The sequence below is a fragment of the Bufo bufo genome, chromosome 1, assembly GCF_905171765.1.
Source record: "Bufo bufo chromosome 1, aBufBuf1.1, whole genome shotgun sequence".
Classification (NCBI taxonomy): domain Eukaryota; kingdom Metazoa; phylum Chordata; class Amphibia; order Anura; family Bufonidae; genus Bufo; species Bufo bufo.
This window is the reverse complement of record NC_053389.1, coordinates 495,392,834-495,537,012: the sequence shown is the minus strand read 5'-3', so window position 1 is coordinate 495,537,012 and position 144,179 is coordinate 495,392,834. Positions and strand designations below refer to the sequence as shown.

Here is a 144,179-nt window from a genome sequence, read left to right as displayed (position 1 = left end):
TGCATTTATTTTTGTTTAAAAGTTTAGGCTCCATAAAAGCTTTTCATCTGTAGATGTTATTTCCAGCGTTTTGTAAAGCTCTTTATTTGGCTTAAAATGTCATTACTTTCTATTCCAACTTTTGCCTTTTTTGACTTTTCTATTTTGTTTTTGAAAAACTGCAGCTGCTAGCAAGTTTCTTAAAATGCACAAGAAACTAATTTTCCAGTCTTTGTACTTCACATAACTATGATGTATTTCAGAGATATAAGCTGTCAGAAGAATTTTAATGTGTCAACAGAAAATAAATATTTCAGGTAAATGGCTCCTTTTTTATATATTTTTTTTATAATTCTTAATTATTGTTTCATTATTAAAAAAATATATGCTGAATATTAATCTATCTGTATAGGGGTTGAAGCTCTGTTTTTTGCTCATACTGAGATGTTATATCTAAAAATTTATGTGAGCTCCTGAGCTCCCTCTAGTGGTATATATGAATATAAAAATCTGCAAATTGGTATTGTTCCCGATATGCACAAATGTTTTTTTTCTCTCCAGATTTAGCAGTGGACTCCAGTAATAATCTTTCCACATGTAAACAAGCATTTATGATCTTTGTTCATTCTGTGGTACCCTAGTCGGGGTACATGTCATCTGTACATGTCATCTATATGCCTTGCTTTCCCCTATTTCTAGGTTGGAGCAACAAGCCATGACTTTCTACTGTAATGGTTCAATTGCTCTAGCATTTTATCAAGTAATACTTGCTTTACAGTTTAACTGGACTATTTTATCTAAGATGCGTATTGATTTATGGGAGTTAGTGTTGAGCGAGCATGCTCGGCCGAACTGCTGTTCGGCTCGAGCATCACTATGCTCGGCACAATGCGGTATTCGGCCGAGTACCGCATGTGCTCGAGCGCCGTGCTCGAGTCTCCTCCCCGCACATTTTGCGGCTGCTATGCAGCCAATAAACGTGCAGGTAAGTACTGCCCTCACTGTAATGTCAGTAGCCATGTTGGCTACTGGCATTACAGTGATTGGCTGTCCGAAACTAGTGATGAGCGGCAGGGGTCATATTCGAATTCGCGATATTTCGCGAATATTTCGTAGAATATTCCTCGAAAATTCGAATATTCGTTATATTCTACGATTTTTTTTACTCAAAAAAGCGGCAAGGTAATGATCGTGTAATATGTGAATTTTCGTATTCGAATTTTCTCATTTTTATTGCGAATTTTTCAACTTTTAGACAAAGAATATTATAGCACTATATTAGCTAAATTGCTCTATATTCGTTTTTTTTTTTTTTCGAATATTCGCTATATTGCTATAATTTCATTTTTTCGAATATTCGTAATATTCTAAAACAAGAATATATAGCAATATAGCGAATATTCGAAAAAAAACTAATATAGAGCAATTTAGCTAATATAGTGCTATATTCTTCTTTGTCTAATAGTTGTAATTTTTTTTCTCATCTGAAGTTCAGATTGGAAAAAAAATTACAACTATTAAAAAAAAGATTATAGCACTATATTAGCTAAATTGCTCTATATTCGTGGTTTTTTCGAATATTTGCTATATTGCTATAACTTTGTTTTTTCGAATATTCGTAATATTCTAAAACAAGAATATATAGCAATATAGCGAATACCGTATATACTCGAGTATAAGACAAGTTTTTTGGCACATATTTTTGTGCTCAAAAAGCCCCCTCGTCTTATACTCGAGTCTAGGTCTGTATTATGGCAACTTACATTGCCATAATACAGACCATGACATGTTGGGGGCCGGAGAAGCTGTTACTTACCTTTACAGCTGCTCCGGTCAGCTCCCAGCACATCCGCGCAGCACCTCTGTTAAAGGGACACTGACAGGCCCAATAAGCATCCAGCCGTTCTGAAGCCCCGCCCAGCTCATCAATATTCACTTCGCTGGGCGGCGGCTACAACTCTCCCCGACTCAAGTGCCCGGCGCATGCGCATAAAGCAGAGGCTGCAGCGGCCTCTAAGACGCAGACTGTCTGTACGCAGGCGCGATGTGACCCCGGCCGGGCGCATGCGCTGAAGATTAGACGGAGGACGTGCCCAGAGGATTGAATTGGCCATGCGCAGGATCTTGAGTCGGGGAGAGTTGTAGCCGCTGCCCAGCGAAGTGAATATTGATGAGCTGGGCGGCGCTTCAGAACGGCAGTTGGGAGCGGCTGTCTGGGCGCATTTTGAGATGAAACGCCGCCCCTTGGGCAGATTGGAGACGAGACAAGCAGGTTATAAAACTTTAGTTTTCGGTATTTATAAGGTGGACAGGGGGGATACTTAGATGATTTTAATACACTTGATAAGACCTGTACTGTCATATATATACCTAAATATGCTTATTGGGCCTGTCAGAGTCAGACTCCCATCAATCTGAGTCACCCTCTTGCAGATGTGTGTATATAATGTAGAGTCAGTGTGTGCATTATATACACATAATGAAATTTACCAGTAGCTGCTGCATTTCCCACCCTAGTCTTATACTCGAGTCAATAATTTTTCCCATTTTCTTGGGGTAAAATTAGGGGCCTCGGATTATATTCGGGTCGGCTTATACTCGAGTATATATGGTATTTGAAAAAAATGAATATAGAGCAATTTAGCTAATATAGTGCTATAATCTTCTTTGTCTAATAGTTGTAATTTTTTTCTCATCTGAAGTTCAGATTGGAAAAAAATAACAACTATAAAAAAAAAAGATTATAGCACTATATTAGCTAAATTGCTCTATATTCGTTTTTTTTTCGAATATTCGCTATATTGCTAAAACAAGAATATATAGCAATATAGTGAATATTCGGAAAAAAAAAAAGAATATAGAGCAAAATTCTCAAACAACACTACTCCAAAAGTCAAGTATATTGCAGCCTTCTTATTGGCCCACAAGCTAGAAGCAGGGAGGGATCATGTGTACTGATTAAAATAAATAAATAGAATATTAAAAAAATTTAAAAAATAAAAATAGAATATTCGAAATTACGAATATATATCACTATATTCAAAATATTTGCAAATTTTCGAAGTACCTATATCCGCGATAAAAATTTGAAATTTGAATATTCGTGATCAACACTATCCGAAACACCTGATCGGGTGCTATATAGCACCCGATGACGCATGTTTGGCTCATTTGTAGTCAAGGAGAGCTGCGCTTAGGAAGGGACAGATAGTGTAGGTAGTGTGATCGCAATCTATTTAGTCCTGTTAAAGACTATTGTGTGTGGTGGCAGCAATATAATATATCCATCAATTTTGTTTCCCATCATTTTCAATACTTTTTATCTAGAGGGTGTCTGCAGTGACTTGTGACATCTGTGCAATACCTTCTGTGTGTCAGGGCCAGAGATAGGAAAAATATAAGTGAAAACTAGTATATTTTTTCCATCATTTTCAATACTTTATCTATAGAGGGTGTCTGCAGTGACTTGTGACATCTGTGCAATAACTTCTGTGTGTCAGGGCCAGAGATAGGAAAAATATAAGTGAAAACTAGTATATTTTTCCCATCATTTTCAATACTTTATCTAAAGAGGGTGTCCGCAGTGACTTGTGACATCTGTGCAATACCTTCTGTGTGTCAGGGTCAGAGATAGGAAAAATATAAGTGAAAACTAGTATATTTTTCCCATCATTTTCATTACTTTTCTATAGAGGGTGTCTGCAGTGACTTGTGACATCTGTGCAATACCTTCTGTGTGTCGGGGCCAGAGATAGGAAAAATATAAGTGAAAACTAGTATATTTTTTCAATCATTTTTAATACTTTTTCTATAGAGGGTGTCTGCAGTGACTTGTGACATCTGTGCATTACCTTCTGTGTGTCAGGGCCAGAGACAGGAAAAATATAAGTGAAATCTATTTTCCTTTTTCCATACTTTTACATTCTTTTTCCATATACTGTGCTTGCTGTGAACTGTGACATCTGTGCCACATCTTGTGTGTCAAGCATGCATATAACGTTTAATATGAAGAAGGTGAGCATTAAGGGACGAGGAAGTGGCCGTGATGCTGATGGTTCATGTTCCAGTTTGCAGGGCGTCGCAGGACAAAACTCTTCAAGTCAGACCAGTGCGACCAGGTGGTCGGTTGGATTGCAACAGATAATGCTTCCAGTCGGTTAAGCACCACCCTGTCTTCCACTAAGTCCAGTCTCAGTAGCCAAGAGTCTGGTCAACAGAATTTTCACCCTGATCCTCCTTCCTCCCACCATGGAGAGTCACCCACCCACAGGCCATAGCACTAAATGCGCAACTTTCCAAATTACTGGCCCAGGAAATGTTGCCATTTAGGCTTGTTGACACTGAGGCCTTCCGCAGCCTGATGTTGGCAGCGATCCCACGGTACTCTGTCCCCAGCCGCCACTATTTTTCAAGGTGTGCCGTGCCCGCCTTACACCAACATGTGTCCCGAAACGTCACACGTGCCCTGACCAACACAGTTACTGGGAAGGTCCACTTAACCACGGACACATGGCCAAGTGCATTTGGCCAGGGACGCAACATTTTCCCGATGGCACACTAGGTGAACATTGTGGAGGCCGGGAGCGAGTCGTACCCTGGGATGGCACAGGTGCTACCGTCAGGGTTTCCGCCAGCACCTACGTTAGTGGCTCCAACCCCCACTTCTCCTCCTCCGCCTCCACTTCCACCTCCGAATTATCCACGTGCAGCACCAGTCAGCCATCAGCCGGTAGCTGGAAGCAGAGTAGCACTGCAGTGGGGAAGCGTCAACAGGCCGTGCTGAAGCTGATATGCTTAGGGGACAAACAGCACACCGCCGCAGAGCTGTTGCAGGGGATAAGAGACCAGACTGAGCTGTGGCTCTCGCCACTCAACCTACAACCAGGCATGTTTGTGTGTGATAATGGCTGTAACTTGGTGGCGGCTTTGGAGCTCTGCAAGATCAGACACATCCCATGCCTAGCCCACATCTTAGACTTAGTGGTTCAGCGGTTTCTCAAAACCTACACCAATTTGCCTGAGCTACTGGTGAAGGTGCGCCGTGTGTGTGCACATTTCCGCAAGTCATCGACAGCTTCAGCCGGTCTGTCGACGCTGCAGCAGTGCTTGAAATTGTCAGCTCACCGGCTGTTGTGCGAAGTGAGCACACGCTGGAACTCCACCTTCCACATGTTGGCCAGGCGCTTTGTGAGCAGCAGAGGGCAGTAGTATAATAACAGCTGCAACAGTGTCGTCACCTTTCCAGTCAGCTTCTGCTAATCAGAAGCGAGGAGTGGGCATGGATGTCTGACATCTGTGAGGTTTTAAGAAACTTTGAGGAATCAACACAGATGGTGAGCGGCGATAGCGCTATTATCAGCGTAACCATCTCACTTCTGTGTCTACTCAAACGCTCGCTGCTCACAATTAAGGACGACATTTTGCATGTGGAAGAGGTGGAATTGGGGGAAGAAGACATTACACAGGGTTATAGCCAGACCACCCTCCGTCTGTCTTCTCAGCGCGAATTGGACGATGAAGAGGAGGAGGAGCAGGAGACGGTTGCCTCCGCTACAGAGGGTAGTACCCATGTAAGTTTAATTCCATCTGTTCAGCGTGGGTGGGCAGAAGAGGAGGAAGAGGATGAGGAGATTGAGAGTGATTCTCCTGATGATGACAACGAAGTCTTGCCTGTTGGTACTATGGCACACATGACTGACTTCATGTTAGGCTGCCTTTCCCGCGACCCTCGCATTATACGCATTTTAGACAACACGGATTATTGGGTGTTCACCCTTCTCGACCCCCGCTACAAATAGAACTTCTCATCTTTCATTCCTCAGGTGGAGAGGACGAGCAAAACGGTGCAATACCAGAAGGTCCTTGTTGAAAAATTGCTAAAATAATTTCCTCCTTGGGCAACCGAGGAGAGGAGACCAGGGAACACACAGCAGTTCCAACAGAGGCAGGGCAACACTCTCCAAGGCCTGGGACAATTTCATGACACCCTGCCAGCACCTTCACCCTGATGCGCAGCCTAGTATCACAAGGAGGGAAATGTTTTGGAAGATGGTGAAGGAGTACGTAGCAGACCGTGTCAGCGTCCTCAGTGATCCCTAAGTGCCTTACAACTACTGGTTTTCCAAGCTGGACACGTGGCACGAATTGCCACCAGTGTTTTGTCTGAGCGGGTATTTAGTGCTGCTGGTGGCATTATAACAGATAAGCGTAACCATCTGTCAACTGAAAATTCTTATTCGAAACATGCTTATTCGTTGCATATAATGCCCTCGCATATAATTTTTTACAGGATCAGCTCACCTGCAGGCCCTCGCATATAATTATTTAGAGGGTCAGCTCACCTGCAGGCCCTCGCATATAATTTTTTACAGGGTCAGCTCATCTGCAGGCCTTCGCATATAATGTTTTACAGAGTCAGCTAACCTGCAGGCCCTCGCATATAATGTTTTACAGGGTCAGCTCAACTGCAGGCCCGTGCATATAATGTTTTACAGGGTCAGCTTACCTGCAGGCCCTCACATATAATGTTTTGCAGGGTCAGCTCACCTGCAGGCCCTCGCATATAATGTTTTACAGGGTTAGCTCACCTGCAGGCCCTCACCTACAATCTTTTACAAGGTCAGCTCACCTTCTGATGACGACAGCGAAGTCTTGCCTGTTGGTACTCTGGCACACATGGCTTACTTCATGTTAGGCTGCCTTTCCCACGACCCGCACATTATACGCATTTTAGACAACACGGATTACTGGTTGTTCACCCTTCTCGACCCCCGCTACAAAGATAACTTCTCATCTCTCATTCCTCTGGTGGAGAGGACAAGCAAAATGGTGCTATACGAGAAGGTCCTTGTTGAAAAATTGCTCCAAAGTTGATAGGGCAGACATCCAAATGGATTGTCGCCATCACGGGGACGTGCGATTGCCTAGAAGTTATCTAGAGTCAACAAAGCGGCAGCATGCCCTCACCTACAAGTCCAGTCTCAGTAGCCAAGTCTGGTCAACACAATACTCACCATGACGGCACACTGGGTGAACGTTGTGGAGGCGAGGAGCAAGTCGGCTGCTGGCACCAGACTTGCCCTCCAATAGATCCTCGTTAACGGAAAGTGTACTCATTCCAATAACAGGGCCTCTTGTTATTTATCGTCACTACCTCCCCGAGTCGGGAGTGGGTCATTGCCGCGTGCCTGCTGCCTTCCTTGGACGCTTGTGCTTTAATAACTTGACCCATGGCAAGGCAACAACAGCCAATCAGATTTCAGCCATTGACCTCCCTTGGATGTGGTAGCCATTTCTCAGGCTCCCTCTCCGGCATCGAGCCCTGATTCCCCGTTACCTGTGATCACCATGGTAGGCGCAGAAAAGAACATCGAAAGTTTATTGGGAAGACATCCGAATCGATCGTCGCCGTCACGGGGACGTGCAATCGCCCAGAGGTTATCTAAAGTCACCAATACGGCAGCAGGCCCTCGCCCCTAATGTTTTAGATGGTCAGATCAGCAGGACCTTGCTCCAAATGTTTTTGAGGGTCACCAGCAGGCCATCAATCATAATGTTTCAAGGGTGTGTATGATGCCCTCCTTTATGTGTAATAAAGGGTGTTTTGGAGTGCCGGTCCCTTGTAATTTTTGGCAGCCCTTTCACTTAGTGCATAGGCTTTATGAGTGTAGAAGTCCCGCTATCTGAACTACAGTATTGTACCACAATGTGAATGATGCCCTCCATTATCTGATATACAGGTTGTATCAGAGTACCTCTTCCTTGTAATTTTTTGCAGCACTTGCACTTTATATACAAGTAAATATACAGGAAAGAATGTTTCTTAAAATTTTTTTCTCTACAATACATATTTTTTTCCGGTTTTGTGAGTATTATTGTCAGTCTGTAAAACTGGCATACTACTTGGACAACATGATTCCCAGCAGCGACCTGGGAGTCCAAGATGAATCGAGACATCTTCCCCATGCTGTTCCCAAACCATTTTGGTGGTGTTTCCATCAATTTCTGACCTTTTCCTATGAACCAGGCTCCCATTGATTTCCATTATACTCGGCCAGAGCACCCAAGCACTTTGGGGCACGATCAACACTAATGGGAGTTAATGTATTAATGCGAAAATGTGCTGTGCTGAAATTTTCTACGTCAGAAGTCTAGAATTTGGCAGAATGTTTAACTGGTCTGTGTTCATGCAAGGTCATGAGGTGGGACCTCTCTAGCTAGGAGGGGCTGCATTACCTTTAGGGCTGTATTTAGTACTGTTACACGGGTGGGCTTGAGTGTGTATATAAACCTAGGGCATCCAATTTGAGAGTAGAGGTCCTGGGATCTTGGGTGATCCTGGGGAGCAGTAAGAAAATCCAAGATGAAAACTGTGTGCAGCCTAAGGACAAAAGAAGCAAGGGTTGTAGTCTGCTAGACTAGTCCAGGGAGTTCTCAGCTCAAAGATAGAGACTACTCAGAAAAGAGTGAAAAAAGAGAACAAGACCCAGTCTCTAACTGCCAATTGATATGAACTGTGTTGGTACTGTACATTTTACTGACTTCTGTATTTAGCACTTTGTAACTAGAGATGAGCAAAGTTAAAAAAAAAAAAAATCGCAACTTTGCCGAAGTTAACCAAGAAATTCATTTTGCATCGAATTCATTTGTAACAAATCTCAATAAATCAGGTATACCCAGGTCACTCTTCTTTAGAGTATGACCAAATGGAGCGGCTGTGCTGGAGGCAGGTTGCGGCCATGCTGCGGTGAAGAAACGAGTTGCCAATTGTCCCGCAACTGTCTTTCATTTAATAATGAAGACTGCATTGTAAACACAGAATAATAATCAGTTTTGGCATACCCACTTCTTCAACCCCAGCACTCTCCTGCCCTACAGGTTGGAGCCTTTGCTCACTTTTCTAGGACATGGAGACTTTGAAGGATGATTTGTAAGAAGTTAAGCCAGCAAAAGATGAGGATGGTAATTAAGACCTAGCTCCCCTAAGGGGTGCAGACTGGATGGTATTGGTTGGCATGCTGGCAGTGAAATAATAAAGGCTTCCATCTTATTGGTATTGAATTACATATCTTAGTGGGGCAAATAAGTACATTCACACTTTTTTCCTTCACACTCAACAAGGGGCATGATTTAGCAAAATAGGCGGGCTTCACAGGAGCGGCGGGCCGAAGTTGCACCACTTTGCTCCAAAATTGAACCACAATTCTGGCGTACAAATCTGTCTCAAAGGAAGCCAAACAATTGTTGGTATAGAGTTGGATAAAAGAGTCTATCCACCACATTTATCAACCATCCTGAGTCCTTGTGATAAATCTGGTCTAGGTCTAGACAGCCAGTCTAAGCTTATGCCATCTTTAGGTTTAGTAAATCCGGACCACTGTGTGTGTAACCAATATTAGCCTAACATTTGATTAGAAACTAAATTTGGCCTCTCCTTTACCCTTACAAACACCACATTACTTTCTCTATCGAAGCATCCTTAGGGGTCATCCCAGAGGCAGGTTGTTTTCAAGAGATGCCAATACATAGAGTACAAAAATTTAAATGTTGAATTGTAGCCCTAAATAGAGTTGCACATGTCCATGCTTAAAGTATGTTTGACAGCAATCCATTTTGTTGATGTAAACTGCTTAAGTTCTGACAATTGTCTCCTTGCCATTTCAGGCAGCCTTTTTTATTTAAGTATATTACAAAACATTGAATGTGATCTATAAAGAGAAAAAACAAATAGAAATCATGAAATAGGAAACAAAGCAGCTATCCATTTGAAGTTGTACTGTCAACATATTAGCATTTTGTTTTAAGAAGTAGAAGAACTTTCACTTTGATGAGCATCAGTCAGCAGGATACGTACAGAGCCTGAAAGCACTCTCCTTTTAATCGAGGAAAGGGAGAAGAATGACTTATTGAACACTGCGATGCATTACCAAAAAAAGGAAAAATCGTTTGTTACATAGTATCATAAAAAGGGCATAAGGATCCATCGGCTAAGTGTACTAAGGATTAGTAAAGAAAGGTTTTCATGTCTTCCCTTGTTTATTTTCATATGACACTAGGATAAAAAAAGATCTTATTATACCCTATATAATGGTGCATAAAGTTTAGAGGGATTCTATAGCTTACAGCAACTTGTCACTTGCTTGCTGCGATGCCGGGACTTGGACCCCTGTTGATGTGATAATGATGACCTATCCTGAGGATAAGTCATCATTATCTTTATTGGGGATCCCAAGAGTATGGCGGATCACATGGGAGATCACTACAGGAAGGTGCGCTCCTCAAGGTTCACCCAATTCCAAAAGTGATAGCAGATAAAAGAAAAGGAGGGGCACTCAAATATCAAGGAGCCCTGGACAACATATGTATATAAGTACAATATTTATTAAACACCAATGTATCTCATAAAACACCACTTAGCTAAAATAAATAAAATAAAATAGCATAAAATACCATAAAATGCACATAGGGGGTAATAAATGCAATGTGAATACTACGCCGTACTGGTGAACAAAGTCTCTGGCTCCAATGATGACCAGATTAAGTCTTTTGTATACTTCAATGGAACCAAATGTTCTGTGGGTACAATGTGTTAGCGTTCCTAGTAGAGATGGTAAACTGTACGTGTGGGTAATACAGCTCTTGTAGATGAAGGAAAACGCTCATGGAATATTATCCAAGCATCAACTGGAGCAATATAAAAAGGAACCATATACGTTACCACCAGATGGTAGGCCGATCCTGGTTAGCGCTGTTAATTTTAATCTTACCGCCGAGAGGCAGATTGGTTGCTCAGGATCCTCTCTGTTTCACCGCCGAAACTGACTAGCGGCGTCCCGTGTAGTCTCGCGGTGTTCTCGTGGCGTCTCACGTGACTTGGCGGTGATTCCACGTGACTGAGGGCCCTTGCACGTAACCAGGCAGTTGTGTATTACAAAGGAAGCCCTCGTTGGTTCCGCTCTTCCAAAGAGATGGTGTGATATGGAGTTAGTCAATATTCCTATGTGAATTCAAGAGCTGTAGACTACCCTAGATGAGGAGTGCCCCTCCTTTTCTTTTATTTATTGGGGATCCGCCCTCACACACAAACTTAGCTGGATATGTAAAGAAAAGATTACTTACTTGCTTCCCGGTGTTGGCTCCCCACTCCTTCTCCTTCAGGCCTTCTCCTTCAGTCTTTTCCTCCCATGCTGATCTTATCTATATCAGAGGCTCTCTCTCTCTAACTATATATATATATATATATATATATATATATATATATATATATATATATTCTACAGTATATTCTAGTCTATAAGCCCTCTCTGCATGTTAAAGTGATTGGTGCTGTCAGGTACAGAGCCAGTCACCTCCATCTGTGACCACTTGCAGTCCCCTCACTGGCAATTGCTGCAATTGGCGTGATAACCCCCCCCCCCCCCTACCCTGGGCCTTTAGCTAAGATGGCTGACTGTTTGGGAAAGCAACCATCTTAGCCTATTCACCACGTGATTACAGACGGTGACCTTAAATTATTATAAAAATATTATTAAAGAAGATGTCTCATAAAGGCTTCTCCAAACCCTAACGTATACACATTAAGATGCCATGATCCAAATCAAGAACAAATGCTTCAAAAAATAGCTACGTCTAGATATCTCACAACTCTTTTATATTACATTTTCATTATAAAAATTACTCTTTTCATACATGACTGTAGTGGCAATTACTACAATGAGAAACTCTTTTAAAGGATTCTATATAATAATTTTAATTTTAAGCACAACAAAGATGATTTCCAATTTAACCCCTTAAGGACCTAGGACGTACCGGTACGCCCTATTTCCCGAGTCCTTAAGGACCTAGGACGTACCGGTACGCCCTATTTCCCGAGTCCTTAAGGACCGAGGACGTACCGGTACGTCCTGACTTAAAATCGGAACTCCGGCGCCGCAGGGGTTAATCGGAACGGGATTTCGGCTGAAATCATTCAGCCGGCATCCCGTAACAATGCAGGGGGGGGTCATTTGACCCCCCCGTATCGGCGATCGCAGAAAACCGCAGGTCAATTCAGACCTGCGGTTTTCTGCGTTTCCGGTCCATTCGGGTGTCCTGTGACCCGATGAACCGGAAAAAGACTGCGATCGGTGGCGTAATTATACACCACCTATCGCAGTCCGAGGATTTGGAGAGGCGGTGCTGGCCCTGGTGCTGAATGCCGCTGTCCAGGGTGCTGATTGGTGCAGGGGAGAGAGGCGCGAGATTCAAACTTCCTGCGCTCCTCTCTCCCCTCCTCTTCCTGTCCAGCACCCTGACCGTGCAGCACCGTCCAGAACGAGCTCCTGTGTCCCCCTAATCGGCATCCATCACCCTCCTGCACCCATCGCCACCCAGGTAGGTTAGGGTCAGTGAGGGAGAGGCACCGTTAGGCAGGGAAAGAAGGGAAAAGTAAGTTAGAAAAAAAAAAAAAAAAGTACTTTTATTCCAAACTTCCAAACTTCCATCTAACCCTAACCCAGACCCCTCCTGCCACTTGCCCCCCCACCCACCCCCCACCAGCCACTTCCCCCCCCACCTGCCTCCCCCCCCCACCTACCCCCCACCAGCACCCCCCACCCCCCACTCACCACCACTTTTTTTTTTCTGCGTGCGCTGACTGGCCGGCACTTTTTAGCGTCCGTCCACTGTTAGCGCATCGCCCGCCCCACCACCCCACCGACCGCTGATCAGCGTTGTACCGCTGATCAGCAAGTTTTAACTTTTTTTTTTTCTAACACTTGCCCATTTTTTTGCCTGGACTTTTTAGTACGCGAACACCCGTTGCCCCCACACACACGCACATATAATAAAGTTTGCCACACACGCACACCTACACGCACACACACCCATGGCCCACCGGATGTTCTCGGCCGAGGAGGCATACGCCCAGATTGCCTCCGACTCTGAGAGCCCCAGTGAGGATGAGGATGACCCCACATTCCTTTTGTCATCCGCATCCTCCTCATCATCATCTGATGACGATGAGCCACCAAGGCGGCGGAGACGCCGCCAGGCGGAGCCAGGGGCCCCACATGCTAGGGATCCTGTGGCCCACCCTAGTACGAGCCGCCCTGGGGTTCGTACTGGTTTCCCGGCCCACCAAATAAGTCCACCGGAGCCCCCTGCCGATGAACTTAGCTGGTGTCCCCCAGTGGACTTTGAGCCTGAGATTCCGGATTTTGCTGGCAATCCTGGAATCCAGATTCCCACAGTGGGGTTTACTGAAATAGACTATTTTAGTTTTTTTTTCAGTAACTCACTGGTGAATTTGATGGTGGAGCAGACGAATCTGTACGCCCAACAGTTCGTCGCTCAAAACCCAGGCTCAGTTTTGGCTAGACCCGGTGGCTGGACGCCGGTCAGTGCAGCCGAAATGAGGACATTTTGGGGCCTCGTGCTGCATATGGGTCTAGTCCAAAAACCCAGTGTCAGGCAATACTGGAGTGGGGACATACTCTACCAGACCCCACTGTACAGTATGGTCATGATACGTCACCGGTTTGAGGCCATCCGGAAATGTCTGCATTATTCCGATAATGCAGCATGTCCCCCCCGAAGTGATCCTGCCTATGACCGGCTGTATAAGATACGGCCGGTCATCGATCACTTTGGGGCCACATTTCAGCAGGCCTACGTACCTGGAAGGGAGGTCGCGGTTGATGAGTCTCTCGTTGCGTTCAAGGGGAGACTCAGTTTCCGCCAATACATTCCCACAAAGCGGGCGAGGTATGGCGTGAAGCTATACAAAATTTGTGAGAGTGCCTCAGGGTACACTTACAAATTTCGTGTGTACGAGGGGCGAGATTCCCGTATTGAACCCCCAGAATGTCCCCCCACTCTGGGTGTTAGCGGGAAACTCGTGTGGGACCTTATGTACCCACTGCTGGATAATGGTTACCACTTGTACGTGGATAACTTTTATACCAGCATTCCCTTGTTCAGGTCCGTTGCCGCCAGATCCACGTTCGCTTGTGGGACCGTGCGGAAAAATCAACGCGGCCTCCCTGCCTACCCCCTCCAGGTACCTATCCCCAGGGGTGAGACCCGTGCCCTTACCAGTGGAAACCTGTTGCTGGTCAGGTATAAGGACAAGAGGGATGTCCTTATGCTGTCCACAATCCACGGTAACGGCACCACCCCTGTCCCTGTGCGAGGTACCGCGGCAACGGTCCTCAAGCCCGATTGTATCGTCGACTACAATCGGTATATGGGAGGAGTTGATCTCTCTGATCAAGTCCTCACGCCATATAACGCCATGCGCAAAACCCGGGCATGGTACAAAAAAGTTGCGGTCTACTTGGTACAGGTTGCCATGTACAACTCTTTTGTACTATCCCGAAGCGCTGGCAGCACAGGGACATTCCTCCAGTTCTATGAGGCAGTCCTCAAAGACCTGATCTTTTCGGACCGGGAAAGAGCAGGCCGGAGTACCTCGGGAATTGGAGGCGCCCGGATCGTCCCTGGCCAACACTTTCCAGGTGTGGTCCCCCATACTGGAAAGAAGGGACGAACCCAAAAAAAGTGCAGAGTGTGTCACAAGAGGGGGATACGGAAGGACACCACTACTCAATGTGACACTTGCCCCGATCATCCGGGCCTCTGCATTATCAATTGCTTCAGGGAGTATCACACTTCCATGGAGTACTAAATTTTTATAATCCTCAACAGTCCACTAGAGAACATAAAACACTATGGCTCTCAGACTTTGGAGACACGGAAACAATTTTTCTTTCCCCAAAAAATATTAGTTTTAGAGCAGGCATCCTCAAACTGCGGCCCTCCAGATGTTGTAAAACTATAACTCCCAGCATGCCCAGACAACCTACAGCCATCAGCAGGGCATGGTGGGAATTGTAGTTTTACAATATCTGGAGGGCCGCAGTTTTAGGATGCCTGCTTAGTGTCTCCAAAGTCTGAGAGCCATACATATTGGGCATCGTCGCGTGCGTAAAAGTCGTCGCTATAAAAATAACTTTTGACCAAACGCCTCGGATGAACGGTGTTAAAAATATAAAATAAAAACTGTGCCAAAACACCAATTTTTGGGCAAAATTTCAATTTGAATCCATTTTGCCGGTAATAAAGCAAGGGTTAACAGCCAAACAAAACTAAATATTTATTGCCCCGATTCTGTAGTTTGCAGAAACACCCCATATGTGGTCGTAAATGGCTATATAGCCGCACGGCAGGGCATAGAACGAAGGGAACTCCATATGGTTTCTGGAAGGCAGATTTTGATGGACAGTTTTTTTTTTGACACCATGTCCCATTAGAAGCCCCCCCTGATGTAGCCTAGACTAGAAACTCCAAAAAAGTGACCCCATCTAAGAAACTACACCCCTCAAGGTATTCAAAAGTTACTTTACAAACTATGTTAACCCTTTAGGTGTTCCACAAAACCAAATAGTGAATGTAGAAACAATTTTAGAATTACATTTTTTTGTTACATTGCCTCAAAAAAGACTAATATAGAGCAACCAAAAATCAAATTTACCCCAAAAATAGTCCCAAAACAACAACCACCTTATCCCGTAGTTTCCTAGATGGGGTCACTTTTATGGAGTTTCTACTCTAGGGGTGCATCAGGGGGCTTGAAAGGGTACATGGTGTCAATAAACCAGTCCAGCAAAATCTGCCTTCCAAAAATGACGTTCCCCTTCTTCTATGTCCTGCCGTTTAGCCAAATAGTAGTTTACGACCACATATGGGGTGTTTTTGCAAACTACAGAATCAGGGCAACCCATTTTGAGTGTTGTTTGGCAGTTAACCCTTGTTTTACTCCTGGAAAAAATTGATTATATTGGAAAATTTTCCAAAAAATAGAAATTTCAAAATTGTTTCTCCATCTGCCATTAACTCTTGTGGAACACCTAAAGGGTTAACAAAGTTTGTAAACCCAGTTTTGAATACCTTGAGGGGTGTACTTTCTTAGATGGAGTCACTTTTTTGAAATTTCTATTCTAGGGGTGCAACAGGGGGCTTCAAATGGGACATGGTATAAACAAAACCAGTCCTACCAAATCTGCCTTCCAAAACCCATATGGTGTTCCCCTCCTTCTATGTGCTACCGTTCGGCCAAACAGTAGTTTACGACCACATATGGGGTGTTTTTGCAAACTACAGAATCAGGGCAACCCATTTTGAGTGTTGTTTGGCAGTTAACCCTTGTTTTACTCCTGGAAAAAATTGATTATATTGGAAAATTTTCCAAAAAATAGAAATTTCAAAATTGTTTCTCCATCTGCCATTAACTCTTGTGGAACACCTAAAGGGTTAACAAAGTTTGTAAACCCAGTTTTGAATACCTTGAGGGGTGTACTTTCTTAGATGGAGTCACTTTTTTGAAATTTCTATTCTAGGGGTGCAACAGGGGGCTTCAAATGGGACATGGTATAAACAAAACCAGTCCTGCCAAATCTGCCTTCCAAAACCCATATGGTGTTCCCCTCCTTCTATGTGCTACCGTTCGGCCAAACAGTAGTTTACGACCACATATGGGGTGTTTTTGCAAACTACAGAATCAGGGCAACCCATTTTGAGTGTTGTTTGGCAGTTAACCCTTGTTTTACTCCTGGAAAAAATTGATTATATTGGAAAATTTTCCAAAAAATAGAAATTTCAAAATTGTTTCTCCATCTGCCATTAACTCTTGTGGAACACCTAAAGGGTTAACAAAGTTTGTAAACCCAGTTTTGAATACCTTGAGGGGTGTACTTTCTTAGATGGAGTCACTTTTTTGAAATTTCTATTCTAGGGGTGCAACAGGGGGCTTCAAATGGGACATGGTATAAACAAAACCAGTCCTGCCAAATCTGCCTTCCAAAACCCATATGGTGTTCCCCTCCTTCTATGTGCTACCGTTCGGCCAAACAGTAGTTTACGACCACATATGGGGTGTTTTTGCAAACTACAGAATCAGGGCAACCCATTTTGAGTGTTGTTTGGCAGTTAACCCTTGTTTTACTCCTGGAAAAAATTGATTATATTGGAAAATTTTCCAAAAAATAGAAATTTCAAAATTGTTTCTCCATCTGCCATTAACTCTTGTGGAACACCTAAAGGGTTAACAAAGTTTGTAAACCCAGTTTTGAATACCTTGAGGGGTGTACTTTCTTAGATGGAGTCACTTTTTTGAAATTTCTATTCTAGGGGTGCAACAGGGGGCTTCAAATGGGACATGGTATAAACAAAACCAGTCCTGCCAAATCTGCCTTCCAAAACCCATATGGTGTTCCCCTCCTTCTATGTGCTACCGTTCGGCCAAACAGTAGTTTACGACCACATATGGGGTGTTTTTGCAAACTACAGAATCAGGGCAACCCATTTTGAGTGTTGTTTGGCAGTTAACCCTTGTTTTACTCCTGGAAAAAATTGATTATATTGGAAAATTTTCCAAAAAATAGAAATTTCAAAATTGTTTCTCCATCTGCCATTAACTCTTGTGGAACACCTAAAGGGTTAACAAAGTTTGTAAACCCAGTTTTGAATACCTTGAGGGGTGTACTTTCTTAGATGGAGTCACTTTTTTGAAATTTCTATTCTAGGGGTGCAACAGGGGGCTTCAAATGGGACATGGTATAAACAAAACCAGTCCTGCCAAATCTGCCTTCCAAAACCCATATGGTGTTCCCCTCCTTCTATGTGCTACCGTTCGGCCAAACAGTAGTTTACGACCACATATGGGGTGTTTTTGCAAACTACAGAATCAGGGCAACCCATTTTGAGTGTTGTTTGGCAGTTAACCCTTGTTTTACTCCTGGAAAAAATTGATTATATTGGAAAATTTTCCAAAAAATAGAAATTTCAAAATTGTTTCTCCATCTGCCATTAACTCTTGTGGAACACCTAAAGGGTTAACAAAGTTTGTAAACCCAGTTTTGAATACCTTGAGGGGTGTACTTTCTTAGATGGAGTCACTTTTTTGAAATTTCTATTCTAGGGGTGCAACAGGGGGCTTCAAATGGGACATGGTATAAACAAAACCAGTCCTGCCAAATCTGCCTTCCAAAACCCATATGGTGTTCCCCTCCTTCTATGTGCTACCGTTCGGCCAAACAGTAGTTTACGACCACATATGGGGTGTTTTTGCAAACTACAGAATCAGGGCAACCCATTTTGAGTGTTGTTTGGCAGTTAACCCTTGTTTTACTCCTGGAAAAAATTGATTATATTGGAAAATTTTCCAAAAAATATAAATTTCAAAATTGTTTCTCCATCTGCCATTAACTCTTGTGGAACACCTAAAGGGTTAACAAAGTTTGAAAAAACAGTTTTGAATACCTTGAGGGGTGTAGTTTCTAGAATGGGGTCATTTTTGGGAGGTTTCTATTATCTAAGCCTCACAATATGACTTCAAACCTGAACTGGTCCATAAAAAGTGGGATTTTGAAGATTTCTGAAAATTTCAAAATTTGCTTCTAAACTTCTAAGCCTTGTAACATCCCCAAAAAATAAAATATCATTCCCAAAACAATTCAAGCATGAAGTAGACATATGGGGAATGTAAAGTCATCACAATTTTTGGGGGTATTACTATGTATTACAGAGGTAGAGAAACTGAAAATTTGAAATTTGCTAATTTTTCAAAATTTACGGTAAAAATTGTATTTTTTTATGCAAAAAAATTAACTTTTTTGACCCAATTTTAGCAGTGTCATGAAGTACAATATGTGACGAAAAAACAATCTCAGAACGGCCTGGGTAAGTCAAAGCGTTTTAAAGTTATGAGCACTTAAAGTGACACTGGTCAGATTTGCAAAAAATGGCCTGGTCCTTAAGGTGAAAATGAGCCTGGTCCTTAAGGTGAAAATGAGCCCGGTCCTTAAGGGGTTAAGCTTGCGATCAGGGATGCAGAGTCTCTATAAACATAGTGGAGCACAAACTAAAATCTACGCCAGTTATGAGCTGTGGGTGGCCTGCTAAACTCTGCTCCCTATTTTAAAGAGGGAGAGTGGCGGAGAATCATAAAAAGTAAAAAAATAATTCCCAAAGTGCCATGTAAGTAAGAAAATGTTACTTATGTTTCGTATGGCAGAAAACTGGCATACAACTTTAGTAAATATATCCAGTTGCTGAGTCAACTTCAAACACATACTTTAATCTGTATTACTGTAAATACATGTGCAGAGAATACATATATGTCTCATTTTACAGCTTCCCCTAAATTCTTGGCTCCTTAATTCCTTTTTTTTAGTAAATCAGTAGATCTATAGATTTGACTCTATAGCTCCATGTTATGCTGGCTGCCCATGTCTGCCACTGTCCTGTTCCCTCAGACGGGCACAAGTATTGCTCCACTCACCCTGCTGCCACTGACTTGGAGATCAGGACCTGCTGGTATTCCTCTACTTCCCAGCTCTTTGGTTATTGAGTGCATATTAGCCTCCAGATTGTGTTATATGTATTGTATGTAGTATGCTTTAATGTGATATGATTTGTTGTTGCTTATAAGTTTTGGCATTTAGACATTAGAATCTCATCCTTGTTCACAGTGCTGCTGCAAGGGCCTAACTTGTGCTTATTGTGCACTGTTCTTCATGGTTGCTCCACATTACTATACAGTACATTGCTGCTCATCCACAAGAACAGACCACCAAGTTCTAGAATACAAAGGTTGTGGAGGCCAATATATATAGACTTCTGAGACCACATGGAGAGGTGCGCTTTGGAGATCTGTTCACATTGTGCAGTGCTGTATGGTTGTTTCTGTGGTGCTGTGCCAGTGGTTGGTGGGAACAGTGTAGTGAGGTCTTAGCCTGATAGCAGGGGTGTTGTTGGGCTGCTGGGTCTCGCCACCTGCCGGGTGCTGGATTGCAGAGACAGTGGTCACCATATGGTGCTGAGTCAAATTAGAGTAGGGATCCACTCAAAAGAGGCCACCTTGATGTGGTGAGTGGACTTATGCATTTTGATCAAAACATATACTAAGTGCCTCATGTACAGTTTATAAATTACACAGAAAAGCAATTGATCAATGCGTGGCATGTGGCCGTGCAATCCATATATTTTTCTCCATAGTTTGCAGGTCAATGGGGTGCTGAAGCCCCTTTAGTACTGCCCAGAAATAATGTTTGCAGTGTGATAGGGCATATTATCCTAGTGAAAGAGGTCACTGCTATTACAGAATATTGCTACCGTTAAGAGGTGTTCTTGGTTTGCAACAATGTTTTGGTCGTAAATGTCAAATTAACATGCAGAATGAATCCCAGAATGAATCCTAGGACCTAAGGTTTCCCAGTAGAAAATTGCCAGTCTATATAATTTCATCCTATGGATACATTTAACATACGTGTCAGGAGCTTTTCTGAAAAATGTTCAAGGAACTCGCATTGTGAAAAAAGTATAACTTCTGCATCCACAAGGTGGGAAATTTGTCACACAACACATGGGAATACTGGTGTTAAAACAGTTTCAAATCCTGGATTTGCAACTTTTTAAAAGACATTTGTGCAACAATTTTGGCACAAATAGTCCTTGCCTCTTGATAAATCTCCCTCAAACTCCCCAACTCAGCTAACTGCTGGTAGGTAGAACAAGCACTATAATTTATAAGTGAATATAAATAATAAGCGCCAGGATCACGATTTAGCTTAAAGGGTCACCAAGATTTTAGCGTGACCTCCCACTTTGCTACTTTGAGCCACAGGGTTACGCTAAATTTCCCCCCTTTAGCTATATGATATCCTCATCTAAGAGATATTAGCTGCCACCACTTGTCATATTAAGTGAACAAGATGCCTTAAACTAGGTAACTCGCAATTACCCACTACGCTTTCTAGCCATTCAAAGGGGTTTATACACCAATATATGTAACGCTTCTTCTGAGGTCATGAAATCATTTAGAAAAATGAAGGCTTATTAGAGATTAAAGTGAAGTTTTAATATCTAAAGGACTAGGCATACAAAAATATGGTTATCAAAAGGCTATACAAGTTTGAAAACCAAATAATATTGTAAGTTGAGGGACCACTGTATATATATAATCTGCTCAGCTCCTCCTGCTCTATAACCTGCTGCATTCACCTCAGATACCACATTCAACGTGACAGGTTCCCTTTAAATGAGCACAAATCAACTTGTGGCATTGTTGACCAGTGCTCATTATGGCTCTGCATTGAACTATGTAAAACCAGCTTTAACCAATCTGGCCTGGTGGAACACTTTTCCAATCTAGGAGCCAAGTCTCTACTCCCTCACAGACTTCTACAGTTGAAAGAAAAAGTATGTGAACCCTTTGTAATGATATGTATTTCTGCACAAATTGGTCATAAAATGTGATCTGATCTTCATCTAAGTCACAACAATAGATAATCCCAGTCTGCTTAAACTAATAACACACAAAGAATTAAATGTTACCATGTTTTTTATTGAACACACCATGTAAACATTCACAGTGCAGGGGGAAAAAGTATGTGAACCCTTGGATTTAATAACTGGTTGAACCTCCTTTGGCAGCAATAACTTCAACCAAACGTTTCCTGTAGTTGAAGTTCAGACGTGCACAACGGTCAGGAATAATTCTTGACCATTCCTCTTTACAGAACTGTTTCAGTTCAGCAATATTCTTGGGATGTCTGGTGTGAATCGCTTTCTTGAGGTCATGCTACAGCATCTCAATCGGGTTGAGGTCAGGACTCTGACTGGGCCACTCCAGAAGGCGTATTTTCTTCTGTTTAAGCCATTCTGTTGTTGATTTACTTCTATGCTTTGGGTCGTTTTCCTGTTGCAACACCCATCTTCTGTTGAGCTTCAGCTAGTGGACAGATGGCCTTAAGTTCTCCTGCAAAATGTCTTGATAAACTTGGGAATTCATTTTTTCTTCGATGATAGCAATCCGTCCAGGCCCTGACGCAGCAAAACAGCCCCAAACCATGATGCCTCCACCACCATACTTCACAGTTGGGATGAGGTTTTGATGTTGGTGTGCTGTGCCTCTTTTTCTCCACACATAGTGTTGTGTGTTTCTTCCAAACAACTTAACTTTGGTTTCATCTATCCACAGAATATTTTGCCAGTACTGCTGTGGAACATCCAGGTGCTCTTGTGCAAACTGTAAACGTGCAGCAATGTTTTTTTTGGACTGCAGTGGCTTCCTCTGTGGTATCCTCCCATGAAATCCATTCTTGTTTAGTGTTTTACGTATCATAGATTCGTTAACAGGGATGTTAGCATATGCCAGATACTTTTGTATGTCTTTAGCTGACACTTTAGGATTCTTCTTCGCCTCATTGAGCAGTCTGCGCTGTTCTCTTACAGTCATCTTTACAGGATGGCCACTCCTAGGGAGAGTAGCAGCAGTGCTGAACTTTCTCCATTTATAGACAATTTGTCTTACCGTAGACTGATGAACAGCAAGGCTTTTGGAGATACTTTTATAACTCTTTCCAGCTTTATTCAAGTCAACAATTCTAAATCGTAGGTCTTCTGAGAGCTCTTTTGTGCGAAGCATCATTCACATCAGGCAATGCTTCTTGTGAAAAGCAAACCCAGAACTGGTGTGTGTTTTTTTATAGGGCAGGGCAGCTGTAACCAACACCTCCAATCTCATCTCATTGATTGGACTCCAGTTGGCTGAAACCTCACTCCAATTAGCTCTTGGAGATAACATTAGTGTAGGGGGTTCACATACTTTTTCCACCTGCACTGTGAATGTTTACATGGTGTGTTCAATATAAACATGGTAACATTTAATTCTTTGTGTGTTATTAGTTTAAGCAGACTGTGATTGTCTATTGTTGTGACTTAGATGAAGATCAGATCACATTTTATGACCAATTTGTGCAGAAATACATATCATTACAAAGGGTTCACATACTTTTTCTTTCAACTGTATTTTGTGGTACTCAAGAAGGTGTTAAAAGTTGTGTCCCAGTGATCTTCATGAAATGCAGTAAACTGCTGTTCACAAACTTAAAAATGTCACTAAGACCAAATTCAGAGTTCATAGCCCTCAAATGAATTATTGCATCAGTACTCTGAATAACTTTAGTCCAATTTTAGCCATCCCGTTATTCATTTATTTCATGAAAGGCCAATACAAACTTGCATGGATGTTCACTAAAATCCTCACTGGAATGAGAAGCAGTACATAAAACTAGCAAGGAAATAATTTGCTTTTATCTTTATAACAGATAATTATTGCCACATTTTCAAACCCAGATGTTCAGTATATACAATAAGCCACGTCATGTCAAAGTTCACTAGGTCATGGTCAAAAATGGTGATGAACATACAAATCAATTTGCTCATCTCTAGAAAAACCATATATTCAACTTTTATAAATCTGCAAAAAGCTAAATATTTTATAATATGCTTTTATATTCTCATTTTATAATGCTTTAAATCCATTCTGTATTATGCTGCTATTCATATTCATGTGTTTGATGTGCTGTTTTAATGTTTTGTACTATACCTATGTTCTTACTGTGTCTTTTGTTGATTTCAATAGTAAAGTAATTAAAGCTATTAACAGGATGGATTTGTTGGTAACATTAATCACTTGCACACATTAGTTAGTGGCGCCTAAATTAAAGGGACCGTGGGCAAAACCTTGTAACTACAAACAATACACAATAAACCTTCACTTGCTTAAACAGGAAAACCTTTTGCTTCCATTCTATCGTCAGAAACCATGTCCACCAGCTATAGCCTTTCTAACAGCTGTTTCTCATTGACTGATCAGAACAGCAAAAGCCATACATTTACACCTTGAATGCAGGAACATTTCATGTGTATTGCCTCTTTGAAATGATTTCATGATGGAACACATGCACTGCAAAATTACTCTTTAGTTTGGCTACAGGTACATTTATTAACATGAGCAAACATTGACGTAGGAGTTAAACTTGGAGCAAGGAAATTATTGCCTTGGTTTGTCTAAGCAAAATAGTGAATATTGCATTTGTTTAAAGTTTTATATTTTGTTGTAATTTTCTTAAACAGTAACCTTACTTAAACTATTTAACTTTTTTATTCTTAGAGTTGAAAGAAAATAGAAGGTAGCTGCACAACAGTCTTAAAATGGAAATTAGGTTTTGCAGTCTGAGCATCCTCCTCTAACAGCAGCCTGGGTGTGTAGTCTGAACCTCTACCAATAACAGCAGTCTAGCTATGTGGTGGCAGTAGTCTAGCTGTGTAGTCTGGACCTCCCTTTATAACAGCATTGTGACTGTGTAGTCTAAACCTCCTCCTATTACAGCAGTCTGGCTGTGTAGTCTAGACCACCTCCTATAATAGCAGTTTGGCTGCGTAGTTTGGACTTCTTCCTACAACAGTAGTCTGGCTGTGTAGTCTGGACCTCTCTGTATAATAGCAGTCTGGTTCTGTAGTCTAGACTACCTTCTACAACAGTAGTCTGGCTGTGTAGTCTGGATCTCCCTCTATAATAGTAGTCTGGTTATGTAGTCCAGACTACCTCCTATTACAGTAGTTTTGACTTCTTCCTATTATAGCAGTCTGGCTGTGTAGTCTGGACCTCCCTCTATAATAGCAGTCTGGTTATGTAGTCCAGACTACCTCTTATTACAGTAGTTTCGACGTCTTCCTATTACAGTAATCTGGCTGTGTAGTCTGGACCTCCGTCTATAACAGCAGTCTGGTTGTGTAGTCCAGACTACCTCCTATTACAGTAGTTTCGACTTCTTCCTATTATAGCAGTCTGGCTGTGTAGTCTGGACCTCCCTCTATAACAGCAGTCTGGTTCTGTAGTCTACACTACCTCCTAATACAGTAGTTTGGACTTCTTCCTACAACAGTAGTCTGGCTGTGTAGTCTCGACCTCCCTCTATAATAGCAGTCTGGTTATGTAGTCCAGACTACCTCCTATTACAGTAGTTTCGACGTCTTCCTATTACAGTAGTCTGGCTGTGTAGTCTGGACCTCCCTCTATAACAGCAGTCTGGTTGTGTAGTCTAGACTACCTCCTATTACAGTAGTTTCGACTTCTTCCTATTACAGTAGTCTGGCTGTGTAGTCTGGACCTCCCTCTATAACAGCAGTCTGGTTGTGTAGTCCAGACTACCTCCTATTACAGTAGTTTCGACTTCTTCCTATTATAGCAGTCTGGCTGTGTAGTCTGGACCTCACTCTATAATAGCAGTCTGGTTCTGTAGTCCACACTACCTCCTATTACAGTAGTTTCGACTTCTTCCTATTACAGCAGTCTGGCTGTTTAGCCTAGACCACCTCCTATAACTGCAGTCTTGCTGTGTATCTTGGACTTCTTTATTTAACAGTAGTCTGGCTACATTGTCCCAGTTGTCCAACAGGTGATCTACTTATTCATTAAATAACCAAACTTATTATAGGAACCTTTGATGTTTAGCATCCTATGATCTTTATCATCTCTGCAGCTAATGTTCTTTTAAATATTCCTGTACCTATGGCAGACTATCCCAATGAGTGGTGATAGGTTGGAACTCTGATACTGAAAGTTCCCCGTTGGTCCTCTTTGTTTTCTGTTTACGTATCCTGCAGTGATAGCATCGCATACATCCATGTGACCACTGCTGCCAATCACTGGCCTCACATGCCATACATGATAGTACCATCGCTGAAGCCAGTGTTTTGCTCAAGCTGTCATGCGCACGTACTGCAGGGAAGTGAAAAAAATTGTGAGGATCACCAAACTTGTGGGGTTGGAGTGGCAAGGGATTAAACAGGTGAGTATAGTTTTTTTTTGTTATTAGCCTTCTTGCTATTTTTAATTTTTGTAAAAATTCTGGACAGCTTTCTCTGAAAACCAAGACAAATTGGTATATAACACTTGTTAGTTCCTAAATACTTTATATATATTTTTTTTATCTGGTGACAATATCAAGGATATTCAGCATCAATCAGATGCATTACGTTTAGTAGAGGTGTCCCTAACCAAGACATAGAATGTATGCATTGCTCTGCTGCAATCCTGATTGCTAGGAGTTTATTGTAAGAAAACCTCTCTAATGTGCAAAATCTGATAGCCATTGAAACATTCCGAGGTCTGAACTTTAGTTTCCAAGTAGCCTATCTTTTTTATAGACCTTTTACATGTTGCTCAAGTGAAAGTGGCTGGATTGCAGTAAATGTAAAGGTACTTGCAAAATTGTTTACTGTTATTTAATGTTATTTGGTTTGATGTAATATTCTGATGTATTGCATTGTGCCCATAAAGTTTTGTACGAATAAGTCAGGGTTAAAAATCATCACTCTGCCCTTGTCCATCCCTAATGAATCTAGTGCTTGGTGAGGAAGAGAAAAGCTTTATGTGTTCATTCCTTGGGGAAATGAAGCCCGAGTTCCAGAGAATCACCGTCTCTGAGATATTTGCACAAGGAAAGCCATCTCTACTCTACAGTACTCCAGAGAGAGAAAAGGAAGAACTAGAAGTTCCAGAATCTGGATAACTGAGCACCAGAGTTAGTCAGTATGGTATTGCCTGTTTAAAGGGAACCTGTCACCAGTTTTATGGTGTCCTAACTAAGGGCAACATAAATAAGTGGCTGATTCTCTTAGCACAATTCTGGGTCACTTTCTTTAATTGACCCAGTCAATCTGACAACATCTTGTATTGAAAAGCTCCAGCTGATAATGATGAGTCATGAATATTCATATACATATCTGGTAGCAGCTTTTCTCTCGGAGACCAAAAGGATAGTGAAAAAAATGTAATTCACTTTTAATACTTCTTTTCTCCTCTGTTGGGGTAAGGTTCGTGGGAAGATGGTAGCTCTCCATACACTGTCATTGAGTTCTGCCAAAATAGTCTACGGTATCCCTGATGTTACTGTATACTTCTATGTAGAAATGGATTTTCTTACAAATAAATAAAGAACACAAAGGTGATTCGCACATGGATCGTGAGTATAGAACGAATTGTTCACTGGAAAAGCATAAAATGCTATGAGGTAACTTTGTATGTATGAGACTACACATTTGGAGAGACTGTTGCTGCTGGGTTGAGTGGAGATCCCGGCGTTACACAGGTAGATGACTTTTGGTTTTGGATACCACATGGATAAAAAACATTTTTTGAGGGGAGAATCTGCAGTTTTGACTTACCAGAGTTGACTACTTGGAGAAAGAGTGAGGGATTCTTATCTCACTGTACATGTAGTTGTTGGTTGACTTTCAACTATATAAAAGTACCTTAACAGTATCACATCCAGGTAAAAAGTGGCCACATATCTGAGACTACACCTGGCCAGATGTGCCGCTTTACACATGCACACTGCTCAGGAGAGGCGGGACATTAGATGGCCAGCTGGTCCTGAAATTAGCAGGTTCAGCCTATGTTTATCTAATGTGAATGGGCACCGTAAGATGCATGCAGCCATACTAATCATGTGGCAAGATAAGCAAAAAGACAGGTATTGTTTGACTCAATTCTGATAAAACTTCTGGAAGATAATAAGAATAAAGATGGTTTTGTGAAGCTGTGCTGTTTTGTTCCTAATCCCTTTAATTCCAGCTGTCTTATCGTTATTACTTCTGTCAATCACCAAACAAAACATGGTGTAGCCGAAGCTGTCATCACAAAAGCGAAAATCCAAAATAACATCTATTTATGACAATGCCAGGAACAACTAAGTCACTTGTCCTTATTTTATTATTTTTTAATTTCTCTATTTCCTGGGGAAATTATTACTGACAATAACAGTGAACTCCTTCATTTTCCTTCTTAGAAACAGGGATCAAACAGCTAGCTGCTGTCTCAGAATTACTGCCATGATTAGTTTCTCCCTGCCTGCAATGTGATTGTTCTATGATTCAATTCCTTATCATCAATTTATGTTCCAAAATATCAATTTATAAAATGGCACAACAGCAATATTATATTATTATTTACTCCTTTGTGCAGAATATTTTTTTCTGGAGCAATCATTTACTATGTCGTAGTCCAACCTACACAGTTTATCCCTGCTTTAGTCTGAAAGTGCAGGTTCAGTTTGAATTTATATGCCGGATATGCTGAGAAATAGAACTTTTCTGGAACGTACTATATTGTGTTATTCCTACCAGAAATGTTATAATAAACGGATAAATGGGCATTCGCATTCGCATTCTAAATAAAGTGTATTGCTACAAAGTCTGACATTGCCAGAAGTTATCTGAAGAGCACCAGAAGGTGTAGGGACATGCCACACTGACATGGGGAATGGTAACACCTAGTGGTCAATTAAGTCTTACAGTTAGGGATCATTCATGTGACCATATGGTCGCTGTGCCCATGTTGCGGACCACAAATATCAGTCCACAATATATGGTCATCGGCCGAGTGAATCCTGCATTGACTTGAATGGGTCCACGATCTGCAAAATATGGCAAAAGCTAGGACATGTCCTATCTTTTGCGGTGCAGAAGCACGGACCCAAAAGCCCATGGAAGCGCTTCCGAGTGTTTCCGTGGACTTTCGTTCTATTCTTCCGTTCTGCAAAAGATAGAAAATGTCCTGTCTTTTGCTGTATCTTGTAAATTACAGACCCAAGTCAAACAATTTTAAATAGCATTCCAAACTGGGCTTTGGTACCAAAGTACTACCCAGTACCAAAGCCCAGTTCGGATGGCTATTTTAAAAATAGTTTTTCAATACGCACATATGCATACGGTTGGAATTAACCGAAGTTAAGATGAACTTTCGCTCCATGGAGCCAATACATTTTAATGCTGCACGGATACAGCATTAAAATGGAAGTATTTGAATAAATTGACTTTGGATCTATGATCCGAAGGTCTATTCGCTCTAGCCTAATTGCTGTGAATTAAAATTGCAGTGTATAAAAGATTCACTATTTTCTTATGGAGCTCTGCCACCTGCAGGCCTCCATAAGAACTACAGCTGTAATAGCCTGGAACTCTTCAGAGAGATGCAGGCTTTTAGAACAAATGGCTTCCTCCAGGAAGCTGTTCAGGCCCTGGTAGAGAAGCGCTCCCAGAGAAATTCGCTTCAGATGCCATGCTCATAATTTAGGGGTTAAGCATTAGACATTAACCCCCACAGTGTCTGCTGTGTTAGGCACTCCAGAGCAGGCACCATCTTTAAAGAGACTACATGTGCCGTATAAGTACGGCACATAAAGGGGTTAATGTTGGAGGAGTAGCTGAGTTCAGACTAAAATGGAAGGAGGATGTTGGTGAGGAGACATTTTGATTCACAAAAAGGTCATAGTAGTACAGTGAATAAATGAGCGCAACTGGTATTTCTCTGGCAGCACCACTGATTTCTGTTGTTTGCTTCGTGTAGAGACATGTTGTGGAAATAGTCATGGAGAAATGTCCCATTAAAGCCCATAGACTATTCACCAGTCTCTCAATTGCAAAAGCTCTGAATATTTGCTGTAGATGGACAGCTATTATATTCAATCACTCAAAAGTGAATATCATTAATGAGTAACTAAACCTTTATTACAATTTTTAATAAGTTGTCCCTAATGCCCTAATAAAACAATCTCTAATATTCTTTATTAATCGATTTTATATTTTTATGACACTTTTACTTCGTTAAAGTGCACCATTCCCTGGTACGCTTAAAACTCAGTTTTCTGTACACCACTGACCGCTCAGCGGTGTACGGAGTACACATTTTATCAATGGGGCCGCAGCAGCGCAGGGAGTACAGGCAGGAGCGCACATTGCTACTCCTGCCCGTGCTCCCTGGATGATTACTAACTCCTGGAATAGCACATGGGTACTCTGTACCCATGTACTATGCCGGGATTAGCTGAGCGGAGCGGGCTTCTGCCTGCTTCGCTAAGCTAAGAGCTGACATGCAGTTCTCTTAGCTTAGCGGAGCAGGCAGAAGCAGGAGCCCGCTCCGCTCAGCTAATCCTGGCACAGTGCCGATTACTGGCCGACCGCACACCATCAGTTGTGGCCAACACTGAATTTACTAACAGTCCACCAATTCCTTACTAGTGTTGGGCGCGATTATTCAAATTGCGAATATTAATCTCGAATATCGGCACTTCGAGAATTCTCGAATATTTAGAATATATTGATATATATTTGTATTTTCGAATATTTTAGATTTTTTTTCATCTGGACCCATGATCCCTCCCTGCTTCTTGCTTGTGGGCCACATTTCATTTCATCCATTGACCTTCCTTGGATGTGGTATCACTTTCTCAGGCTACCTCACCGTTCTGGACCCCTGATTCCCCGTTACCCGTGATCACCATGGTAGACGCAGAAAAGAACAACAAAAGTTGATAGAGCAGATATCCAATTGGATCGTGGACGTCACGGGGACGTGCGACATGGTTGAGCAGTATGTGTGCACACGCCTACACGTACTGACTGATGGGTCTGCCCCCTTCAACTTCTTGGTCTCCAAATTGGGCACATGGCCTGAGCTTGCCCTTTACGCCTTGGAGGTGCTGGCCTGCCCTGCAGCCAGTGTATTGTCTGAACATTTGTTTAGCACAGCTGGAGGGGGTTATCACAGGTTATATTTCCCAATTTTTTGGGGTCTACCCAAATTTAAACAAAAAAAAAATTATGATAAAATAAAATAAAAAAACATAACCAAAAAACAGTGTTGGCTACCTACTGAAACAGGCCACTAAACGCTTTTGCCACAAATAAGTGCACCAGTGAAGTGCGTATATTTTTTTCTTTCTATAATGGAATAGGCCACTAAACCCTTTTGCCACAAATAAGTGCACCAGTGAAGTGCGTATATTTTTTTCTTTCTATACCCCTTCAACACATATAACCGCCGACGTGAACTGAGAATATATTTTTCTTTTTGTACTGAAATAGGCCAGTAAACTCTTTCACCAGAATTATCTGCAGAAATGCACTGAGAGAATATATTTTTCTTGTACTGAAACACGACCCTATATGCTTTGACCAAGAAAAATTTAGAGTGAAGTGCGTATATATTTTTATTGTAGTACTGAAATACGTTTTCACCAGAAATAACTGCGTATATATTTTTCTTTTTTTACTGAAATACGCCCCTATACGCTTTCACCAGAAATACTGTAACTTCAACAGTGAAGTGCATATATATTTTTCTTTTTTTTACTGTAATACACCCCTATACGCTTTCAACAGAAATAACTGCAGAAGTGAATTGAGAATATATTTTTCTTGTTGGACTGAAATAGGCCACTATACGCTTTGACCAGAAAAAACTTTGAGTGAAGTGCGTATATATTTTTCTTGTAGTACTGAAATACGCCCCTATATGCTTTCAACAGGAATAACTGCAACAGTGCAGTGCGTATATATTTTTCTTTTTTTACTGAAATACGCCCCTATATGCTTTCAACAGAAATAACTGCAGAAGTGAAATGCATATATATTTTTCTTGTAGTACTGAATAAGATATTAAGATATAAGCCACTAAAGGCTTTTCAACATAGCACAAATAGCTGGAATGACAGAGCTGTCTAATGGCTATTTGGATCCCCAAATAATCTTTCCCTGCACTTGTAAATCGCTTTGCGATCAATGTCCCTAGCGCCTTCTGACGTTTCTCCCTCCACTAAGATGCTGTGAAATTATTCCTCCCTATGCTTTCCCTGCACTTATAAATCGTTTTTTCTGTCTTTTTTTCCACAAACAGGTTTTTCCAATTGCTGTCGCTAGCGCCTTCACACGTCTGTCCCTGCACTCTGAACGCTGGAAAATGTCTGACTGTAAGATGGCCACCGGATTTATAGGGCTGTGACATCACAGGGCTGACTGGATGCTGATTGGTTGCATGCAGGCATGTCAATCTGGGTGATCCCGCCTTCCCAGAGTTCCTTGCCCCATGAAATACGCCCCTATACGCCTAAAATGGCAGCTACACGTGTAAGGACTGAGGAAGTCCTCACACGTGTAGCCACCATTTTAGGAAAAATGTGATTCATTACCACAAAGCGCGAGGTAATCCTTTTTTTTTATAATTCTTATTTTCTAATTAGCTGTTCTTGACAGCATTTATAGCAGCCAACATGGGCCACAGACACAATGGACAGGAGGGGCCTTAATTGACTTCTATGGGAGAGATGTCTAGGCTTGATGTGATATTCGTCATTGTAATACTGCCTATAATCATAAGCAGATAACTGCAGTAAAGTAATCTGTACAGACCAAGAAGTGGTGCCTATGGCCTGTGCGGAAACTGCAGGATTTTTTTTTTTTCTGATATAGATATTGACATGGAAATTTTAAAAAATATCAAAAATTCGTTGAAATATGTTTAACATAAAAATGTGATTTAAACAAAAGGTCATTTTCTAATGACATACTCCCTTTTAAGTCTGAAGGCAGAACCCAAGGAAATAACTTCTGCCAAGGACAAGGAAAGCCATTATTATGCTTAAATAGGAAAGCTTCCAGTTCTGTAGAATGGCACTATGTGAGGCATTAAATGTTTCCCTTTAAAATGTAGAGTCGAGTTCAAATACTCATCTAAAACAGCTGGGACGAATCCTCAAACTTTATAAAAGGTTCTATGCACCCTTAGTGCTAATCCTTAGCTGTATAAAATGTATTAGAAGTTCTTATGACATCCTTATTTCACTAGGTAGTTTGGTCCAGTATGTAATCTCTTCCTATTAAGTGGAAGACTATATTAGAGAGAGAGGGAGAGAAGAAAGGCCCATGTTAGGGTGGTTGGTACAGATCCCAGCTCTCAGTCCCATCAGATAGAGAAACCTGCACAAAGGTTTAAAGAGTAACTAAACTTTTTTATAATTTTCTTTTAAACTGTTCTAAATAGTCCTCCTATACATGTGCTATAGAGAGCCTTGAGCTGAGAGGAGCGGGCACAGACAGCAGCCCACTCCACTTAGATAAATCCTGGTAGTGCTCATGGGTAAAGGGCACAGGGTACCGATGTGCTGTGCCAGAATTAGCTTGAGGGGAGCACAGGCAGGAGCAGCGATCTGTGCGCCGTCCTGTGCAGCGTTCTCCACGGCAGCCAGAAATCCGTACTCCACTGATAAGCCAGCGCTGTACCAGAATGGTGATTTTAAGAAGCGGTACCATCCAAGACTTTGGACCCCTTTTTAAGATGGAAAACAGCATAATTAATTAATAAAGTATATTACAAAAATGATTTTTGGGCTATTTAGAAAAGTTTAAAATAATAAAAAAATAAAGTTTAGTTACTGTTTAACCTCTTACAGATACAGGTACAGGTACGCCCTGATGTCCTGGTACTTAAGGACACAGGGCGTACCTGTACACCCTGTGTATTTTTCGATCACCGCCGCGCGGCGGGCGGTGATCGGAACTGGGTGCCTGCTGAAATCAATCAGCAGGCACCCTGGGTCAATGCTAAGGGGGTTCTATGACCCCCCTGTATCAGCGATCGCTGCGGATTAACCCCTTCTATGCCGCTGCCGCGGCATAGAAGTGGTTTGTGTTTGAGGGAGCCCATAGAGTCCCCCGCTGCTGTGGCGGGGACTCGATTTCTCAGAAGGTAGCCCGATGCCATGCAGAGGATGCCCAATGCCTTGCACGGCATCGGGAACTGCCTTCTATGGGAGCCAAGGAGATCCAGCCTCAGGCTGGGTCTCCTAGGCAACCTGTTTGTGTACCAATCACTGTAGTGCACGAACAGGCAATGCATTACAATACAAATGTATTGCAATGCATTGCAGAGGGGATCAGTAATAAAATTAATAAAGTAAAAAAAGAAAAAAACGCCCCTTTCCACTTATTTTATAATAAAAAACAGAAAAAAAACCACACATATTAGTTATTGCCACGTCCGTAATGACCGGCTCTATAAATATATCACATGATCTATCCTGTCCAAAAAATACCATTAAAAAAATTAATGGTGTAAAAAAAAGCCATTTTTGTCACCTTACATCACAAAAAGTGCAACACCAAGTGATCAAAAAGGCGTATGCACCCCAAAATAGTACCAATCAAACCGTCACCTCATCCCGCAAAAAATGAGCCCCTACCTAAGACAATCGCCCAAAAAATAAAAAAAATATGGCTCAGAATATGGAGACACTAAAACATCATTTTTTTGTTTCAAAAATGCTGGTATTGTGTAAAACTTAAATAATAAAAAAAAAATGTATACATATTAGGTATCGCCGCGTCCGTAAGAACCTGCTCCATAAAAATATCACATGACCTAACCCCTCAGGTGAACACCGTAAAAAAAATAAAAAAACGGTGTAAAAAAAGCATTTTTTTGTCACCTTACATCACAAAAAGTGTAATAGCAAGCGATCAAAAAATCAGACGCACCCCAAAATAGTGCCAATTAAACCGTCAACTCATCCTGCAAAAATCATACCCTACCCAAGACAATCGCCCAAAAACTGAAAAAACTATGGCTCTCAGACTATGGAGACACTAAGGCTAGGTCTACACGACGACATTTATCGCGCGACAATAAGTCACGCAACAGATAGGGCACGACTACACTGCAACATTTGCCGCGCGACATTCTGTTGCACCAATGTCGTGCAACAATTTTTATAATGGTAGTCTATGGTGTCGCACTGCAACATGCGACATGCTGCGACTGCGACAGTCGCAGAAAAATCCATCTCAAATGGATTTTCTGCGACTGTCGCATCGCAGTTGCAGCATGTCGCATGTTGCAGTGCGACACCATAGACTGCCATTATAAAAATTGTCGCGCGACATTGGTGCAACAAAATGTCGTGTGACAAATGTTGTCATGTAGACCTAGCCTAAAACATTCTTTTTTTTTTCAAAAATGAAATCATTGTGTAAAACTTACATGAATAACAAAAAGTAGAAATATTAGGTATTGCCGCGTCCGTAATAAGGCTACTTTCACACTTGCGTTATTGTTTTCCGGCATAGAGTTCCGTCAAAAGTGCTCTATGCCGGAAAACTACTGATCCGTCATATCCCCATGCATTCTGAATGGAGAGCAATCCGTTCAGGATGCATCAGGATGTCTTCAGTTCAGTCATTTTGACTGACCAGGCAAAAGAAAAAACCGTAGCATGCTACATTTTTTTCCCCCGGGAAAAATACTGAAGACTTGCCGGAATGACGGATCCGGCGTTTTTCTCCATAGGAATGCATTAGAGCCGGATCCGTCGCAAAGATTTCCGTTGTTTGCCTGATCGACGGATCCGGCTCTTCTTTCTGCGCCTGCGCAATCGAATAGGAGGAGCTGTGGGCGCCGTCAACTTCCTGTCTCTCTTCGATCCTGCCTGCGAGGGAGAAGGGAGGACGCCAGTCTAGGTGAGTAGAAAATGTGTTTTTTTTTTGTTCGTTTTCAATTTTACAGGGAAAAAAAATATAAGCAGCTCCTATTATACATAGGAGCTGTATAGATCATGCTAGGAGTAGTAGTCTTGTTGATTACTACTCCTAGAATCCACTATGTACTTGTACCACCAGTGGGGCCTATGTACTTTTGCATAGGGACTGCATGTGGTGCAAGTACATAGTGGCTGGGATGCTAGGGGTAGTAGTCCTGTTGACTACCACCCCTAGCATCCACTATGTACTTGCAGCACATGCAGTGCCTATGTAGTTTTGCATGGGCACTGCATGTGGTGCAAGTAAATAGGGGATGCTAGGGGTAGTAGTCCTTTTGACTACCACATGCAGTGCCTATGTAGTTTTGCATGAGCACTGCATGTGGTGCAAGTAAATAGGGGATGCTAGGGGTAGTACTCCTATTGACTACAACCACTAGCATCCACTATGTACTTGCTGCACATGCAATCCCTATGTAGTTTTGCATGGGCACTGCATGTGGTGCAAGTAGATAGGGGATGCTAGGGGTTGTAGTCCTTTTGACTACCACCCCTAGCATCCACTATGTACTTGCAGCACATGCAGTGCCTATGTAGTTTTACATGGGCAATGCATGTGGTGCAAGTAAATAGGGGATGCTAGGGGTAGTAGTCCTTTTGACTACCACATGCAGTCAGTGCCTATGTAGTTTTGCATGGGCAATGCATGTGGTGCAAGTAGATAGGGGATTCGAAGGGTAGTAGTCCTGTTGACTACAACCACTAGCATCCACTATGTACTTGCAGCACATGCAGTGCCTATGTAGTTTTGCATGGGCACTGCATGTGGTGTAAGTAAATAGGGGATGCTAGGGGTAGTACTCCTGTTGACTACAACCACTAGCATCCACTATGTACTTGCTGCACATGCAATCCCTATGTAGTTTTGCATGGGCACTGCATGTGGTGCAAGTAGATAGGGGATGCTAGGGGTTGTAGTCCTTTTGACTACCACCCCTAGCATCCACTATGTACTTGCAGCACATGCAGTGCCTATGTAGTTTTGCATGGGCAATGCATGTGGTGCAAGTAGATAGGGGATGCTAGGGGTAGTAGTCCTGTTGACTACCACCACTAGCATCCACTATGTACTTGCTGCACATGCAATCCCTATGTAGTTTTGCAGAGGCACTGCATGTGGTGCAAGTAGATAGTTGATGCTAGGGGTGGTAGTAGTAGTCCTACAAAAAGTTAACTCGATTTCCCCCAAAAATTTTGGGCCAAAGACAAAAAAATAATAATTTCAAGATCAGGGAAAGGAACGTAAACCTAAAGAATTTTTATACCATAATGTCAAGTAAGTATAATTTGTCTTTTTGTATTAATAATATTTAATAATGATAATTTGATTAATATATTTTTTTCTACAGGCTCAACATCTTCTACTGATGCCGGACCTCTCCTCCAAGACGTCGGCGCAGACATGAGGTAAATTTTTTTTTAAAGCATTCTGCATTTACATTATGAACTCATTTTAAATTTTCATTATTTTTATTTCATAGTCATCATCTGTGGAGGAGAGGCCTCGCGACACAGAGCCTGCTGGAGAGGAGGAAGTTGGTGGTGGAGGACATGAAGCGGTAATTTTTTAATTTTTTTATTTAATTTTTTTATCTCAATATTATTATTTCTCTTTTTAATTTTTTTTAATTATTGTTACAGGTCGCTAGTTTCGTTGACTCCAATAGAGGTCGTCAATCTCAAGCCAGAGGAAGTTGGGGACCCCGCGGCAGTCGTGTTCGTGTGAGTATTTCCTAGAGGAGTACTTTTAATTGCAAATCTGTTAAAAGCATTTCTGTCACTAGGTTTGGGCCTATAGAGATAGGGACCTGCACGGCTAGATCGCCGCTAGCATGTTCGCAATATATCTGTCCTATAGGGCTGTGTGTTTTTAATTGATTTTAAAAAGTATTTTATAGATATGTAAATGACCGTTGAATGTGTCCAAGGGGCTGCACTAACCTTCCTTGTGTGCAGTGTCGGTATAGTGTTCCTTCCCTGTCCTGACATCAGCTTCATGCAGAGAACAGCGCATGAGCGGCACATTCAACACTCATTTACATATCTAAAAAATAATTTCTTTTTTTAAATTTAAACCACACAGCCCTATAGGACACATATATTGCAGACATGCTAGCGGCGATCTAGCCGTGCAGGTCCGTATCTCTATAGCCCCAAACCTGGTGTTAGAATCCCTTTAAACATTAGATATTAATTTATTTTATATTTTTTATATGTTTTTAGGGTTCAAGACGCTCCACCAGAACGGATGAGGAGGAATTTGGCAGTTGTATAATTGACAATGAACTCCTCATCCAGATGGTGGAGGACAGACCACCACTGTGGGACCACACGGACCGCCGCCATGCTGACCATCATGGTACCCGGCTCCTCTGGCTTGAGATATGCTCCCCGTGATGGAACGATTTACGCCCGACCAGTTGTTTGAGGCCCGAAGACAGGTGGACAGTGTCTTGTGGCAAGTTCAGCACCGCCCCACATCCTATCCCCAATCCATGCCCTATCCCCCATCCATGCCCTATCCCCCATCCATGCCCTATCCCCCATCCATGCCCTATCCCCCATCACAACCTCAACAACCCCCTACCCAAACTACCTACCTAAAAGTGGTGAGAAAAGTGCTCGGTGGAATGGGGAGGCTGGGATGGGGGCTGAGGAGGTAGGAAAGGGGGTTTCCTACCTCCTCAGCCCCCATCCCAGCCTCCCCATTCCACCGAGCACTTTTCTCACCACTTTTCTCCTTCTCCTCCTCAATATTTTCCTTCTGCCAGTTTCAACACTCCTTCTACTCTTGCTCGGTCAACTCCTTCTCCCGCTCCCCCATCCAGATTGAATACTCCCTCTGTTGTGCTTGCCACAACGCACACTTTTATGTCCACAGGGGCACAGGAACGAGGGGGACCAACCAGTGTTCAAACCTCCACCACCACCCAACCTTCTACTCCCACCGGTCCTACTTACAGGCATTTGTAGCCTTTTCTTTTACTATTTTTTTATTGCAAAAAGTTATTTATATTATTTAAAAATATTTAATTTTAAAATAAAAATTTTATTGTTTCAAAATTTTATTTGCTTTGTATTTATTTTAAAAAATATTTAAATAAAAGTGAACATCCACATCGCTTTTGAAGTGAACTATACTTGGTTTGCTCCACCAGCGATGGGATATTACTTTAGTGTATGTAGGAAAGGTCTTTAAAAATTTCCAATCGCCAGTGGAGCGACACAAGTATGTGTCGCTCCTCTGGCGTTGGTCAGATCACTACACAATAACAGGCCTGATAAAATCTACTTGCGCCAGCGGAGCGACACAAGTATGTGTCGCTCCTCTGGCGTTGGTCAGATCACTACACAATAACAGGCCTGATAAAATCTACCTGCGCCAGCGGAGCGACACAAGTATGTGTCGCTCCTCTGGCGTTGGTCAGATCACTACACAATAACAGGCCTGATAAAATCTACCTGCGCCAGCGGAGCGACACAAGTATGTGTCGCTCCTCTGGCCTTGGTCAGATCACTACACAATAACAGGCCTGATAAAATCTACCTGCGCCAGCGGAGCGACACAAGTATGTGTCGCTCCTCTGGCGTTGGTCAGATCACTACACAATAACAGGCCTGATAAAATCTACCTGCGCCAGCGGAGCGACACAAGTATGTGTCGCTCCTCTAGTGATATAGAAGATTGAAAATGAGTATATAACAACACAATAATATAACATCAGTGTTGAAAACAAAGAATGTATTTCTCTTCTATCGTGGTATATAATTAAAAATTCAAATACTTTGAAAAACAATATTTATTCAACCACAAATCCTATTTAAAACTAATACAAAAATCTGTAAACCACCAAATAAACAGAAATTAACAGTAATTCAAAATTAAATCCAAAATGTTTATACAAATCGGTCCTGCCAGTCCACCCTTCCTGCCTCCGAGCAAAAATAATCCGCAAAACAGTCTCTCATCCGTGATACCGCAACACTTGACCGTGGTCCAAAACTTTCAATGCTTGCCATCTTGCTGTCCTCCGGTATCTGGTCCAAATTGAGTGGTTCCTTTTTAAGGAGGTAGTTGTGTAACACAACAGCACACTTTACAACCTCATCCACCGATTCCACCTTCATATGAATTGGTTTTGTAAAAATCCGCCATTTTGCAACCAAAATTCCAAATGTACATTCAACCATTCTCCGAGCCCTGGTCAAGCGGTAGTTGTATGTCCGTTTCGTTAAATTTAATCCGCGGCTTGAATAAGGTTTAAGAAGATTTCCACACATTTGGAAGGCCTCATCACCAACCAATACAAACGGCATGGGTGGGGCATCAGTACCTGGCAGTGGTTGAGGCTGAGGGAAATAAAATTGTCTGTTATATAGACTCCGTCCCATATAAGAATTTTTAAAAACCATTGAATCGTTGGTGCGTCCATAGGCCCCTACGTCGACGGCAACAAAACGATATTCTGCATCAGCGATAGCCATTAGAATAATAGAAAAATATTTCTTATAGTTGTAAAACTCTGATCCGGTTCCTTGGGGCTTGATTAGTCTTATATGTTTCCCGTCTACTGCACCTATGCAGTTGGGAAACTGACAAATTTGCCAATATTTTTCAGCAATTTCTTTCCAATGCTGTCTAGTTGGATGTGGAATAAATTCATCATGAAGTTGATCCCACAAAACACGGCATGTCTCCTTCACAATAATTGAAACAGTCGATATGCCAAGGCGAAATTGGAAATGGAGTGAGCTAAAACTTTCTCCACTTGCAAGAAACCTATAGAAAAAAACAATTTTATGTATTTAAAAAAATTATATAATGTACAAGGTATATCAATTAGACACAATTCTATGTGACAATTTATTAATATTTATCAAGATTTTTTATGTAGACAATAAAATAAAAAAAAGGATAAAGGTTTCTTCTCCATGGTGACCTATATTGATCACAGTTCATCTGTCATCATTTGACTATTATATCGATAGAAACTTTAAAAGATGCAGAATTAAAAATAATAATGCTGATCATCACTTGTGGCCTATGCACTTTGTACAATGATCACAGGAAAATAGTAAAAATTTAATTTTTTTTATAGTTTTAGAGAAGCTTTAAAAAATATAGACAGAATTGGTACTATATAGGTGAACAGGGCACTCAAGGATAGCTGCGACCGTGTATTTTAAGCAAAGATGAGCTTTATTGATAATATAAATATATTTGATGCATAAAACAATCAAGAATGCAGTAGAATAAATAGGTTATTAACAAATAAATATAATGAATATTCGACAGAGCAAAGGCTATTATTCGATTAATCAACAAATATTCAATAGTCCAATATTGTAAATCTTGGATCCAATGATTGTGAACATCCAAAGACTTGTTTGCAATAAGTCTATTCGTTTTTTACTTTCATATTGAGACAACAGTCATATGCTTTGCAGTTATTCAAATAGTCGCGGCGGCGTCCCGCCAAAGCGACGTGAATGGCAGCAACTCACTGCTGAAAAGCTTGCAAGCGAATTAAGTCCATTACCTTTGTATCGACCAAGTGTTCGTCCGAAATAATCACAAGAGCCTTCAAGTGTACTTACTCCCAGGATCTGCCTTTAGATATTTGTAGCAGTATTCAATCAGGAGATTAAAGCCGGCTCTCTGTTCGGTTATGGTCGATTTAATGGTAAGGTAGGTTTTTCAGTACAAAGATGGGGTGTAGCACCAGACGCGTTTCGGGGTCCAACCCCTTCCTCAGTGGTATGCTTCACCCCATCCATAACCCCTCTTTTATACTGGATGTTACTTGTTTAACTTGGTCTCAATCCAATCTTCATTTCTTGTCTGTCGGTACTCAGGTGTTCCACATTGTATCACAATCACAAAGAGAGATGTCAGATGTGGAAACTAAAAAATACTTTTGCTGACTTTTGCAATACATCATATTTCTGCAATTTCACCCAGTTATATACTTTAAATTTCTACATCCATTGATGCAAAAAACGCATCTGGACACCATGCGTTTTTAATGCGGTTTCCATGCGTTTTTCGCATTTTCACTTAAATAAAGGTACATATTGCCCATCAACAATATATATTAATTTTAAAACATTGAGAACAATATCAAATACCATTTCTGTCTGTGATACTCTGGTATTCCACATTATATCACAATCACAAAAAGAAATGGTATTTGATATTGTTCTCAATGTTTTAAAATTAATATATATTGTTGATGGGCAATATGTACCTTTATTTAAGTGAAAATGCGAAAAACGCATGGAAACCGCATTAAAAACGCATGGTGTCCAGATGCGTTTTTTGCATCAATGGATGTAGAAATTTAAAGTATATAACTGGGTGAAATTGCAGAAATATGATGTATTGCAAAAGTCAGCAAAAGTATTTTTTAGTTTCCACATCTGACATCTCTCTTTGTGATTGTGATACAATGTGGAACACCTGAGTACCGACAGACAGGAAATGAAGATTGGATTGAGACCAAGTTAAACAAGTAACATCCAGTATAAAAGAGGGGTTATGGATGGGGTGAAGCATACCACTGAGGAAGGGGTTGGACCCCGAAACGCGTCTGGTGCTACACCCCATCTTTGTACTGAAAAACCTACCTTACCATTAAATCGACCATAACCGAACAGAGAGCCGGCTTTAATCTCCTGATTGAATACTGCTACAAATATCTAAAGGCAGATCCTGGGAGTAAGTACACTTGAAGGCTCTTGTGATTATTTCGGACGAACACTTGGTCGATACAAAGGTAATGGACTTAATTCGCTTGCAAGCTTTTCAGCAGTGAGTTGCTGCCATTCACGTCGCTTTGGCGGGACGCCGCCGCGACTATTTGAATAACTGCAAAGCATATGACTGTTGTCTCAATATGAAAGTAAAAAACGAATAGACTTATTGCAAACAAGTCTTTGGATGTTCACAATCATTGGATCCAAGATTTACAATATTGGACTATTGAATATTTGTTGATTAATCGAATAATAGCCTTTGCTCTGTCGAATATTCATTATATTTATTTGTTAATAACCTATTTATTCTACTGCATTCTTGATTGTTTTATGCATCAAATATATTTATATTATCAATAAAGCTCATCTTTGCTTAAAATACACGGTCGCAGCTATCCTTGAGTGCCCTGTTCACCTATATACGTATATGCTTTTCTAAATTGAGTGAGTGGCCTCAATTTACAGGAGCACCTGGTGTCGTTTGAGTGTTCTTAGTGCGACATCTTACTTAATTTTAGAATTGGTACTATATATAATATTTATCTACTTTACCTTATGGTCAACAACAGGCGTTCTGCTGGGGAAACACAGCGGCGGAAAGTGGTGTCTTGTCTTTGAATGTGAGGTGACACCCGTTGTAAAAGATCATCAAAACTTTCTACCGTCATCCGTAAGTAATTAAAAAATTTGTCAGGATAATTCCTCAATTCGGGAAACAGAGTTTCAAAAACTCCCCTTCTTATTCTTGCAGAGGTTATTGGATGCACCCAATAGTGACGCTTTCTACGCTGTCTGTCTCGAAGACGTCTTCTCCAGCGCGAAACCAGAATAAGAGCCTGAAATCCAAAACTAATATGGCCTGGCATCATCTTTGCACTCTGCAGAAGGAACTTCTGAGTGGCAAGTGACCTTGTTTTTTCTTTTATAGCCACTTGTAGTATTTGCTTACCACTTGTAGTATTTGCTTAACAGATAAAAATCTTTTTATCTCTGAAATTTGAATAACGGATCCGTCTTTCCGTTTACAAACGGAAGGAAACGGAACAGACGGATCCGCTATTACGACGGATCCGGCAGACGGATCCGTCAAAAAGTGTATGTCGGATGCAACGGAATGACGGATCCGGCATAAAATACTATTGCCGGAACGACGGATCCGTTGCATGAAAAATATCCGGTAATGTTGACTTTGACGGATCCGGCAGTCAATTCCGGCAACGGAACTGCTTGCCGGATCACTCTGCCGCAAGTATGAAAGTAGCCTAACCTGCTCTATAAAAATATCACATGACCTAACCACTTAGGTGAATACTGTAAAAAAATAAAATAAAAACGGTGTAAAAAAAGCCATTTTTTGTCACCTTACATCACAAAAAGTGTAATAGCAAGCGATCAAAAAGTCATACGCAATGTCAATCAAACAGTCATCTCATCCTGAAAAAAATGAGCCCCTACACAAGACAGTCGCCCAAAAAAAAAATAATACTATGGCTTTCAGAATGTGGAGACACTAAAGAATCATATTTTTTTTTAAATGCTTTGTTATGTAAAACTGAAACAAATTGTCATATTTGGTATTGTCGTGTCCGTGACAACCTGCTCTATAAAAATACCACATGATCTAACCTAGATGAATGTTGTAAATAACAAAAAATAAAAACGATGCCAAAACAGCTATTTCTTGTTACCTTGCCTCACAAAAAGTGTAATACAGAGCAACCAAAAATCATATGTACCCTAAAATAGTACCAACAAAACTTCCACCCTATCCCGTGGTTTCCAAAATGGGGTAACTTTTTGGGAGTTTCTACTCTAGGGGTGCATCAGGGGGGCTTCAAATGGGACATGGTGTCAAAAAACCAGTCCAGCAAAATCTGCCTTCCAAAAACCGTATGGCATTCCTTTCCTTTTGCACCTTGCCGTGTGCCCGTACAGCAGTTTACGACCACATATGGGGTGTTTCTGTAAACTACAGAATCAGGGCCAAAAAGTTTTGTTTGGCTGTTAACCCTTGCTTTGTAACTGGAAAAAATGGATTCAAAAGGAAAATCTGCCAAAAAAGTGAAATTTTGAAATTTTATCTCTATTTTCCATTAATTCTTGTGGAACACCTAAGGCTCCATTCACACGTCCGCAAAATGGGTCCGCATCCTTTCCGCAATTTTGCGGAATGGGTGCGGACCCATTCATTCTCTATGGGGACGGAATGGATGCGGACAGCACACAGTGTGCTGTCTGCAGCCGCAATTGCGGAGCGTGGCCCCGATTTTGGGTCCGCAGCTCCGCAAAAAGATAGAGCATGTCCTATTTTTGTCCGCAGCTTGCGGACAAGAATAGGCATTTCTATGGGGGTGACGGGCTGGTGTGTTGCGGACCCACAATTTGTGGGTCCGCAACACACCACGGACGTGTGAATGTAGCCTAAAGGGTTGACAAAGTTTGTAAAATCAGTTTTGAATACCTTGAGGGGTGTAGTTTGTAAAATCGGGTCATTTTTGGGTGGTTTCTATTATGTAAGCCTCACAAAGTGACTTCAAACCTGAACTGGCCCTGAAAAAGATTTGCTTCTAAACTTCTAAGCCTTGTAATGTCCCCAAAAAATAAAATGGCATTCCTAAAATGATCCAAATATTTTGGAGGTATTACTATCTATTATAAAAGTAGAGAAATAGAAATTTGCAAATTTTTTGTAAATTTGGTATATTTTTATAAATTAAAAACATTTTTTTTTTTTACTCCATTTTACCAGTGTCATGAAGTACAATATGTGACGAAAAAACTCAGAATGGCCTGGATAAGTCAAAGCGTTTTAAAGTTATTCACACATAAAGTGACACTGGTCAGATTTGCAAAAAATGGCCTGGTCCTTAAAGAGGACCTTTCACCGATTCTTACCCTATGAACTAAGTATACAGACATGTGGAGCGGCGCCCGGGGATCTCTCTGCACTTACTATTATCCCCGGGCGCCGCTCCGTTCTCCTGCTATGCCCTCCGGTATCTCCGTTCCCTAAGTTATGGTAGGCGGAGTCTGCCCTAGCGCTGGCCAATCGCATTGCAGAGCTCACAGCCTGGGAGAAAATAACCTCCCAGGCTGTGAGCTCTGCGCTGCGATTGGCCAGCGCTAGGGCAGACTCCGCCTACCATAACTTAGGGACTGGTATCTCCGCCTACTATAACTTAGTGAGCGGAGATACCGGAGGGCATAGCAGGAGAACGGAGCGGCGCCCGGGGATAATAGTAAGTGCAGTGAGATCCCCGGGCGCCGCTCTACATATCTGTATAGTTAGTTCATAGTGTAATAATCGGTGAAAGGTCCTCTTTAAGGTGAAATATGGCCGTGTCCTTAAGGGGTTAATGTTTAAAATTAAATTTAAAAAACTAAAAAAATAGCAATACAAATTTTATTTTTACCTTGCCACGGATAATTAAAATATCAAAAACTGCACTGCTGTTATCACACTGTAAGACTAGTTTCACACTAGCGTTTAGGATCTGGCAGCCTGTAGAAATTTTATAGGTCTTGGAATGCACAGACGTAAAAATAATAGGGGAGATTTACTAAGCAGAAAGCACTGGAATTATGGCGTTCCTGCTTTGCACAACAAAGTGTTTTATCTTAGATACTTTTTTGACTTATCAAAGTTGTGGCTTAACGGGAAAGAAGTAAAGTCTATCAGAGAGGGATGTGGCTTAAAGGGCATTAGCAGCCTTTGAAAAAATAACTTATGATAGTAGCTGTCATTTTGTAATGTATTTATTTTACCTTTATTGCACCTATTTCCTGTTCTAGACTGTGGTCACATGACCTGTGATGTTAGGTGCATGGTTGTGTCAAAGCAGCAATAAGAAGCAAAGAGGGAGAGCAGTGCTCACAGGTAGGGCCGCAGAATGCCTGGTTAGTCTTTGAGGTTGCAGAGGCTCACCTGCTGGGAACGCAAACCCCAATCGGCATGTAAAGTTATGTTGTAGATATCGGTGCTGCCAGGCTTCATCCTCCAGGCGTGGCATGCGAGGTCAGGAATTGAAGAGAAGAGGAGCAGAGATAGGAGGCAGCGCAATCAGGTAAGGCTACTTTCACACTAGCGTTTTTTCCTGGATCCGGCAGGGTTCAGCAAAAACACTTCCATTACTCATAATACAACCGCCTGCATGCGTTTTGAACGGATCTGGTTGTATTATCTTTAATATTGCCAAGACGGATCCGTCATGAACTCCATTGAAAGTGAATGGAGGATGGATCCGTTTTCTATTGTAGCAGATTGTGTCAGAGAAAACGTCATCAGAGGACAGAAAGCAAACTACAACATGTTGCGGTTTGTTCTCCGTTATGAGAACGGAACTAAACGGAACGGAATGCATTTTGGAGCATTCTGTTCTGTTCAGTTCAGTTTTGTCCCCATTGACAATGAATAGGGACAAAACTAAAGCGTTTTTTTCCGGTATTGAGCCCCTATAAAGGATTTCAATACCAGAAAACTAAAACGATAGTGTGAAAGTGTGATTCATTAAATGATATGCTTTATTGTAATAATCTGTTCCTAGGTAACGCATTTCGGGGCCAGACCAGGAGGATGTTGTTCTTGGTCTGATGATTATTACAATAAAGTATATAATTTAATGAATTACAATATTAGACTTACCTGGTTGCACCGACACCGATCCCTGCTCCTCTTCTCTTTAAAGCAGCAACAAGGGCAGTGATAGGGGAGTGTCTATGTAACTAGCTGGGTGGGAGGAGCTATAAACAAGCTGGGTGTTGTTAGGGGCAGTGATAGGGGAGTGTCTATGTAATTAGCTGGGGGGAGGAGCTATAAACTAGCTGGGTGTTAGGGGCAGTGATAGAGGAGTGTCTATGTAACTAGCTGGGTGGGAGGAGCTATAAACAAGCTGGGTGTTGTTAGGGGCAGTGATAGGGGAGTGTCTATGTAATTAGCTGGGGGGAGGAGCTATAAACTAGCTGGGTGTTAGGGGCAGTAATAGGGGAGTGTCTATGTCACTAGCTGGGTGGGAGGAGCTATAAACTAGCTGGGTGTTGTTAGGGGCAGTGATAGGGGAGTGTCTATGTCACTAGCTGGTGGGAGGAGCTATAAACTAGCTGGGTGTTGTTAGGGGCAGTGATAGGAGAGTGTCTATGTAACTAGCTGGTGGGAGGAGCTATAAACTAGCTGGGTGTTGTTAGGGGCAGTGATAGGGGAGTGTCTATGTAACTAGCTGGGTGGGAGGAGCTATAAACTAGCTGGGTGTTGTTAGGGGCAGTGATAGGGGAGTGTCTATGTCACTAGCTGGGTGGGAGGAGCTATAAACTAGCTGGGTGTTGTTAGGGGCAGTGATAGGGGAGCGTCTATATCACTAGCTGGTGGGAGGAGCTATGAACTAGCTGGGTGTTAGACACTCCCCTATCACTGCCCCTAACACCCAGCCAGTTTATAGCTCCTCCCACCCAGATAGTGACATAGGCACTCCCCTATCACTGCTCCTAACAACACCCAGCTAGTTTATAGCTCCTCCCACCCAGCTAGTCACATAGACACTCCCCTATCACTGCCCCTATGTAACTGGCTGGGTGGGAGGAGCTATAAACTAGCTGGGTGTTGTTAGGAGCAGTGATGGGGAGTGCCTATGTCACTAGCTGGGTGGGAGGAGCTATAAACTAGCTGAGTGTTAGGGGCACTGATAGGGGAGTGTCTATATAACTAGCTGGGTGGGAGGAGCTATAGACAAGCTGGGTGTTGTTAGGGGCAGTGATAGGGGAGTCTCTATGTAACTAGCTGGTGGGAGGAGCTATAAACCATCTGGGCGTTTTTAGGGGCAGTGATAGGAGAGTGTCTATGTAACTAGCTGGGTGGGAGGAGCTATAAACTAGCTGGGTGTTGTAAGGGGCAGTGATAGGGGAGTGTCTATGCAGCTAGCTGGGTGGGAGGAGCTATATACTAGTTGGGTGTAGTAAGGGGCAGTGATAGGGGAGTGGCTATGCAGCTAGCTTGGTGGGAGGAGCTATATACTAGCTGGGTGTTAGGAGCAGTGATGGGGGAGTGTCTATGTAACTAGTTGGGTGGAAGGAGCTATAAACTAGCTGGGTGTAGTAAGGGGCAGTGATAGGGGAGTGCCTATGCAGCTAGCTTGGTGGGAGGAGCTATAAACTAGATGGGTGTTGTTAGGGGCAGTAATAGGGGAGTGTCTATGTAACTAGATGGTGAAAGGAGCTATAAACTAGCTGGGTGTTAGGGGCAGTGATAGGGGAGTGTCTATGTCACTAGCTGGGTGGGAGGAGCTATAAACTAGCTGGGTGTTAGGAGCAGTGATAGGGGAGTGTCTATTTACTATCTGGGTGAAAGGAGCTATAAACTAGCTGGGTGTTGTTAGGGGCAGTGATAGGGGAGTCTCTATGTAATTAGCTGGTGGGAGGAGCTATAAACTAGCTGGGTGTTGTAAGGGGCAGTGATAGGGGAGTGTCTATGCAGCTAGTTGGGGGGGAGGAGCTATAAACTAGTTGGGTGTAGTAAGGGGCAGTGATAGGGGAGTGCCTATGCAGCTAGCTTGGTGGGAGGAGCTATATACTAGCTGGGTGTTAGAGGCAGTGATGGGGGAGTGTCTATGTAACTAGTTGGGTGGAAGGAGCTATAAACTAGCTGGGTGTAGTAAGGGGCAGTGATAGGGGAGTGCCTATGCAGCTAGCTTGGTGGGAGGAGCTATATACTAGCTGGGTGTTAGAGGCAGTGATGGGGGAGTGTCTATGTAACTAGTTGGGTGGAAGGAGCTATAAACTAGCTGGGTGTAGTAAGGGGCAGTGATAGGGGAGTGTCTATGCAGCTAGCTTGGTGGGAGGAGCTATATACTAGCTGGGTGTTAGGAGCAGTGATGGGGGAGTGTCTATGTAACTAGTTGGGTGGAAGGAGCTATAAACTAGCTGGGTGTAGTAAGGGGCAGTGATAGGGGAGTGCCTATGCAGCTAGCTTGGTGGGAGGAGCTATATACTAGCTGGGTGTTAGAGGCAGTGATGGGGGAGTGTCTATGTAACTAGTTGGGTGGAAGGAGCTATAAACTAGCTGGGTGTAGTAAGGGGCAGTGATAGGTGAGTGCCTATGCAGCTAGCTTGGTGGGAGGAGCTATAAACTAGATGGGTGTTGTTAGGGGCAGTAATAGGGGAGTGTCTATGTAACTAGATGGTGAAAGGAGCTATAAACTAGCTAGGTGTTAGGGGCAGTGATGGAGGAGTGTCTATGCAGCTAGCTTGGTGGGAGGAGCTATAAACAAGCTGGGTGTTGTTAGGAGCAGTGATAGGGGAGTGTCTATGTCACTAGCTGGGTGGGAGGAGCTATAAACTAGCTGGGTGTTAGGAGCAGTGATAGGGGAGTGTCTATTTACTATCTGGGTGGAAGGAGCTATAAACTAGCTGGGTGTTGTTAGGGGCAGTGATAGGGGAGTCTCTATGTAATTAGCTGGTGGGAGGAGCTATAAACTAGCTGGGTGTTAGGGGCAGTGATAGGGGAGTGTCTATGTAACTAGCTGGTGGGAGGAGCTATAAACCATCTGGGCGTTGTTAGGGGCAGTGATAAGAGAGTGTCTATGTAACTAGCTAGGTGGGAGGAGCTATAAACTAGCTGGGTGTTGTAAGGTGCAGTGATAGGGGAGTGTCTATGCAGCTAGCTGGGTGGGAGGAACTATAAACTAGTTGGGTGTTAGGGGCAGTGATAGGGAAGTGTCTATGTAACTAGCTGGGTGGAAGGAGCTATAAACTAGTTAAGTGTTAGGGGCAGTGATAGGGGAGTGTCTATGCAGCTAGCTTGGTGGGAGGAGCTATAAACAAGCTGGGTGTTGTTAGGAGCAGTGATAGGGGAGTGTCTATTTCACTAGCTGGGTGGGAGGAGCTATAAACTAGCTGGGTGTTAGGGGCAGTGATAGGGGAGTGTCTATTTACTATCTGGGTGGAAGGAGCTATAAACTAGCTGGGTGTTGTTAGGGGCAGTGATAGGGGAGTCTCTATGTAATTAGCTGGTGAGAGGAGCTATAAACTAGCTGGGTGTTAGGGGCAGTGATAGGAGAGTGTTTATGCAATTAGCTGGGTGGGAGGAGCTATAAACTAGCTGGGTGTTGTAAGGTGCAGTGATAGGGGAGTGTCTATGCAGCTAGCTGGGTGGGAGGAGCTATAAACTAGTTAAGTGTTAGGGGCAATGATAGGGGAGTGTCTATGTAACTAGCTGGGTGGGAGGAGCTATAAACCATCTGGGCGTTGTTAGGGGCAGTGATAGGGGAGTGTCTATGTAACTAGCTGGTGGGAGGAGCTATAAACTAGTTGGGTGTTAGGGGCAGTGATAGGGGAGTGTCTATGTAACTAGCTGGTGGGAGGAGCTATAAACTAGCTGGGTGTAAGGGGCAGTGATAGGGGAGTGTCTATATCACTAGCTGGGTGGGAGGAGCTATAAACTAGCTGGGTTTTAGGGTCAGTGATAGGGGAGTGTTTATGTAACTAGCTGGGTGGGAGGAGCTATAAACCATCTGGGCGTTGTTAGGGGCAGTGATAAGGGAGCGTCTATACAGTTAGCTGGGTGGGAGGAGCTATAAACTAGCTGGGTGTTAGGGGCAGTGATAGGGGAGTGTCTATGTAACTAGCTAGTAGGAGGAGCTATAAACTAGCTGGGTGTAAGGGGCAGTGATAGGGGAGTGTCTATATCACTAGCTGGGTGGGAGGAGCTATAAACTAGCTGGGTTTTAGGGTCAGTGATAGGGGAGTGTTTATGTAACTAGCTGGGTGGGAGGAGCTATAAACCATCTGGGCGTTGTTAGGGGCAGTGATAGGAGAGTGTCTATGTAACTAGCTGGTGGGAGGAGCTATAAACTAGCTGGGTGTTGTAAGGGGCAGTGATAGAGGAGTGTCTATGTAACTAGCTGGTGGGACCTCATATGCCTGGTGCGCCGTAATCTTGCGCATGCACCGTGGAAAGACCAGTCAGCCCATGCGCAATGTGTTCTGTGAGGGCACTGACATGTCTATCCACAGCACATGCGCAAGATTACGGCGCACCAGGCACATGAGGTCGGCGATGAGGAGGGAATAAATTAGCAGTGGAGCTGTGCTGGACTCAAGGAGAAGGGGTGCGGGTGGGCTCCAACGGACAGAGGGACAGCCACTTGGGCTCCTTATTTAGGTAGTTTGCATATTAATAAAAGCGATTTTATAGACAAATTACAAGACACAGGGCAGTAATACTAGTATATTGCAATAAAAATCATGGAGACTGATGTGGTCATGTTAACAGCTCAGTAAGTGAAATCCTGGTAACAGAATCCTTTTAATGCTGTTTCCAAACCATTTTGATGGGGTTTCCATCAATTTCTAACCTTTTTTTGTGAACCAGACACCCTCTTCTCTTCTCTTCTGAGAAGGGGGTGCCTGGGGTTCTTCCATTGACTTCCATTGTGCTCGGGTGCTCGGTAGAACACACGAGCATACCGATGTGTTTGGCCAGAGCACCCGAGCACTTTGGTGCTCGATCAACACTAAGGACGCTTTTTTTTAATTTTTTTTACTTGAAACCTAATTTTTTTAACTTCACTTTTTTTCACTTTATTTTTTGTCCCACTCTGGGACTTAAACTTTTGGGGGTCTGATCCCCTTTACAATGCATTACAATTACTTCTGTATTGTAATGCATTGGCTGTAAGTGTATTACACACTGTAATACACTTACAGCTTCCTGCCTGTGAGATCCAGTGATCAGCTCCTGCACCCGCCCGATCAGCCCATCGTACATGTATGGCGCTGGTCCTTAAGTCATGTCTACCAGCACCGTACATGTATAGCGTGGGTCCTTAAGGGGTTAAATACAATAATAATCCTGGAAACCCCTTTAACCCCTACCCGACATCCTCCATACATGTCTTTAAAGATGGTGCCCACTCCGGAGCGGAACAAGCGACACATCAACTGGGTGCCTACTGTTTCACATAGCAGAGACCCAGGCTAATGTCCATGATTACGAATATCGAATATGTAACCCCTCAGATGCCATGGTCAAATGTGACCACAGCATCTGAGAAGCTGAAAACCCGGAAGTGCGCTCTAGCCGGGCAGGAACCCCTCTCCTGGGCTGAGATCAGAGAAGGTGTTCCACTGCAGTAATGAGCCAGAGCCTGTACTAGACTTCTGGGCTTATTACTTGTATTTTACAAATCAGGCCAGCAGGTGGCAGCACTGAGTTGTAATATACTGATAAAATTCCATTACTTTATACAAATTGCGATTTAGGGTCCACTTGGAGGCCTAAGAAAGTTAAAAAAAAAAAAAAAAGTTCAAAAAATTCAAATCACCTATTTTCCCCAAAATCAAAATAATAAGAAAAATAAATTAAAAATAAACATCATAGGCATCGGCGCATCAAAAATGCCAGTACTATAAAATAATATTTGAAAAAATTATCCCATATGGAAAATGGCGTAACAGAAAATAAATCAAAATGGCCGATTCACAATTTTTTCATTACTTTACCTCCCCAAATATTGAATGAAAGGTGATCAAAAAGTCATACACACTACAGATCATCAAAAAATGAACCCTTACACAGCTCAGAAGACCTAACTAGGTTATGGGGGTTAGAACATGGCGATGAAAAGAAAAAAAATTTTTTTTTCAAAGATTTAACTTTTTTTCAGAATTAAAACACAAGAAAAACTATACAAATGTGGTATTGGGGTAATTGTACTGACCCAGAGAATGAAGAGCACAAATCAGTTTTGCTGCATAGTGAACGCTGTAAAAACTAAATCCATAACATTGTGTTAGAATTGCATTTTTTTCCAATTCCACCTCATTTGGAATTTTTTTCCAGCTTCCCACTACATTTTTATTGTCACAGTAGAAAGAGGTGTTAAAAATATTCTTTATTCAATTACAAATAAACAAAAAGAAAGGGGGATGTGTAAGTTAAAAACCCTAAACAATTAAATACAATAAGCAGAGTGACATTTGATGGCAAGCGGGCTTCCAGGAAAAAGCAGAGGACTATAAACATATAAGTCATGCCTTTCCTGTAAATTAGAGGCTCCCCTATTAATATAAAGCCAATCAAAATGTCATAAGTACCGCACGGTCAACCACTAGGGATGAGCGAACCCGATGAAGTTCGGGTTCGCCGTGTTCGGCCGAACTTCACGTCAAAGTTCGGGTTTGGGGAACAAACTTGACCCGAACACCGAATCTGAACCCGGACCCCATTAAAGTCAATGGGGACCTCAACTTCACTTTATTATTTTCCGTTATAACATGGTTAAAATGGAAAATAATATCATTCTTAAAATAGAATGCTAAATAAAATGGCCATTGAGGGGTTAAAAAAAATTGAAAAATCACCTCATCCACTTGATCGCGCAACCGGTATCCTCTTCTTTCTTCAGGACCTGCAAAAGGACCTGCGATGATGTCACCGCGCTTACCACGTAGTGAGCGTGGTGACATCATCGCAGGTCCTGCTGAATCAAGATAGAAGATTATATTTTCATTCAGCAGGACCTGCGATGACGTCACCACAGGTCCTTTTGCAGTTTGATCAAGTGAATGAGGTGAGTTTTTTTAATTATTTTTAACCCCTCAATGGAGATTTTATTTAGCATTCTATCTTAACCTCTTCAGGACACAGGGCGTACCGGTACGCCCTGATGTCCTGGTACTTAAGGACACAGGGCGTACTGGTACGTCCTGTGAATTTCCGATCACCGCCGCCCGACGGGCAGTGATCGGAACCCGGTGCCTGCTCAAATCATTGAGCAGGCACCTTGGCTAAATGCATGGGGGGTTCCGTGACCCCCCCCCCCGTGTCGGCGATCGCCACAAACCGCAGATCAATTCAGACCTGCGGTTTGCGGCTTTACCTGCGTTTTGCGGCGGCGATCGGCGGTGCCATCGGGTCCTCATGCAGCTGTAAGGGGGACCCGATGGCATGGAAGGCAGCGCGATGCCTAAGGAAGGCATCGCGCTGCCTTCCTGTGACGTGCCTGTGAGATCCAGCCCCCTGGATCTCACAGGCCGGAAGCTGTATGAGTAATACACACAGTATTACTCATACAGACAATGCATTCCAATACAGAAGTATTGGAATGCAATTGTAAAGGATTAGACCCCCAAAAGTTCAAGTCCCAAAGTGGGACAAAAAAAAAAAAGTGAAAAAAAAAGTTGAAAAAATAAAGTTTCCCCCCCCCAAAAAATGTAAAGTTTCAAGTAAAAATAAACAAAAACGTAATTTTCCCCAAATAAAGTTTAAAAAAAATTGGTAAAAAATTGGTAAAAAATAGGGGGGGGGGGGGGAGTATACATATTAGGTATCTCCGTGTCCGTATTGACCGACTCTATAAACATATCACATGACCGAACCTCTCAGATGAACACCGTAAAAAATAATGTCACCTTACATCACAAAAAGTACAACAGCAAGCGATCAAAAAGGCGTTTGCCCACCAAAATAGTACCAATCTAACCGTCTACTCATCACGCAAAAAATGAGCCCCTACCTGAGACAATCGCCCAAAAAAAAAAAAACTATGGCTCAGAATATGGAGACACAAAAACATAATTTTTTTTGTTTTAAAAAAGCTGTTATTGTGTAAAACTTACATAAATAAAAAAAAAGCATACATATTAGGTATCGCCGCATCCATATCGACCGGCTCTATAAAAATATCACATGACCTAACCCCTCAGATGAACACCGTAAAAAATTCTAAATAAAAACTGTGCTAAATAAACAATTTTTTGTCACCTTACATCACAAAAAGTGTAATAGCAAGCGATCAAAAGGTCACACGCACCCCAAAATAGTGCCAATAAAACTGTCATCTCATCCCGCAAAAATCATACCCTACCCAAGGTAATCACCCAAAAACTGAAAAAATTATGGCTCTCAGACTTTTGCTTTAAAAATTAAATCATTGTGTAAAACTTATATAAATAAAAAAAATTTATACATATTAGGTATCGCCGCATCTGTGACAACCTGGTTTATAAAAATATCACATGATCTAACCTGTCAGATGAATGTTGTAAATAACAAAAAATAAAAACGGTGCCAAAACAGCTATTTCTTGCTACCTTGCCTCACAAACAATACTGCCACCCTATCCCGTAGTTTCTAAAATGGGGTCACTTTTTTGGAGTTTCTACTCTAGGGGTGCATCGGGGGGGTTTCAAATGGGACATGGTGTCCAAAAAAAATAGTCCAGCAAAATCTGCCTTCCAAAAACCGTATGGCATTCCTTTCCTTCTGCGCCCTGCCGTGTCCCCGTACAGCAGTTTACGACCACATATGGGGTGTTTCTGTAAACTACAGAATCAGGGCCATAAATATTGAGTTTTGTTTGGCTGTTAACCCTTGCTTTGTTACTGGAAAAAATGGATTAAAATGAAAAATTTGCCCAAAAATTTAAATTCTGAAAATTCATCTCCATTTACCAATAACTCTTGTGGAACACCTAAAGGGTTAACGACATTTGTAAAATCAGTTTTGAATACCTTGAGGGGTGTAGTTTCTTAGATGGGGTCACTTTTATGGAGTTTTTACTCTAGGGTTGCATCAGGGGGGCTTCAAATGACATGGTGTCAAAGAAAAACAGTCCAGCAAAATCTGCCTTCCAAAAACCATATGGCATTTCATTCTTTCTGCGCCCTGCCTTGTGCCCGTACAGTAGTTTACGACCACATATGGGGTGTTTCTGTAAACGACAGAATCAGAGCCATAAAAATTGAGTTTTGTTTGGCTGTTAACCCTTGCTTTGTAAAAGTAAAAAAAATATTAAAATGGAAAATCTGCCAAAAAAGTGAAATTTTGAAATTGTATCTCTATTTTCCATTAATTCTTGTGGAACACCTAAAGGGTTAACGACGTTTATAAAATCAGTTTGGAATACCTTGAGGGGTGTAGTTTCTTAGATGGGGTCACTTTTATGGAGTTTCTACTCTAGGGGTGCATCAGGGGTGCTTCAAATAGGACATGGTCTCAAAAAAAACTGTCCAGCAAAACCTGCCTTCCAAAAACCGTATGGCATTCCTTTCCTTCTGTGCCCTGCCGTGTGCCCGTACAGCGGTTTACGACCACATATGGGGTGTTTCTGTAAACTGCAGAAGGGTTAACAAAGTTTGTAAAATCTGTTTTGAATACCTTGAGGGGTGTAGTTTATAGAATGGGGTCATTTTTGGGTGGTTTCTATTATGTAAGCCTCGCAAAGTGACTTCAGACCTGAACAGGTCCCTAAAAATTGGGTTTTTGAAAATTTCAGAAAAATTTCAAGATTTGCTTCTAAACTTCTAAGCCTTGTAACATCCCCAACAAATTTAATATCATTCCCAAAATGATCCAAACATGAAGTAGACATATGGGGTATGAAAATGAATAACTATTTTTGGAGTTATTAGTATGTATTGTAGAAGTAGAGAAATTGAAAGTTAGAAATTAGCAAATTTTTCCAAAATTTTGGTAAATTTGGTATTTTTTTATAAATAAAAATGAATTTTTTTGACTCAATTTTACCAGTGTCATGAAATACAATATGTGACGAAAAAACTGTCTCAGAATGTCCTGGCTAAGTAAAAGCGTTTTAAAGTTATCACCACATTAAGTGACACTGGTCAAATTTGCAAAAAATGGCCTGGTCCTTAAGGTGAAATAAGGCTGTGTCCTGAAGGGGTTAAAAATGCTATTATTTTAAAATCACCCAAACCTGAACTTCAGTAAAAAAAAGTCTGGGTCCGGGTATCCGACCTTGCAAAGTTCAGTACAAACCCGAACTTTCGCTCAACCCTATCAACCACTATTAATCATACCCAAAATGTGACTAAGTAAATGTCACAATCTAACGGGTATGAGCCGTGCGGACACAAAACTGTGTAGAGTGGTAAAGAGTGGTAAAGAGAGGGGTGGGGGGATATTGGCGAGTGTCCTACTATGGCTGAGGTCAGTACAGCTACAAGGACACACAACACCATGTGAAAAATCACTGCAGGACACAGATCAACTAGAACCTGTAATTAACCCGAGATATCCACAACCCAAACCCTATCCGCCAACCCTGACCTAGCTAAAACTCCCAAACATAACGTCTAAGCAAGGGCTCGACGCGTTTCATCAATCAGAATCATCAGGAGCAGCATTATATACATGTGGAAGATTAAAGCAAGAAAAACGCTGCCACACTGATGGTGTGTGACAGCGTATCCGGCGCTAAGGAGGCTTCCCACTACATCATATGCAATATTAAATGGAGCCATTAGAAAGTACAACTTCTGGAGTAATTTGGGGTGTGACCTGGCCAAGGACCAAAATGGCCATGTGAAGACTAGTGTTGAGCGCGAATATTCGAATAGCGAATATTAATCGCGAATATCGCAACTTCGCGAATATTATGAATATAGTGCTATATATTCGCTATATCGAATATTCGTCATTTTTTTACATCTGAAAACATGATTCCTCCCTGCTTCTTTCTTGTGGGTCAATGAGTCATTGGCCCACAAGCAACTTAAGCAGGGAGCAATCATGTTTTCATATGGAAAATAAAATGACGAATATTCTAAAAAACAAATATCTAGCAATATAGGGAATATATTCGTTATTTAGAATATTCACTTTTTTTTTTCCAATCTGTACGGTCGTTCGCATACTCCTCCCCGACAAGTGCCCCCGTCACCATGGGAACGCCTGTGGGTTTGAAAATACCATCGAATCTGAGTTTTACCTGAGATCGTGAAAACTCAGATCCGATGGTATATTCTAACCCACAGGGGTTCCCATGGTGACGGGGACTCTTGTCGGGGAGGAGTATGCGAACGACCGTACAGATTGGAAAAAAAAATGTGAATATTCTAAATAACGAATATATTTGCTATATTGCTATAACTTCGTTTTTTAGAATATTCGTCATATTCTAAAACACGAAGTTATAGCAATATAGCGAATATTCGTAAAATACACATATAGACTGCAATTGAGCTAATATAGTGCTATAGTATTTTTTTTTATAGTGTAAAAAATTAGACTATAAAAAAAATACTATAGCTCTACCGTATATTAGCTAAATTGCAGTCTATATGTGTATTTTACGAATATTCGCTATATTACTATAACTTAGTTTTTTTGAATATTCGTAATATTCTAAAACAAGAATATATAGCAATATAGCGAATATTCGTAAAATACACATATTAGCCATAGCCATAGCCAACCAATAGGAAAGTTGTCTTATACAGTTAAAAGAAAATCGCAATACGCGAATAATTAAATCGCATATTATTCGCAATAAATAGAATAATGACGAATATTCGATTTCAACGAATATAAGACGAATATTCGAATCGAATATTCGCGAAATATCGCGAAATCGAATATGGCACCTCCCGCTCATCACTAGTAAATACCGCTTCTCGCAGGCATTCTGCTTAGCAGCGATAATAGCAAGACCTCATGGTCATCAGCAACCTGAAACTGTGCATAGGCTCCAGAGACCCCCCCCCCCCCCAAAGAATGACCAGGTGGATGAAAAAGGAAGCACCAAAACTCACGGTGTTATTTGCACCACATGTAGCAGTAAGTAATGATTGCGGTGCCGCGTCCTTTCCAGCACACTCACTATTGCTCTCACAAGAGGACTCAGCTTCGTAGGCATTAGAGCGAGAGCCCACGCCAGGACTCCCTCTAAACATACAGTCTGATCCTGGATCGCCACTTAAAGATACGGCATCCTCCTCCCCGCGATCACCCGCTTCTACATGGCCATCTTCTCACAGTCAGGCCGAGGGGGATATTCCTCAAGCGGGCAGACAAGGAAAGGGCTCAGCCACAGCAAGCCCAGCAAAATAAAAAGCATGGAGAGACACCACACTGCAGTGGCGTACACACAATCCATGGGGCCCCCTCCCCATCCATCCCCTAACCTGCCGCTGCCCCCCCAACCTGCCTCCACCCCCCCCCCCACTACCTCCCCTACCATTCACCCAACATGCCTCCCAACAGTACCACTTTGTGCGTGGGGGATCTGTGGATGACACACTGTTATGAAGGATATCTGTGGATGGCATACTGTTATGGGGGATATCTGTGGGTGGCACACTGTTATGGGGGATATCTGTGGATGACACACTGTTATACAGGATATCTGTGGATGGCACACTGTTATGGGGGATATCTGTGGGTGGCACACAGTTATGGGGGATATCTGTGGATGGCACACTGTTATGGGGGATATCTGTGGATGGCACACTGTTATGGGGGATATCTGTGGGTGGCACACAGTTATGGGGGATATCTGTGGATGACACACAGTTATGGGGGATATCTGTGGATGGCACACAGTTATGGGGGATATCTGTGGATGGCACACATGGGGGATATCTGTGGAAGGCACACATGGGGGATATCTGTGGAGGGCACACATGGGGGATATCTGTGGAGGGCACACTCCAAGTGGTCCACAAGCGTCTGAAGCCGAGTTGATTATTGATTGAGCCCACAGGTTGCAAAAACATAAAAAACTTCCAGAGACAATTCCATAAGTTTGACTTGCTCACATTCATTTCTTCCATATTAAAGACTGGCTGATGCAAGTGTCCAGGAAACAGCAAAAGTTGCCAGAACCCTTTCAAGCTATCACTTTATTCGCTGACCTGTCTCAAGCCAAACTGCAAGCCAGGAAAAACTCTTATTACTGCCTATTAGGCCTCTTTCACACATGGGTCCGCGATCCGCTGCCACACAGACTGTTCTTGTGAAATGCATTTTGCGGGCCGCAGCACGACGACGTGGTGCACACGCCTGTGGGAAAGAGGCCTTACTCAAACCCTGCAGCGGAATGGAATTCTTGACAAGTGGGGTTACCCCACGAAACTCATCATCAATATGAATGGGATACACGCCATCATGTCTCTTGACCAGGGACTTGATGTTCTGCGCCTATGGAATCTTTCAAGTTCCCTATTGATTTCGCCACCTGTCGAGACTCATGACTGGACCCCTGCTACCAAGAATATGTGAGGTCCTATGGTTTCTTTCATTTTTTTCCACGTTATAGCAGGACACTACTTACTACATTCTGCAAACCTACCCCACGGTTTGCGCAGTCTCACCCACTGCTCTGTCAGTTTTGCTATACATTTGTGTTTCTTTTTCCTTTTATTTTCCAACTCTCAGTTTTAGTTTGATGTTCACTGTTCTTACACTTACTCTCCTGGAAAGTGTCTTGTGCTAGTAACAAGAAATTTAAGGGGCCCTTCCATGATCCCCTGCTTAGCTAGCTGTACTCTTTATACTCATCATGGCTATCACTATTGCTTACATGGAAGGAGGTGAATTCCCTTAAGACAGACATTCTCTGCATCCAAGAAACCTATTTTAAGAGGGTTAAGCCCCCACCCAAAATTCACCCATAGGTGATTACCTTCTATCTACTGTTCTAATGTAGCTTTTTAGGAAATATCACATTGTCCAACCACGCACTAATGACATTGCAGGTGTATACCCCTACACATTCCGAGAAAACTTGTCTGTCATCTCAGCATGTTTATGCTCTCTCATGATTTGAAAGAGTTCTTCTTGCTAAACGCACCAACAGCGTCAGACAGGTTCACCCTGTGGAGCGCCCATAAGGCATATATGAGAGACTTATTAATTCAACAAACTGCTCAATCTAATATATAAAGCTGAGTGTATGTATGTATGTATGTCTGCTAAAGGAATCCGCACCATCGCATTTACAATCACAACATTTTGCACAGACACCTCCTGTGACTCGGGGAACGTCATAGACTAGGTTTTGAGTGGAAATTTTCACCCTGTGCTTTCCAAGTATATGCTTAGTAACCTAACCGCCAAACTACAGGAGCCTTTGTCTGTTGGTTGTTGTGGCCGTTAGCCTGGATTTTCCATCAGGTTGCATATAGCAACCAACCACAGCTCAGCTTAAATTATGCTACAGGTCATTAATATGAGCTCTGATTGGTTGCCATAGGCAACGAAGGACATTCTTAGTATAAGATAGCTTATGTGTGAGTTAATATGATATCGATTGCAACGCTTAGCCAACGTTGTTGTAGAGGCTGACGTAACTCACATGACCTTAAGTGTATACTAATTCTGTGGGGTTTTATATACTGTCAATTAAAGACAATAATGCCCCGTAAGAAAAGGAATTTGATTGGACGATTGTCAGGCTGCTGTGGAGGTCACTGTTAAAGGGGCTGCCACTGTGGAGGTCACTGTTAAGGGGGCATGGGACTGTGGAGGCCACTATTAAAGGGGCAGCTGCTGTGGAGGTCACTGTTAAGAAAGCGGGGTACTGTGGCAATCACTGTTAAAGGGGCTGGCTCTGTGGAGGTCTCTGTTAAGGGGACACAGAATGGTGGAGGTCACAGTTAAGGGGATTGACCCCTATGGAAGTCACTGTTAAGGGGCGGGTTGCTGTAGAGGTCACTGTGAACGTGTTGAGGTGCTGTGGAACTTACAGTTAAAGGGGCAGGCTGCTGTGAAGGTCTAAGTTAAGGGGGTGGTCTGCTGTGGAGGTCCCATTTTAAGGAGGTGGGGCACTGTGTGGGGTGCTGTGGAGGTGACTATTAAGGGGGTGGGGTGCTGACAAATTATGGCCACATTTAGAAGCTAACATTTCCAACATTCCTTGTATTGACCTCTTATTATTATATCCTTTGGCCAGACCCCCTACTACCGCCATCAGTGGTAGCCACAGTTGATGCCTGTCAGCCGGGTCGCAACTCTCCTATAGACTCAGCTTTGAAGTCCAAACTAACCATCCCTCTTGAAGCATTGACCAACCACATACCTGGCCTAAACTTAGCCTCATGGAAGGCTAAAGGAATACATATTGGCAAGCTGTGGCTTCCTCATATACCTGCACCCTTTAAGCATTTACAGAATGAATTCTATATTCCAGACACCTGTAAATTTTCTTCCTATCCTCCTGTGAAGCCCTCTGCCTTCAGATTCCCACTGTTCTACACACTATTATATGCCCACAACCTGGAAATGCACCACTCAAAGTTAAGCCTATATACGCCCTAATAATCCAAGATACATCCTTTACTGAACCCTTGTGCATCTCTCAGTGGAAAAGAGTTGGCCAGCGTTTATACAGATACAGATTGGGCTTTGGCAATTTTGTGGGCTCACAAGGCTACCTTCTGTGCATCCTATTGGGAACAATATAAATTGCTTTTGCAATGGTATTACACCCCCCTAAAGCTCTTCTGCATTTACCCCACCTCCTCCCCCTGCTGCTGGAGGAAATGCAGACAGATAGGATCTCTACTCCATATTTTTTTGGATATGTCCACTTTTAAATCTGTTTTGGGATGCAGTGACCTCATAAATTTAATCAATCCATTTCACCTTCAGCAAGCGGACCCCAGAACCTGCTCTAATCTTAGTAGGCGTCAATTCATGGCCTCCTACTTGCAGAAATATCTTATCTCATGTTTTCCACTTAGCTAAATTACTAATAGATAGGAGGTGAACTGACATACCAACCCTGGGTAAATTTATTTCTATGGTTTCACAGAACATTTTTGAAAGGGTCTTGGCATATCAATGAGGTAAATCACAGGTATGTAATCAACAATGGTGTTTATGGCAAATCCTTCATCCATGCTTAATAATATGTGGTAAGGACCTTTACCTTCTACCCTTTACCCAATCCTTCTGGGCCATGTATGACTTGTTAATTTTCCATCAAATCTGACTGTACAGTACTACCTACTCCACAATGTGTGGTACATCTCCTCAACACTTTCCCATATTTGATATTTTTATTGATTTTCATAAGTAGGTGATATTTGGTGTTTATAGTTTTGTTTTATTCCTTTATTTATAACACTGGAAGTCATAGTTTTCACTCATTGAAAGATTGGCAGCTTCAGTATTGAACCTTTACATTGTTGAGCTAATGTCAGGATTCACGCATTATGTTCTTATGTGAAAATTCAATAAAAACATCTTAAAAAATATATATAAAAATGTCCTCCTGACCTTAGTTATCTGTAGTGCTTTTTGAATTCTCACCTTGCTGACTCTGCTCCTCTCCAGGTTCTCCGATACCTTTCCTGACACTTTTGTGTTCTTCTCATCTTGACCTCTGCCTTACCTGTGATAACACGAGATTATCCCTAGGCCGAATATCTCCCATCTGCCTCCCTGTTTATGAACCCCTGCTTAGTTCCTGACCTTGCTACAATCCTAGCACCACAGTCACCAATCAGAGACTACTTCGGGGGATTGTAACCTTGAAATTCCCTACAGCCAAATCTCCAGATTTCTGTACAGATGTTAAGTGGTTTATTTCACCCCCACCTAAATATAAAAAGTTAGTCAATATGTTATATGCACCCCAAAATAGTACTATTAAAAAAAAAAAACACGAAGTCATACTATAATGACCTCAATGAACTGTAGCCCCCCCCCCCCCCCCCCCCACCCCACCACAGTAGGCAGCACTCATACAGCCCCAAACCATGATGCTCCCACCAGCAGGCTTGACTGTAGCATCAGGAAAAGAAAGTAAAGTACAGCCCCCATTAGGCAGGCTCGGGTTCCAGGATGCAAGTCTTCTTAGGGGCCCAGTCGGCTGGCTCCTCAATAACAACAAAAAACCGGAAAGATGAAGACAGCATCCACTAGTAGGGTGATGAGGTTCCTTTATCCATAAAAAAAAAAATATGGCATTAAACACCCAAATACATGCAGCATGTTGAAGACAAGGAGACTAAGGACATGGATTACTGGAACCATGTCCTGTGGTCTGAGACAAAGATAAACTTATTTGGTTCATGTGGTGTCAAGCGTGTGTGGTGGCAACCAGGTGAGTACAAAGACAAGTGTGTCTTGCCTACAAAAAAACGTTAAGATGAAGACCACATCCACTAGTAGCGGTGATGAGGTTCTTTTATCCATAAAAAAATTGTATTAAACACCCAAATACATGTGACGTTTCGGCTGACACTTGGCCTTCTTCAAACATGCATATACATGTGCAAACCAAACATTTAAAGCCCAAACCATGTGACATCACTGGGGTTAACCCGGAAACAATTTGCTCTGAACTTAATAATGAGCGATCAAAATCGTTTTACAGCATGTAGTATATCCATCAAGTGTCCATAAAGTACAGTACCACTTGGAACCAAACTTGAGTTCGGTTCCAAATATATTCTAATACTGTACAGAGCTCCTGCTCTGTACAGTATTAGAACAAAGTTTTATGCGAATCGACTTCGGATGTTTCATCTGCTGTTTTTATCTTCATAGATGGACTTTTTATTACTATTCACTGGGGTGGTAAGAAAACATTACTTTGCTCCGAAACGTGACTAACATTAGTTTTCTGTGTTTTTGTTTTAGCATTGGTCACAAAAGTGTATTATTGAATGTGACTAACATGAATGAATAGCAAATGTAATGCATTGTTTGCCTAGAGTTAAGTATGGCTTAAATCTTGGAATTATTACTCCAATAACTGGGTCTGCTCCCTTTATAAAAATTGGATACCACGTCCCAGCCCCTGTAAAGAAAGTGCATTAGCACTTATAAAGCAAGACGTACACCTGAAAAGCTCAGGGACGGAACTCTGTAGCCAGGATTACGCATGTAATTTGATAAAACTACATAACCATTTACTTAGGATCACCCAAAACAAAATGTCTCTTATTACATATGGAATGCTTAGCAGCACTGAGATTAATGATTCGTGCTGAACAGGAGAAAGTACGTACTACCAATAGACGTGACTAATTAGGATGCGCCATGAGATGTGCCGTATCTGACACAGGGATAATGCAATAGTATCTCGCTGTGAGTGAGAATAGCGTCTCGTTGCTAAGCAGTGTGACGTCATTGGTCATGTGAGCGCTGCGACGTCATATACTAATGATGTACTACATGCTGTGAAACAATTTTGATCGCTCATTATCAAGTTCAGAGCAAATTGTTTCCAGGTTAACCCGTCATGTCACATGATTTGGGCTTTAAATGTTTGGTTTGCACATGTGTATGCATGTTTGAAGAAGGCAGAGCGTCAGCCGAAACGTCACATGTATTTGGGTGTTTAATACCATTTTTTTATGGATAAAAGAACCTCATCACCGCTACGAGTGGATGCGGTCTTCATCTTTCCGTTTTTTTTGTAGGCAAGACACACTTGTCTTAGTACTCACCTAGTGGCCACCACATGAACCAAATAAGTATCTTTGTCTCAGAGCACAGGACATGGTTCCAGTAATCCATGTCCTTAGTCTCCTTGTCTTCAAAAAAATGTTTTCAGGCTTTTTTGTGCATCATCTTTAGAAGAGGCTTCCTTCTGGGATGACAACCATGCAGACCAATTTGATGCAGGGTGCAGCGCATGGTCTGGTCTAAACCCACCCCTTTAACCTCTACAGCAATGCTGGCAGCACTCATACGTCTATTTTGAAAAGACAACCTCTGGATATGACGCAGAGCACATGCGCTCAACTTCTTTGGTCGACCATGGTGAGGCCTGTTCGGAGTGGAGCCTGTCTTATTAAACCGCTGTATGGTCTTGGCCACAATACTGCAGCTCAGTTTCAGGGTGTTGGCAATCTTCTTATAGCCTAGATCAGGCATGCTCAACCTGCGGCCCGCCAGCTGTTGTAAAACTACAACTCCCACAAAACCCTGCTGTAGGCTGTACGGGCATGCTGGGAGTTGTAGTTTTGCAACAGCTGGAGGGCCGCGGGTTGAGCATGACTGGCCTAGGTGATCTTTATGTAAATCCTCAAAGTTCTTGCCATGTTGAACTTCCAGTAGCTAGTGTGAGATTACACCAAATTTAACACACCCGCTCCCCATTCACACCCAAGGCATTGTAACACTAATAAATCACATGACACCAGGGATGGAAAATGGCTAATTGGGCATTTTCACTTAGGCGTGTACTCAGTTTTGTTGCCAGCAGTTTAGACATTAATGGCTGTGTGCAGAGTTATTTTGAGGGCACACCAAATTTACTGTTATAATGTAAAAGTAGTCAGTGTACAGCTTGTATATCAAAGTGTCATATCTTCAGTGTTTTCCCATTAAAAAATATAAAATATTTACAAATATGTGAGGGGGGGGGGGGGGGGGTGTACTCACTTGTGAGATATTGTAAATGAACATGTCACAAATCAGCCACCTGCATAGTAAAGTTCGCTTCCCTCAGTTGTTAAGGACATATTAGAGCACCTTTATTTATTCACCATACTGTGCAAATGTACAATACCAACAAGATTTGGCAACTTTAGGAATACATTACTATTCATTTCCATAGAAAATCTGATATAAAAATACAAAAATATTTATAATCAATATTTACAGTTTTAAATTATGGCAGTTTTTTTCTTTATATAAAAACAAAGCTCTAAAATAAGCAGATATTTTATGCAAAGTTTTTTTCTTCAGATTTTTTTCAGAAATCTTTTCTGGAGACTTTGCATTTGGTCAGAAGTCTAATTCTTTTTTCTCTTTGGGCAAAGTCTATTGCTGAGGTAGAGAGTGAAGGTCTTTGGATTAAGAAATGCAAATAATGTTAAAGCTGCTATGTGTCTATATCATAGCCATAAAACATAGGAGTCCTATGATCTTCAGAAATCTTTTGCTTGTAGAAATCTTTCCCAGTTTTATCTGTAAAAGCCATTTTTGATGTTTTTTCTTTATCACAGTCTAAATCTATATCCAAAGAGGAATGATCATTACTATGTGTTGTCACAAATCCCATTGTTTTTGGAAAGGGTTCATGAGGGGGCTTCCAAACAGACTTCCCAAATGTGCCTGGGAAGAAGAGAAAAAATAAAAATAGAAAGTTAAGCCAGATTTTTCCAGAAGAATCAACAAATCTCTAGATTAGGACCTGCAAGTATATAGATTGGGCCATGATTCAAATATGCCATTTAAACCTCTTTTTAAATGTGATGCCACCTATTTCTAAAAAAAAGGTAAACATTTTCAAAATTGCGGACCGTCAAATTCTCATTTTATTAACATATCCAGTTAATAACTTGTTCAATAGCAATAGATACATAAGCTTTATAGTATGTGAAGCAGTGAGCCATTTATAACTATTGCTTTATATTTGCAACAGCAGTGATATTCCAAGTAAAAAAGAGAAAATTAATAACCATTACTTAAATAGAGGCGTGCCATCCCTTTACATTGCCCATGCCGAACGAGGTCTGCAAGACTTCAAGGCCAGGAGTAAGTAAATCTTCACTGCCTGGCCTTGTCAGTCAGTGTTGGAGCTGGGGCATGAAGAGCAGTGAGCGGAGCCTCTGGGAGCTACAGCACCACCCTCGTTGCTCCTAGGAGTTCATTTGCATATTTGAAAACATTGATTTTCGGAAGAATGTAGGCACCAAGACTACGATTTTCAACTGTCGAGCAAACATGTTTTAGGCGAGACAATTTTATTGCGAAGTATCTGATGAATGAACCGGTTTAAATAGTTGGAAGGCGATTCATTTAAAAAAATAAAATAAAAAAATACTAACAAGCAACCACTTTAAGGTTTTGGAGGTTTCTTTACATTTGGTCTATGATTGAAAACTAGGCGAGCTTGATTTACTAAGTCCAAATGACTATAAACTATAGTATTAATTTACTTAAAAGGGAGTCTGTCACCAAAATTTGACAATATAAACTGCTTACATGGCGCTCTAGCACAACTACACAAGATTCCAATGGTACCTTTGTTGTATTCTTCTGACTTTCTGACTTTCACCAACCAATTAAATACACCGGGTAGTAATAAAGTGAAAGGAGCCCTAACACATTTTGCTAAATTCGATACCCGAACAATAGAACTACGGCTCCAATTATAAGTACAAAAATTCTCTTTATTAAATCAACACAATCACATTGTCATAAAAACAGCAGTAAACAGGTATGTTGTAGTGAGGAAAGACCCGAGGAGGACCGGGGGGGATCGACACACATGGGCTCACATAAGTTAGTAAGGAGCGTCGCAACAGAAAAAGAAAAGACAAAGTAACTCTGGATGGTTGAATCCAATGAGAATATACATAGGCAGTGTTGAAATAAAGACAAGCTCAGAAAAAGTACCCAATATTAGTGCGCCGGTCCCTCAGTATCCTTGTCCCAACGCCGTTTCGCGGGATGAAGCCAGGTTGCTGGCGAAACGGCGTTGGGACAAGGAGACCGGCGCACTAATATTGGGTACTTTTTCTTAGCTTGTCTTTATTTCAACACTGCCTATGTATATGCTCATTGGATTCAACCATCCAGAGTTACTTTTTCTGGCTTTGTTGCGACGCTCCTTACTAACTTATGTGAGCCCATGTGTGTCGATCCCCCGGTCCTCCTCAGGTCTTTCCTCACTACAACATATCTGTTTACTGCCGTTTTTATGACAATGTTATTGTGTTTATTTAATAAAGAGAATTTTTGTATTTATAATTGGAGCCGTAGTTCTAGTATTTGGGTATCTGACTTTCACCAGCTGAAAAAACAGGTTTTATCTATATGCAAATGAGGGCTCGCAAGTGCCCAGGGGCGGGGGTTCTTGTTGTAGGTGCCCAGGCTGCTCTGCCTTCTTTTCATATTTCCCCTCCCCAGCCTCTTGCTGGTCCCGCCCTATAAGGCTGTTTCATCATCCCAAGTACCGGCCGAGATCCGGCGCGTGTGCAGTTCACCGCTGACCCAGGCATGCGCACTACGATGCCCATTGTGGGGAGCGGCATCGCTTTATGTTGTGCGCATGCGCCAGCAGAATGGAAGAAAGCAGGGAGACTGGAGACAAGCCGAGCAAGAGAAAGGAAAGTATATCTACATTTCAGTGCGCATGCCCGGGCCGGCGGCGAACTGCGCACGCACCGGATCTCGGCCGGTACTTGGGATGATGAAACAGCCTTATAGGGCGGGACCAGCAAGAGGCTGGGGAGGGGTAATATGAAAAGAAGGCAGAGCAGCCTGGGCACCTACAACAAGAACCCCCGCCCCTGGGCACTTGCGAGCCCTCATTTGCATATAGATAAAACTATGTTTTTTCAGCTGGTGAAAGTCAGAAGAATACAACAAAGGTACCATTGGAATCTTGTGTAGTTGTGCTAGAGCGCCATGTAAGCAGTTTATATTGTCAAATTTTGGTGACAGACTCCCTTTTAAAGGGTTTCTATCACTTCGTTTCACCTATTTAGCTTTCAGACACTAGCGATCCGCTAGTGTCTGCTCTATCTAACCATCCTAATATAAGAGCTTATTGTCCTGCCGTTTAGCTAAAAAAATAACTTATATAGATATGCAAATGAGCCTCTAGGTGCTATGGGGGCGTGATTAGCACCTAGAGGCTCCGTCTACCTTAACAAACTGCCGCCGCCCAGCGCGTCCCTCCAGCCCGCCCATCTCCAGCTGAAGCGATCCTCTCCGTGCGCGTCTCTGTTCTGCGCATGCGCAGTGAATGTCTGATCGCTTCCCTGCTCAGACATCTCCACTGCGCCTGTTCCTCGGAGCGCTATGACGTCATCGGCGCAGGTGCAGTGGAGATGTCTGAGCAGGGAAGCGATCAGACATTCACTGCGCATGCGCCGAATACGAGGAGCATCGCATTCCGGAGGAGATGGGCGGGCTGGAGGGACGCGCTGGGCGGCGGCAGTTTGTTAAGGTAGACGGAGCCTCTAGGTGCTAATCACGCCCCCAAAGCACCTAGAGGCTCATTTGCATATCTATATAAGTTATTTTTTTAGCTAAACGGCAGGACAATAAGCTCTTATATTAGGATGGTTAGATAGAGCAGACACTAGCGGATCGCTAGTGTCTGAAAGCTAAATAGGTGAAACGAAGTGATAGAAACCCTTTAAATGACACATTTGCAATTAGATTATCTGCCTTCAGTTACACTAGATTTAAGATGCAAAAATGTTTTAGTCACATCAGCCTAAGTAAAGCCAAATAAGTTTTAATAATAAAAGTTATCTTACCCATGTGCAATGTTTTATCTGAATTTAGCTTGAAGCCAAAAAGCTCCGTCTCTGAATCACTAACTCTGTTATTTTCACTTTGATCACAGACAGAACCAGGAAAAGCATAAATCACAGGAAAGGTTTCTTGGACATCTGAACTATTGATGAAATTATCATCATTTTGCTGTGTATATGAGGAACCAAAGCCCTTTTCTGTTGAATAATCTACTTCATAAGCATCAAGATTTGTAGATCTTTGATCTGAGCTGTAACCTGTTTGAATAAATAAATATCACTTAATATTTGCATTATATTGATCACATATAAAACACAAAGAGGTGGTATGCTGATGTTTTCACTGACCTGTGTGATAGATTTCGCATCCTTCAGGGTTGTATACACTTCCTTTTAAATATAATGAGCTCTGCTGCCCCATGTAGAGATAGTGAAGTGGCTCGTTTCCAGTTTGTAAGTCATCTTCACTTTCATTATCCAAATGACAAATTCCTATAAAACAATACAAGATTCCTTTTATTCGGAAATTAAAGGAAACTCCGTGCAACCACTCCCAAGGCACATTAACAGAGGTATATGAGAGCTGTGTTACATATACCGTGTTTTTTGACTCCCCCCCCCCCCCCCCCACCCCAATTGTAGGGGAAAATGTCCCTGCGTCTTAAGGGGTGAATACAAATGAGCGCTTCCATTATGGAGGCACTCATTAGTACCGGAAAGCAGTGAAGGCTCTGTACTCACCGCTTCCTGGTCCTCGGCTGTGCTGTGGCTGCGCACAGCTTGAGGGCACTCCTTGACCTCACGCTGTGCGCGTCGGGTCACAGCACAGCCGGCAGCAGGAAGAGCGCTCGAGGTGAGGAGCGGCAGCGTCCGGAGGAAGAGACATAAGCGTTTTTTATTTTAATTGGTGGTCTGACCCGAGGTCCTAATAAAATGTTTATTTTTTTAATTGTCCTCTAAAACCTAGTTGCATCTTATGGGCCGAAAAATACCGTAACTAAATGGCAACTTTCAATGAACTAAAACACTTACTTTTTATGCACAGGGTATAGTTTGTCACCTTGTGCAGCGAGATGTGTCTGTGTATTTCAACTGAACTACACAAACCCTATTACTAAACAGAATTTAAAGACAAGCAACTGAGGAAAAAATAAAATAAAAACACAACTTAAAGCCTTATATACCGTTAGTGTCTCTTTGCTGCAAGAAATAACCACCCATAGAGGAAGTTATGAAGTGATGGCTTCCATTTTCAGAGATGTATCCTTCTTGTCTCTCTGCAAGGGTTCCCTGGGAGGACAAGTAGCTTGGAGTATCCACCGGTAGGTTGGTTTCATCTGTATAATGATGGGGTTGAATTAAATGCATATTAAAAATGGGTCAACACAGTACAGAAAATAACAAAAAGGTTTCAATTCAAATACCTCAATGTATGGGATACAAAAACTGTCAATTCTAGTCTCATTAGGTTTAGAAAACGCATGAGGCTACTTTCACACCTGCGTTTGGTGCAGATCCGCCTTGTATCTGCAGACGGATCCGCACAGATAATGCAAACGCTTATATCCATTCAGAACGGATCCATTTGCATTATTCTTAAAAAAAAACAAAAAACGGATCCGTCCTGACTTACATTAAAAGTCAATGGGGGACGGATCCGTTTTCAATTACAATCTGGTGAGTCATTGGAAACGGATCCACCCCCATTGACTTACATGGTAAGTCAGGACGGATCTGTTTGGCTTCGCATCGTCAGGCAGACACCAAAACGCTGCAAGCAGCATTTTAGTGTCCATCTCCAGAGCGGAATGGAGGCGGAACAGAGCCAAACTGATCCTTATCGATTCAGAATGCATTGGGGCTGAACGGATCCGTTTTGGGCCGCTTGTGAGAGCCCTGAAACGGATCTCGCAAGCGGACCCAGAAACGCCAGTGTGAAAGTAGCAGGAGTTTTTTTTTTTTTTAATTAACAAAAAGAAGAAGTGGTGTAGAATATTCTGAGGTTTAAGATCTCTCTACTGTTGTAATCTGTGGTACATTTTAAACCAAAACCCGGATTTTTAGAAACCATAAAGTTTTTATGCCAGATGAAGCTTACTGCATAACATATGTTCTCTGGACTCTTACGCCCCTCTAACCACTTATAAATGCCAATTTGATTAACCATAATTGAACACCAACAGCTTTTTTTCCTGGCTTGCTCTACAGTAATACCCACCTGTGTTTGTAACACTGCAATCCTCATTCTTTCTTCGTGTGTGGTATATGATGACCACCCATACAAGGGAGGTTCCCACAACACAGCAAACCACGGCTATAATGACCACCCCGACGGTGGCCCATCCATCATCCTCCAATGATGGGGTGGCATTTGCAGGGGAATCACATGTTGGATTGGGAATTACAGAAAGCTGTATATTGCCCCTCTCAGTTCCAAGAATATTGGACATCTCACAAGTGTATTTCCCAGCATCTTCAAAGTCAGTGTCCACAAGAATGAGCAGTTGATTGCCAGCTGCAAAAAAGTGTCTCTCCGTTACAGTCAATGGATTATCATCCTTTGTCCAATTCACTTTTGGTGTTGGGTTTCCCCCTGCTATGCACTGCAGGACTGTGGTTTCTCCTTTTGATACAGTTCGATCTACTAACGGTCTCAGGAATGAAGGGGTTTCTGTCGTTAAGAAAAGGAAATAAGAATGCATTTACTGAATCATACTTTCTGCCCACAATGCAAAAACCGATTTAAAATGCAGGGTAGTGCAGTCTCAATTCTGGAAATGGCCTACATCCCACTCAACACTATCCCAGTTCTACATACACTCAGGTCATTTTCTGCCAAAGATAGTATTTTGTTTTCCACATTACAACATTCCTACAAGCTCTCCAAAAGAATGCGCTCTACCACAGACTAAGAAAGAACCAATAGTCTCGGACATGTAAGGCAAGGTCATAGCAAAAATGTCCTCTCAATAAGACAGTCCAAGAAAAACCAAAACATGCCAAAAACCATCCAGACCAAATCTAGAGTACATAGAGAAAGCGTTTTTATGACAGTTCTCATTTTTCAGGCTTTATGGTCCTTATATGATTAAAGTCTTAACAGTTGAATATGATAAACTGTGATGCTTACCTAGCACGGTCAGTGTAGCATTAGCCGAAATGCTGCCTGCACTATTCTGGGCTGTACAGCTGTACACACCAGTGTCTCCAATTTTGGCATTCACAATAAAAAACACATCATCTTCTGGCATGACATGCATCCTTCTTTCACGGGCTGCAGGAAAATCTGTGCCGCCATTTTTCTGCCAAGCTATCTGTGGTGTTGGGTGACCAACTGCAGCACACTCAAGTCGAGCGGTAGATCCAGCACGAATAGTAAGGTCTATGGGCATCTTTGTAAATGAAGGAAGCACTGAAATGAAAAAATAAATAAAAAACTTTAGTCCTAAATGTAATTTTAAACACCCAATTATCAGAAAAGGAGAGGAAAAATAGCAATACATACTGTTAACGGTTAACCTGGCCTTGACAGAGTAAGTCGTTCCAAAATGATTGGAGATGACACACTGGTATTTTCCTTCACTGATGAACTCCACATTGCGCAACCTCAGAATAGTGGTATACTCCATCACATCGCCACCTTGTACACGCTGGTGAGCATAACTTTCCATCTCTGCATCGTGTAGAATTTCATTATCTTTTTTCCAAGAAAAAGTCATTGGGGAGTCACTGCTGCTGGCCGCTGAGCATATAAAGGTCACATTGGAACCTCTTAGTGCAGACTGCGTTTCAGGTTGGACAGTAATCTGGGGCTTTGGAAAATCATCTATGCATAAATAAAGAAGAAAAAAAAGTTAGTATAGTTATTATACAACTGTCTAGTGCACACTGTAAAGTCTGTATTTTAAGTGAACAGGTCAGGCGATTTCTGCTCCTGTATCTGAAAGCAGGGAGTGAAGCCGAGCTGTGATATATAGGTTTATATGAAGTGAAGTAGGATTTCTAACCGGACTCCTAGGAGGGACAGTGAGTCCTGATTACCCTGATCATAGTCCTCTGTGTGCACACAATGAAATAGCTAGAGCTGTCAGTCCCCGTGTGCAAAAAGGGTAATTAAACACTGCCATGGTCTCTCCTAGGACAGAAATTAAACAAAACAGCTATTGCCCATAAGAGTCCATCAAGAATGGATTCAAGAAAAATCGAAGAATTGAAAAGGTTTTCCTTAATATTCTGTTTAGGATCCATTCCTTTGACTTAGGCCTCCTGCACACGACTGTATGGCTTTTTCAGTGTTTTGCAGTCCGTTTCAGTTTTTTGTTTCCGTTGTGTTTCCGTTTCTGTTCCGTTTTTCCGTATGGCATATACAGTAATTGCATAGATAAAATTGGGCTGGCATAACACTTTCAATAGATGGTTACGCAAAAAACGGAACGGAAACGGAAGACATACGGATGCATTTCTGTATGTGTTCCGTTTTTTTGCGGACCCATTGACTTGAATGGAGCCACGGATCGTGATTTGCAGGCAATTATAGGACATGTTCTATCTTTAAACGGAACGGAAAAACGGAAATACAGAAATGGAATGCAAACGGAGTACATTCTGTTTTTTTTGCGGAACCATTGAAATAAATGGTTCCGTAACCGGAACGCAAAAAACGGCCAGTAAATAGGGGAAAAAAAACGGTCATGTGCAGGAGGCTTTAAAGACTACTACTTACACCCCCCCCTTCTAACATTTCTGGAGCATCTATTCTTATGAATATGATGTGCTGTTCCTTTATTATTCCTGGTAAAAAGTTATGAAAGAATTACTAGTAGTTTGTAATGAAGGTCCAGATGAGTACCAGTCGGGGAGGGTGGGTTGTACCTGCACAGTATGATATTATCCAATCAGTGCTGCCTCCCCAAATAGAAGCATCTAGCTAGAACTTCATTGTAAACTACTAGTAATTCATTCATAACTTCTAGCAGGAATAGCACAGTATAGACTCATAAGAATAGATGCTCCAGAATTGATTTTACATGTGGGATGCAAGTAGTTGCTAAAAAAACAAGATAGGACACGTAAAAAAGAAAATATATAAAAAAATTGAAACTTACCACACACAAACCCATCAGCGCTCACAGAGAAGATACTTTTGCCTTTTAGACTTTGGGGATGAGCACAGTTTGCATTTACAAACGTCTGTAACTTATTTTCGGTTAACCACTGAGGTAGCCATTTCAGCTGACAATCACACAGAAGGCTTGACGTGTTCAGATGCCTGTAGGACAAAAGAACATTAAGGTAGGTTTCAAAAATGCATTCAAATTGCTTTGGAAAAATTGGCAAAAGCATGGCAGTCAGTGATTATTGATCAGGACTCCAAACATGGGACCTGTATCATTCTTTTGAAGGGCCCAAACACTTACAGTTGCTGAAGCCTCTTCATCTGCGAAAATGCATTACTCTGCATTGACATGATGGCATTGTTACTCAGATCCCTGAATGTGGAAAGAGAGGGAGGGAGGAAAGAATAAAATACTGGGCAATAAAATGCCTAAATAACAAAACAAAGAGTAAAACCAGTGGTGGGGTGATAAATATTCAAAACTATCTTTACTAGAAGAAAACTATATAATATATTACAACAAAACTATTGTCCCCTGTCCAAAGCACAAAGAGATGGGGGATATTTATTATTGCTGATATTATTTAAATATAATTCAGCATGAGCTGAATGAAGCATTTACTTCGTTACAATAATTCTCCAGCAGTGAGATATTTTCTCTGCCTCATTATAATGGCACCCCCTAGTGTTTATTCTGTATAGCCATGTCCGCATCCTCCTGAGGTGGTTGCACATGCTCAGTTCTATCCTACAACTGCCACCATCCATATCTACTGTTAGCAGCTCTGACAGTCACAGGCAGAGAGCACAAAGGATATGTCCCCTGAGAAAGGGGACACACCCAGAGCTGCCAGCCTGAAGACAATCTAGAATGTGGGGAACTCTAAATCCCCTGTGAGATACAACGTTGGTTCTAACTTTAGAAAGATTGTCATGTACTATATGTTGACTTATTTTTATGTTTTACATTAATCATGGCAAAATCCCTTTAATACAGTATAAAGCTGGACAAGAATGCAGAAACTGTGCCAAAGTTATCATAGCTGGGCTTTACAAGGTGATAAAACTGGCCCATCTAATTAGATGTGTTACACACTTTTCTCTCACACATCCCATCTTGGTCTTACTTTACACCAAAAGGTTTGCGTCAAAAAGGTGCACGTCATTAATAAATCTGGAGCACTCATCTTAGCCAATCCCCTCATCTTCCAAAACTGTCTGGTCAGGTGAAAAATACATTTTGGGGCACGGCATGTTAACCGGTTTTGCCTCAATTTACACTAGGATTCTTATACATTTTACTTTGTAAATTTCCTTCAATGTACTTACAAGTATTCAAGTGCTTCCAACCATGAAAATGCTTTTTTCGTAATCGATCCGATCCGATTACCTTGCAGCATCCTACAAGATAAATATCAGTGCACGTTAAAAACACTGTGATTACGGAATCCTGGTTGTAGAGACAATCAGATGTGGAAAGTTTTGTATATTTAAAGAAGCCCTCAAAGTATGTGAAGGACTCCCTAATAAACAAATGGCAGTAAAATTACTTACAGCTTTTTTAATTTGTCAAGCCCAGAGAATGCTCCATTCATATCTTCAATGGTCCAAGAAATTTCATTATTCTTCAGATCCCTTAAAATACAAAAAATAAACAAACATGTTAAATACGTAAGTTTAGTTAATATAATAAATCATATCACCCAAAAAAAAAAAAAAAAAAAAACAGGAAAGCATCTCCTTTCTAAGGTCGTTAATGTTTTGTTGGAATTAAACCCTCAAGTATTGTTCCACCAACTGTGAGGTGAGGTTGCATAACCTAAGGCACTGATAACAGTCAGTCAACCCTAGGACAGGCCAGCATTAGCCTTCACATGACCTGCTATTCATAACAATTGATACTGGGATGGTTTCCCCCCCTGGTGAGTTCTTTAGGGATATAGGACAATGATGATTTTCTAGTATTTTACAAATCTTCTCCTTAGCTTTTTCCTGTGCCCTGTAAGAACCAAATGCATAAAAAAAGACTAATTGAGGAATTAACCTGCTTTGAACCTCAGAAATTCTAAATAGTTATTAAAACTTAACATCTCAGAGTTGGTGGGAGCCTGTAGGATCAGATTAAAAGCCCCTTTGCACAGGCTGACACAGCAGGCAACTCTTGGGAACGAACCATTCATTCCTCATAATAGCCTGCTTAGAGGTGATGCATTTATACACAATTATCTCTGCATGGGGAGTGGTGATCGCTGCTGCGATCGCTCATCACCATCAAGAATCATTGTTGAGACAAGATGATCTGCTGCCCAGAAATGATGATTAAGGCCGAATGCACACGGCCGTGAGCGGTCCGTGGTAGCACGGCCTGGATTCCTGCTGAGAGCAGGAGTGCACGGCGTCATTGGTTGCTATGACGCCGTGCGCTTCATGCCGCTGCTGCACTAAATGACTCTACATTGGTGGTGCCTTTACACAAGGCAATTATTGGGAACGAGCATGCCTAGGAATGCTGCTTCCTGTTGCCCCAATCATTGGCCTGTGTGAAGGGGCAATTAGATCGAAAGCTTTGTCTCCAATCTGACCAGTCACCATAAGGGTCCATTCACACGACCGTAGTGCATTACGGATCTGCAATACACCCGGCCGGCAAACCCATAGAACTGCCTATTCTTGTCCGCAATTGCGGACAAGAATGGGACATGTTCAATTTTTTTTCCGGAGCTTCCAGAAGTTCTGGCCCGTGCTCCGGAAATGCGGATAGCACATAGAGAATGAATGGGTCCGCACCCATTCCGCAGAATTGCGAAACAGATGTGGACCCTTTCTACGGACGTGTGAATAGACCCTAAGGGAAAGGACAATACATTTAAATGGGGCTTAGACTGAAAGATACCAGGTATGAAAAAATATCATTCATATCTATTGCTGGAAGCAAATAGTTGAGAAAGCAATACACTCATAGCAAGTCTTGCAGATGATCACCGTCTAATCAGGACTGATTTTTAAGGATCACAATAATTAGCATTAATTGCCATTTTTTCAGTCAGACTACCCCAGTAGGCATTCACGGAAAACTCAAACCAGGCCAACGTGAGCTTAGAAGCAGCCAATTTGTAGTAACATTAAAAAAGACAAGCTAGAAGACATTATATTTTGTATCTCACTGTATGTGATTAATAAAGCTTCCAAAAGGTATAAATGGTAAGAGGTAACAAGATAAAATGGATACATGGCTAGTAAATACTTTTCCCTGCATCATCAACCAATACAACATAGAAGTATAGGTCACTGGTGGGTGTCCATTCTAATTTAGATGTAAATAAGGACACAAAAGTAGTCACCAGGATCTTTCCATTGATCTTTTCTGGCCTTTACCTCCAAGCAAACTCATTGTTCAAGAGCACAAAGCTATTCCAGGCAATTATTAAAAGGCCCCTTAAAGCCTGTATTACACTGCCGATTTTTTGGGCAGAATCATCTTGCAGTCTAATGCTGCCATAAATTGCCCAATGAATGAGCTGGTTCATCGGACAATACAAATCTTTTGACCGCACCAATGAACTTAATGCCAATGAACAAGTGTTTCACTCATTCATTGGGTAATCGGAGGCACCTTTACACCGGCAGATCACCTTTAACAAGTGTTCCTACAAATGTTTGTTAGTATTTATCTGCCCGATGGTCGGTCAGTGTTATGGGGTCTTTATTTCACACATAAAATTACCAGGACTCACATCAACACGATTCAGTTCAAGCAGTACACCACAAGTGGGAAACCACAGAAATATTTTACAAGAGATGCATGGTCACTTACAATGTGTTCAAACTGGACAGTCCATGAAAAGCACCATCAGCGATATTACTAATTTGGTTGTTGCCTATAAATAGTCTACCAAGCAGGGTTAATCCCATAAAACTTGACTCTTCTAATCTTGTTAGTTCATTGAAGGTTAAATCTCTGTAAAATGCAAAAAAAAAAAAAAAAAAAAAAAAAAAAAGTGTTACTCTTTGTGAAAATTAAAATTACGCACAAAAATTTGATGTACCAGTATATTTTAACGTGGACCAGTCTTAATTGAAACAACATGTCCCATAAAAGGGAAGGCGGAACAACAAGTCTACGTGAAATCAGAAAGAAAAAATGCCTTAGTAATGCTGTTCTGAAAAAAAGAACAAATCTGTGGTAAGAAACTCATGTTTTGGCATTGAATCTGTAACTAAAAACTGGAACTAAATAAAAGCAACTTACAGCTCGCTGAGTTTTTGGCAAAACTCCCAGGCATCGGGGCTGATCCTGCTGATGGCGTTCTGGCCGAGATGGAGGTGCTGCAACATAAGCAAGCCATACAACCAGCCTCGACTAATCTCTGTGAGGTTGTTATGATCCAACAGCCTTAAAAATGGAAAAATGCAAATGTAAACATATACATGCAAAATGAACAGAAGGAAAAACAATACCAGCACGTCATGGCAAAGCATTGCAACTAAAAAGAGAGAACAGTCCACCTGGATCACAGAACCTAGCACTCTTTTGCAAGGAGATAATTTTCGCAAACATTTTCATATTTAAATGTACCCATACTGTGACAATCTGCAACTCACTAACGACAGTATGTAGTAAGGCTCCTTTTACACTGCATTTTCCCACATGGGCCGAAGAGTCATACATGGGCATCCAGCAAAAAACGCATACATCCCACATTTCTGTTAGCATATTCTCTGAACAGAAACCTCAGAACTGCAAAGCACAGTGTGAAAAGAGCCTAACAAACCTATGGTGGAAGCAGTGATGAACTTGATGCACCCACAGACTTAGGCCTCATGCACACGAACGTATGAATTCTGCGGTACGCAAAAAACGGATCTGCAAAAAATACGGACATCTGTGTGCATTCCGTATTTTGCGGAATGGAACAGCTGGCTCCTAATAGAACAGTACTATCCTTGTCCGTAATGCGGACAATAATAGGACATGTTCTATTTTTTGGCAGAACGGAAATATGGATATACGGAAACATAATGCACACGGAGTTTTTTTGGCGGATCCATTGAAGTGAATGGTTCCACATACAGTCCAAAAAAAAAAAAGTAATGGACATGGACAGAAAACCATGTTCGTGTGCATGAGGCCTTATCCACATGTCCTTCAGTCACAACCATGTTCTCCATGGACAGCAGACGGATCCACGGAATTCTATTTGTGGAAAAACACTGGAGAATACACTACTTTGGTCCATTTGCAGATAGAATGTGCCCATTCTATTCAATGGGTCTGTGAAAACCACTGATGGCGAACAGGATGCCATCCAGGTCTAGTGAGATTTTCACTGATCCTTTGAAGAGAAAAGTTCATACAAAGTTTAGAATAAAAAATAAAAAAAAGGCTCATGTTTTTTGTATTCACAAATAGTGAACTCTTGTGGATGACATACTAGAGTTTTTGTGCTCTCGAAACGGACACGTGAATAAGCCCTTACTATAAGCACCACATGGGGTTACGCTTTACTTTAGAGAGGATGGTCACTGTTTTCTCCTGTAAAATAATGAATTACAGGCGCAATAGACAATGTTTAGGGTTAATGGTAAACTGCTCTTCCTGCGATCTTCAAAAAATTCCCTACTTCCAAATGCCAGTTATGCTTCCAGGTTCCTACTTGTGACATGCAACTTTTAAGCCACCAGTCACAAGTGACTAGACCAAAATTATGAGAAACCGTTTAGCAAAAGATTTAGCTTGTGGGTTCTCCACCATATGGAACTATAGAAAAAGACTGTGTTATAGACGTACAAAACTTCCATGTTGCTCAGTCCCCAGAAGGCTCCATCCATAAGCCGTGTGATCCCATTCCTCTGGATAGTCAAATATTTTAAGGCATCAAGGCCTTGGAAAGTGAGTCCATCTATATGTTTTATTCGATTACGCTTCAGCTCCCTGTAACAGAAGACAAAAAGATTGTTAAAATACAATTGTAGACCAGTAAGGCCCCATTCACACACAGATTTTTGCCGGCAGAATTTGGCACAGATTCCATGCCAAAAAGCCACCAGCAGTTGTGGCCTCTACGTTCCACTGCACTTCCTGCACCTGAGGTTTATGGTTGCAAACACCCAAAGACAAGACAAGTGCTATCTTGATGCGATGTCCAGACAGATCCAGCCGAAGTCCATAAAAGGTTCTGCGTCAGAAGCTGGAGGGATTTCTGACGCAGAATACATGGTGAATTTCACCTTTGCAAAACCAGATGTGTGAATGGGGCTAAATGTTTAGTTTCAGAGAATTGCATATACTACCATAGAGGTTTCAGAAGAGATACAGAATGAGAGTCAGTGTGAGATCTTCTTTAAAAGACAAGAAACACAAAACTGCTAACATGGCAAGTTTTAGAGGATACTCAAGTTCCCTCATCAAATGAGGTGTAACATGTAAAAAAAAGAACAAAGATGGTGTAGTATACCAGACAAGGGATAAAAGCTGAACTATACGAACAGGGAGAGTAAACGGATAGAGCAGTTTCTAGGTGAATGTGAAAGTTTGACTTGAGAATTCAGGTCAGACGATTTGTACTTACAGATGCTGGAGATTGGACAGCTTGAACATTTTTGGCGGGATGTAGCCAATCCGGTTCTTATTGAGCTTCAGCACTTGTAACGTAGCAGATAAATTGTCAAACGCACCAGATTCCATAGAGGTTATTAGGTTTTTATTGATGTACCTATAAAAAGGTCAAAGTAAGATCAACTTGCTATTGACAATACACATAAATGGGTAGAAAGTATGCTATTTTTATGCAATTAAAGGGGTTGTCTCATTTTAGTAAGTGGCATTTATCATGTAGAGAAAGTTAATACCAGGCACTTAGTAATGTATTGCTATTGTCCATATTGCTTCCTTTGTTAACTAGATAGATTTTTTCCATCACATTATACACTGCTCGTATCCAGGGGTTACGACCACCCTACAATTCAGCAGCGGTGGTCGTGCTTGCACACTATAGGGATATATAGGATATGAGCAATGTATAATGTGCTGGAAAAATGAATCCAGTCAGCAAAGGACACAATATGGGCAATCACATTAGTAAGTGCCTTATATTAACTTTCTCTACATGATAAAGGCCATTTGCCAAAGTGAGAAAACCCCTTTAAGTATTCGAGGAATGAATATTTTTAAAATTATATATACACATACACACACACACACACACACACACACACATATACGTTACTTACAAGTATTTGAGCCTCAGTACAGGAAAGGATGGGGTTTTCAGCTCGGTAATCAGATTATTACTTAAATCTAAGGTTTCCAGTAAATGGTAAGGTTGAAGGTGCTCAGGCAACACTGAATCAATCTTGTTGTTTGTTCTGAAATAAAATGTAAGAAAGAAAAAAAATAGAAAAAATGAATGAAGAGATGTTCAATAAACGTGTCGTGATCGGGGCAGATCATTACAAACCCTCTTCTCACATAGTACAAGATGCTGAAATGAGTGAAAAGTCCTACACGTTACTATGTATTAGTGAAAAAGACATCACTTGTATCTGAACAGATATTCTTATATAAAAAGGGGTAGGCTAAATAAATTACAAAAGGGTCTCTTTAAATTAAAAAGTAAAAAAAAAACAAAAAAAACTCTTAAAGGCACGCATCTGGCGGCTGCAGCAGCTGTGTGTTGAGTAATTCTCTTTTGAAATGGAAATTTTTAATGCTGACTTCATTCAGAATTTACATAAAGGGTTAGGAAAAATGGAGTTTAGGAAAAAGCACAGTGATACAGATGGTATATTACTATTATTTTAACACCATAATTAACCCAATTTTGGCTCACAGGACTGTAATAAATGATACAGGTGTAGCTTCTCAAAAATGTAATGTGCAAAAGCAGCAGGGCACAATACTGGTTTATTAAGAAGGTAATTACTGACAAGGTGTTAAAGCCATAAATTCTCCTATGCAGCAAGGCTTGTTACGGCAGGGGCCAGCAATTTCCTGAACCGCACACCCTCTAAATTGCAGCCTGAAAGTGCTCAGTTGTAATCCAGGCTGGTGCACAGGGACGCCTTTGTGCACAAGCGTTCATTATAACACAGATATTTCTTATGGCTGAATGAATAATGGATTCTGTATCACAAAACATTAACATGGCCTAATGCGCTCAAATTAGAGCGGAATAGTTCAGATCTATATAGAAAACCCTACTCCCGCTTTCAGGATTCTTAAAGGTAACCTATACATGAGTATTTCAGGCTGAATCTGGCATCTTAATGGTCAGGCTGACAGACCATTCCTGAACGTCTTAAGTCTTCTACCTCTACGGTTATCTCCCGATGTCCTTATACCTCACAGTTTAATAAGGAACGAGCACCTGGCTTGTAAAAACCTATGCACATTGCTTTAAAACTCAAAGTAGCAATAAAAACACATTAATGGGGGGGAGAGAGGGGCACATTCTCTGCAGGTGGAAAGTAAAGGCGGTCTAGTGCACTAAGAACGCAGCGGAGATGGTAGGACCATTTAGACTCCATTCATATTCTTTTAGGAATATTTAAGACTTATCACACATAACCATGTCCGCTTCTGCTTTGTAAAGTGTTAAAAGCAACAAGTTAAAACGGTCATGGCTCGTTTTCTTAAAGTATTGTCCATGAAATACTGATGTGCCAGTCTCTAAACCTGCATGACGGACATATAGGATCGCCATGTAAAATGATAGTTTTATTAGGATTGGAATACCTTTACCTGCATTATGTACAGATTTGTACTTTTGTTCTTTCTTAAAAGCCAACACCGGGAATACACACTACAGTGTTTCGTAATCCATGCTACACCTTAAGGCTACATGCACACGACAGTGAAAAACGGACATGTGATGTACATTTTTTTTTTTTAACGGCCATCACATATCTGTTTTAAGATGTTAAAAAAATGAGACTTTAGCCAGTATATCCTTATATTAAGAACATACCTGAGCCCACGCACAGGTTTCTCAAGTGGCACGGGATCTAACGCTAAACCTACCTGTACCATATGGGTAGTACCAGGAGCCAGTGGGCAAATTACAGCAGCGTAAGGTTCAACTCACAGCAAACAGCTCCCAGTTCCCTCCAGTGTGACTAACCACACATACAATGGGAGGAGGCTTCGAGTCCCACCCATGGCTGGCTGATGTGTCAGGCCTCACAGGTGCACCTAAATGCTGCCTATGGGTGGTAATCAAGGCGCATTTAGATTGGAGTTTATACACCTCCATATATAAATATGCAATTTAAATGACAAAAATACGTGGTCTCTAAAGGCAGGAAATGCTCAACCCCAAATGCAGTTGTGCATTTATACTCGGGGGAGCAGATACTGTGCTTGTGGTCTGTTGCTAAGGGCGATCCCCAGCAAAAAATGCACACCGTGGAGGATGCCCGCAACAGACCACAAGTGCCACAGAGACATCCTACACCAGATGGTACTATGTGTGGATGTGGAATGATATATTAAATAATTACAAGAATAGGTGCACTACTGTGGTGGATAGGTTTCATTTACTTTAAAATCTAAGGCCTTATTTACACAGTCAGTGTTTGGCATCAGTAATTGTGAGCCAAAAGCAGGAACCTACATGGTAAAAGGTACGATGGAAAGAAATGCAGCTCTTAAGTTTTTGACTTTGCATCTGTTTTTTATTCACTGACCAAGTGAATAAGGACTAACCTTGAGATTAACAAATCACCTTCAAACTAAGGGCTCATGCACACGACCGTATGTATTTTGCAGTCTGCAAAAAATACAGATGGCGTCCGTGTGCATTCCGTATTTTGCTCAACAGCTGGCCGCTAATAGAACAGTCCTATCCTTGTCCGTAATGCAGACAATAGGACATGTATGTACACAGAAATAAAATAAGTGACAGTAAATTTGTTGGGTGGCGAGATGCCATGCCTACTATCCACTTTTATTGCCACTATTGAAAAGTAGCAAGAAGTGAAAACTCTAATTATGGAGCAAGACGATTGATAAATGGACTTCTTAGTCTCTGCTCCTTCTAAAAAAATAAAATAAAAAAAAATAAAAAAAAATAATGGAAGAGATTTACCAATCCCATCTAAAATGTAGCCTAAGTAAACTTGTGTAAATGTGTTACAAAGTTAGACAACTGCCATCTTGTGCATGAAAAAAAAAAAGGAACCAATTGTTTTTAAACATTTATTAAACGAATGTGCCAAAGGGAGACGTGGCATTATAGGCCAAAAATGGACAAGATTCTGGTGCACAGTAAGGCTACGTTACAATATCACAACCGCATGCATCCTTCATGAACGGATCTGGTAGCATTGTGTCTTCTATAGCCATGACGGATCAGTCTCGAACACCATTGAAAGTCAATGGAGACTGATCGGAGGCAAACTGATGCATTCTGGGCGGATCCTTTTCCATTCAGAATGCATTAGAGCAAAACTGATCCGTTTTGGACCGCCTGTGAGAGCCCTGAACGGATCTCACAAACGGAAAGCCAAAACGCTAGTGTGAAAATAGACCAAGCCAGAATTAAGGCACATTTAGTATTTACAATAATAAAAGTGGGCAATTATACTCACAAGGAAAGAAGTGTAATATTTGCGGACAAAGGACCAAGATTGGGTATCATCTTCAAGTCATTTCTATTTAATCTCCTGTTCAAAGAAAACATTGATTTATTTTTAAAGCTCCCATTTATATTACAAGAAATACACAAGAAAAGGATAGACAAGGCAAGCATATCTACAATCAGGAATCCATAACACCACCATATTAAAAACTAAGAAAGGCACATAAACAAGGCAAACTTACAGTTCACGTAGATTATGGAGGTGACTCATCGAGCTAGCTTTGATTGAAGAAAGTTTGTTCTGACTCAAGTCCCTTTAAAAATAATAGATTGATATGGTTAAAACCATGCTGTGAACTATTATAGTATATTATACTCAATTTTGGATACTTCCATTTTATTACTTGTTTTTTTTCTACACTAAAGTTTATAGTTTAAAAATGACTAATTTCCAAATTTTTATAATTATATCAAAGGTGGATACAGCACATGCCAGACCCAAATGGCTTCACAGACCCCGCTGAATATAATGGTTACGTTTCATGGTTTCTGGCAGACAAAATACCATTGCATGCAGCGGTACTCTTTCCTGCTTTTTTGTGTGAACCTTTACTGCAGATCTGAAAATAGCCTAAGGCTAGGTCTACATGACGACATTTGTCGCGCGACATTTTGTTGCACCAATGTCGCGCGACAATTTTTATAATGGTAGTCTATGGTGGCACACTGCAACATGCTGCGACTGCGACACGACAGTCACAGAAAAATCCATCCTGAATGTAGTCGCAGTGCGACACCATAGACTACCATTATAAAGATTGTCACGCGACATTGGTGCGACAAATGTCGTTGTGTAGACCTAGGCTAAGGCTACATGCACATGACCGTGTGCCCCGCCCACGGAAGCACTACAGAGTGCTTCCGTGGTGTTTCTGGCTGTGCCTCTGCACCGCAGAAAAGTAGGGCATGCACTACTTTTTTGCGGTGCAGACCGTCGGATGCGGATCGTGGACCCCATTCAAGGGAATGGGTCCGTGATCCGCATGCAGCTGCTCCACGGTCTGTGCCCGTGCATTGCAGACCGCAATGGGCACGGAGCCCTAACATTCGTGTGCATGTAGCCTAAGAGAGGACTAGAACTTCACCAATTCAGTAGGAATGAAAAATATATTCATAATCAACACTGGTTCACCTGAGATTACTGGCTTGATTTGGTATTACGTACCCAATATATAAAAAAAATAAAAATAGGCGCAAGGCCCACCCACAGTATCAGCATGAAGATTGCCCGGCAATCAGGGGTAATTTGCATGCAGATCCTGCGACCAGGTCTCACTGTGTATGGGCGCCTTTAGAGCATCTTTCCAAAATGTGGATGGAGTGAGGAGTTCAGCCCTAAAATGCTAGAGTATGAAAACTACACATTTAGGCCTCATGCACACGACCGGTGTGTTTTGCGGTCCACAAAACACGGAAGGCGTCCATGTGCGTTCCGCAATTTGCGAAATGGCACGGACAGCCATTAAAATAACTGACTATTCTTGACCGCAAAACGCGGCCAAGAATAGGACAGGTTATATTTTTTTTTTGCGGAGCAACGGATGCGGACAGCACATGGAGTGCTGTCCGCATCTTTTGCGGCCCTATTGAAGTGAATAGGCCTCATAAAGAAAAGAAAAAAAACTTATGAAATTACTTCAGAGCATGAACTTTTGAAGGCTAATGGCATGTTCCAGTCCTATTCCTTGCCTTGTCTGTTATATAGTAGTGCATATTGGCTATTAATAAGATCCAGATGAAGTAGGAGACAGTCACCGAGACAAAGATTTGGGATTTATTTACATGTGACCCAGGTATAGGCAGAAAGCTGATGACAAACATTCCTTAAAGGGACACTGACAGGCCCGATAAACATATTTAGTTATTCCTATGCAGTCATAGATCTATTAAAGTGTATTCCAACTATATAAAAGAGTACCCCCTGTCCGCATTGTAAAACATGTAAAAAACAACTTTAGGCCTCATGCACACGACCGTTGTGTGCATCCGCGGCCGTTGTTCCATTTTTCATTTTTTTTTCGCTGACCCATTGACTTTCAATGGGTCCGTGGACAAATCGGAAAATGCACCGTTTTCCAGTCCGTGAAAAAAATATGACCTGTCCTATTTTTTTCACGGACAACGGTTCACGGACCCATTCAAGTCAATGGGTCCGTGAAAAATCACTGATGCACACAAGATAGTCATCCGCGTCCGTGATCCGTGTCCGTTTTTCCTATCATTTTCAATGCAAACTTGACCTAGTTTTTTTTTTTTTCACTTTTCATGTCCGTGGATCCTCCAAAAATCAAGGAAGACCCACGGATGAAAAAACGGACACGGAACAACGGAAACCGTTTTTGCGGACCGCAAAAAAAAAAAAAAAAACTTCCTTATATTGATCTGTCAATCACTTTCCTTTATGCCCAAGGGGCGTTTTTTCTCATACCTTCGTGCGCAGCCGCGCCTCAACTGTCGATTCCTAGCGCCGCCCAGCTCATTATTATTCACTACGCTGGGCAGCTCTTACATTCCCCGATCCTGTCAGTTGCCGCGCATGCCCGATAGATACTTATGGGCATCGGCCTCAATCGGACCATCTGCGCATGCGCCGGCACCCTCCCAACCTTGTAATTGAATCCAGCGCTCTTCTCTCGGGTGACAGGATCAGGGAATGTAAGAGCCGCCCAGCGCAGTGAATAATAATGAGCTGGGCGGTGCTAGGAATCGACAGTTGAGGCGCGGCTGGGCACGAAGGTAGGAGAAAAAACGCCCCTTGGGCATAAAGAAATGTGATTGACAGATGAATATAAAGTTGTTTTTACATGGTTTACAATGCGGACAGGGGGTACTCTATATCGTTGGAATACACTTTAATAGATCTATGACTGCATAGGAATAACTAAATATGTTTATCGGGCCTGTCAGTGTCCCTTTAAGGAATAATCAAGCTTGGCAAAGAAGGCTTTGTAGAAACTATACAGCACCTCAGTTTGATCCCATTTATTATTGGTTTCCAAAACTTAAGCATTATCATCCATTCTCATAAAAGAAATGGCATAGAAAACAAAGAAAATCAGCAAATGTTGGAAAACTTATATTTTAAACGCTTTCTTTAAGAGAAAGGAAAAACCCTACTAATAAAAAACACCTTTTGCTATTCATGTAGCACATGAAGAGGTGAGAAAATCTGCTCTCGTGGGATTAGGCCCAAACACAAAAGAGCAGAGCTTTGAAACTAGTAAAATACTGCATGATGGACCACAGTGGAGCCAGACACTTTCACTGGAAGCTCAAGCCCCGTCCATCTGGATTTCATCACTGCAGCCACAATGAATCAAACAGACTACGCTATTTTAAACCCTGAAAATATGTACAGCCTTCATTTTTTACTTTAAAACAAGCACACATAAAAGATCACTAGAAAGGTTTTACAGCCACGCTAAAATAAACCCGTGTCATGGACACAGCATCCTTGTAGGACATGAAAATGCACCCTGCCGCGTCCCCCAGTAAGGAGAATGTGCTGGTGACCCCCTCTTCACAATGCACCTGGTTCTGTAGAAGTCATTATTTGTAAAGATTCCTACAGAGGTGGTCTCACGAGCACATGTTTCTGCAACTTCAGGTTTTCTGCTGTATATCTCCAAATACACCCGCAGCTGTAACCACAATCTGTCAGCTATAAAGGCAAGGCGAATGGCTGTGCAAGGGGAAAATGTTTTTCTGAAAAACGAGCTGCGGTGGGAGGGGGTGGTGGGTTACCTGGGACAGCAGATGGGATTTACACATTTTGAAAATAAACTCTCTTAAACTTTCCATGAATAACAACCATGAAAAACCAAGGCTTTTTTGCAAAGGGAGGAATAAAAAAATAAAAAAATCTGTATAATTCAGGGCATGCTGTGGATTTTCAAATCTGTGTCAGGTACATTCTGTTGTGGAAATGCTACACATTTTTGTGTTTTAAACAGCAGCAAAACAAGCATGTAACAATAGTGAATTATGTGAAAAACCTATAGATTCATAAAGAAAAAAACTAAAATGTTACAGCCGGATGCAACAATTCATCAAAAGATCAATTATAAACATTTGTAATGCGCTTTTCTCATAAAGACCCAAAGCGCAGGAATAGCTGTGTGGTTGGGGCAACTCCCTGGGAAGTCAGTGGCTGCCATTTAGGTGCTGGACCCAATCACACACTAGGGTCAATTTCGGAAGAAGCCAATTTTGCCTATTTTTGGAGAGTTGCCGGATTTGAACCCAGGATCCCAGCCCACATCATAAGTCACACCATACCAGAAGTTTTTCCAGTAGAAAAAAAATAAATAAAAAATCATTAGATTTTTGTCACTGGATCCCAGGTCTATGAGGCCTGCAGGGGCAGACTGGGAACTTAAAGGGAACCTGTCACCTCCAACAAACATCCCAAACCGGCAGCAGTACCTGAGAGTAGCCAGCAGAGGGTTTGTAACGATCATTTTCTTCCTGCAGGCAGATGAAGCAAAAGCTGTAAAAACGTTCTTTAATCCCCTGCCGGTGCGCTTCTCTAGTTGGGCTTGAAGTCACGGAGGCAGCGGACTCCTTGCTTCAAGGGACGGTAACCACGCCCCCTTCGCTGTGACTGACAGCCGGCAGTTCGGCAAAGCCAGCTGAACTGTCGTGCATAAGCGCTGTCAATCACAGCGAAGGGGGCGTGGTTACCGTGACTTGAAGCAAGGAGTCCGCTGCCTCCGTGACTTCAAGCCTGACTAGAGAAGCGCGCCGGCAGGGGATTAAAGAACGTTTTTACAGCTTCTGCTTCATCTGCCTTCAGGAAGAAAATGACAAACATGCTGCTGGCTACTCTCAGGTACTGCTGCCGGCTTGGGATGTTTGTTGGAGGTGACAGGTTCCCTTTAATTAAAGTGGCCTTGGGAAAAAGAAGAGAGAAGAAAAAAAAAAAAAAAAGTGACCCTATTTTGTAGTGGGGCCCAAACTGACAGAGGTCAGGGTCAACAATACCATATTGCGGCACATAACACCACCCCAGCAGAGCCAAATACCACAGTTCATCACAAAATACTGTACTGCCCCAGCAGCACAAAATAACTTCCTAAAAACTGCCCCTTTATGGTGGTCAGTGCCAACGGCCATGTTCTGTCCAGTTGCCTTAGGATGACAATACAGTTAAATTCAGAAGTCTGAAGCGGAACTTCAGGCCATTACTTACCATGGCTGATGGTTGTGAGGAGGGCTCAGACAACCCCCCTGGGAAGTTTCCCTGTAGGGTCTATGGCCAGTGCACCCCCTTCCCCCCTAATCAGTTTACTGCAAAGTATTGATGGGTCAGTAACTTTTTCAAAGTATAATATTTATTAATCAATGAGGACTGGTATAAGGCTCATTTCACACTAATGGGTTTGGATGAAAACGATACATATACTATAAGCGGAGGATGATGCCTTTGCTTTTAGCATAGTGATTGCACAACATTGTGATTTTACATTATTACAAGGGATTATCCAAGCTAAGGCTACTTTCACACTAGCGTTTTGGTTTCAGTTTGAGAGAGCCGTTCAGGGATCTCACAAGCGGTCCAAAAAACGGATCAGTTTTGCCCTTAATGCATTCTGAATGGATAAGGATCTGCTCAGAATTAGTGTTGAGCGAACTTGTGTTTTAAGTTCGGCGTCTAAAGTTCGGGTCATCGAAAAATCGCATTATGGATTCCGCTACCACAGACCATAACGGAATTTAGAATCCATAACGAGATTCTTCGATAAACCGAACTTTAGACGCCGAACTTAAAAACACAAGTTCGCTCAACACTACTCAGAATGCATCAATTTGGCTCAGTTTGGCTCCGTTCCGCTTTGGAGCTTGCAGCGTTTTGGTGTCCGTCTGACGAAACTGAGCCAAACTGATCCGTCCTGACACACAATGTAAGTCAATGGGGACGGATCAGTTTTCACTGACAATAGGAAACGGATCTGTCCCCCATTGACTTTCAACGGTGTTCAAAACGGATCCGTCTTGGCTATATAAGACATAATACAAACGGATCCGTCTTGGCTATATAAGACATAATACAAACGGATCCGTCTTGGCTATATAAGACATAATACAAACGGATCCGTCTTGGCTATGTTAAAGATAATACAAACGGATCCGTTCTGAAAGGAAGGATGCATGCGGTTGTATTATCTGAACGGATGACAGATCCGCACCAAACACGAGTGTGAAACGAGTAATGGAATATTGCTAGGATATGTCATCACTTTACGATTAGCAGAGGTCGGACCACCGAGACTCCACGTGTTGCAGCGCTTGTACAATGCTTTGACCCGTCACTGGGGCTGGCTGCAGTTCCCCTTCACAACTGGGTGGCAAGAGAAATTTAGAAGTGAACACAGTGCAAACCAACCCCTTTACTTTCAAGGTCAGTACAGGTCCTTGAGGTTGGACCCTCAGTGATCAGAAAGTGATGGCATATCCTAGGGCTATGCCATCACTATCCAAGATGGGAACTACCCTTCCACATTTCCAGATACATCTAGGGCAGGAAGTTCTTTGCACAAAGTGAAGGCTGTTTGTGGAGCAGCTTGACCACATGTGTCCCTCACACCTACAGAGATGCAGCCCTGTGACTCCAGGGCCAAATGTCACAGCTGTTAATTGAGTAAACACAGTGGGGTTTCTGTCTTCAACTCTGGGTTTATTTACACAGATGCAATGTTCCTGAATGAATTTTAGGAATGTTCACTTGAAAAGAACAACAGAACTGGATCTGCCTTGTGAGATGTGTGTTTATTTGACACATATTCAAGTTTGCAGCTAAGTAAACAGCAAACGTGCTGGCCGAATCCTTTGGAAACGAAGAAAGAAAAAAAAAAAAAAAACGTAAAAAGAAAAAATTTGAAAGAAAATAAATTAAATCCTTATTACGGTGACACCAAGTTTATACATGCAAGCCTAGATGTACTAATGTTTCTGCACGTAAACTCTGTCTAAATGCAGCACAAATTGGCGCCATTTGGTGAAACTAACATGGTAACAGAAACTACATTTTCTCAAATTTCCTCAACTCTTACAAAGGAGGGGGACTTGGCAGAAAGGGATGCTGTTTTAAACCAAAATTCTGGCGTAAAGACGACAATCATTAGTTGGGATAGATTGTTAGACAGAAGTGTCTATCACCACATTTACCATCCAGCCCGAGCCCCTGTGATAAATCTGGTGCAGGTCTAGGTTTCACACTCACGTTGTGGCTTTCCAGTTTTAAGATGCAGCAGAGGAGGTCAAACAGATCAATTCTGTCCCCATTCCTGTCAATGGGGACAAAACGGATCAAGGCGCATTCCGTTTTGTTGCATTTTTTGACTGGACACAAAACCGCTGCAAGCTGTGGTTTTGTGTCCTGTCAACGACACGGAACAAACCGGATCAGACATGAAAATTAATGTAAGTCAATGGTGCCAGATAAGATTTTTTGTTAGCGAAAAAAACTGATCCGGTGCCCATTGACTTACAATATTTTTCATACTGGATCTTGTTTGTTCAGTGCAGATTTAATACAACCGGAGTCGGTCGAAACGGATGCATACAGGGTGTATTAAATGGCACAGATCAATTCTGGTTTTGAGACGTAAAGAGGCTAGGTCAGCGCTAAAGCCCGCCAATTAGTGCCGGGAACACTGCTAGGAAGAAGAATTCGCCTGGCAGTGTAAAAAATATAAATAAAAAGCCCTTGCCCTGTGGCAAGGAGAGCTACCTGGGTGAAAACGGGGATATGTGCGGGTTCAGCTCTGAACCCAGACAACCCTGCTAAGGTTACACGATTTATAGGTTTAGTAAATCTGCCCGAATATAAAAAAAAAAAAAAAAAAAAAAGTATTGAAACTTGTACCGGCAAAAGCAATGGCCAATTAGATTCCAGTTTTTAGTCGCCGGTGGCCATGGTAACCAATCAGGTTCCAGCTTTCACTTTACCCACATACAACAGTAAATAAGAGCTAGAATATAACTGGAGGGCAGGGACGATTGCACTAGTTTCTTTTACAATCGGGCACAAATGCTTAGTTTCCATCCATTAGTATCAGTAAAGTCATATTGTATGGTGTTTATGTGCGAGAACGGCGCAGTCCCATTTTTCCATTTTAGAGGCATTTCTCATTACCTGGACCCATTCTCTATTTACAGACATGTGGGAGTGATTAGATGCAATTTCCTGAGAGAAAATGATAGGCCGAAGGCACTTTCCCTGCCAGACATAAGTGGACACACAAACAAAAAACGGGGGTAGACTTAAACACAACAGACATCCATCAGAAGTTGTACTTTGTACATATTAAGAACCTTCTTTTTTTGGCACATGTACAAAGCAGTTCTAACGCCTCTCCCGAGGTAGTTTAATCATACCTAATAGCTTCAGTCATGCAAATGGGCTCAACATCTTTCCTCCATGACTGAAGCAAGAGTCACTAGTATTTATTGGGGGAGATTTATTGTACAAGCCTGTCTAGTTGAGAAAGTTGGATAACTAGCAAAATGTCATCAAGAAAGAAACAAAAAAATTCCCAGTATGTTCTAGATTCTGCGTTTTTCACGCGGGAAGCATTTTCACTGACGGTTGCTAGGAGATGTAGATTGTCATTCTTCATTTTTGAAAAATACATCAAAAACTGAATGCCATGGCAGACAAAACTGACTGAACTTGTGTACAAAGCCATCAGTTTTTTCCTGAAAAGATTCTGAGAGAATCCGTAACACTTGTATGAAAGAGGCCTCACGGTTCCATACTAAAAGGAGTCATACAGGCCCCATACACCGATGGACCAGCCTAGTCTGAAGAAGACTGTCTGACAACACCATTGTAGAAAATACCCAAAAAACTTGTCATCTATACAGAGGCATTCTAGAAGGAGATGTAAGAAATAATCCAAGTGGAAGGTAGATCACAGAAGAAAACTAAGTGTAACCAAGGAAAGACGGTGAAAGTAGTAACTTCAGGCTTTCTGGCTGCTGTGTCCACAGTCTACAGGCAGGCTGCCACCAAACTTTATTGGCAGGAAACCAGGCTACACTTTGGGCTCTTCTCATATGCCTTTCCTGCCATGTTCTTGACCACCCAGCCAGGGAGGGAGAGGTTTAATAGTTAGAAAGGACTAAATTTAAAAAAAATATATATAAAATGCTGCCACCTTACGACCATGAAACTCCTGACCTCACCCTTTTAACTGCAAATCATGGCTGCTTTTGGCCTTTTTAGATTAGGAAATGGCATGAAGACAGATTCCATGACATACAAAGCCTCAAGCACATACAGGTCAAAGCCATGCCTACAGTTCCATATGGTGCTCTAGAGGAGAATGCCTCGGTGACACAATATGACCATCCCCCCCCCCCCCCCCCCCCCATACAAATCCACTTAAAGAAACAAACATTTCTGGGCTCTATAAGCAGTTCTCTAGACTGTAAGCACTCGCAGGCAGACATTATGTATAGTTTCTCCTGATTGTAATGAACTGCTTAATACAATATTGCCATAACTGGTGACTTCAGCTCTGTATTCGGTTTATTAAAAAGGGGAATGCATAGTGTACTAAAACCTTTATTTTCTACCCAAAAAAAAACAACACTGCTCAGCACAAGGGATATTTGCCCTTTGGACTGCACCGCAATCAAGAGCTCTTCATCGTACAATTGAAATGGAATGCTCTCTCCCATATGTTGTCAATTTTCAGAGGAAAACAGCGTGGCCTCCAGAGGATGTAATTGAGCACAATTAGCCACATGCAATTTCAATTCTTATCTATATTTTACAATTAGAAACGACTCGTAAAATTTAACAGATTTTACACATTCCACATGTTAGATTATGGTCTTAAAAAAATAAAATAAAATACTCTGACACAGGGACATCACCCTCCCTTTCTACTGGCAACACTATGTGATGTAGCATGCAATCATACGATTGTAGACTGGATTTCATTTACACACAGCAATTTTTACATGTCAAACATTGATTTAACAAGTTTCAGCAAAGTGTAAACCTGGCCTCAAGCACACCCGTATTTTGCATCCATGCCTGATCCACATTTTTGTGCAGATGGCACATCGACAGCAAGTGACGATAATGTCTGAAAAGCGATGCGGAATATGTCAGCATTATATAAGTGTACTATGTTACTATGTTACTATGTTACCATCAGGTATCCAATGTCCACTCCTAGACTTCACAGTAGTAGCAGTGATGGCTAACCTCCGGCACTGCAGCCGTGGGGAAACTACGACTCCCAGCATGCTCCATTCATTTCTAGGTGTGCAACTTGGGAGTTGTAGTTAGAGTGCCGGAGGTTAGCCATCACAGGTCTAGAGGTGACCAGCTAGAAGATGCCTCCATCAGATCATGTTCCCCTTCTCCTCTTGATATTCGCGGACCCGGTTCTGTATATTTTTGGGAAAATATGTTATTTGGAGAAAGAAAAATATTTCCTTCTTCTGTCTGATCCCATGGCCCGCCATAGTAACAGCATGCCTTACAATCAAGTATTTTTATTCCACCAGAATGGCATAAAGCAATTAAGGCAGAAAACCACTAAAAACGCGTCCTGCTAATAAATGCTGAAACCTTCATTTGTTTCTGAACAATAAAAACCCTCATAAAGAATTCCAAACTCCTGTCACCGACATGAAAAGGAACCACTTCTGTGTGGAAGTCACAACCTGACGGGGTTTGCACCAGCTTTCAACAGTTAAAAAAAAATATTTAACAAACAAAAATAAAATAAAAAAATATAACAAAAATAAAAGTATCAAACATCTGCTTCATGAATGTGTAACTTCATTACATGAACACAACACCACAGCTGGAGATGTGAACGCTCCCAGCCGGGGCGGATTGGGTTACATTATTAAGGTGTGGTAAGAATTTCCTTGACAAATTACTATACGACTAGGCTAAAGCAAAGGGTTTTTTTTTTCTTTCCTCTAACAAATTCAGCCTATTTGCAAAGAAGCCTCAGCAGAAGTTTAGTGAGTGGAGCAGACGTCTCACCTACCACAGAATTTGTTATACTGGTATAAGAGTCCTATACCAGGCTCTGAAGACCTGCAGCTAAGGTTAAGGCTACTTTCACACTCGCGTTTGGTGCAGATCCATCATGGGTCTGCACAGACGGATCCGTTCAGATAATACGACCGTCTGCATCCGTTCAGAACGGATCCGTTTGTATTATCTGCAACATAGCCAAGACGGATCTGTCTTGAACACCACTGAAAGTCAATGGAGGACAGATCCGTTTTTTATTGTGCCAGACTGTCATAGAAAACTGATACGTCCCCACTGACTTACATTGTGTGTCAGAACGTATCCGTTTGGCTCAGTTTCGTCAGAGGGACACCAAAACGCTTCAAGCAGCGTTTTGGTGTCCGTCTCCAAAGCAGAATGGTGACTGAACGGAGGCAAACTGATGCATTCTGAGCGGATCCTTTTCCATTCAGAATGCATTAGGGCAAAACTGATCCATTTTGGACCGCTTGTGAGAGCCCTGAACGGATCTCATAAACGGAAAGCCAAAACGCCAGTGTGAAAGTAGCCTAAGGCTCAGTTCACACCTGAGCGTTCTGAAAGGAGCGCTCTGTATGCGCGATTGTACGGGCGTTTACAAGCGCGCATACAGAGACAAGTGTACACACAGTGTCGCACGTTCCTGAAAGTCTATGTACGGGAACGCGCGACAAGCGCCCAAAAAAACGCTCCTGTACTTGTGTGAGCGTCGGGCGTTTTACAGCGCGATCGTACGCGCTGTAAAACGCCCAGGTGAGAACCATTCCCATAGGGAAGCATTGGTTTCTCCTTGTTGAGCGTTTTACAGCGCGTAGGAACGCGCTGTAAAACGCTCAGGTGTGAACTGAGCCTAACTTGAGCGATATAGATTGCATCAGAAAAAAAAAAAAAAAAAAAAAAGGATGGCTTTGCACACAAGAGCACACAATGCGACTGCATTCAGGGTTTGTTTTTCCCCGCACGGGTGCAATCAGTTTTTGATGTGTTTTTTTTAAGCGTGTAAAAAAAAAAAAAAAAAAAATGAAGAATTACAAACTACATCTGCTAGCAGCCATCAGTGAAAAACGCATTGCACCTGGACTGCATCCGGATTTACAATGCGTTTTTCATGCCAGCCCCATTCACTTCTATGGAACCAGAGCTGCGTGAAAAAGCGCTAAATATAGGCCATGCTGCGATTTTTCCTGAATGCAGAAATACGCGTGTGAAAAACAACGCTCATGTACACAGACCCATTAAGATGGATGGGTCAGGATTCAGTCCGGATACTATGCATTTGCTTCACACATCGCACCCGTATGGAACACTTGCTCGTTTAAAAAAGACCAAAAGCCCCCATACACCGTGTATTGTTGGCCTAACATGCCAAGCTACTGTGTATGGTCACCCTAAGGCTAGGTCTTCACGACGACATTTGTAGTGCGACAATTTTTATAATGATAGTCTATGGTGTCGCACTGCGACATGCTGCAACGGTCGCAAAAAATCCATTTGAATTATTTTTTTGCGACTGTTGCGTTGCAGTATGTCGCAGTGCGACACCATAGACTATCATTATAAAATTGTCATGCGACAAATGTTGCAGTGCAGTGTCACGCGACACATGTCGTCGTGTAGACCGAGCCTAAAAGGGGTTAGCCCATCCTATATATTGGTGGCATATCGCTAGGATATACCAATGTCTGATAGGTGCACCCCGAGGTGTGACCTGCACCTATCTCTACAACGGAGTCTGCAACTAGAAGGAGAGCGGACTCCATTCATTTCTATGGGAGCACCGAAAATAGCCAAGCATCGCACTTGGCTACTTTTTGAAGTCCCATAGAACTGAATGGGAAGTGCACCGTGCAGCCACCGCTCCATTCACTTCTAAGGGGCTGACTCAAATAGCCGAGCCAGCGCTCTGCCATTTTTGGCATTCCCATATAAATGAATGGAGGGCGGCTCTCCTTCACTTTGTGGACTCCGTTCCAGAGATAGGTGCGGGTTCCATCTCTGGGACCCCCCATCTAGCAGACATTGGTGGCATATCCTAGCGATATTTCCCCAATGTATGAGAGGAGCCAACCCCTTTAACCACTTCCCATCTGGGCCATTTGCCCCCTTCCTGACCAGGCCAAATTTTGCAAAACTGACATATCTCACTTTATGTGGTAATAACTTTGGAACGCCTTTATTTTTCCAAGTCATTCAGAGATTGTTTTCTCGTGACACATTGTACTTCATGATAATCATAAATTTGAGTCAAAATATTTCACCTTTATTTATGAAAAAATCCCAAATTTACCCAAAAATTTAAAAAATTCGCAATTTTCTAAATTTCAATTTCTCTGCTTTTAAAACAGAAAGTGATACCTCATAAAATATTTATTTTTTAACATTCCCCATATGTCTACTTTATGTTGGCATCATTTTGGAAATGTCATTTTATTTTTTTAGGACGTTAGAAGGCTTAGAAGTTTAGAAGCAATTCTTCAAATTTATAAGAAAATTGCCAAAACCCACTTTATAAGGACCAGTCCAGGTCTGAAGTCACTTTGTGGGGCCTACATAGTGGATACCCCCATAAATGACCCCATTGTAGAAACTACACCCCTCAAGGTATTCAAAACCGATTTTACAAACTTTGTTAACCCTTTAGGCGTTCCACAAGAATTAAAGGAAAATGGAGATCAAATTTTTAAATTTCACTTTTTTGGCAGATTTTCCATTTTAATCAATTTTTTTCTTTAACACATCGATGGTTAACAGCCAAACAAAACTCAATATTTATTACCCAGATTCTGCGGTTTACAGAAACACCCCACATGTGGTCATAAACTGCTGTATGGGCACACGGCAGGGCGCAGAAGAAAAGGAACTCCACATGGTTTTTAGATGCCATGTCCCATTTGAAGCCCCCTGATGCACCCTTACAGTAGAAACTCCCAAGAAGTGACCCCATTTTGGAAACTAGGGGATAAGGTGCCAGTTTTATTAGTACTATTTTTGGGTACATATAATTTTTTGATCATTCATTATAACACTTTATGGGGCAAGGTGACCAAAAAATTGGTTGTTTTAGCACAGTTTCTATTTATTTATTTTTACAGCGTTCACCTGAGGGGTTCAGTCAAGTGACATTTTTATAGAGCAGATCGTTACGGACGTGGCGATACCTAATATGTATACTTTTTCTCATTTTTGAAACAAAAAAATTATGTTTTAATGTGTCCGTGTTCTGAGAGCTATAGTTTTTTTTATTTTTTTGAGAGATTTTCTTATGTAGGGGCTCATTTTTTGCGGGATGAGGTGACGGTTTTATTGGTACTATTTTGTGGGACATACGCGTTTTTGATCACTTGGTGTTGCACCTTTTGTGATGCAAGGTGACAAAAATTGCTTGTTTTGACACTTTTTTTTTTTTTACGGTGTTCACCCGAGGGGTTAGGTCATGTGATATTTTTATAGAGCTGGTTTTTACGGACGCGGCAATACCTAATATGTATACTTTTTTTTATTTTTTCCTATTTTAAATTTTTTTTTTTTCATTCCTTACTTGGGGACTTTTTTTTTTTTACATGTGAAACTTTTTATTTTTTTTTTATTTTTTTTATTTTACACTTTTCGTCCCCCATAAGGTCATACAAGACCTCTGGGGGACATTTGCTTCACTTTTTCTTTTTTTTTTCACTGTTGATTTCTCCTGTAACTAGGGCTGACATAGTAGCCCCAGTTACAGGACAAATGCACCCCTAGAGAGGCTGTACAGCAGCAATCCAGCGCTGTACAGCCTCAGAGCAGGGCTGATCGAGGTCTCTGAGAGACCTCACACAGCCCCTGCACACTCCGGTCACGGCGGTCACATGACCGCCGGGCCGGAACAGGAAGCGCATAGCGCTTCCTTCTCTGCAGACACAGCGCTCGGTGAGCGCTGTGTCTGCAGCGATCTAGAAGGCAGGGACACCTGGGCACTGTCCCTGCCTTGTCTTAGGGTTGCCCTGCTGTCACTGACAGCGGGCAACCCGATCAGCAGCTGCACGATTAGCGTGCAGCTGCACTTTCTGAAAAGACGTTCTGGAACGTCCGTTCAGAAATAGACGTCCACCCATAGGACGTTTATATCCTATGGGCGGACGTAAAGCTGTTAAGTTCACATATGCGCCACAATTCCTTACTCTGTTCCAGCATAGGAAGAGAATAGCAAAATTGCTGGATCTGGCCTATGCTGGACAACACCAACACCCAACGGATGCCATTGACTTGGAACCTAGCCCAAGACATTTTTTTATAAAGCCTCAGACACATTCCTATGTTTTACAACAAATGGACAGCATTAGCCCATATTCACTATTGACTGCACTCAATTTGTCTACAATATTGTTGCATTTTGGCACAAATGTTGCATCTTGTGTTTAAGGCTACTTTCACACTAGCGGCAGCCTTCTCCGGCAGGCTGTTCTGGTGGTTGAACAGCCTGCCGGATCCGTTCTGCCGCAGGTCTACTCCGCCCCCCTTGACTATAATGGGGGCGGGCAGGAGTTCCGGCGGCAGCACAGCAAAGATGCTGAGAGGCAACCAGAATAAACTACGACATGCCGACCCCGCATTTATACTGGAAAGCTGCCGGATCACCGCTGGATCCCATTATAGTCAATAGGGATCTGGCGGTGATCTGTAGGATCTGGCAATGTCAGATTTCCGCTGGAACAGCCTGCCGGAAAAGTTCAGAGATAAGAATGCAGCCTTACCTGACAGATCCCAATATGGTTCTTCCGACAGGGCTCCGTTTTCCACATTGCAGCGATAAAGTCATGTCGACAACACGTGCCTGCTGCAACGGGCACGTGTTGACACCGCTGCAACCAGAAAACAGAGCCCCACAGCAGAACTGAAGCTGCAGATCTGTCAGGTAAGTTATCATCTACTCTTTATCACAGGTCGATCCTCTGAGTTGTCCAATTTTAAGAGGAAACTAGACAACACCTAAAAGGGGTTCTCCGGGAATTAAGAAAGTGAAAATACTTAAATATTACTTTATTATAAATATATTCTCAAATACCTTACATTAGTTAGATAGAATGGCTCGTTTTGTCTGGGGAGCAATTAGGGGAAACAAAATGGCCACCGTCCTATTAGTACACTCAAAACCTGTCCTAATCACACAGGAGGACAAGTTACGTCACAAAACTGAGCTAAAGAGCTGCCCCATCTTCCTCTCTGCTTGTCAGGGATTATGATCTGGAATACAGTTTAATATGGTCATCAGCTGAATCTCTGTAGGAATGGAGTTCATGAGCAGCACTTGTATGCAGTCTCCATTACCAGTTTGTCCTGTCCGTCCTCTGTGTACTTCATGTCTCCTCATGAACTCCATTCCTACAGAGATTCAGCTGAAGATCTTCTCATCTGTATTCAGGATCATAATCCCTGACAAGTAGTCAGAGGAGGATGAGGTAGCTCTTTACCTCAGTTTTGTGAAGTAATTTGTCCTGCTGTGTGATTAGGACAGGTTTTGTGTGTACTAGTAGGACAGAAGCCATTTTATTTCTCCTAATGATTGTACGTGTCAATGGACCCTAAGAAGCATAGTGTATTGCGGATCCGCAATACACCCGGCCGGCACCGCTATAGAACTGCCTTTTCTTGTCCGCAATTGCGGACAAGAATAGGACATGTTCTATTTTTTTCGGGAGCCGAATGAATGCGGAACAGATCCGGACCCATTCTACGGACGTGTGAATGGACCCTTAGACAAAACGAGCCATTATAACTAATGAAAGGTATTTGGAAATATATTTATAATAAAGTAATATTTACGTATTTTTATTTCCTTAATTCCCGGAGAACCCCTTTCACAACATGAAGCAGACTGCCTCTAACAACCATGCTGGAGATGACTTAAACTGTGTCATGCACTGTACAAGGCCTAGCGTCTCAACCTGTGGCATGTGTACCACGTCTCAGGAAGGCACCTACACTGTGCACAGCTTATAGCCTTGGGGATATATTTTGAAGAAATGTACACACCGTATACTGAGTCCAGTTGTCTGCGGAAGTGAACTGCTGGTTGAGGGTAGGCTCAAATTACTTTTTGGCATGGGTCACAGCGTAGATTCGGTGCTTAGTAAACCAGGCCAAAATCTGTGCTGAAACTGGGAGGCCGCGCCACAGTTCATACTGACACCTTGGAATGTCGCGGCGGGAGCCCAATCATGATTTAACGCCACTAAGTGGAGCTAAGCCAAGAGCAGGAGCGCATCATTCAAAATTAAAACCTGAGGCAGAAACCATGGCGGTTTCTGGCACGGGATACACGGCGGATTTTGAGAACCGTCCCTCCAGAGTACTCTGAGCAAATTCTCTCACTCCGCTACATGACTGAATAATTAGAGATTTTCTAAATCTTCCTAAAATCTGAAGCAATTCCATAAGGGTGGCCCTGGACCTGCTCCAACCCAAGGCCAACCTGACACAAGCAGATCACAGTATGAGCTGATCCTAGTCACAAAGCCTAATACATCCCAGCAGATAGACAATATTACAGCACCAGGGAGAAACATGGACTACCACCCCCAGCATCGCGCCATCTATAGACATCGTGCACCAGATGTCAGAGCCCTTCCAAAGCTCTCCCATCTGGGATACTCACAGCTGCACGGCCCATCCCGGGAGGTTATCCGGTACCGAGTGCAGATCCCCGCGGCTACAATCCAGCAGCTCCCCGAAACAGCGGCAGGGAGCCGGGCAGGACCCCCGCTCGGTCCCCAATCCAATCGCACGTTCCAGTAAGAGCAGGAGCAGCAGCGACATGGTGGACGGCAGCATTATTAATCCGGGCTCTAGCAGTAACTCCTTCCTCCAGGCCGGGACACTGGCATACCGGGTACAGTGCCCGCAGTGTGGCAGCGCGGAGACAAGAAAAGTACAACTTGTGTGCGAAGAAACTTTCCCCTCAGTGTCCCCCCGGCCGGGCCAGGAAGGGTGCGGGGCTCCGCTCCTATTGGTCAGCGCAGCCCCCGTCACGTGATGACAACAAGCCCGCAGAGTGTGTGGGGGAGGGGAGGGGAGATTACAGTCCTCCGCCTCACACCTCTCAAGATTACACTCACTGCTGATAAGGGGACTTTTACACCGGCGTTATTCCGTCCCAGGGGCTCAGTACCGCAAAAGAACTGATCCGTTTTAACCTCATGCATTCTGAATGGAGAGCAATCCGTTCAGGATGTCTTCAGTTCAGTCTTTTTGCCTTTTCAGGACGGAGATAATGCCGCAGCATGCTACGGTTTTATCGCCGTTCAAAATTCCGGAACACTTGCATTTTTTTTCCCATTGAAATGCATGATCCAGCATGCTCAGAACATAAAAAATGTCATTAAAAAAATAAACGGCGGATCAGTTTTTTCCGGATGACACGAATCAGGATCCTGATCAGTCTGACAAATGCCATCGCTTTGCATACGTTTTGACGGATCCGGCAGGCAGTTTCGGCGACGGAACTGCCTGCCGGAATCCTCTGCCGCAAGTGTGATAGCACCCTTAGTTACCCTGACGCAAACTGATGCATTTATGAAACGGATCCGGATGCGGATGCGTCTCACAAATGCATTGCAATACCAGATCCATCTTTCCAGTTGTCATCCGGGAAAACGGATCCAGTATTTTTTTCCCCTCATTTTTAAAGGTCTGCGCATGCGCAGATCGGGATACCGGATCCATTTTGCCGGAACACTTTGGGCCTGATCCAGCACAAATACACTTTAATGTAAATTATTGCTGGATCCGGCATTCCAGCAAGTGTTCAGTATTTTTGGTCGGAAAGAAAACGACAGCATGCTGCGGTATTTTCCCCGGCCAAAAAAAACGTAAGAGGGACTGAACTGATGCATCCTGAACCAATTGCTCTCTATTCAGAATGTATTAGGATAAAACTGATCAGTTTTTTTCGGTATTGAGCCCCTGGGACGGAACTCTATGCCGGAAAACAAAAACACTAGTGTGAAAGTACCTAGGCTAAATGCACAAGACCATATGTGTTTTGCGGTCCGCAAATTGCGTATCCGCAAAAAAAAGATGGATCACATCCATATGCCATCCGATTTTTTTGCGGATCCATTGTAGCAATGCCTAAAACGGACATGTTCTATTTTTTTTGCGGGGCTACAGAACGGACATACTGATGCGGACAGCACACGGTGTGCTGTCCGCATTTTTAGCGGACCCATTGAAATGAATGGGTCCGCATCCTATCCGCAAAGAAAACGGAACAGACACGGAAACAAACAATGTTCGTGTGCATGTAGCCTTTAAGGATGACAAATATCCTTTTTACCATGAAAACGTTTGCAGCTTTCTGAAATATGTATAGTTTTTGGGAGAGATTTATCAAACTGGTGTAAAGTAGAACTGTCTTAGTTGCCCATAGCAACCAATCAGATTCTACCTTTCATTTTCCAAAGGAGCTCTGAAAAATGAAAGTGGTTGCTATCGGCAACTAAGCCAGTTTTTCTCTACATTTATTTGATAAATCACCCCCCCCCCCTCTTTTTTGTTTTTTTAAGACCAATGTTTGCTATGGGTCAGGGTGGGAGAGCTGCACTCCGGTTCTCCTGATGTCATCCGTACACGGATCCTAGCTGCAGCCTATCGCTGGCCTAGCCGTGATTGGCTGGTGACCTGTGTGCAGCCAGAAAAACAAAGAGCAGCCGTAGAGGAGAAAATGGGAGATCATACTGTATATACATTTGTTATTTTAGGCATTTTACATGGGTTGCCCAAGTTTTTATATAAGGTGGACAACCCCTTTAATAATAAAAAAAAATAAAAAGATTTTTGCTTCTCTTTGTCATATTCTGACCCCCATAAGTTTTTTTATACTTACGTCTACCAAGGTATGTGGGGAAACATTTTTTGGCTGGGCGATCTGTAGTTTTCACTGATACCATTTTGAAGTGTGTTCCCTTTTTCATCAATAAAAAAAATGATGAGTCAGCCATTTTGATTTTCATTACAGCGTTCACCGTAGGGGACAAATACGTTTATACTTTGATAGTTTGAGCATTTTGGGAAATATCAGTGCAAAATATCTTTATTTTTTATTAATGTTTTTTTTTAAATATTTGTATTAAAAAAAAAAAAATCTTTTTTGACACTTATATAGGGGACTTCGACATGCGATCGCTTGTCTCATAGATGGTATGAATTATCATTGCGGCCTATAGGTCATTCAATACATTCCTATGGAGTCCTGCCACCGTCAGGACTCTATAGGAACTATGGCTGTGGTAGCCTTGGATCCTTTAGATAGACTTATGCTACCACAGCAAATTAACAGCTCCCCCGATCCCCGTGCGGGCAAGCCATTCGGGCCCCAGGAGCGCAGCACTCCTGGGGAAAGCCACCTCAGATGCCAGGGGTTACACAAATTACCTGTGGATTATCTTCTGACCTGTTTGTAAAATTCGGCTAGGATCACTGCTGTACATCTTACCTATGGTCAATGCCTGTAGCACCCACCAGTAAAAGTCTCTTAGGCTCAGTTCACACCTGAGCGTTCTGAAAGGAGCGCTCTGTATGCGCGATTGTACGGACGTTTACAAGCGCGCATACAGAGACAAGTGTGCACACAGTGTCGCGCGTTCCCGAAAGTCTATGTACGGGAACGCGCGACAAGCGCCCAAAAAAACGCTCCTGTACTTGTGTGAGCGTCGGGCGTTTTACAGCGCGATCGTACGCGCTGTAAAACGCCCAGGTGAGAACCATTCCCATAGGGAAGCATTGGTTTCTCCTTGTTGAGCGTTTTACAGCGCGTAGGAACTCGCTGTAAAACGCTCAGGTGTGAACTGAGCCTTAATGTCCACAAAATGACTAACTGTTGTGAGGAGGGTAAGGCTGGGTTCAGACCTGAGCGTATTCGATATGCGCTTTTTACAGGCGTTTTTAATGGGCGGAAACAAGCAAACGCCCATTTAGGCGCGTTCCCGCTGAAGTCTATGGGTGGGAACGCACGACAATACGCCCCAAAGAAGCTCCTGTACTTCTTGGGGCGTAGGGCGTTTTACAGCACGTTCGTACACGCTGTAAAACGCTCAGGTGAGAACCATGCCCATAGGGAAGCATTGGTTCTTGCCTGTTGAGCGTTTCACAGCGCGTAGGAACGCGCTGTAAAACGCTCAGGTCTGAACCCAGCCTTACAGTAGTATGTAGGACCTTCTGTGACATCTCTCCAAGAAGCCTTATCTTATCACGCAATTATCTAAATGTACTCACCTCCATCATAGCTGATAGTTGGGAAAGTGGAGCGGGAAACAGCATATATGACCATGTGAGATAAAATCCCAGGTCGTCATACATTGCCCGCGCAGAGAAGGAGGTTTGCATTTTTCGAGGTCTAAAACAGAGCATATTTCTATCATGAACTGAAGTGTAATTTGTAAGTTTGTGAGGAATGTGTGAACTTGTCTTATCTGAAGTGTTGGCAAGAGCAAGTGACTAGAGATAAGAGAGAATAGATAAGCTGCCTTCTTGTCAGGTGAGAAAAGCCTTCAGTACAGTTCTATTGCGGTTATCCATGGGCAGTGAAAGTGCTGTTGTGTGAAGACTTCACTCTACTTGGAGATGCAAAAAGTTAATTTATTTCAGCGATTCAGTTCACAAAGTGAAACTCATATATTCTATATATTCATTACATACATTGTGATCTATTTCAAGTGTTTGTTTCTTTAAATCAGGCATGTTCAACCTGCGGCCCTCCAGCTGTTGCAAAACGACAACTCTTAGCATTCCCGGACAGCCTACAGCTTTCAGCCTACAGAAGGGCATGGTGGGAGTTGTAGTTTTACAACAGCTGGAGGGCCGCAGGTTGAGCATGCCTGATTTAAATGATGATTATGCTTATAGCTAGAGATGAGCGAAGTATTAAAAAATTCAATTTTGCTGCTTCGCCGAATTACTTAATCACGAAGCGCATTTCTTTGTAATTAGTGAGTACAATGACAGAGAGCGGCAAATGTGCTGCGCTCTGTCATTGTACTCTTCAGATGCCGCGTTCATAGCTGATTGCGGCATCTGATAACAGTGTCAAATTAAAGGGGTTGTCCGAGTTCAGAGCTGAACCTGGACATACCTCTATTTTCACCCAGGCAGCCCCCCTGACTTGAGCATCGGAGCAGTTCATGCTCCGATGCTCTCCTTTGCCCTGCGCTAAATTGCGCAGGGCTAAGGCTCTTTTGTTTACAATAACACAATGCCCGCGGAGGCTTCCGCTGAGCAGTGTGTTCGGTGACGTCACCGGCTCTGATGGGCAGGCTTTAGCGCTTCCCTAGCCGTTTTACTGGCCAGAGCAGCGCTAAAGCCCGCCCATCAGTGCCGATGACGTCACCGGGCTTCCTGAGCAGCCGGAAGAAGAGGCTTCAGCACTCCTACAAGGGACCCAGTACATCACCGAGTCTAAGAAAAGTTCACTGCCGGCGAAGAATTTCCTTTAAGAAAACAGGGCTTGAGAAACATGTGGAAAAGATAGGACATGGATGTATGTTATATCTATGTCTGTCTTGTACTAATGTAACAAAGTCCTCAATCCCGGACAACCCCTTTAAACTCATCCATTTGCTCATGGCGGGCCGGCCACCGCCATCTTGATTGAAGATATAGCACAAAATCCTGCGCGGCCCATCATGACATAATGCGGGATTTCGTGCGCGATCTTCAATCAGGATGGCGGCGGCAAATGGATGAGGTAGGTATGTTTTTTTAGTTTGCTTTTTAACAGTATTTCTGGTAAAATCAATTTGCTACCACAAAGCACAAGGAAATTCGCCTTCGTGGCGAATTGAATTTATCCTGAAATTCGAATCGAAGTCCTCACCTGCATAAAGCAAACAGGACGGATCCGTTTTGCAGCCCATAGACTTCTATTATGACGGAATGAATAACGGAATGCCTCTAAAGGCATTCCGTTATGCATTCCATCATAGAATTGCATTATGGTCCGTGGTAACGGAATCCATAACGCAATTTACCTTTAACCAACAAACGAAGTGTGAACGAACTTCATAAGCGGAAATTCGCTCATCTCTAAGGGCTCATGCACACGACCGTATGGCTTTTTCAGTGTTTTGCGGGCTGTTTTTAACGGATCCGTTTTTCTATTTCTTGTTTCAGTAGTGTTTCCGGGTTCCGTTCCGTTTTTCCGTATGGCATATACAGTATACAGTAATTACATAGAAAAAATTGGGCTGGGCATAAAATTTCCAATAGATGGTTCCTCAAAAATGGAACGGATATGAAAGACTATGTGTTCTTTTTTTTTTTTTTGCGGACCCATTGACTTAAATGGAGCCACGGAACGTGATTTGCGGGCAATAATGGGACATGTTCTATCTTTGAACAGAAATACAGAAACGGAATGCACACGGAGACACTTCAGTTTTTTTTGCTGACCCATTGAAATTAATGGTTCAGTATAAGTAACGCATACTGAACTAAAAAAACGGCCAGTATACTTAACGCAAAAAATGTTTGTGTGCATGAGTCCTAATACTGACTTTTGGGTCTTTATTAGCTGTAAGCCATAATCATCAACATTAAAAGAAATAAATGCATGAAATAGATCACTCTGTGTGTAATGAATCTTTATCAAATATGAATTTCCCTTTTTGATTTGAATTACTGAAATAAATAAACTTTTCAATGATATTCAAATTTATTGAGATGTACCTAATTTTAGTACTTTTAAAACTCTGGGCTGTTGTCACTGCATTTTTACTCTGGCAGTGTCAAAACACAGGTGATAACTTTACAATGCTGTTACGTGTGTGAATTGTGTATTGGAGAACATGTATATATATATAATTTGCCTTTCTAACAACAGCCTCTGCACTCTTTTATAGGAGTTCCTGCTATTAGTCATTGTTAATCTGTATGCCCCCAAGGCAAACAAAGAGTAGTTAAGTAATTTCCTAGCAATTTTAGATCTTTTTTTCTCTTGTGCTATAACTACATGTTGGGTATCCCAAAGTGCATGTAGACATCCCTATCTTGGCAGTAATTATTCTTGACTCTATGTGATCTTAGACTCAGAACCATGGAGAGAAAATTATGCATAATTTCAGTTCACTGATTACAACAAACACAACCATATGAACACTTTGTGAGATGTTGCCTTGGGCTTTAAATATTTAACTTTTAAAGATTTCAGCCAAATAGTATTAAAGTATTTTTTTTCCTTTTTACTATTTAAGTAAATTTACTTATCTTTAAGCAACCATAATCAGATAAACATCAACCATTGCAAATGGCTCTGGACATGCACAATTGCAAAGCTGTGTTGCTGATCAAAAATAACTTAATTTACATATTCCACATTAAATAGGACCACGTGGACTACAAATGACCTACATAAAGAAGCTGCATCTTGTATATAGTATTAAATTAAGAAAACATTTAGGCCTCATGCACACGGACGTTTTTTTTTGCGGTCCGCAAAACGGATTTCCGTTGTTCCGTGATCCGTAACCGTGATTTTTGGAGGATCCACGGACATGAAAAAAAAAGTCATTTTGGTGTCCGCCTGGCCGTGCGGAGCCAAACGGATCCATCCTGACTTACAATGCAAGTCAATGGGGACGGATCCGTTTGACGTTGACACAATATGGTGCAATTGCAAACGGATCCGTCCCCCATTGACTTTCAATGTAAAGTCAGGAGTCCCTATTATACCATCGGATCAGAGTTTTCTCCAATCCAATGGTATATTTTAACTTGAAGCGTCCCCATCACCATGGGAACGCCTCTATGTTAGAATATACCATCGGATTTGAGTTCGATCGTGAAACTCAGATCCGACAATATATTCTAACACAGAGGCGTTCCCATAGTGATGGGGACGCTTCAAGTTAGAATATCCTACGAACTGTGTACATGACTGCCCCTGCTGCCTGGCAGCACCCGATCTCTTACAAGGGGCTGTGATCCGCACAATTAACCCCTCAGGTGCCGGACCTGAGGGGTTAATTGTGCGTATCATAGCCCCCTGTAAGAGAAGCCCCCTGTAAGAGATCAGGTGCTGCCAGGCAGGAGGGGGCACCCCCCCTCCCTCCCCAGTTTTAAATTCATTGGTGGCCAGTGGGCCCCCCTCCCTCCCCTGTATTACTGTCCATTCATTGGTGGCCAGTGGGCCCCCCCTCCCTCCCCTGTATTACTGTCCATTCATTGGTGCCAGTGGGCCCCCCCTCCCTCCCCTGTATTACTGTCCATTCATTGGTGGCCAGTGGGCCCCCCCTCCCTCCCCCTCCTAATTAAAATTCCCCCCCTCCCCCCCATCATTGGTGGCAGCAGAGAGTTCCGATCGGAGTCCCAGTTTAATCGCTGGGACTCCGATCGGTAACCATGGCAACCAGGACGCTACTGCAGTCCTGGTTGCCATGGTTACTTAGAAATTTTAGAAGCATTATACTTACCTTCGCTGTCTGTGACCGGCCGGGTGCTCCTCCTACTGGTAAGTGAAAGGTCTGTGCGGCGCATTGCTTATAGCACAGACCTACCACTTACCAGTAGGAGGAGCGCCCGGCCGGTCACAGACATCGCAGGTAAGTATAATGCTTCTAAAAATTGCTAAGTAACCATGGCAACCAGGACTGCAGTAGCGTCCTGGTTGCCATGGTTACCGATCGGAGCCCCAGCGATTAAACTGGGACTCCGATCGGAACTCTCCGCTGCCACCAATGATGGGGGGGGGGATTTAAATCAGGAGGGGGAGGGAGGGGGGGGCGCACTGGCCACCAATGAATGTACAGTAATACAGGGGAGGGAGGGGGGGCCCACTGGCCACCAATGAATGGACAGTAATACAGGGGAGGGAGGGGGGCCCACTGGCCACCAATGAATGGACAGTAATACAGGGGAGGGAGGGGGGCCCACTGGCCACCAATGAATGGACAGTAATACAGGGGAGGGAGGGGGGGCCCACTGGCCACCAATGAATTTAAAACTGGGGAGGGAGAGGGGGGTGCCCCCTCCTGCCTGGCAGCACCTGATCTGCAATCCGTCTGTGTGAAAGTAGCCTACGGCCACGGATCACGGACGCGGATGCCAATCTTGTGTGCATCCGTGTTTTTTCACGGACCAATTGACTTGAATGGGTCCGTGAACCGTTATCCGTCAAAAAAATAGGATAGGAAACACGGATCAAGGCCGCGGATGAACAACGGTGTATTTTCCGAGTTTTCAACGGACCCATTGAAAGTCAATGGGTCCGCAGAAAATCAGAACAACGGCCACGTTGATTGGAGTCCACCAAAATCTTGATTGGAGTCCACCTGTGATAAATTCAGTGGACTGGTCTTGATTTGAAAAGGCACAGCCCTGGCTATATAATGTCTCAAAGCTGAGAATGCATATTAGAGCAAAAATTAAGCCATAAGGAGTAAAACAGTGTTTGTAGAGCACAGAGACAGGATTGTGTGGAGGCACAGATCTGGAGAAGGATACAAATAATTTTTGCAGCACTAAACATTCCCAAAAGCACAGTAACCTCTTAAATGGAAGAAGTATGGAACAACTAAGTCTCTTCCCAGAGCTTACTGCCCCATCAAACTAAGTACCCAATAATCATGCTGTAGAGGGGAGAAACTTCCAAAGGTCAACCATCAGAGTAGCACTCCACCAATCTAGGCATTATGGCAGAGTGGCCAGAAAGAAGCCTCTCCTCAGTAAAAGACACACGAGTTTGTAAAAAAGCACCTAAAGGACTATCTAATTGTGAGAAATAAGATTCTCTGGTCCGATGAAACCAAGATTGAACTTTTTGCATTCAATTCTAAGGCTTGTTTCACATTTGCGTTTACGGATTCAGCAGGCTGTTCCAGCCGGGAGCAGCCTATGGAATCCAGCATTGACAGATGAAATCGGAATGCCATCCAGTCCCATTAAAGGGGTTGTCCGGGCTTTTAATATTGATGACCAATCCTCAGGATAGATCATCAATATCAGATCGGCGGGGGTCCAACATCTGGCACACCCGCCGATCAGCTGTGTGAAGAGACGGCGTGTGCACATGCCCTCTCCCTTCTCTCTTCCTGATCACAGCTGTTATGCCATACATAGCAGCGGTGAACAGGAAGAGAGAGGGGAGACGGCACACGTGTGGCATGAGCATGCCCTAAGTCCCGGACTGGAACCTGGGGAAACAACACCTCAATGTTCACATTGCCACAGGGGCCGTGACATTAATAATAAAGAGGGGGCCATTACATTAATAATAAAGAGGGGGCCATTACATTAATAATAAAGAGGGGCCATTACATTAATAATAAAGAGGGGCCATTATATTAATAATAAAGAGGGGGCCATTATATTAATAATAAAGAGGGGGCCATTATATTAATAATAAAGAGGGGGCCATTATATTAATAATAATGTATTGGCCCCCTCTTTATTATTAATATAATGGCCCTCTCTTTATTATTAATATAATGTCCCCCTCTTTGTTAATATAATGTCCCTCTCTTTGTTATTAATATAATGGCCGCCTCTCCACTCTTATTACTATGCCATTCAGTACTCCTCCTCTTTCTGTTCCTCTCCCACCCCATAATGCCCCCAGTGCCTCTGCAATTAGGTTAGGGTACATATAAAAAAAAAAATACTTACCTGTCTCCATCACAGCTTGTGGCGTCCCGGCGCAGGTGGTCACGAACGCCTCACTGTGCCTTCCCGCGCCTCGTCATCTCGCGAGATCCGACGCAGGAGGTCACAGTGAGGTAATTGATTAGTGACCGAGTCTTGCATCGCTCTACTGCCTTATAGGCTTCAGGCCTAGAAGCCTGAAGCCTATGAGGCATAACGGAGGGGACGGGAGCCATAGGCTCCCGTGGCCCTCATTGAAATTTCAGCTGCCTGGCGCCCCCTGCAATATGGTGCCCGGGGCAATGCCCCCCCCCCCCCACGCTACGCCCCTGGGTGTACTGGGTAGGTGATAAAGCTCAATGCAGAGTGGTCACAATGCATTATTGTTAATGTAAATCATGTAAATCATCAACATGCCTTCAGAACTGAAGTGCAGAAAGAAATCAAGTGGAGTTGGCCCAGGGGTGGACTGGTCATAGACAGCATAGGAAAATTTCCTGGTGGGTCCTCCTCAAGGCCGCAGGCTGGGTACATAACTATCTGATGGTCTTAGCATTAATTAATGCTAGGAGCATCAGGTACTTATGCACCTGGCCTGTACCTCCAGGTGCCCTCCGGAATTCAACTGTGTCACCATCCTCAGGATAGTGATATAGTTGAATACTGCCGCGTGGGTGGCAGTATTTTATGCTGGGACTGTATTTTGTGCTGCACTATGGCACTTCTGTCCCACCTACATCTGTTGGCCCTTCCTACTTGTGTTGTCCCTGCCTACTTGTGTTGACCCTCCTTCTATCAATTTTGACCCATTTACAACATGAAGACACTTTTCGGCTTTTATCCAGGGCCACTTCATGTTCCCAGTCTGCCGCTGGGTGGGCCAATTGAATCAGATGGATAAATATGTAAAAATACCATGTTTTTGTGAGCAATATTCTGTATATTTATTTCATTAGTACTTTTGTTTTTACTGTCACCATACAGAAGTACAAGGAGTCACAATGGGTTCATAATGCAGATTTCTAGGGGTTCTATTTACTGCCATAACAAATAATCTCAGTAGATATACGTTATGAAATAGTGATGCTTGGTAAATTCAAGATCATCTTTTCATATGCTAAGGTAATGCAATGTTAATTTTATTTTTCTAAATTACATACTTATAGGGCATTTTCCGATATAGAATATAAACTCAATTAACATGTGCGCGTGAAAGTCCAATTTACTGCCTGGCTAATTAATAGGGATAATTTGAGAATGTAAATAGTCACTGCTTGACATGTAAATAATAATTAAAGTATCTTAAACAATTTAATTGAGGTAGAATTAAGGGCCTGGGAGGCTCATGGATGGCTATTTCTGCACAGCTGTGAGCAATATGTTCCAGTGACTGAGCGTGACTCCCTAGGGGCAATTAAAATGTTTAGGCTATCATATTTCTTAATTTGTAATTCTAACAAGCAAAATAAAAGTGATATTGCAGAGGAAAAAAGCTAACGTTATTATTAATAATAATAATAATAATAATAATAATAACAATAATATTTTTAAATGATGATACAATAACCACATGTCAATGTCAAGTTTTACATTGAAGGAGCTTTCGGGCCCTAAAACAGTGATGGCCTATCCTTTTCAGATTGGTGAGGATCTAACCGCTGGCACCCTCCACTGACAGGCTGATTGAAGGGCTGCTGGTCTATGGAACAGGCTTCATGACAGCAAAGTACTATTCTTGGCCACTTACCCGTGTGCTGTTCCAGCCTGTCCAAAGAGTTCATCAGTGATCAGGAATCTGGGAGTCAGACCTACACCAATCTGATAGGTCATCCCTCCCTTGCTGCTTTGCCACTGCCTGGCCCTTTCAATAAAAGCAATCATGGGGCGTCTGACCACCGAAATGAGTGGAGTTTGGGTACAACCAGGGCAATGATGACACCCTGTTTGCACCAAAGGCCATAACTCGGGAATTGAGCCACAGATCAAGAAAAGGAAAACAGTGTTTTAATGAGGTGAACCACAGCTATGTGTCTATCCAAACAGTTTGAGAGGGAAATACCTGATGACTGAATCCCTTTGAAGCAGCAAACAAGAGTCTTTTGTCCAGGCAGTTGTATATTCTGGTTCACAAAGCAGGTTCTAAACACTGAACAATAGGAACTCTGAGCTGCCAACTTCTGTAGGCTAATGAAAAAAAACATCTCAGACAATGGGGGCATATCACTAGGATATGCCCCCATTGTCTGATAGGTGCGGGGAGAGCTTTGGCTGGAGGACCCCAGATTTCCCGTGGTCCGTCCACCACCAATCGCTGCTCCCATAGAAGTGAATGGGAGCATACTGCGCATGCGCGGCCCAGTCTCCCATTCATTTCTATGGGTCCGACGGAAATAGCCGAGCCAGCTCGGCTATTTTCGGCGGCCCTATAGAAATTAAAGAAGGGCGGCTGCGCATGCGCAGTGTGCCCTCCGTCACTTGCGAGGCCCCATTCTCGCACCTGTCAGTCTCGCACCTGTCAGACAATCCTAGTGATAACCCCCATTGTCTGAGATGGGACAACCCCTTTAACCGCCTCCGGACCGCCTAAGGCAGGATCGCGTTCCGGAGGCGGCAGCCCTGCGCACAGTCACGCATATACGCGTCATCTCGCGAGACGCGAGATTTCCTGTGAACGCGCGCACACAGGCGCACGCGCTCACAGGATCGGAAGGTAAGCGAGTGGATCTCCAGCCTGCCAGCGGAGATCGTTCGCTGGCAGGCTGGAGATGTGATTTTTTTAACCCCTAACAGGTATATTAGACGCTGTTTTGATAACAGCGTCTAATATACCTGCTACCTGGTCCTCTGGTGGTCCCCTTTGTTTGGATCGACCACCAGAGGACACAGGTAGCTCAGTAAAGTAGCACCAAACACCACTACACTACACCCCCCCTGTCACTTATTAACCCCTTATGAACCCCTGATCACCCCATATAGACTCCCTGATCACCCCCCTGTCATTGATCACCCCCCTGTAAGGCTCTTTTCAGATGTCCGTATGATTTTTGCGGATCCACTGATAGATGGATCGGATCCGCAAAACGCATACGGACGTCTGAATGGAGCCTTACAGGGGGGTGATCAATGACGGGTGTGATCACCCCATATAGACTCCCTGATGACCCCCCTGTCATTGTTCACCCCCCTGTCATTGATCACCCCCCTGTAAGGCTGCATTCAGATGTCCGTATGATTTTTACGGATCCACTGATACATGGATCGGATCCGCAAAACACATATGGACATCTGAATGGAGCCTTACAAGGGGGGTGACACCCCATATAGACTGCCTGATCGCCCCCCTGTCATTGATAACCCCCCTGTCATTGATCACCCCCCTGTAAGGCTGCATTCAGATGTCCGTATGATTTTTACGGATCCACTGATACATGGATCGGATCCGCAAAACACATACGGACATCTGAATGGAGCCTTACAGGGAGGTGATCACCCCATATAGACTCCCTGATCATCCCCCTGTCATTGATCACCCCCCTGTCATTGATCACCCCCCTGTAAGGCTGCATTCAGATATCCGTATGATTTTTGCGGATCCACTGATACATGGATTGGATCCGCAAAACACATACAGACATCTGAATGGAGCCTTACAGGGGGCTGATCACCCCATATAGACTCCCTGATCACCCCCCTGTCATTGATCACCCCCCTGTCATTGATCACCCCCCTGTAAGGATGCATTCAGATGTCCGTATGATTTTTACAGATCCACTGATACATGGATCGGATCCGCAAAACACATACGGACATCTGAATGGAGCCTTATAGGGGGGTGATCAATGACAGGGGGGTGATCACCCCATATAGACTCCCTGATCACCCCCCTGTCATTGATCACCCCCCTGTCATTGATCACCTCCCTGTCATTGATCACCCCCCTGTAAGGCTCCATTCAGACATTTTTTTGGCCCAAGTTAGCGGAAATTATTTTTTTTTTTCTTACAAAGTCTCATATTCCACTAACTTGTGTCAAAAAATAAAATCTCACATGAACTCACCATACCCCTCACGGAATCCAAATGCGTAAAAATTTTTTGACATTTATATTCCAGACTTCTTCTCACGCTTTAGGGCCCCTAGAATGCCAGGGCAGTATAAATACCCCACATGTGACCCCATTTCGGAAAGAAGACACCCCAAGGTATTCCGTGAGGGGCATATTGAGTCCATGAAAGATTGAAATTTTTGTCCCAAGTTAGCGGAAAGGGAGACTTTGTGAGAAAAAATATATATATATCAATTTCCGCTAACTTGTGCCAAAAAAAAAAAAATTTCTATGAACTCGCCATGCCCCTCATTGAATACCTTGGGGTGTCTTCTTTCCAAAATGGGGTCACATGTGGGGTATTTATGTGGGGTATTTATACTGCCCTGGCGTTCTAGGGGCCCTAAAGTCTGGGATCCAAATGTCTAAAAATGCCCTCATAAAATGAATGTGGGCCCCTTTGCGCATCTAGGCTGCAAAAAAGTGTCACACATGTGGTATCGCCGTACTCAGGAGAAGTTGGGCAATGTGTTTTGGGGTGTCATTTTACATATACCTATGCTGGGTGAGATAAATATCTTGGTCAAATGCCAACTTTGTATAAAAAATGGGAAAAGTTGTCTTTTGCCGAGATATTTCTCTCACCCAGCATGAGTATATGTAAAAAGACACCCCAAAACACATTGCCCAACTTCTCCTGAATACGGCGATACCACATGTGTGACACTTTTTTGCAGCCTAGGTGGGCAAAGGGGCCCACATTCCAAAGAGCACCTTTAGGATTTCACAGGTCATTTACCTACTTACCACACATTAGGGCCCCTGGAAAATGCCAGGGCAGTATAACTACCCCACAAGTGACCCCATTTTGGAAAGAAGACACCCCAAGGTATTCCGTGAGGGGCATGGCGAGTTCCTAGAATTTTATATTTTTTGTCACAAGTTAGCGGAAAATTATTTATTTTTTTTTCCTTACAAAGTCTCATATTCCACTAACTTGTGACAAAAAATAAAAACTTCCATGAACTCACTATGCCCATCACGAAATACCTTGGGGTTTCCTCTTTCCAAAATGGGGTCACTTGTGGGGTAGTTATACTGCCCTGGCATTTTAGGGGCCGAATGCGTGAGAAGTGGTTTGAAATCAAAATCTGTAAAAAATGGCCGGTGAAATCCGAAAGGTGCTCTTTGGAATGTGGGCCCCTTTGCCCACCTAGGCTGCAAAAAAGTGTCACACATGTGGTATCTCCGTACTCAGGAGAAGTTGGGCAATCATCATTTTCCGCTGACTTGTGACAAAAAATAAAAAGTTCCATGAACTCACTATGCCCATCAGCGAATACCTTAGGGTGTCTACTTTCCGAAATGGGGTCATTTGTGGGGTGTTTGTACTGTCTGGCCATTGTAGAACCTCAGGAAACATGACAGGTGCTCAGAAAGTCAGAGCTGCTTCAAAAAGCGGAAATTCACATTTTTGTACCATAGTTTGTAAACGCTATAACTTTTACCCAAACCATTTTTTTTTAACCAAACATTTTTTTTTTATCAAAGACATGTAGAACAATAAATTTAGAGCAAAATTTATATATGGATGTCGTTTTTTTTACAAAATTTTACAACTGAAAGTGAAAAATTTCATTTTTTTGCAAAAAAAATCGTTAAATTTCGATTAATAACAAAAAAAGTAAAAATGTCAGCAGCAATGAAATACCACCAAATGAAAGCTCTATTAGTGAGAAGAAAAGGAGGTAAAATTCATTTGGGTGGTAAGTTGCATGACCGAGCAATAAACGGTGAAAATACTGTAGGTCAGAAGTGTAAAAAGTGGCCTGGTCATTAAGGGTGTTTAAGCTATAGGGGCTGAGGTGGTTAATGATGAAGCCAGTGAGTGGTGATTACAAACTTGCTAAACAAGTTACTGCTTTACAAACTTGACCCAAATACAGATAATTAAAGGGTTATATCCATTATAGACATTTATGGTATATCCACAGAATATACAGTAGGACCCACATCTATCTCCAGAACATGGGTCTCTCAATCTTCATCTTGCCTGCTGGGGTAGCCACCAGAAGAGGTGGATATACTTATGTGTAGCTCTCTCCAGCTTCTTCAGGCAAAAGAGCGTTAGAAAGACCCCTGTTGGGTTGGATGTTCAAAAATTTGCTGTGGGGCTCAGTCAGCTGCAATGGACCCCCCATAAACAATGGAGTCAAGGTGGTGCATGAGCGAATGCAATGGTTTCAATATTCTCTCTTCACTTTGGTTCATGTGCTCAATTTATATGAACTAATTTATGCCATTTAAAAATGTAAAAAACTTCTGTCATTAAAGAAACACAGTTATTCTGGAAGGTGAGCATGCCACATTATGTTAGTAAGGGAACCTAATGCTGTAATAATTGTGGAATAACATGTACTATCCAGTACTGATTTAATCGTAAGTGTTAATTAGATTGGGACCAACAAACACACAATGGATTGTCCAGTTGCTATTAATTATCACGGTCAAGCCATTGCTTTACCAATTAGCACTTCCCTTTCATATATTCATGTGTTAAGAGCCCTCACAATAGTACAGTTAATCCTCATGTTTAGAAGCAGGCTTGTTATTTAGGATACTGATTGCTCTTCATTTCGGTATTCTTTTATTTCAGACACATAAGGTACGCACACAGCTTTCTGACCAATTAAGGCCCCTTTCCACAGGCCTATGATTGGGAACAGTCATTGCCCCAGTGTCAACATGGGGCTCGGGGCTCATCACCCAACAAACAAGCAAATGATAATTTGTCGGATGATCGCATTTTTCTTGCGACATCAAGAATCACTGTTTATTGGCAGCACAACATCCCATGTACACATGTACTTCTGCCAATATGCAAACTAAATGGAGATGAACAATCGTAGTAACGATCATTCATCCCCCTAATAGACCCCGTAAAAGGACCTTTAGACGGATCTTACAAATGATAAAATATATTTTGGCCATTACAACCCACCCCTCATCTATTAAGATCGTCCTTAATATTGGAGTTGTATTTCAGATATCTTAGCAATGCTTTTTAGAAGGTGTAATCATTGTGGCTTGCAGACATACTTTTGCAGATGCCAACTCTGAAAATTGCTCACATGGTAAAGTATATACACAAAAAATAAATAAAAAATGCCCACATACAGTTGAGTGTAATTCAAATGTCCTGGCAATGCAGTGATATTGGATCAGCAAGTAATGTGGTGTGTGCAGAAATCTCTATGTTATCTGCTAACTGAACAGTCAGATCTTACACTGGTTGTGGATAACACAGAGATGTGTACACTGAGTGCAGTAAATCTGTGCAATCCTGAGCTGCAAGGGCCATGCCCTCCCTCGTGGAAGGAGCTGAAACAAGAAGAGATGTGTTGAAGATACATTTATTCAGGCAATTCGAACTCTTGCACATATCCTCATTATTGTTCCTTCTGAATAAAGGTTTGTGAGAGAAAACTGCTCATTTTACACCCTATATTTTTACTTACAAACATCTACTGCACATCAGGCGAGCACAACCCAGGGTCGCATGTGGCCCATGCTACTGCTCGTTAAAGCTCCTGACCTGCTGGAGATGTTTTTCACCAGGCCCATATCTGTAGCTCCTGGCAGTAGAGCTCTGCACCAATGCATCATCTCCACACTGCTGCATGTAATCTGTAGTACATACCTCCCAACCATCCCAGATCCAGTAACAACCTGCTCTATAAAAACATCACATGATCTACCCCCTAAGGTGAATGCCGTAAAAAACAAACCAAAAAAAAAACTGTGCCAAAAAATTCATTTTTTGTCACCTTACATAAAAAAGCATAATTCCAATTGATCAAAAAGTCCAATATAGACCAAAATAATACCAGTCACCTCATCCTGCAAAAATGATCCCCTGCATGAGACAATCATCCAAAAAAAATATATATATAACTTTCAGAAATAGATATAAAAAAGAAAATGGCTGCACACCATTATACATACAAACACGACACACGTTTGATTAAATATGTGTACTAAGAGCTTCCATCGACTCACTTGTAGTCGGTATTGTACCACTTTTATTTAGAATGATCTCCATTTCTTAGCTCTATTGTTTGCATGTATAATCATGTTTGCTTCATGAAGGTTCTAGTCTAAATTTTCTTGTAGTATTTCAGAAAATGGAGACACAAAAGCATGATTTTTTAAAAAAAAAATGCTTTTATTGTGTAAAACCGAAATGAAATAAAAAAAGTTGACATATTAGGTATCACTTTGTCCATAACAACCTGCTCTATAAAAATATCACATGATGATCTATCCCCTAAGGTGAATGCCGTAAAAGTTATTTTTTTTATAAAAACTGTACCAAAAGAACCATATTTTGTAACCTTACATCAAAAAAAGCGTAATGCCCAGCGATCAAAAAGTCCAATATAGACCAAAATGGTACCAATCAAAAAAGTGGGTTTTGGAAAAAAATTTAAAAAAATTTAAGAATTGCTTCTAAAATTCTAAGCCTTCTAACATCCTAATAAAATAAAATGACATTTAGAAAAGGATGCTAACATAAAGAGAACATATGGGGAATGTAAAGTGATAACTACTGTATTTTGTGAGGTATAACTATCTGCCTTAAAAATGTACATTTTGAAAATTACAAATGTTTCCAAATTTTCTGTAAATTTAAGATGTTTTTATAAATAAAGGTGGTTTATATCAAGTGAAATTTACCACTCACATGAAGTACAATGCGTCACAAGAATGGCTTGGATAAGTAAAGGCATTCAAAAGTTATTACCCCATAAAGTGACACGTGTCAGATTTACAAAACTTTGGTCACGAAGGTTCAAAATGGCCTGGTCATTAAGGGGTTAATCTACATATGGTAAGTCTGGAGTTTCATAACATCAGTACATTCAAATACTTTTCAAGTGGAAATGCTTTTTCATCAGATACAAAAATCGCAAAGTGGTTTTGTACAATTTCGATATTGCTGACCTTATGGAGCCTTCTTCAAACATGTTCAGACTAGAACAGAAACGCGTCACAAGTATACTATAATGTGGCAATAAATCAATATATACTGCAATCCATCAGTGAGTGCCGGTCTTTTCTCTTGATGCGAGCACCATGCAAGCATTACTGAAATGCTGACTAACCTACACACAAATTACCACTATATTCAGGATAGGTCAACAACAGCTGATTGGTGGAGGTTCTATACGCGGTACCTCTGCCGATCCGCTGTTTGAAGAGGGCGCGCCACTCTGGTGAGCGCTGTGCCTTCTCACAGATTACCAAACATAGTGCTGTACATTGTATAGCAGCTGTGCTTGGTATTGCAGCCCAGGTCCATTCATTTGAAAGGAATGAGCTGCAGATATGCCAGGCAACCAATGAATGTAGCATCACTGGCCCACTGGCAGGGGCGTAGCTATAGGGGGTGCAGAGGTAGCAGTCGCTACCAGGCCCAGGAGCCTGAGGGGGCCCAAAAATCCTTGTGCCACATAAGACACTGGCATTATAGTGCATGCTGGTCAATTTGCACCTCTGGCTGGAGGGAAGGGGTTAGGTCAAGAATTTGGCATGGGGGGGGGGGCTGTTGTTTCAATTTTTGCCTCAGGCCACACGAAGGCTATTTGCCCCCCCTGCCCCTGGCCACAAAGCACCAGGGGAAGGGGGTCTCAAGCTGAACTCTTGCCCCAGGGCCCATGAGCCTTAAGCTACGCCCCTGCCTATTGGCTATGGCACTCATGTGTCAGATGATCATTGGGGGTGCTGGGTGTTGGACCCCCTCGAGTCAGATATTGATGAGGATAGGGCATCAATATTGACCTCCCAGAAATCTTCCTTAAATGTCACTATTACTTGGCCAGGAGCCCATTGTCATAGTAGAAACCTAGCTAATTTTATTCCATAGATTCCTGTTTTGAATGAGACAGGGATTAACAGTTGTAATTGAATTGATACTTTGATTTATAGATGCAAGCATAGAGTTGCAATGAACCAGACTCAAACTATGCGGCAAGCAAATATACTCCATTCTCCTAAAGATAGGTAGATTAAAGTAACGCCGTCAAGCTGGAATCCATTTATCTGTAATATGTCTCCTAGAAAGGCTTGAAAACTTTTAGAAAGCAAATGAGTTAATCAGCATGTTGCCCAAAACAAGTTCCTATAGAAGGATTCATTCATAAGTAGTTTTTTTCTATTAAGTGGTGCTGACTGAGTAAAAGGTGAGCTGTGAAAGGTCAGTTTATTCAAATGCTAAATGAATAGCATTTAGGTTTAGTACATAGTAACAAAAGGCTGGAGTAAAGCTGTGCCCAGTGAGTGGATAGAAAGGCACGGGTTCAGCACTGGAGCTGCTCACAGACAATGCTTTTTTACTAAATAGAAGAACTGTTGGGTCATTTTTTATTATTTAGAGTGCAAGTATTTTGTTTCACAGGCCTAGCTAGAAGCTTCTGTGGCCCAATGTAAAATCTGTAACAGGACTCCCACCTACCAAGTGCCATTTTTGCTATTTGTAATTTCCTAGGTGGGAGAGTGAGTTTTAGGGTACTTTCACACTTGCGGCAGAGGATTCCGGCAGGCAGTTCCGTTGAATGTTCTGGTGTAGGCAGGAAAATGATTTCACTAATATCAAAGATAAATATATTAGCATTTTTACATCTGCAGGAGAAATTTCTTATTCGGCCTTGCTCTCATATATCTGGCAGGTGGTTGTCCAATATTTTTTAATAGTTGACATTAAATTACTTCCATCACATAAATGTTCTGGTATGAACACGAAGGTCCAGAAGCCACTTTAGCTTTTTTCAAGCACATCAGCAGTACTGGCCACCAACGGTGCATGGGACTGCAAAGCTCCATTCAAGGGAGAGCTGCTGTTGTACAAAAAAAAACTTCAAAGGATCCGGAGCACCTAAACTAGCACTACAGGTTTTTCATCCTAAGGATAGTGCCCCCAGTAGTTATAATGTCCCCTCTTATACCCCCAGTTGATATAACACCCTCTATAGTGCCCCCAATAATTGTAATGACCCCCTAAAAAATTCTTCAGATACATAAATGAAAAAAGGAAACTAAAACAAGGAATTACCAAATTAAAAACAAAAGAAGGAAGGTATATGGAAGAAGATAAAGAACTAGCTGACTGCCTCAATGAATACTTCTGTTCAGTCTTTACGAAGGAAAATGAAGGAAAAGGACCTCAGTTAGGAAAGAAGACTAATGAATCTTTTGATGCATGTGTCTTTACAGAGGAAGGGGTTCTAAGTCAGCTGTCTAAAATCAATACAAATAAGTCACAGGGGCCTGATGGGATACACCCAAAGTTATTAAAAGGGAGATCATGTCAAACTAATCTTATTGATTTTTTTGATTGGGTGACTAAAATATTTCTTTATAGTGCATTTGGGTACTGTATAGTGCATTTGCGCATGCGCGTACGCGAAACATATATTGCCGATATTTCACTGTCCATGTTGTGGGACTATTTGTGCACTTCTAGTAATTATTTCTTGGCTGCAAATATGAGCTGAAGGTTTTTCTGGTTCGCCTGCCCGTAAAATGAATGGGACCCGTCGCGAACATGCGGTTCGCGAACATTTGATCGCGTTTGCGCAATCGCGTTCGCGAACCGTCCCGGCAGATGTTCGTCCATCACTAGTCCCATGTAGTACCTCCAGTAGTTATGATGCCAACTATAATACCCATAGTAGTTATAATGCCCCCCAGTAGTATCCTCAATGGGTATTATGCCCCCCATAGTGCTCCAATAATTATAATGGCTGCCTGTAGTGCCCACAGTAGTCATAATGCCCACTGTAATGCCTCTAGTAATTTTAATGCCCCTGTTGTACCCATAGTAGGTATACTGCCCCCATATTTCCCACAGTAGTTATAATACCCCCTAAGGCTCCATTCACACGACCGCAAAATAGGTGCGGACCCATTCATTCTCTATGGGGACGGAATGGATGCGGACAGCACACAGTGTGCTGTCCGCATCCGCATTTGCGGTGCGCGTCCCCGATTTTGGGTCCGCAGCTCCGCAAAAAGATAGAGCATGTCCTATTCTTGTCCGCAGCTTGCGGACAAGAATAGGCATTTCAATGGGGGTGCCGGGCTGGTGTGTTGCGGACCCGCAATTTGCGGACCGCAAAACACATACGGTCGTGTGAATGGAGCCTTATAGTACCCTCAGTAGGTATAATGCCCATTGTAGTGCCACTAGTAGGTATAATGCCCACCTGTAGTGCCCCCCAGTATTATAGTGTGCCCCTGTAGTGCCTCCAGCACTTACAGTACCCCCTGTAGTGCCCCAGTACTTAAAGTGAACCCCTTTATTTATAATGTCCCCCTACATTGTGCCCCAATTAGGTATAATGTTCCCAGCACTTATAGAGCCCCCTTGCAGTTATAATGCCCCCCTACATAGTGCTACCAGTAACATATTCCCACAGAGTCAGAAATGGAAAAAATACAATACTCAGCTTACTCTCTGGTGCTGTCTATGATACAGGCCACAGGCCCCTTCCATCCTGTGGGTCGAGTTGGCGCCATTTGGACTTGGTGTTTAGGTTTAAATCAAGTTACCGCCTGCATCATCGTTCTGCCTGAGACCCGGTGCCGATAGTCGCGATGTGCCGTTCTGCTCTCTCATAGATGTCAGGCCTGTAGCCACAGGCCTGAGGCCTATGAGAGTAAGTGGCAATAAACTTGTATAGTCTGCGGCCACAATGCTCAGGCCCTGGGCAAAACATCAGGAGCCCAAGCCCTGGATATTTTGACCTAGTGATGCCACTGCCTGTATCTCTACTGTACTGAAAACCACAGTACTCCCTGATATATACTAACACATAAAACAGACTTGTAAAGTTTCTGCCTCCAAACCCTTCCTGAATCCTGATGTTTCTCTCATTGTTAAACAACAACTCCATTTCAATTTCCCTGAAGAAAAGTTGCTCTTCTCCTGGTCCTCACTGCCCATGAGGATCACAACCACAGTCCACATCCATATCTTAAAGGGGTTGTCCAGGTTCAGAGCTGAACCCAGACATACCTCCATTTTCACCCCAGCAGCTCCCCTGACTTGAGCATCGGAGCAGTTCATGCTCTCCTTTGCCCCGTGCTAAATCGCGCAGGGAAAAGGCATTTTTTGGAGATCCGGTGATGAACCGGGCTTTTAATGGGGCTGCCAGGAAGTTCGGTGATGTCACCGGCACTGATGGGTGGGATTTAGCGCTGCCCTAGCCAATAAAACGGATACGGCAGCGCTAAAGCTCTCCCATCAGAGCCGGTGATGTCACCGAAGTTTCCGCCCGGCAGTGTGTTATTGAAAACAAAAGAGACCTTGACCTGCGCAATTTAGCGCATGGCAAGGGAGCGCATCAGAGCATCAGATTCTCCGATGCTAGCCTGGGTGAAAATAAGGGTATGTCCGGGTTCAGCTCTGAACCCGGACAACCCATTTAACTGTGTATCAGATGCAGATTTTTATACTTACCACTGATGCTCCAGCAGAAAATTAGAAGAAAATAATGAGGTGTGTAGAGTCTGTTTTACTTCAAAATTGTCTTTAGCAAACAGAAACACTTGATCATTAGTATTTCTGAAATATAATGACAGTGATAATTGACATTCACCTCTCCATTGTTTGGGATGTCACTGCCTGAAATATATCAATGGCTTGAAATGGAGCATAACAGGAACAAATCATTGGAAAAGTATTTCACACCTGCCTTTAAATGAAGGCACAGACACCTTTAATGGTATTCTTTTGTGCAGGTGTCAAAGTCATTTACACAAAGAGAGAAACCTTATCCAAAGTTGTGTCTGAACTAGAAGGGGGCTCACCTTGGTTTTCTGAGTTTAGAGAAACATTTCAGGAAATCTCATCTGATTAAACATATATTAACGCTATGAAAATATTAAGTGCTTGTGATGCCAAAATAGTTTTTCATATTTGTACAAATATTAACTGAACTCCTCCAACTGGGTGGCCGCTGAGCTGGTTCCTGTATGACTTGAGCTGTTGGGGCTGATCTCACTCCGTTATTTGTTTAATATTAAGCTTTGGTTTTAAACCAGTTTTTGGCTGAGAATCAGCTGACCACATTGAAAAAAAGTTGGCTTGCAGTTGTGCAGATGCATCAACACTCTTTTCTCTACCTCTTTTTTTCTCTCTTTTCCATTCCCTCCCTCCCTTGGATTATATCTTTTTCATTCCTTGTTAAAAGGGTTGTCCAAATTTTTTCCCCCTCCAGATAGCTTTAGAAATTCATGCTCACCTGCTCTGTTCTGTTTCCTTGGCTCTATTCACTGGTCTACTGGTCCCCGTCTGTCACCTTCCAAATGGATGGGGTCCCATGAGCTACTGCATCCAATGACTGGCAAATTGCAGATCGCAAAACACACGCAAAACACACGCAGCCAGACCAATTCAGAACATAACTATTCTTGTCCGCAATTGCAGACAAGAATTTTTTTTGGGGGGGGGGGCCTGCGGAACGGAACTACATTGAAATGAATGGGTCCGCACCCATTCATACAATCATCTGAATGTACTTGTATCAGCGTTCAGAGTAATTACAACTGCTCATCTCATTCAAGTGAATGGGACCTGAAGTTGTAGTTGTGCTGCACCACTGCTACAACCTAGACCAGTGATGGGGAACCTATGGCACGGGTGCCAGAGGCGGCGCTCAGTGCCCTCTCTGTGGGCACCCACACCCTGGAAAAAGTCTAAGGTGCACCAATATGCCTTAGACCTTTCCCGCCATTCATCAGCGCAGGGCGCACTATGAACAGCACAGGCAGCAAGCAGGCTGTTATAGCTAAATGAACATGGAAGATATACTTCATTCAGGGTAAATTGCCATGTTGGCACTATTTGCGATAAATAAGTGGGTTTTGGGTTGCAGTTTGGGCACTCGGTCTCTAAACTGTTCGCCACCACTGATCTAGACGGTGTGCAGGTAAACAGTGAAGAGGCTGGAGTGCTCGCATGAGCCCCATTACTTTACTTCACTTACTTCCAGAAACATCTACATAGATTAGAATATATAAGGTGAAATAACTAAAGGGTAATACACATGGTATAAATATAAAGGGAGTATTTTAGTTTTGTCATTGTGATGGCATGGACTATAACTGCGCCTGTAGGTGGTCCTGCTTGCAAAGAGGATTTTATTAGACTCAACAGGACATTGTACCTCATGGAGGGGAAGGAATCCTGCAAGGCTCAGTGGCTCATAGGAATGTCTTTCTGATGTAGAGTAAGGGGAAGGAAAGCTTATTTACAAGTAAACGAGGAGCGCATTGTCCTCTCGCTTTAATCGCCTTTTACTGGAAGATTGCAGAGGAAGTAGCATTTTAAATGTTAAATTTATATAATATTTGTACTAAAACTAATAAAACTGTTCACTTATGCTACACTATATTGAGCAGAAAGTCCTACTTTGGTTATCACTTACATTTTACCGTTATATTGGTAAAGTTTTAAGTAATCAATAGAGATGAGCAAATTGATTCCATTAAAATCTAATTCAATACGCATTTTCAAAAAATTTGGGTTGTAAGTCAAATCAGAATTTTTGGCAATTCGATTTTGGCATATTCCTCAATAAGGCGTTTGCCATTTTCAGATCAGAGGACAGAAAGAGGATGGAGGATCAGATGACCATGGGAAGTGTTTATGCATACACATCAACGGGCATACACAGCCAAAGATCAAAAATGTTGGGACTACTTTTTAAAAGAAAAAGTAGGAAATCTGACATGGCAGTGTGTTATTAACTCCTTCCTGACATACCCTGTGCAGATAGCATGTATATAAACGTTATGGCACCTCTTTAATCCAAGAGCTGCAAAGCGCTTGGTTAAGGCTTCTGCCCCTGCACTGCCGCTGTCACGGACAGAGTAGAGTCCAGTAATGCCGGCAAGGGACCAATTAGTGTGGTCCCTTGCCGGCGGTCGCTCCGATTGGTTAGTTTGTGCAGACTAACCAATCGGATCATCGTGGCAGTGTAAAAAGTGCCGGTTTCAGACTCTGTAGATCAGATCCTGAAATCAGGTACTATATGCTCCGTGCCCCCAATATATGAGCCCCCTGCCCCGATCTGTGCCCCCTTCTGTGTGCCCTGCCTCCAGCTTTACCAGCCATGCACTGTGTATGTGCCAGCAACTGTGCCCATCTGCCCCCATCCATGTCCCCTAACCCCATTCATGTCCCCTGCCCTCATCAGTGTCCCCTGCCCCAAGCCCTCACTTTTGCCCCCTTGTGCGGTCCCTCTGCTGTATATAATGGTGGCGGCTCTGTTCCTGATATATGCTGACACTCAACTGAAACCCCTTAGATGCCACTGTCAGCAGCATCCAAGGGGTTAACAGAGGGAGGGGGCTGCCGCGCTGCGATGGCAGTAGGCCGACGGTTGCCATGGCAACCGGACGCCTCACAAAGGCGTCCAGTGTTGACATCTATCAGTGTAAAACTGAAAGTATTATACTTTGCAATGCAAGAGCATTGCAAAGTATAGTACAGCCATCAGCCCCACTGGATCTTCAAGATCCAAGTGGAATTTGATTTAAAAAAAAAAGTGTGAAAATAAAAAAAGTAAAAATAAAATAAAAATAAATGTAAAAAAGTAAATAAAAAAATAAATAAATTGCCTTTTCCCACATCCGCTCATTTATAAGAGATTCACAAATTAAAAAAATAAAATAAACTACACATAATTGGTATCGCCGCGGCTGTAATGATCTGATCTATAAAATGATCATGGTACCAGTTCCGCGTGGTGAACGCTGTAAAAAATTAAAATAAACAATGGCTGAATTGCAGTTTTTTTGCCTCACCTCCCAAAGTGATCAGAAAGTCATATGCATCTCAAAAATGATACCAATAAAAACTACAGCCCATCCCACAAAAAATAAGCCCTCAAACAACTATGTTGACGGAAAAAAAATGTAATAAAAAGTTATTTTATGATTTAAAAGTGGTAGAAAAAAATATAAAACTATACAATTTTGGTGTCGCTATAACTGTATCATCCCACAGAATAAAATTATCATATCAAATATACCACATGGAGAACCCCATAAAAAATATAAATAAAAAACACTGACAAATGCAATTTTTGCCCGCCTCACCTCCTAAATTTTTTTATAAAAAGCACTCAAAAATCCATATAGACCCCAAAATTGTACCAATAAAAATGACAGCCCATCGTGCAAGAAAAAAAGCTCTCATGCAGCTACATTGATGAAAAAATAAAAAAGTTTTGGGTCTTCGATTTTGTGATGCAAAAAAAAAAGTTTAATAAAAAGTGATGTTATAATATAAAAGTGGTAGAACATGAATAAAACAATATAAATTTGGTATCGCCAGAACCATATCAACCCACAGAATACAACCATCTTATCAAGTATACCACATGGAGAACCCCATAAAAACTAAAAATAAAAAAAACACTGGCAGAATTGCAATATTAGCCACTTCACCTCATAAAAATGTAATAAAAAGTGATCAAAAAGTCATATGGTACCCAAAATGGTACCATTAAAACTAAAGCTCACCCCACAAAAAAATGAGCCCCCACACAGCTCAGTCAACAAAAAAATAAAAAAGTTATGGCCCTTAAAATCTGATGCCGCTCCTTTCCTTTTGAATTCTGCCCTCTGCTCATACAGCAGTTTACAAGCACATATGGGGTGTTGCCGTATTCAGGAGAATATAAGTAACAAATTATGGGGTGCATTTTCTCCTGTTATCCCTTGTTAAAGTGAAAAATGTTGGCTTTTTCTTGTAAAAAATATAATTTTTCATTTTCACAGCCCTGTGTTTTTAAATACAGTATTATGAAACACCTCTGCGGTAAAAGTGGTTAGTAAACCCCTCAATGAGTTATTTGAGGTGTGTAGTTTCCAAAATGGAGTTTCTTCTGTATGGGTGCCCTATTGTGCCTTCAAATATAACACGCCACTCAAAAGCCATTCCAGCAAATCTGTTCTCCAAAAACCATATGTTGCTCCTTTCCTTCTGAACCCTGCCGTGCGCCCATACAGCTGTTTACGAACATAAATGGGGTGTTTCTGTAAACTGCAGAATAAGGGTAATAAATATTGAGGTTTTGCTGTTAACCTTTGCTGTGTTATAGAAAAAAATTTGATAAAAATCTGCACAAAAACAGAAAATTGTAAATTTCACTTCCATTTTCCTTTAATTCTTGTGGAACACCTAAAGGGTGTTCCACATAGTTTGTAAAACCAGTTTTAAGTAATTTGAGGGGTGTAGTTTCTAAAATGGGGTCATTTATGGGTGGTTTCTATTATGTAAGGACCTTAAAGTTACTTTAGAACTGAATTGGCCCTTGAAAATGTCAGTTTTGAAAATTTTATAGAAAAGTAAAAAAGTTGCTTCTTAAATTGTAAGCCTTCTAACGCCCTAAAAAAATAAAATGGGATTTTCAAAATGATGCCAACATAAAGTAGACATATAGGGAATCTTAAGTAAAAACTATCTAATGAGGTATTACTATCTGACATTAAAGAGGACCTTTTACCTGTTTAACCGTAGTCTAATTCGGGTCTTTATAGGGCGGACCCCAATAATGTCATCACACTTTTTATTTTTTTTTCAACAAATTAGCTCCTCCCGGCTGGCCCTCCATGCATCCGCTCACGCAACTAGCCTGATGAAGGGCATGTTTTTTTGCCCGAAACGTTGCTTCGCTTCAGTCCCAAAAAGGACCTCTATGTCCGGCAAATAAAAAAGCATTAATCTAATACTGGAGTGCTGTCTAAATTACTCTATTACAGATCATATGTATGTAATCCGCACCGGCAGTGTCACATCGAGGACAGTTGGAGGAATCTCTTAATCCACACCTATTAAGCCAAGTAGGGGTAACGTATAATCTATGATAAATATTGAACTGTATTAGAACATGATTAAAGTTGTGGGATAGTACAGTACATCTGGGTTAGTAAAAATACTCCCCCACCCTACACTTTGTATATTTGGGCAATCCCTCACCCAAGCCTTTTGCACTGGTGATTGTGTCTCGGAAAACCGCGAATTAATTAATAATTTATATATATTGGAAATCTTCATTCTTACTGGTGCCTTCTCAAACCTCTCATTAAGCGGGGAGGAATTATCTATTTCTAACAGTGATTTATCATCTAAACTAGCAAGTGCCGAATGAAGCTGAAAATACCTAAACCATGACAAATTCTCTACACTATGTGATAATTCAACAAATAAATATTACTTTATAATAAATATATTCCCAAATACAAATTGATTAGTTATAATGGCTTGTTTTGTCTATGGAGCAATCATTAGGAGAAATAAAAAAGCCATCATTCTATTGGTTCACATAAAGCCTGTCCTAATCACACAGCAGGACACGTTACTTTATAACACTGAGTTAAAGAGCTGCCCCATCCTCCTCTCCTACTTGTCAGGGATTATGATCCTGAATACAGCTGATAAGATCTTCAGCTGAATCTCTGTAGGAATGGAGTTCATGAGGAGACATGTGTGGCTAATGAGCAGCAGCACTTGTATGCAGTCTCCATTACCACAGTCTGTCCTGTCCGTCCTCTGTGTACTTCATGTCTCCTCATGAAAGCCATTCCTACAGAGATTCAGTTAAAGATCTTATCAGCTGTCTTCAGGATCATAATAACTGACAAGTAGAGCACAGAGGAGGATGAGGCAGCTCTTTACCTCAGTGCTCTGAAGTAACTTGTCCTCATGTGTGATTAGGACATGTTTTGTGTGTCCTAATAGGATGGCGGCCATTTTATTTCTCCTAATGATTGATCCCTACTCAAAATGAGCCATTATAACTAATGAAAGGTATTTGGGAATATATTTATAATAAAGTAATATTTAAGTAGTTTAATTTTCTTAATTCCTGGAGAACCCCTTTAAAGGCAAGTTTCACAGATAAGATATATACAAGTATAGCAATAAGAGTACGGCCACATGTTCAGTTTTTTTATGCAGTTTTTGAAGCCAAAGCCAGGAGTAGATTCAAAAGAGAGGAGATGTTGTATGAGCCCTTACTACTTTTTCTCCTTTTATGATCCAAACCTGATTTGGACTTAAAAAACTGCATCAAGAAAACTGAATGTGTGGCAGCACCATAAGTCAGAAGTTCAAGGAGCAGCCATATGGAGGTTTGGCATTTATGTTTTATTTAGGCTGAGTTCACACTTCAGTTATTTGGTCAGTAATTTCCATCAGTTCTTGTGCGCCAAAACCAGTAGTGAAGCCTGCACGGAGATCAGGTATAACTATTTGATTTGCACCTAGTCTGTGTTTTTGACCTGCACCTGGTTTTGGCTCACAATAACTGATGGCAATAACTGAAGTGCCTAACTTACAAAGATATTGATATCTCTTGTTCACCTGTTGCTGCAACCATTTAGATGTTGGTGGTGTCCTTTTGGCTGTTGCCAACATCCAAATTACCAACATCCAAATGGCTGCTGCATTGACATAACAAGAGATGGCAAAATCGCTGTAAGTAAATAACACATAATTGCCCAACTACAATATGACCACTCCACTAACTTCTGTGGGAAGGTGCCTGAGAAATAGGTTCTAGTAGCCTAGTTCCTTGCTATGGCCACCATTGCTATTTTGTCTGTGTCTGTTTCTTGTACTGACCCAGAGCAGCCTGCCGTGACCCTTATATTAACTTTGGATTGCACAAACTCTGCCTGCCCTTACCTCGGCTTGTCCCTAGCTACAATTTTTCCAGACCCCTCGCTGCTGTGCTCTGGTGTCTTTTGATCCATGTGAGTCAGCAGTCAACTAAACAGAGACTACTCCAAGAGGTAGTAGCCTGGTAGTTCCTCTGGAGTACAGGTCCCTGTATAGGGGTTAAGGAGTGAAGACCAGGGGGTTACCAGGATAAAGTCCTTAGGAGTAGCCCCAAGCAAAATCTGTTCAGTAGGCACAGTGTTTCTATATCTAGCTTAAAGGGATTTTCTAGAAAATTATAAGTTTAATTTTATTGGGAGAGAAACAAAAGTCAATATACGAGTACTTACTCTAGGAATTCTTAGCTGCATCAGGGATATTGCTATGGATAACTTCAACACAGCAGGCTCTTATTGGCCACCATTACCAGTTACAGCATATAGTACCAACACAGTAACATATCTTGTAAGGCTTAAATACAACAGAACATGCCCCTTCTCTAGTAACCATATTTGTAATATGAATACCGTTTAAAAAAAATTGTCGAATTCAGTTCACCATGGCAGCTTCCATGACAGGTAATGAGCACCATGGTATCACTCAGGGGTGGACTGGGAACTTAAAATGGTAAATTCTCCTGTAGGATCTATGGCCAGTCTACCCACTGTGTCACGGTCCCTCCCATAACAGAGGTGAGAAAATCGGAGAGACTGGCGGCACGTGAGGATATCTGACAGTCTCTTTGTTTTCTCCTTTCAGTGTTGTGTTTGGTAATGACCAAGTAAGAAACAGTCATGTAATGTCTCTAAGTTTCATTATCCTGGTAAACTGTGTTAAAATTTAATGTAAAATGCCTGCAGTATTCGTTTGGTCAATAGATGGCAGCATAGGACCAATTTGCATTGGAGTTTACCATAGAGAAAGTGTATTACTGTGATACTAGTTCTTTAAGGCAGCAGCTAAGTGTTGAAGTGACACACCCCTTATGATGTCACCCTGCCTCAGTGTGAGCAGGAAGAAGGAGGAAGAGAGACTTGAACTACAACTGCCGCCATATTGGCAAGATAGAAAACAAGTTCTGTGTTGTGTAAGACGTGTGTGGAGATACTAAAGGACTTCCCTGTATGGCCAAGCTGTGTGAACTTCGGTCTAGAGACGGATGGAGTACAAAGAAACAGTGCATTTAGTGAATCCAAGTTAAAAAGGACTGTGTGCATCAACTAACCTGTGGAGCCGACATTGGGCTGTGTGGATTGCCCCAAACAGTAAAGAGACTCACAGTGCTGTCAAGGTACCGGACAGTAACTGTAATAATCCTGGATTATATTCAACTGGTTTTCCGGGCTGCTGAGGAGGACTTCTTTGTTGCGGATCCTGCGCTGGTTAAAGGAAAAGGATGACATCGGGCCCCATCGTGCACTCCCACAAACTGTAAGCAGTCCACTTGGACCACTGGGATAAGGGGGGTGCGCACCCGCTTGAAAGTTAGGGTCAGTTAGGAACAGTTTCTGGGACTATTATTTCTTAGTGTCCACACTGTGAATACGGACACAATAAAGGTGAAAATTGTTGCAGTGTTTAACTTGTATGTTTTATACTGTTTTGAAGATTTTGCTTGTCTTTACCTCTGTATGTCACGGCCATGGCTATGACCGTGACTCCTGAACCGCATGCGGTTGTCAGCGGTTTACTTTGGTTGTCAATCACAGGTGAGGGCTGTGGTATTTGCCTCACCTGTGGTTGCCGCTGGCAACAGTATGTATGTGGCAGCGTAGCAGTCTGAGCTGTGCCATTGCAGCTTGCTATGTTGTGCATGCGGTTTTGTGTGTATGTGTGCACTGTGTTTTATGTTATTGTGTGCACGTCCCCTTTAAGTGGTGTTTTCCCTTCCCTGGTGTTGGAAGGGTTAACTTCCTTCCTAGTGTGTGTGTGCACTGGGTGTGTCCGTTTGTGGGTGTGGCTGCATGGGCTATAAAGCCTCAGTTTAGACCTGATGTCTGAGGGGTACTCCAGCCTTGTTGTAAGCTGGAGGAACTCTCCTGGTTCACATTTCCATCTGCCAGTGAGGGCCACCCTTGTGGTCATAAATTGTGATTCTCTATGTTTATGAGGTTGTGTGTTTACTTCATGTATGGTGTTTGGTAGATGTTTGTTTGGTCGTTTCTTACTGCAGCATATGGTTTCCTGGTTTCCTGTGATGTGTGTGGTGTGCTCTGTCTTTGGTGTTTGTGGACAGCAGCACTTGGGTTCCAGGTTGTGTGTCTGTGGCAGGTAAGTGTGGTGCTAGGCTCACTTACCTGTCACTGCCGTATGTCTGTTTATGTTTCCTTGTCTGTGTTGCTTGGCCACTTTAGACTCCTGTTCCTCCGTGTCCAGGAGGAACTGGCTGTCTACCCAGCTCCTAGTTTAGGGCCATCTTGAGGGCTAGCAGGGACTTCAAGGTTCCGGAGCATGAGCCCTCCTACCATCAAGGTCGGCTCATGTAGCTAGGAGTCGGGGTCAGGTTAGGGATGCGATTAGGAGGTCACCTGCTCCCTAATCCTGTTGTCCTGGTCGAGCAGCGACCACTCCATCTGCTGATACCGCACGGCTGAGGGTTTTCCCCATCCTCAGCCGTGACACTGTAACTTCACTGTTAACCTGCTTTTATTAATTTATAGTAAATGCAATTTTCTTAATCTTGACTTCTGCGTACGCACTCTTTTCTGGTGGCGTAGTCAAATCACCTGCCTTGCTCTCGGTTCACAACCACACCTCTTGTCAGGTGCAGCTTGTAGTCATTACTGAGGCCCTCTTTAGTTCTGAATCACACTGCTTACCATTCGGTTGATATTACCTGCTGGAGTTGGTTGAGCTGGTGTGTTGTTCCTTTGGATCTCCTGCTCCTCCATTCTACTTTAAGCTAAGTGCATTTTGTCTTGCATTTTGTTGTTCGCTTGTGTGTGTTGTTGTCTAGGCCTCAGACAGGACTCAGGGAGAGGTCTAGTGATTCCTAGGAGGTCACCATCCCTCTCCCTTAGCTTTGAGGCCTAGACTCCGGTCTATTCCTTCTGTGTGTCATGTGATGTTATCCCCTCCCCATTATTCATGACACACTGTTCTTAAAGTAAACAATACCCTTCCTGTTATAGTTACAGTCCTAAGTATAATATGGAGGGTAAACTTAAAGGCCTATAGTTTTTGGGTTCACTTTTTTACCCATTTTTTAATACTGGCACTAAATTTGCTAAGCACCAGTCCCGTAAAACAGACCCTGTCATTATAGAATATTAGAAATAATGTTCTGAACTTAAAGGGGTTATCCAAGGCCTGTAATGCCCCCCCTGTATGCCCTGGCCCCTCACACAGATAGTACCTACCTCGCTCCCCAGCATCCACGTCACTTTTGATGCCGGCACGGCCACCGCTGTATCTCTCCGTTACATGGATGAAAACATCCAAGGCCTATAATACCCCCCATATACCCAGGCCCCTCACATAAATAGTACTTACCTCACTCCCCGTCACCTGGTATGCTTATGCATTGTGGGTGACGCTAGGGAGGCTTGTCCCTGTCACGGCCTGCTATTGGCTGTCTTTTCCCTGATGCCGGATGTTTTCATCTGTGCGATGGGGAGATGCAGCGGTGGCTGTTCTGGCATCAGAAGCATTGCGGGTGCCGGGGAACAAGGTAAGTACTATCTGTGTGAGGGGCCTGGGCATATGGGGGGGCCTTATGGGCCTTGGATAACCTTTTTAATCCTTTTAGAAATCCCATGTGTATGCCATCTGGACCAATTTATATTTGATTTGTCTTTTGCACTTCTTTCTGGGTTAAGATGGATTCACACGTACCAATAATCGGGCAGATTATCAAGAACGACTGTTTCCGATAATCTGGCCATCTAAATGTGCCGGTGATCCTGTAATTCATGCAGGCACTCCAATCATTGCTCCTGGGCAGCAGATCGTGCTGTCTAAACAGCGATTTGCTGCCCAGAAACAATGATCTTGTATGGCGATCCCTCGTCCTTATACTGTGAAGGAGATCGCTGCATGTAAATGCAGGGATCTCCTTATCCTTAACTGAGCGAGCAGCCGACTGTCAGGAAGGAACACTTTCTTTCCGATAATCGGCTGTCCTATCAGCCTGTGTAAACCCGCCTATAGACAGGTGACATTTATTGGTAACTGTCATGGATGAGATTTGCAGATAGCTGGAACCTATAAATAAACGAGAGACTGGCTTGATCCCAAACTAAGGAGCTTATAGGTGAGCCCTATAAAACCCTAAGAGCTCTCCCTGACTGCTATGCACATACAAGGGTCTCGATGGTAGACGATTGCATGCTCACGTACCTAAGCCTGTGTGACACCTGAAAACTCTATAATAGTGAGGGGACACGACCACCGGCTCCTTGCACTTAATACGGAGGGAGTCAGGGTCACCTAGAATCAAGTCAGCAAGCAAACACAATAAAGTAAAAGGACTTATCTGAGCAAACAGCAGACGCAGCCTCCAGCAGTGAACACTTCATCCAGGAAGTAGTATAAACCGCAAAGTGAGGCAGTATGGGAGGGAATATAAAGGAAGACGACTATGTCTAAATAAGTGACACCTGGCAGAAGGAAAGGAGATGAGAAAGTGAAACCAAAACAAAGAACATCATACAAGAGGTAGAGAAGAACGTCTGCCAGAGCTTCTCGCAGAACTGGCAGTGACAGTACCCCTCCCTCTACGGGTGGACTCCGGACACTCAGAGCCCACCTTCTCAGGATGAGACCTATGGAAATCCCTGATGAGATGAGTGGCCTTAATGTCCGCCACTGGGACCCACATCCTCTCCTCAGGACCATAACCCTCCCAATAAATGAGGTACTGAAGAGAACCGCGGATAATGGGAGAATCCACAATCCTAGAGACCTGAAATTCAAGATTACCATCAACAATAATCGGAGGAAGATGCAAAGAGGAGGGTACAGTGGGTTGGACATAAGGTTTTAATAGGGACTTGTAAAAAACATTATGGATTTTCCAAATATGAGGAAGATCAAGACGGAAAGCAACGGGATTGATGACGGACAAGATCTTGTAAGGCCCAATAAACTTAGGACCCAACTTCCAGGAGGGAACCTTCAGTTTGATATTCTTTGTAGACAACCACACCAGATCACCCACATTCAGGTCCGGACCAGGCACACGTCTCTTATCTGCCACACGCTTATATCTCTCACTCATCCTCTTCAGATTACCCTTAATCTTTTGCCAAATAACTGACAAAAACGAGGAAAATCTCTCCTCATCAGGTAAACAAGAAGACCCCTCTCCAGAGAATGTCCCAAACTGCGGATGAAACCCATATGCACCAAAAAATGGTGACTTATCAGAGGACTCCTGACGACGGTTATTTAAAGCAAACTCAGCAAGGAACAAAAAAGAGTACCAATCCTCCTGATTCTCCGCCACAAAACAGCGCAGATATGTCTCCAGATTCTGATTGACACGTTCGGTCTGACCATTCGACTGCAGGTGAAAAGCAGAAGAGAACGACAACCGAACCCCCAAGCGAGAACAGAAGGCCTTCCATAATCTGGAAACAAATTGCGTGCCCCTATCAGAAACGATGTCTGAAGGGATGCCATGCAACTTAACAATATGATCAACAAACGCTTGCGCCAGCATCTTAGCATTGGGTAACCCAGGAAAGGGAATGAAATGTGCCATTTTGCTAAAACGGTCCACTACCACCAGAATCACAGTCTTCCCCGAGGAACGAGGCAGGTCCGTAATGAAGTCCATGGACAGATGCGTCCAAGGACGGGAAGGAATGGGTAACGGGAGGAGAGAACCCGATGGCTGTGAATGAGGGACCTTGGCACGAGCGCAGGTCTCGCAGGCTGCCACAAAACCCTCAACCATCTTACGAAGAGCCGGCCACCAGAATTTCCAAGCAATGAGATCCACTGTGGCTCTACTCCCCGGGTGCCCAGCAAGGACAGTATCGTGGTGCTCCTTAAAAACCTTGTGTCGTAAAGCGAGAGGCACAAACAACCTCCAAGGAGGACAAAGATCAGAAGCCTCTTCCTGGGCTGCCTGAACCTCTGCCTCCAAATCAGGATAAAGAGCAGAGACGACCACCCCTTCAGCCAAAATGGGACCCGGGTCTTCAAAGTTCCCCCCTCCCGGAAAACAACGTGACAGGGCATCCGCCTTCACATTTTTAACCCCAGGGCGGAACGTAACCACAAAATTAAACCTAGAAAAGAACAAAGACCATCTGGCCTGTCTCGGGTTCAGACGCTTGGCCGATTCCAAGTAGGCCAAATTCTTATGGTCGGTAAACACGGTAATAGGGTGTCTGGCTCCCTCTAACCAATGGCACCATTCCTCAAAAGCTAATTTGATGGCCAACAACTCCCTATCTCCCACATGGTAATTTCTCTCTGCAGATAATAGTTTCCTTGAGAAAAAGGCAAACGGTCGCCATTTGGCAGGAGAGGGACCCTGAGACAAGACCGCACCCACACCCACCTCAGAAGCATCCACCTCAACAATAAAAGGTAGAGAGACATCAGGCTGTACCAAAATGGGAGTGGAAGCAAAACTCTCTTTAATAGTAGAAAAGGCTTTAAGCGCATCTACCGACCACGAGGAAAAATCCACCCCATTTTTAGTCATATCAGTGAGTGGCTTAACAACAGAGGAATAATTCAAAATGAACTTTCTGTAATAATTGGCAAAACCCAAAAACCGCATCACCATCTTCTGATTCTCAGGAAGCTCCCAATCAAGCACAGCGCAGACCTTCTCAGGGTCCTCCGAAAACCAGAAGCGGAGAGAAGAAAACCAAGAAATTTTATTGAAACACACATTTTTCCAGTTTAGCGTACAATTTATTCTCCCACAGAATCAGCAAGACCTGACATAGGTGGTCCAATTGTCCAAACACCTGCGTGCACGGAAAAGGCTGGTGAGCCTGTATATCCGTGATATGAAAACACAATAAATTCCAGCACTTAGTGCTGGAATTTATTGTGTTTTCATATCGTGGTCCCGATGAGTCTTGAAATCAGGAGAAAAAATCTAAATGTCATCTAGATACACCAGTACAAATTTCCCCATTAAATAATAAAAAATGCTGTTCACAAAATGTTGGAAGACGGCCGGAGCATTCATCAGACCAAAGGGCATAACCAAATTTTCAAAATGACCCTCAGGGGTATTGAAGGCCTTCTTCCATTCGTCCCCTTGCCTGACTCTGACTAGGTTGTATGCCCCTCTTAAATCCAACTTAGAAAAAACTTTAGCCCCAACAATCTGGTTAAACAGGTCCGGGATCAGAGGAAGCGGATATGGGTCACGAATCGTGATACGGTTCAGCTCCCTGAAATCCAGACAAGGTCTTAAAGAAGCATCTTTTTTCCTAAAAAAAAAAAAACAGCGGCAACAGGTGACTTCGAGGGTCGGATATGTCCCTTTCTCAGGCTCTCAGAGATATAAGTACGCATAGCGGCCCTTTCAGGTTGGGAGATATTGTATAGACGTGATTTTGGCAGCTTGGTGCCTGGGATGAGATTAATAGGGCAGTCGTACTCCCGGTGAGGGGGCAACTCCTGGACACCACTCTCGGAAAACACATCCGAAAATTCAGAGAGAAAAGATGGCACAGTCTTGGTAGAAACCTCTGAAAGAGATGCCGTGAGGCAATTCTCTCTGCAAAACTCACTCCAACCATTTATTTGCCTTGCTTGCCATTCAATGGTGGGATTATGTTTAGTGAGCCAGGGTAGCCCCAACACTAGAGGAGTAGGTAATCCGTTTAAGACGAAACATGACATATCCTCAACATGAGCGTCACCCACAGTCAAACGGATATTGTGAACTATGCCCTTTAACGATCTTTGAGAAAGTGGAGCGGAATCGATAGCAAAAACAGGTATATCCTTTTCCAAAGTGCATACCTGGAAACCATGCGTTGTTGCAAATTGATTAGCAATGAGATTGACAGCTGCTCCACTATCTACAAAAATCTCACAAACAATGTTCTTGCTGTCTAGCGCCACCCTGGCAGGTAGCAGAAAACGGGAACTACAAGCAAACGGCAAACCGTCAATTTCCGCATCAACCTTGCCAATAGTAGCAAATGGAAAGTTTTTAGATTTTTTTTTTGTTTTGTTTTTATTACCCTCAGAAAACTTCATGAATCTCCGAGAGGGGCAAACATTAGCTAAATGATTTATACCCCCACAGCAGAAACAAACCCTCCTCTGAGAGCTGAATCCTCTACTATCAGAGGCAAGCAAACCCAGCTGCATGGCCTCCTCCTCAGAGGGGATTGAGACAGACTGAGACCCCTGCGCACTGAATGAGACAGCCCCACTGTCCTTGGGCTGAATATGACAGGAAAGAGTAGTCTCCTCTCTCTCTCTAAGACGCCTGTCAATACGAATAGCTAGAGACATGGCTGACTCTAAGGACGCTGGTCTCTCATGAAAAGCGAATGCATCTTTCAATCTTTCCAAAAGACCATGGCAAAATTGACTTCGGAGTGCAGCAATTTAGCAGCAAGATTCTAACCAGTATCAGCTACCCATCTCCGAAATTCAGAACAATATATCTCTGCGGACTGTTTACCCTGGCATAAAAAACGCAGTTTAGATTCAGCCAGAGCAATACGATCCGGGTCATCATATATCTGCCCCAGGGCTACAAAAAATTCATCCACCGATCGGAGGGGCCGTGCCCCCAACGGCAGCAAAAAGGCCCAAGACTGAGCATTATCCCTGAGCAGCGAGATGATGATCCCCACCCTCTGCTCCTCATCACCAGAGGAATGGGGAAGTAGGCGAAAATGGCGTTTGCAAGCCTCTCTAAAGCGAACAAAATTCTCACTACCCCCGGAGAACGTATCCGGAAGCGAGATCTTAGGCTCGGAACAAACTCCATGAACGCCAGCAGAACCGGTCACCTGAAACTGAGACACAGTTTTACAGAGATCTGCTACCTCCAGCAAAAGACCTTGCATGCGGTCAATCAAAGCTGAAACCGGATCCATGCTTAAGACGGTTATGGTGGTTTATAAGTGACACCTAGCAGAAGGAAAGGAGATGAGAAAGTGAAACCAAAACAAAGAACATCATGCAAGAGGTAGAGAAGAACGTCTGCCAGAGCTTCTCGCAGAACTGGCGGTGACAGTAACTTTACTTTACTTTATCTCACAGTGTTTCACTTGACATTTAATTTTGCTTTGTGATCTGTTCAATTAAAGTTTACCTTCTCCTCATCAGCCCCTACAATTCCTCCCTCGTTACTTTTAAAGGGACAACACATTTAGATTTAATATATTTTCAGTATGGAAGACATGTCATAGCCCATAGGAATTGAGTAGACGTGGCCATAGGGATCAGAAGGCAGCCTCAGTGCTGTTATCTGTAAGCAATAAATCCCTAAAATAACTACATGAAAACATATATTATTTTCCTTAATTTGCATCTATACCTGTTACTGTGAACATAGTGTCTGATCTGCAGACAGCATGTTCTAGAGCGGAAGAAGCTGAGAAGTTTATATGGTTTGTTAGAAAAAGATTTTGTCTGTTTGTTGTGGTCATAGGAGTCCAGTGGGTGGACCTACTCTCTGATTGACAGCCTTTTCTCTGTGAGTGTGCTTACAGAGATTCCTATCAGTCTCTGAGTAGGGCAACCCACATGACTACTAAGCCCTGAGTAACCCCAGATGATGGCTGCACATAAACATGTGTTGGGATGGGAATGGTGCCATGGCAGAGTCTGAATCAAACACGGGTAATTGATTGTAGTTATTCTCATCGTGTATATATGTGTTTGTTTTATGTGGTGCCTACCATTCTCCAGCAATTATAGTATCTTGCACTAAATATTTTATAGGATCGACATATTTATTTTCCATGTGGTCCTTGGACTGACATATGACGGATTGCTGATGTATTACTCCATGTCTTGTTGCCTCTCTAGGGTGCTGCCCATACCAGTTGTGTGACTAATCTTTTTTTAACTCTATTTTAGTTTTTTTTTTATTGCTATTCATACATACTGAATACA

At 42.5% G+C, this 144,179-nt stretch overlaps 1 protein-coding gene across 1 annotated transcript; it reads right to left on the bottom strand.

Moving 5' to 3' along the window:
* Positions 1-66,211: 66,211 nt before the first annotated feature.
* LRIG3 (leucine rich repeats and immunoglobulin like domains 3) lies at positions 66,212-103,717 on the bottom strand. Its single transcript, XM_040410500.1, has 19 exons — positions 103,370-103,717; positions 85,892-85,963; positions 85,660-85,734; positions 82,303-82,437; positions 81,642-81,785; positions 80,861-81,004; positions 79,322-79,465; positions 78,887-79,030; positions 76,627-76,707; positions 76,402-76,473; positions 75,374-75,445; positions 75,062-75,225; positions 73,462-73,782; positions 73,087-73,368; positions 72,175-72,627; positions 71,141-71,293; positions 70,305-70,448; positions 69,960-70,214; positions 66,212-66,798 (listed from the first exon to the last, which is right to left on the bottom strand). The coding sequence occupies exons 1-19, from the start codon at positions 103,543-103,545 to the stop codon at positions 66,566-66,568; spliced, it is 3,264 nt and encodes a 1,087-aa protein (XP_040266434.1). The 5' UTR covers positions 103,546-103,717; the 3' UTR covers positions 66,212-66,565.
* Positions 103,718-144,179: the final 40,462 nt, after the last annotated feature.

Coding starts and splice junctions, on each gene's coding strand:
- LRIG3 (XM_040410500.1), bottom strand. CDS start 103,545: ATGCTGCCGTCCACCATGTCGCTGCTGCTCCTGCTCTTACTGGAACGT. Junction 75,226..75,373: donor ATGAAGAGGCTTCAGCAACT/GTAAGTGTTTGG, acceptor TTTGTCCTACAG/GCATCTGAACACGTCAAGCC. Junction 72,628..73,086: donor TGCTACACTGACCGTGCTAG/GTAAGCATCACA, acceptor TCTTAACGACAG/AAACCCCTTCATTCCTGAGA.